The sequence below is a fragment of the Myotis myotis genome, unplaced genomic scaffold (genome assembly GCF_014108235.1).
Source record: "Myotis myotis isolate mMyoMyo1 unplaced genomic scaffold, mMyoMyo1.p scaffold_m19_p_1, whole genome shotgun sequence".
Classification (NCBI taxonomy): Eukaryota; Metazoa; Chordata; class Mammalia; order Chiroptera; family Vespertilionidae; genus Myotis; species Myotis myotis.
The window spans coordinates 146,756,320-146,900,498 of NW_023416313.1; the positions used below are offsets into that span (position 1 = coordinate 146,756,320).

At 45.0% G+C, this 144,179-nt stretch overlaps 4 protein-coding genes and 3 pseudogenes across 6 annotated transcripts; 6 read left to right on the forward strand and 1 right to left on the reverse strand.

Moving 5' to 3' along the window:
* Positions 1-11,025: 11,025 nt before the first annotated feature.
* On the forward strand, positions 11,026-13,065 carry LOC118671882 (annotated as a pseudogene).
* Positions 13,066-22,919: 9,854 nt separating this feature from the next.
* LOC118671921 lies at positions 22,920-26,650 on the reverse strand (annotated as a pseudogene).
* Positions 26,651-33,709: 7,059 nt separating this feature from the next.
* Positions 33,710-105,165, forward strand: LOC118678492 (granzyme B(G,H)-like). Of its 3 annotated transcripts, none has more exons than XM_036354279.1 (5): positions 33,710-33,940; positions 103,053-103,197; positions 103,716-103,851; positions 104,032-104,289; positions 104,926-105,165. In XM_036354279.1, the coding sequence occupies exons 1-5, from the start codon at positions 33,727-33,729 to the stop codon at positions 105,100-105,102; spliced, it is 930 nt and encodes a 309-aa protein (XP_036210172.1). In that variant the 5' UTR covers positions 33,710-33,726; the 3' UTR covers positions 105,103-105,165. The 3 variants fall into 3 exon arrangements, with proteins under 3 accessions (XP_036210172.1, XP_036210179.1, XP_036210164.1); XM_036354286.1 differs by lacking the exons at positions 103,053-103,197; positions 103,716-103,851; positions 104,032-104,289; positions 104,926-105,165 and adding exons at positions 34,983-35,130; positions 35,623-35,758; positions 35,944-36,201; positions 36,838-37,053; XM_036354271.1 differs by lacking the exon at positions 33,710-33,940 and adding an exon at positions 101,804-102,042.
* On the forward strand, positions 59,567-72,754 carry LOC118673728 (annotated as a pseudogene).
* A 4,288-nt stretch (positions 105,166-109,453) lies between the features above and the next one.
* LOC118678504 (granzyme B-like) lies at positions 109,454-113,045 on the forward strand. Its single transcript, XM_036354299.1, has 5 exons — positions 109,454-109,631; positions 110,570-110,714; positions 111,188-111,317; positions 111,483-111,740; positions 112,079-113,045. Exons 1-5 carry the CDS (start codon positions 109,577-109,579, stop codon positions 112,238-112,240), a joined length of 750 nt encoding a protein of 249 aa, XP_036210192.1. The 5' UTR covers positions 109,454-109,576; the 3' UTR covers positions 112,241-113,045.
* A 3,667-nt stretch (positions 113,046-116,712) lies between these two features.
* Positions 116,713-117,939, forward strand: LOC118671969 (granzyme H-like). Its single transcript, XM_036341224.1, has 3 exons — positions 116,713-116,718; positions 116,903-117,052; positions 117,805-117,939. The coding sequence occupies exons 1-3, from the start codon at positions 116,713-116,715 to the stop codon at positions 117,937-117,939; spliced, it is 291 nt and encodes a 96-aa protein (XP_036197117.1).
* A 6,288-nt stretch (positions 117,940-124,227) lies between these two features.
* On the forward strand, positions 124,228-126,760 carry LOC118663919 (cathepsin G-like). Its single transcript, XM_036323879.1, has 5 exons — positions 124,228-124,297; positions 125,053-125,200; positions 125,639-125,774; positions 125,925-126,179; positions 126,581-126,760. The coding sequence occupies exons 1-5, from the start codon at positions 124,243-124,245 to the stop codon at positions 126,758-126,760; spliced, it is 774 nt and encodes a 257-aa protein (XP_036179772.1). The 5' UTR covers positions 124,228-124,242.
* The last annotated feature ends 17,419 nt before the right edge of the window (positions 126,761-144,179 follow it).

Genomic DNA, 144,179 nt, shown 5'->3' on the forward strand with positions numbered 1-144,179 from the left:
CTTAAGAGACCCACACTTTACGGCACCTAGACCACCCACCTCAATCCCCTCCTTCCTAAGCCTGCCCTCCTGACCACAGACACTGCCAGTCACCCACCTTCAAGCCTTAACCTTCAGAGGGGACATGAAGCCAAGCCCCACTCCAGCTCCTACATCAGTGATGGCGAACCTTTTGAGCTCGGCGTGGCAGCATTTTGAAAAACCCTAACTTAACTCTGGTGCCATGTCACATATAGAAATTTTTTGATATTTTCAACCATAGTAAAACAAAGATTTATATTTTTGATATTTATTTTATATATTTAAATGCCATTTAACAAAGAAAAATCAACCAAAAAAATGAGTTCGCGTGTCACCTCTGACACGCATGTCATAGGTTCGCCATCACTGTCCTACATGGCCTACATTCACATTCAAGATGAGGAGACCAGGTGTGGTGTATCCTCGTGAGCGTGAACTTGGTCTGGACAGCTGTTCACCTCAGTGGAAGGTGAGAGGCTATAGCCAGGCTACACCTCCTGAGACCCCTACAGGGACCCTGTCCTTCATCCTGGGAGCTGCAGCCCAGGGCAGCTCTCCAGGCTCCTGGTAACTCAAGCCCATGAGGCTTCATCAGAGGAGCCCTCAGAGATAATGACGGAGCAACAAGAGGCTGAGAAATAGGACAGGTAAGCTTTGGGCTCAGAGGGTCAGAGGTGACAGCAGTGAGGTAGTTGAGAAGACAGGGAGGGACCACACTGGGCAAATAAAGCTGCGGTGGATGATGAACGATGCATTAGAGTCAAAATGTAAGCACAGCGATTTTGTGATATTTCCTGAGTGTAAGAGAGAACTCCCAGCTCCCTAACCTCAGTGTCATTAAGAAGCAGTCACTCGGCCCCCTGGTTCCTGTGGCCTCGGTTTCCCCTACCCTGCCCCAGCTGTCACCTGCCCTTTACCACTCCTAGGCTGTATCTTCTGTGACTCTACCCCCACCCCCATCCCCCAGACCCCACTCTGCTCTCAGTGCACATCAGGCAGTGTCACCTGGGGGCCCACACCATCAAGGAGCAGGGGAAGACCCAGCAGGCCATCCTGGTGAAAGAGCCATCCTGCACCCAAACCATGATGCTAAGAGCTTCTCCAAAGACATCATGTTACTGCAGGTGAGGAAACCTCCTGCTGCCCTTGCAGTTCTGGGTCCTCATTCTTCCTCCTCTCACTGTGATGTGTTTCTTTATTTCTTCCTTTCCCGGCTGTCTGACTTGTCCCAGTGGTTCAGGGGTGAAGGAAGACACTGCAGCTTCATCTCAGTGTCCAGGCCCAGAGGCCATGGACAGACCTGGACTCTCTTGCCTCTTCCCCATCAGCTGGGGAGAAACATCAAGTTGTCTAAAGCTGTGAAGCCCCTACAACTGCCCAAAGGCCAGGATGGGTGAGGCCAGGACAGGAGGGCCCTGTGGCTGGCTGAGGGCCCATGGAGATGATGCTCTACCAACCACTCTGCAGGAGGTGGCCTTTCAGAAAAATTAGGAATGCAAACTCCACTTCCCCAGATACCACCGCAAGGTCACCAGATTGGGGAAGGACAGCCAGAGGAGAGGAAGACTGGCTTTGGAGTCAACTTTCAGCATTTACCTTCACAGGTCCCAGGAGATAGAACTTGGGAAGCTCTGGGGTATGGGAGTGATCATCTCTTCATGCCTCGTCCTGAGAGTTTGGACAGCCTGGTCCACAAACCCAGTCTTTGGTGTTTTCCCATGGGTGGATCAGGGCTGGAGGTGAGGAAGAATTAGTCATATCACAGCAGTGTTATCCCCAGAGTGTCCCTGGGTATTGGAGAGAAAGGCTTAGCATGAATCAAGCTGGAAGGGACAGTCAAAGCCAGGCTGGAGCTGGGGACCAAGGGAGGCAACAAGGCCAGCCCTGACCCTGATCCTCCCACAGCCCCCAACACAGACCACCTGCCCCTGGGCAGCCGGAGGGCAGGACCCCAAGGAGTCCAGCTCAGTCTTTCCTCTCGGCTCACAGGGAGACTCCGGGGCCACCTCACATGTAACAATAGGCCCAGGGAATTTTCTCCTGTGGAGAAAGAAACCTCCAGGAGTCATCATGAATGTCTCATACTTCCTCCCCTGGATACAGAGAACAATGAAGAACCTCTAAAAGCAGGCGTGAGGCTGGCCTTCCTCTTGGCTTGACCATCCGTCTGGGGGCAGAAGCAAGAATCCCATGGGGCAGGCAGTGTGGAGTATAGGGCCTAATAAACACATCTCTAGAGCCAATGCCACAGAAGTCTTATTCAGTGAACCCCTTTCAATAGGTAACAACACTGCTCCATGCGCCCTCTGCTGGCAATTCTGGGCTTGCTTCCTTCTTTCTAACCCCAGCCTCCACCCTCCCTAAACCCCATACAGTATAGTTTCTCATCCATTTTGCAAGCACACCTCTTTGGTGCTTAACCCTCTGGAAGGTCTGATTCTAAGCTCCATTATTTTAAAAAAACAAAACAAAAACCTCTCTCCTCAGAAATGGTCCTCTTTGGGCCTCAGAAACTTCGTATCTAAGCTAAATTCTATCACCAACCCCGCCCCCCCCCCCACTCCCCCAACAATTTTGCTGAAGGATGAGCAGGTCAGTGGAAGGGGAATAACTCTGGGGCCCTAGAGGCCAGAGGGCCATGCCATGGGCACTGTTTCTGTTTCCAGGGCCACTCTCTCCAGTGGGGGCAGGATTCTCCCACAGTGTGGACTGTGCTCAGGAGGCTCACATGCTCCTATGATGACCCTCAGCCTACTCAGGTCCCATTTCCCTGCCCTGCCTTGCCCTGCTCCAGGACAGCACTGAGCTCATCCAGCTTCCTTCCTGCCTGGCTGACCTTCCCACACCAGCCCCTGTTTTCTATCTGAGTGCCTGGACACCAGATTCTCCCCCCACCTTTACCCCCCACCCAGACCACCTTATTTTGAGCCAGTCTCTCTCTCATCTATCTAACCCAGTTCCCAATGTCCAGTGTGAATTCTCCTCTACTGCTTCCTCACCCGACCTGAACTGCCAGCGCACCTGATGCCTATCAGAAGAGCCAGAATCTACTTCCCTCCTGGGCAGGACCAACTCAGTGCCTTCCAGCCCAGCATCCCCCAAGAGCTCAGCCCTTTCAGCCTGGCCTGGACGCAGGTCCTGCCTCCCCCTGCTGACAACCGGGGTTATGGCACCTTTGTGAGCCTCATGGCTATCAAGTACCACTTTGCCATCCAACGATAGATCAAATGTCCTTCTATCTTTGTGGCAGGAACAAACAGGCTCTGTCCCTGCCATTGGGGCGAGTGCCGTGATGAGGAATTTCCTCCAAATTTTCCTGGTTCCTCTCCTCCACCGGGCAGATGGGTTTAGCACAGATAGGTCTGTACTTGAAATCCACAAGAAATTTTGTCTTGAAAATAAATAAACTCTCAGTGTTTTCTCTTTATTGCACATACAATTTCACATGCCTGATCGTGTTTGATACCAGAATGACAGTGTGAAATGGACGCCTACGTGTCCTGAGTGTTCCAATCCACTCAGTGGAGTCCATGTCAGGAGGTGAGGGAGGAGGCAGCCAGGGCAGCCTTATCTTTACTTACAGCACAGGTAGGCGCATTAGCCTCAGCCCGCAAACCCACAAAATGCCACATTTCAAGTGCAAGGCAGCTCATTGTGACCCAGATGACCCTATATCAGAGGCCTGTATCCTCCAAACAGCACCACCCGTGGCTGGAGTGACAGAACACAACAAATTCACAACAGCTGCACAAACAAGGAGTCAAGTGGGACCCACATCGAAAGGAAAAACAGCTTCCTTAAAAAGAATAGCAAATGAACCACAAGGATATGAGGAACAGAACCCAGCACATTTAAGTGTAAGCTGGAAAGCAAATGAAAGCTCATTTTCACACTAGACTGTCCCTACATCCATGTGCCAAGTGTTCCCTGGGGCTCCCAGCCCTGGCAGAAGCACAGGTGAGAGAAGAGCTGAATGCACCTGTGAGATGAGCAGGTGAAGTGTAGAAGGTGCAGGAGTTAAGGCGCAACAGGACCCCATCTTGGCTATTGTTGGTCAGTTGTTTTTCCAATATATTTAGAATAAATTCAGTTCTGTAAAATACCTCTTGGTACACATCACTTTTCATGAAATGACATTTTTAAAAATGTTTTGGTTCCAATCCACAAACATAGAATATCTTTATATTTAGGACTTCTTAAGTGTCTCTGAAAACAATTTTATAATTTTCACCAAAGAGAGCTTACATATCTCCTTTTAGCTTTATGTTTAGTTATTTGATAATTTTTATGCAATTTAAATATTAACTTTTTCAAAAGTTAATTTTTCAAAATTTCATATAGACATATGATTAATTTTAAATTCATTCTATCTCTAGCAAATTTCTTAAACTGTCTTCTTAATTCTAATAATTTATCTGTGGATTCTGTGGCATTCTCTATATACACATTATATATCAATTCCTTTTCTTATTCTTCCACTTCTACTTCCTGCCTAACTCCAATAGTTAAAATATTTAGCACAATGTTGAAGAGAAATTATGACTGTGGCTATCTATCCAGGTGTCCTTGTATTGTTTCACTCTCAAAATAAAAGCCTTCTAAATTTCACCATCCTATATAATAAAAGCCCAGCAACCAAAACCTTGGAACAACCAGAGACCAGAATGACCATGGCCCCTCACCCCAGCTGGCCCTACCCTTCAGGGAGCAGTTAGAGGTGATCAGGCAGTCAGACAAGCAGTTAAGGGAGATCAGGCAGGCAAGTGGTTAGGGGCTATTAGGCAGGCAGGCAGAGTAGTTGGGGCAATCAGGCAGGCGGCAAGCAGTTAGGAGCCAGTGGTCCTAGATTGTGAGAGGGATGATCCTGCTGCAGGATTGGGCCTAAACTGGCAGTCAGACAACCCCCAGAATACTATGCTGCTGTAAAAAAGAAAGAACTCTTACTATCTGCAACAGCATAGATGGATCTGGAGAGCACTATGCTAAGCAAAATAAGCCAGTCAGAGAAAGATAATATCACATGATCTCACTCATATGTGGAATATAATGAACAACATAAACTGATGAACAAAAACATATCCAGAGACAGAGAAGCATGAGAAGACCATCAAACCTCAGAGGGAAAGCAGGGGAGGGTAGAAGATGGGGTGCTAAAAGATCTACCAAAGGACTTTTATGCATGCATACGAGCATAACCAATGGGCACAGACACTAGGGGAGTGAGGGCATGTGTTGGGGGCAGGAGCGAGCAGGGAGAGGTCAATGTGGGGGGGGGGGAGGAGACATATGTAATATTTTCAATAAATAAAGAATTTAAATGTAAAAAAAGAAAGATAAAAGGATAATATTGTTGACAGTAAAAAATTAAAAAGTAAAGAGGATACTGAACAATAGATGGGGCAGAAAAAAAATTCTGAAAGGAAAGAATGGAAAGCAAAAAATAAGAGTAGAGAGTAGGAAAAGGAAGACTTAAAAAAAAAAAACCAAGAAGATAGAAGAAAAAAGTTATGCAAAGGTAACAAGAAGAGAGAGACAGGTAATAAAAAGAAAGACTGGCTAAGAAAAAGGTGTGGGTGTGGGGGGGCAGACAAAGATAGAGTAAGTAAAGGGGACCAGTAAGACATGTGAAAGAATCCTAGCTGGTTTTGCTCAGTGGATAGAGCATCTGCCTGTGGACTGAAGGGTCCCGGGTTCAATTCTGGTCAAGGGCACATGCCTGGGTTGCAGGCTTGATCCCCAGTGAGGGGGGGGGGGGGGGAGCGTGCAGGAGGCAGCGGACCAATGACTCTTTATCATTGATGTTTCTATCTCTCCCACTCCATTCCTCCCCGAAGTCAATAAAAATATGTTTTAAAAAAGAGAGAGAGATGAAAGAAATAAAAAAGAAAAGCAAAAATCTTAACAATTACAATAAAAATGTCAAAGTAATAAAGCAGAAAAAATAAAGAAAACATTGAAGAAAAGAACAACAACAAAAGAAAACAAACAAAACAAAATTTTTTAAGCCAGCCAAGTGAAGATTGTCCGGGCAGCTGATGTTGTCTGTGGCTCACTGTTTTGTATGCTGATTTCAGGCCTTCTGGGAGGTACTCTTGTGTCACCCCATGCCAGGAGCTGTCCAAGTTTGGCTCTCAGTGTCCTATTCTAGCTGGCCAGTCTAAGGCTCTCTGAGGACCCCCTCCTTCTGTCAGCTACTCCTTCTCCGCCCTGCATTGGTCTTTCTCCAGTGTCTTCCAAAAAGAGGTTTTAGGGTTGGGGTAGGCTAGCATAGCTAGGGCTAGAGGACCCCTTACTTAGAGATTTTACCTTTAGGCATTCATTGAGAGGAAATGAATCTCTACTTCAGAGCCATATTCCTCAATCTCTACCATATCCTCCAACCCTAGTTCCCCCTATACTGACCTGATGCAGGTGTAGATTGTACACGGCCTGCTGCCATTTCTGTATGGGCAGTTTCAACTGCTCTGGGCTCAATGGGATTGATAAAAAGTCTCTGATGAACATGTTACCTGCCCAGCCCCAAGGAGGAGGACTAAACATTTCCTCATGGCAAACAATAGCTCCTGGGGGTCATACTCTTGGTACTATATCCTCTTCTGAGCAAGGCTCCCTAGCCCCACCAAACTGTGCCCAGCAGGATAGCTCCCAGCCTGCAAGAGAGGCAGGGGTACTCTACCCCTCCTTTCCCAGCACTGGCTGGCTGAACTGACAGGGTGCAGGGGTCAGCCTCTCCAAAATGCAGATACAAAACCCAGCTCTCACTGGTCTGTCTCCCCAATATGAACCTTCCTGGTGGTGCCATGGGATGCTGTCCAAAAATAAACACATCCAAAGTAAGAAACACCAAAAAGCCTGCTTTGTGAGAACCTGGTGTCCTTGCACCTCAGGTCCAAGCAGCAGGGGTTACAAAGTCAGCACCGCACAGGTCGCCTGTCTCTCCCCACAGCTGATCTCTGTAACACTGATCTCTAGCTCCACTCAGGATCCCAGCTCTCAGTGCAGCACAAAAATTCCTGATCTGCCTGTCTCCAGCTCCAAGCCCTCTCTAATCCGCTTCCCCTCCCCATGCCACACAATTTAGATGCTTTGTGGGGCTCTGTACAATGCCTTTCAGGGAAGCAGAGAGTCTCTCTAGGTCCCTGCTGGATGCAGCACACAGGCCCTTTTCTATTCTGGAGCCACACCCTGCAGCACATCCTTCCCAGCAGGGAATCTCTCCTGCTCAGGCTGCCAACATTGGGTGTGTTCTTTCAGGGGGAAGGTGTGGGCCCAGCCTGTCAGGCAGGTAGTTCCCCCGGATCCTTTTGCCTGATGCTGCAGAGCCTCTGCTTCCCTTTTTGCTGCTATTTGGGGTTTAAGATCCACACTCTGGATGCCAGGCCACACTCCCAAGGGGAGGGAGCTTTGTAGCCACTATAGCTTGGGCCTCCCAGCTGAGCACCAGCTCCAGGGGGGTTCCTCCTTTTATGATTCCCCCTCTCTTACCATTCTCCATGTTTCCTCAGTGCTCCTTAGACAAAATGCATCCAATCAGCTATACTTCTCTTGTGTTTGTGTTTTTGTTTTCAATTTGAGTGCACAATATTTTAGCTGTAAATCCAGTCTCTGGCTGGGAGCAAGGACACTCAGCCTCTTGTTAGACCACCGCCATATTAGGTCCCATGATTTCAACTTTGATTCATGACAGTCTATATCTTTACTTTTAAAAATATAAGAATTTTCTGCTCATATTCATGTTATGAGCTTCTAGCTTAATAACTTTGATGTGTAATTTTAAGGCTTTAAACATTTTTTAAGATCTAACCTATGGCCTAATCTATGGTCAATGTTGTGTAAATATTCTATATGTGTTTTTAAAGTATGTAATCTGCATTTGTTGGTCAGTGTGCCCTATATATGCTCATTCTTTCATCAGCTATTCATAACTTCTATACCATTGCTAATCATTTTATAAGATGTGTCTAAAAATCTTGCCAAAGAATTATGAAGTTACCTTTTCCGGGATGGCCTTCACTCATTGTTGCTGTTGAGACTTCAGCCTTTAATCACCATTCTTTGAAAGTCATCTTTCTTTCTCTACTAATCTCTCTTTCTTAAGATTTCAGCCATTTCTTATGACATTGATTTCTAGTGTGGATTCCTTTTTGTTATTTTACTTTAATTTTAATTACATTTCCTAACCTTTCATTGGATGTTGTTCATCAGTTTGCAAAAAATCTCAGCCACTATCTCATTATCCCTTTTTCTTTTCTTTTTTTTCTTCAAGAAATTCAAATAAACACATGTTCAACCTTCTAATTCTATTATTTTCTATATTTTGTCTTTATGTCTCTCTGTGCTCCATTATTGGCACCTATTTCTAAGCTACTTTAGGTTATAAATTCTCTTTTCAACTTCTTTTAATCTGTAATTACTTTATTCACTGTGACTTTAATTTTGGTTATTATGTTTTTCACTTTAAAAATTGTATTTAGTTCATTTTTCAAATGGTATGTCTCTTTTAAAATGTTTATGTTCCCTGCAACTCTTTTAAAGCTTGTTTTTATTTCAACATACTTGTTTTGTAATCTGTATCAGATTATACAAATAATATTGTCCCCATATTTAAAGTAGTTGTTTTTTATTTTGTTTTGTTTTGTTTTTTGCTGGTCTTATTGTCATTGTTTCTTAGTCAATTCTTTGTTTGCCTGTTGATCTTGGTTACAGTTGACCATATGTTTATAATTATAATAGAGGCCCGGTGCACAAAATGCATGCACAAGTAGGGTCCCTCGACCTGGCTGGTGATCAGGGCCTTTCTTCCCCAGCTGCCAGCTGGGGCCTTCCTTTGTTCCGTGCCACTCCCTCGTGGTCAGGGCACATCATAGTGAGCAATCAAACTCCGGTCTCCCAGTCAAACCCCCGAGGGAACACTTTGCATAATAGCCTTTTATATCTATAGATTTGCAAAATAATTTCAGGTGAGGTTCTAATCTGGAATTAAATGAATTTTCTCTAGATTTGTATTTGATTCAGGGAGCTGCTTTGGTACACATCCATCACAATAATACAAGCTTAAGGCTCTAACTTTATATGGTCTTCAAACTTATATTCAAAGGTTTGGGGTTCAGCAAATGCCCTCAGATTAATAGCTATCTAACTGGACTCCCAGTATTCCTATAGTTTTGGACTGATAATCACTCCTACATTGGCATCTCTTTAATTGTTGTTAGACATTTTGAAAATTCTGTTTTTATTTGTTTTAGTGGAAAGGTTAGCATGAAATCCTAGGTCACTAGGTCACTGGTAGTGAAATCACTTCCTCACATCTCTGTTCAGATCATTGGAGGCATAGGTTTTACTCCCCTTTACCACATGTGCAGAGGTTCTGTTTCCTTTTGCTTTAAAATTAGACTAATATATTTAAAACAAAATTAAGTGTTGGAAAAATATAAGTAACAATAAATTAAAATTACCCCAAATACTAAGGTACTAATAAAATCTTATACTATATTCTCTTTTTTCTGTGGCCACAGTGATTCATTACTTTAGGCCAATACATGTCAGTAGCAGAATTTTGTTTAAAATACGAATAAAATAGATGTGATACCATTATAATTAACTTGATCACTAATTAATTAACAGGAAAAGAGTAAAAAGAAGGCCAGATAATATAGACATGCCATTTGTGTCAGGAAGCTGCAGTTTCACACTCTCCAGGTCTGTTTCCTGCAAATCCTGGGGGAAGGGATTGGACAAAGAAAGCACAGATATGAGCGCAGTAAGGTCTGACTGACACAGGTAATGTGATTACCTGCCAGTCACACCTGAAAACAGGTCATTGGACAGAATAGGCATGGCAGTGGCAAGGGTACAAAATCTAAGCTACATAAGCACCTTAACAAAGGGAGTTCCCTCTTTGGCCCCCTTGCCCTTCTCTCTTGCTGCTTGCACCTGATTCCTGCCTTACAAGGCTCTCATACTTTGAACACACCCATCTGACCAACAGCCATGTAGACACAACACATGATGGACTGAGGGACTGGGAACTAGCCCGATGCAGTGCCAGACCTAGCTCCACATTGGAATGGAAACTTTGGACAATGGCTTTGCTTTGAGCTCTGCTGAACCCCCAGCTGTACCCTTTCAGGACTGATGTAAGGGAAATGGGACTTCAAAACCAAGGGATATAGCTTCATGCAAATAAAGCTTTCTACCACATCTCATCCTCCCATGGGGTTCTCTGAAAATACTTATTCCAGCGGGGTCCCAAGAACCCTACTCCCACTAGCATTGGAGAAATCCACACGTGCAATTCTCCAATAACAGATGGACTTACTGCTCTAACCATTTGAGCATTAAAAGATGTTAAATATGCACTGAGAAGGAAGATGTAATGATCAATGTGTTGCTATGTTGGTGTAGTAGATGGTGGCCATGGTCTGTTACTCCCTCATGCATCACTCTACCATGGCCCTTCCCATATGGTACTCTGTTCCATGATGTTTCAGTCTCCCCCAACAGATGGTCAGCTCTCTAAGGAAGGAGATAGATCTCCAATATATTTGGCCTATAGGATACAGAAGGGCCTAGACACAGATGCGTGAAATAAATTATCCTGAAGGACTTAGTAGCATAGAGATGAGGCACTGGGGGTTCTCTCACTGGGGACTCAGGTTTCTGGGCTCCAGTACCTCCACTGGTCAATACCACATCCTACAGTCCCCACCTGCACCCTTGGGTTCCTGTTTGGGGCTGCAGTCTGCTCTGGTGTCTGCCCTGAGTCATCAGCTGTGGATACTGATGTGGTCACTGCATACTTCTCACACAACCACACAGATACCATCATCAGGCAGGAGGCTTGGGGTTGGGGATGCTTCATAGAAAGCCTTCTGGTATGAAGCTCTACAAAACCAGAGGAGGACTCAGGTAACAAAGCCTACCCCTACCTTGTTCCTTTTCTGAGAGCTAAAAGAGAGCGCAGAGAAACACCAGCAGCTCCAACTGGGCAGCCTTCCTGGGAAGATGCAGCCAACCCTGCTCATGCTCCTGCTGGCCTTTTTCCTACTCCCGTCAGCAGAAGCAGTTGTGACCATACCCACAAGCCCAACCCATCCCACAGTGGGCAAAGACCTCCTGGCCCTTCTGCACATCCCTGATCCAGCTCTCCACCAGGAATCTCTGAAGCCCAGCTCCCATCCCATCTCAGATCCCCACACATGATGCTGGATGAGCAACAGGCAGAAATGTCAGAGCAGAAGCCTATTCTCAAGAAAAGCTGGGGGGTGCAGTGCTCTCGCCAGGCCTTACCTGTGCCATGTGGAGAGTGGAACTGTCCTAGAAGTACACGGCAGAGGCTGGGAAACTGCAGAGAGAAGAGCAGTCCTGGCATCCATGTGTGTGATGAGACAGGTGTTGTCCTCAAGGTCTGCTTAGGAGAAACGTCCAGAGGTCAGCTATGCCACAGTTGGTGGTGTCACTGTCCCCAGAAGACTGCTGCTTCCTCTGCTCCATCTCAAGGCCCCTCTGTCCTTTCTCAAACTCTGTTTTTATTACTCCTCCAGAAGCCCAATGGGGCCATCCCTTCAAGCAGTCAACAAACACGGGCAACTCCCCACATGACAGGCCCTATGACAGCTCTGCAACATCTAGATCCCTAAACTTAAGTCTTGGACACTGAAAAGTGCACTGCCCTGGACATCACAGCACCACAGGGACCTCAGAAGCTCACCCACACCAAGCGAAGTCTGAAGGGAATTTTCAGGAACCTCCAGGCCTTCTCTATCCCTAAGACCAGAATTCTCACCTACAACTATGTGGCAGGCAAAGTCACAGACCAAGCTAATTGCTCTTCCTTTTCCCAGCCCAGGCTCCCAAATGCCCAACCCTCTGAGTCATCAAGCTCATGCCTGCCTGGTAGACTAAGTGGGTGCACACAAGTGCAACACACTTTTCCTTCAAGGGAGATCATTGACGGACATGAAGCCAAGCCCTACTCCCGTTCCCACATGACTTACTAAAGATAAGAAGGAGTCCTGGTGTGCTGGTATCTTTGTGGTAAATAAGTTTGTTCTGACAGCTGCTCACTGCAATGGAAGGTAAGAGGCTGCAGCCAGGCCACACCTCCTGAGACCCCTACAGATAACCTGACCTTTATCCCCGGAGCTGCAGCCCAGGGCAGTTCCCCAGGATTCAGGTATCTTAAGCCCATGAGACCTCATCAGAGGAGCTCTCTGAGATCATGGCAGAGTAATGAGAGGCCGAGAAATAGGACAGGTAAGCTTTGGGTTCAGAGGGTCAGAGGTGACAGCAAGTAACATAGTTGGGAAGAAAAGGATCACACTGAGCAAATAAAGCAGTGGTGGACCATGAACTCATGATTTAGGGTCAAAATGCAAATGCAAGCAATTTCATATTTCCTGAGGCCCAGGGAGAGCTCCAAGCTCCCTAACCTCAATGTCACTGAGAAGCAGAATCACTCAGCCACTGTCCCCTGTGGCCTTGATTTCTCCTGTTTGCAGCCCTGCCCTGCCCCGGCTGTCACCTGCCCTTCACAGCTCCTGGGCTTATCTCTTTTGACCCTACCTGCCTCCCAAACTCACACACTCTGCTGTCTGTGCAGGTCAATCAATGTCACCCTGGGGGCCCACAACATAGAAAAGAAGGAGGAGACCCAGCAGTACTTCCTGGTAAAAAGAGCCATCCACCACCCAGACTATAATCATAAGAACCTCTCCAAGGACATCATCTTACTGCAGGTAAGAAAACCTCCTATTGCTCTTGTTCTTTTGAGTCTACATGGTTTCCCCTCCAACAGAATGAAGCATTTCCCTTCCTTCTTTCCCATTCCAGTCACCTGACCAGTCCCAGTGACACAGGTGTGCCTCGGTGTCAAGGCTCAAAGACCACAGGCTGACCTGGGCTCCCTTGCCTCTTTCTCATCTGCTGAAGAGAAGCATCAAGCAAACTGATGCTGTTAAGCCCCTCTGATGACTGCCCAGGGGCAAGAACACGTTGAGGCCAGGACAGAAGTGCACTGTGGCTGGCAAGTGGAAATCGCCATAAGGGGCACATACTCAGACACTCTGCAGGAGGTACAGCTGACCTTGCAAAAGGAGGGGAGTGAGAAGGCCACTTACACCGTTATTACAACAGGACTATTCAACTGTGCATGAGGAAACCAAGAGGAAGTAAGGCTTCCTTCCAGATGATGCTGAGCATCTGACTATCTAGGCCAGGGGTGGGCAAACTTTTTGACTCGAGGGCCACAATGGGTTCTTAAACTGGACCGGAGGGCCGGAACAAAAGCATGGATGAAGCATTTGTGTGAACTAATATAAATTCAAAGTAAACATCATTACATAAAGGGTACGGTCTTTTTTTTTTTTTAGTTTTATTCATTTCAAGCCGGCCGGATCTGGCACGCGGGCCGTAGTTTGCCCACAGCTAATCTAGGCTCTGGGAGAGGGGTATTTGGGTAGGAAAGGAGTTGGGACCCAGGCATCAGGAGACTTCTTCACCCTCTAGTCTGTGATCTTTCTCCCAAGGAAGAAAACAGGGGAGCTCCCCGAGCTGGGAGAAATGGGGTCTCTGAGAGCCTACACGAGCCTATGGTCACTCTAAACACGGTGCTCCTCCAGGGGGTGAATTTGCAACCCAAGCCCAAGCCGGGGCACAGTGGCTAGATAACTATTCCCTGGGTGTGCAGTAGTTACTCTATACCTGTTGGCTCCTCAGAGCTGGTTAATGGGCTCCTTCTCCATGCTAAGTGTCAGCCCCACCTGCCTGCTTTCGGGTCCTTACACAGTAAACTGCAGCCACAGCTCTGCAGCATCTTCATAGCCAGAGGGAAGGGGAGAAGAGAGAGGGTGGAAAGAGATTAACCAAAGATCTTATATGCATAGTAGAGGCCTGGTGCACAGATATATGGGACCCCACCAGTGCAAGAATCCATGCACCGGGCCGGTTTCAGCCCCATCCCCACAGGCCAGGCCGAAGCACCCCACTGGTGCATCCTGGAGTGCCTGGATGAAACTGGTTCTCCAACATCTCCCAAGGGGTCCCAGATTGAGAGAGGGCACAGGCCAGGCCAAGGGACCCCATCAGTGCACAAAACCATGCACCGGGCCTCTAGTATATAAATGTATATAGTCATGCCATTTTTGCAGCTTTGTGATTTGAAATAAAAGATGTACAGCCCTGGCCAGGTGGCCCAGTCGGTTAGAGCATCATCCCATAAACCAAAAAAGGTTGTGGTTAATCCCTAGTGAGGGCACATACAGGAGGCGATGGATCAATGTTTCTCTCTCACACTGATGTTTCTCTCTCTCTCCCTTTCATTCTCTAAAATCAATAAAAACAAATCCTCAGGTAAAGATTTAAAAAAGTGGATTATCTCTTATAAATACTGTATTTATTTTCTATTACTATGTAAGAAATTACCAAAATTTAGCAGCTTAAAATAACTGTTAATAACTGTTATCTCACAGTTCTATAAGTCAGAAGTCTGTGCAGGCTCAACTGGGTTCTTTGTTCAAGGTCTCTAAAGGCCAAAATCAAGGTCTCAGCCAGTCTGGGCTTTCATCTGGAGGATTTGGAAGAGAATCTGCTGCCAAGCTTATTCAGGATGTTGGTGGGACGCAGTTCTTCGCAGTTGTAGGGCCCCATCTCCTTGCTGCCTACCAGGTGGTGGAAGTGGCAGCTCTCAGCTCCTGAAGGCTGCCCTCATTCCTTACCACACAGCCCCCTCAATCTTTTAGCCAGCAATGGCAGAAACCCTCTTCATGCGTGGGTTTTCTATTATTTGATCTTCTGCAACCAGCTGAAGAAAACTCTCTGCTTTTGAAGGGCTCATGTGGTGAGGTTAGGCCCACCTGGATCATCTCCCTTTTGCCATACACTCTAAAGTAATCATGGAAGAGCTATCTCAATATACTCACAGATTCCAACCACACTCAAAGGGGAGGTGACTATACAAGTGTGAGGCTCACGGGGAGTCATTTTAGGATTCTGCCTACCACAGATACCAGGAACTCCAAAAGTGACCATGACAAAGCTTTTAAGTGGAGCTGGGGAGAAATGTGAGCTAAGAACAGCTCAGAGTCACCTGAAGAGTTAAGTTTGGGATATCTCCTTCCATGGACATCAGTCCTTCTGTGTATTGGGTTCAAAATCACTCAGACTCTCAGGAAACATGAACATCAACCCAATTAGGCCTTGGTAGAAACAAGAGCAAGTTTCTGAGCAGGAAGAACTCTGAGTAGGCCAAGGGTAACCTAAGAACAAGGCTCACCTGTCTCACCTGGGAGGTCAGGATAGCATGGCCCAGGGCCTTAGGGATTGTCAGATATCAGCAGAAGGTTAGGGCATTCAATAGGCATTCAGTGGGTTAAGAAAAAGAGTATTTTGTTCTCTGCCACCTTCTCTGCAAACTTCTAAGAAGTTTGAAGACTGGCTCAGCCTCAAGTGAAAAGGAAAATCCAGGCTAACAGCAGGCAAAGAGGGACTTAATCATGAGAGAAGAGATTGAGCTTGTGATCTGAGACCCTGTCAACTGAGCAATAAAACTTAGTCATTAGCATCTTACTGAAGGGGACCAAGGTGAGGATCAGTTCTCCCTCATCAGAGAGCTGCACTCAGAGTCACCAGGACTTAGAGATCTGAGCGGGTCACGTTGTAGTCATCAGCCACGTTACATATTTATTCTGACAATGTATACAACAGATTTCAGCAAAGTACCTTGATCTAACTTAGCGCACACAGTGTGATAATTTTCTAACAGCGGGAAGGAAACTATTTTGATGAAGGAAGAAGAGCTGACAAGATCAGCCAGAGGCCCTGGGCTTCCCAAGAAGGCTGCCCAGGGCAGGGGCTGCTCTGCACATGCGGATTTATCCCCAGAGGTGGAAGGAGAGTGAGACCTCAGTGCCCACAGCCTCTCCTAGCTGTGTAGGTCCTTACTGCTCCTTGCTATATTATTCTTCCCCTGTTGACTTTATTGTCAAAAGCAAATAATGGAAGAAATGAAAAGCTTTGTTTCCCAGGCAGTGCAGTGGCCAGGCTGAGAAGCCATGGGTGGAGTCTGGACTCTATCTGAGTTAAACTATGAAAGTTTGGTTGTAGTGAGCTGGTTGCTCTTTATTTGGTCTGCATTAAAACTTAAAAAAAAAATCTATACCAGCCCTCTGCAACCTTTTTATTATTCAACAAATTGAAAATTAATTGGATTTTTAAAAAATGTGTTTACTTGATGCAAAATTTAGATTCCAAAAGCATAACAAAATAAAAATACTTCTATCACCTCTGACTCCTAGTTACTCTGTTTCCCTCCCTGGAAGAAACAAAACAATGATATATTTTTGAGTTTTAGCCATGTTGATACATGTAGTTATAATTCATTCATTTTAATGGATGCATAATATTCCAATGTATGCAGACAACATGACATCCATTCTCAGGAAATTTATGTTGTTTCCAATTTTTTATAATAAAGAACAATTGCAGTGAGCATTCTTTATCATCCTTCTATGTGTACATGTACAGAAATGTCAGTTGGGTTTATCCTCAAAGTGGAATGGCCAGGTTATAGATTATGCGTGCCTTCAGTTGTCTTTGGTCTTGTTCAATTGCTTAACAAATTTATTGTTCCAATTAATACTCCCAACAATACTTAGTATTGTAACGCTTAATAATTTTGATCAGTCTACTTGGTGTGAGATGGAAAATCATAGTGGTTTTTATTACCACTTTCCTGACTACTGGTGAGGTTCATTATCTTTTCAGATACTTACAAGATATTTGAAATTGTTCTGAGAATTGTCTGTTACATCCCTTATACATTTACAATTATTTTCCTTAAGGTGTTTAAAGACTTCTTTATATATTTTAGATACCAATTTTTCAACAGGTTATTGTAAATATCATCTACCAATCCAAGTTTTTTGCATTGTTATTATGATGCCTTTGGTTAAGTAGAAGCTTTAAATTTTCAAAGACTCCAAATTACTAATTTCTGCCTATTGTCTTAGCATTACGCATGTTTTCTGGAAATACAAAACTTAATTGTTGCCAAGATTTCTCATTATTTCTCATAATGCTCAGGCACTCCAGACCTCCAAGTGTGTGAATACCTTAAGATAAATACCTGAACATATCAGGGAACATTTCCATCTTCAACTGTATGTTTGCATGACTGGCAAGTGTTGCCTCCTCAGCAAAGTCTTCCCCAACCCCTATAACCAGTCATATTCTCTCATAATTATTTCCCTCCGAAGTATTTGACACCATCCATAATCATATGCACTTGTGTTTATTTGGCTAATGTATGTCTCACTCCTCAAGACTAAAAACTAAATCTGTTACTGTTTACCATCTAATTCCTACTGTGTTGTAGAATGCCACACAGAGAGAAAGTACTTAATATATCCTTTTTGAATGAAACAATTGCTCAGGCATGGACTTTCCATCTCCATCTGTATTATGTAAAAACCCTTCCCTTAGGGACTCTTTCTCTAGTGTTCCTATGATTTGGCTCCCTCATGTCAGTTCAAACCATGAAGAGTGTCAGAATTTGATCTCAGGTGCAGTCATCTCTCAATGAGGTGTTCACCATAGCTACAATGCCAAGGAAACAACAATTCTTAAGAAACAATGAACAATGGAAAGCTGGTTTGTGGTGACAGCAGTTAATTGAAAGTCTATGGTTATTGACTAATCAAACTGAGTTCTCAGTCTTAACTCATCCCCCAAGCATTTCACTTCTTTTTTCGATGTCACAGACCAGTGGTCGGCAAACTGCGGCTCGCGAGCCACATGAGGCTCTTTGGCCCCTTGAGTGTGGCTCTTCCACAAAATACAAATTTCTGCGCGTGGGCCACAAAGTTTCAATCACACTGTATGTGCGCGCCCATACAGAGATTTCTGATTATTTCTCATAATGCTCAGGCACTCCAGACCTCCAAGTGTGTGAATACCTTAAGATAAATACTTGAACATATCAGGGAACATTTCCATCTTCAGCTGCTTTTATATCAATTAATTTTTGTATTTCCAGAAAACAATATATATATTCCCTGATATATATATGCCTTAGCAACTGATCAACGGGTCAACCGGTCGACCAGTCGCTATGATACAGACTGACCACCAAGGGGCAGATGCTCAATGCAGGAGCTGCCCTTGGTGGTCAGAGCACTCCCACAGTGGGAGTGCTGCTCAGATGACTGACCCAGCTCAGCTGATCAACCCATCCTGGTGGCCCACCAGCCCTGCAACAGCCACTCACTCCCTCAGTAGTCCTGCAGGTCCAAACTCCAGAGAACGAGCCAGGCACCCACGGACCCGGTGTTGCAGGCACAATCCCAACAGCACCGCCAGCCTCTTGGAAGTCAGCCTCAGACATCCTGGCCATTTCCCCTCCTTAGATGCTCCATAAGGAAAAAACAATATAAAAGTAGCTGCCAGGTGGCTCCCAACAACCAGCATTAATGTCAGTGGGATATCTGGATACTAGGCCGGCAGGAGCATCCCACCACCTGCCTAGAGGGCTGATTGTGTCCTGGACCCCCACCCCCCTCAGGATGGGTGCCAGATGAAGGGCTCACAGCTGGTGAGCACCACTGCAGTGCGAGCACGCCTCTCACAATCAGGACTGACTGGGTGCAAGCCCATGGCAGGTTCAGCTGAGCCAGATGAGCAGGAGTGGCAGGCAGGAGCACAGGCATCCCAATCCCCACAGGCCATGCCAAGGGACCCCACACGTGCATGATTTCATGCACTGGGCCTCTAGTCTACACTAATAAAAGAGAAACATGGTAATTGGCGTACGACTGCTACCCTTTTCATTGGCTAATCAGCGAGATATGCAAATTAACTGTCAGCCAAGATGGCGGCCGGCAGCCAGGCAGCTTGAAACTAACATGAGGCTTGCTTGCCTCAGTGACGGAGGATCGTTGGAGGAAACCAATGTTCTCCGCCTGCGGCTGCAGGCCTCTGAGCGGGCAGTTTAAGAAACATTGTAACAAATACCTCCGGACTTCAGCCAGCAGATTCACAACATTGTAAGCAAATGCCAGAAACCTACTTTCAGCCGCGGAGGCCTAAGAGCTGGAGCCAAGCCTCAAGGTAAAGCTGGCCCAGAATAAAAAAAAAAAAAAAAGAAAAAAAGGAGTGGTTGGGAACTTCAGTCACTCCCAGCCTGAAAACAGCCCTCAGCCCCTCACCCAGACTGGCCAGGCACCCCAGTGGGGACCCCCACCCTGATCCAGGACACCCTTCAGGGCAAACCAGCCAGCCCCACCCATGCACCAGGCCTCTACCCTATATAGTAAAAGGGTAATATGCCTCCTGGCACCAGGATCAGCATGACAGGGGGCAGCGCCCAAACCCCCTGATCGCCCTGTGGCTCTGTGTGTGACAGGGGGCGGGGCCACAACTCCCTGAGCAGCCCTGCTCTGTGGCTGATAGGGGGGAGCTCCCCAACCACCTCCCCACGGGCCCTGCTCTGTGTGTGATGGGGTAGAGCCATAACCTCCCCATCGGCCCTTCCCTGAGTGTGAGAGTGGCGGCGCCCCAACCCCCTGATGGGCCCTGCTCTGTGTGTGACGGGGGCAGCGCCCAGACCCCCTGATTGGCCCTGCTCTGTGTGTGACAGGGGGTGGCGCCGCAACCTCCCCATCGACCCTGCTTTGAGTGTGACAGGGGACGGGGCCCAACCCCCCAATTGGCCCTACCCTGACCGTGACTGAGGGTGGCATCACAACCTCCCAATCTGCCCTGCTCTGTGCATGATGGGGAGGCGCCCCAACTCCCCAATCGGCCCTGCTCTGAGCCCGACCAGGGGCTGCACCTAGGGATTGGGCCTGCCCTCTGCCACCCGGGAGCAGGCCTAAGCCAGCAGGTCGTTATCTCCCGAGGGGTCCCAGACTGCGAGAGGGTACAGGTTGGGCTGAGGGACCCCCCCTCCCCCCTGAGTGCACAAATTTTTGTGCACCGGGCATCTAGTTTTATATAATGAAGGAAACATTAGAATGCAAATCCTAGAGAGAGAGTCTAGTGAGATTCCTAAGGATGAAATTAATTCTTCACATGAAAGACAACACTGAAAATACTCAGTTTTCCTCCACTTTTAGAGTGTCATGTTCCTAGAAAGGAAACTTAATAAGGGGAAGGTAGTGTTATGCAGGAAGGGGCAAACACCACTTAAAAGTAATTTTTAAATTGGCAAGGCGATGTGATCAAAAGCCAGAAATGAAACACAGAGACAGAAAAAATAAGAAAACTTTCTGTTGGATTGACAAAAATATACTTGGTGACAACTGATCAGTTCTAAAAAATTCCTCCAAACCCCATTCCCTGGGGATCCCAAGAAGCTCCTGAAAAGCCATTCTCTTTTCTATCCTTGATTCTTCAACAGTCTCCTATCTACTAAGGAATTTACAAACTATCAGTTTATGTCTTACTAGGCTTCTCCTTATACCTCCAAGTTCATCCTTGCCTTAAAAGCCACACTTTCTCTATTTTGCACCATGTCTTATCATGCCCATCACTCCCTGACAGCATGAAATGAAGGTATGTGTGCGTATTGTCCCCAAGGCTATCATTGAGCACACAATAGTACACATTCAATTCTTCTGTGGCTGTGTCACTGTCTGGTTAGATAACCTCACAACTGTAAAACAGGAAGGATGACGTATGTGGAAGAGTGAGGCCAGCAGTTTGTCCTGGGGACTGTGTAGGGCTGAGCCCCAGCTCTTCCTTTGTTACTAAAGTATCTGCCATGTGCACATCCCATTTTCCCCAGAGATGCTTTGCCTTTTGAAGCACAGGATAAGCCTCCTACCCTCAGGGGGGCTGAGAATCTCAGATTGCTCCTGATGAGGCTGCCATGCCAGCTTTACCAGCAGAAAGTATTTAGGTGAAATTCCTGGTCACTCCCCCAGAACCTCACTGTAAAAAGCAAAAAGGAAAGGCATCATACACCATGGTTAAGTAACCAGAAGAAATACCCAAACATTGCCAGGAGGGGATACTATGAGAAGAAAATATTTCAATGGACAGATATCCAGGGGGGTGGGGGTATCTTGTTTGTAATTTCTGAGAAGACGCTCTGAGCATGACTTCCAGCCTGAGATACAAGGAGAAAAAATATCCCAAATCCTACTTCCCTGCTCTGACCTGTTCTGACCCCTATAGAAACAGAGCCTGAAGCAAGGATAACAGTGGCAACCATTTATTTAGGAGGTGCAAGCCCAGGCAGTGACAGGGAGGACAGAGAATGGGTCAGGGTCAGATGGAGTGCATAAGATAGTGATATTATCACAGCTGGCCACTACTTCACAGCAAGTTGCTAAGAGACAAGGCAAGTTGCTCAGCAAGCTTGGTCACTCAGCATATGGGACTTCTCCAGAGCCATTGTGAGGAATGTCACAGGGAGGGGAGAGCATTTGGTTGTCTGAGACAAAAATCTGAATGTAGGAAAGAGCTGTACTTGTGAAGAAGAGTGTCTCTGAGCCCAGCAAGGTCTAAATGTATATAGGACTTGGGAAATTGGAAATCCAGAATTTCTTGGAGTTTTAGAAGGGGGAATGTTTGGGGATTGCCTGAATTTTAGCTGTGGGATTATAGAAAATCATAGCTGTTTGGCTGCTGTCATCTTACACTTCAGGAAGCCAGTGGAGGGGCAACTAGAATAGATGGAAGACAGAGAGAAAGAGAGAGAAGTAGCCCAACTTGTTTAATCATAATAAAGGGACTTGGAGCCCTGGAAGGTAGCTCAGTTGGTTGGAGTATCCTCTGGTACAACAAAATGTTTGTGGGCTGGATTCCTGGTCAGGGGATTTATTTAGGTTGCTGGTTCAATCCCCAGTAGGGTCATGTAAGGGAGGCAATCGATCAATGTTTTTCACTAACATCCATTTCTCTCTCTCTCTCTCTCTCTCTCTCTCTCTCTCTCTCTCTCTCATCACTAAAAGTCCTTGGGTGATGACTTTTAAAAGGGACATGTAGCCCTGACCACTGGGCTCAGTGGTCAGTGTGTCCGCACTGCACCAAAGGGTCTTGGGTTCAATTTCCAGTCAAGGGCAGGTAAGGATGATACTTGGGTTACAGTTTCGATCCGTGTCCCTTGTCAGAGTGTGTGCAGGAGGCAACTAATTAATGTGTCTCTCTCACATCAATGAATGTTTCTCTCTCTCTCTCTCTCTCTCTCTCTCTCTCTCTCTCTCTCTCTCTCTCTCCCCCTCTCTCTTTTCTTTCCACTATCTCTGAAAATCAATAGAAAAAATATCCTCGGGTGAGGACTAATACAAAAAGGGGGGTACTTGGAGGGGTGACCCGGAGAACCTGCCTCTGGACAGTAAGGATAAGGCACAAACTTTTCCCAGTGAGAGGACCAAGAAGAAATATCAACAGGTAACATCCCAGAATAGCATCTTCTTTTTCAGTTTTTCTTTTTTTTCTTTTTTTCTTTTTTTACTCCACTCTACAGCGTTTATTGGGTCTATAACTGGCCAAAGTCACACGTGTACAAAATGAAGCTCACACTATCCCAAAGCAGAATAGGGATTGAGGGCTAGGGATCCATTACTAGCTGTTGCGGGAGCTCTGAGGTGAAGGGCAGCCTACCCTCCCACTTGAGAGATGTGGCCACAGGGGAGGGGAGGAGAAGCCCACCTGACTTTGGTCACAGAACTCATTGGGACAAGACAGATGGATGGAGAAGCAGGAGCCCCACAAACCACCTTGCCCAGGGAGCCCAGGGACAGCTCCACCTGTCCTACTTGCGATGTGGTTGGTCCAGACCTAAACTCAGGGGCTGGTGCAAAGGAAAGCCAGCAAAGCAGGAGGGAGGAGACACTGATGTGTGGTGGCCGGGGCACTTGGACTTGTGGAAGAGGGTGGGTGGTTGGGGAGACGGGCTAGCTGCCACTAGGCAGCTAGCAGCGTGTCTCATAGATGCCACTTCGGCCAATTTAGCGCACCCATTTGATGACATCATGGTCGCTGTAGTTCAGCTTCGGTTCAAACACCTTCAAGTAGCGCACCTTGAGGCCAGAGGGCACGAATGGCACCTCAAAGTTCATGGAAATGGGGGGTCGGGCCTACTTCTTCTTGTCATTGGTGGGCAGCAGCTCAATCTCTGCGCTGATCTTCCACACGATGGCGTTCTCACTGGCCTTGTACTTGGCCTTCCCCTTCATGCAGATCACCTGCACCCCACTTGTGTTCAACGGGGTTCGCATCCTCACCTCAATCTTCTGAGCCAGTAGTGAGGGCTTGAAGTTGGACTTGATGACCACCTTGACCTTGAGCTTGGTGCGTCCCACTTCCCGCACCAGTGGGATCACCCGGAAAGAAAGGATGCTGTCCTTGGTGGTGCGATACCTCATGAGCTCAAACTCTCCATCTGGTGGGATGAAGCTGATGCTGCCTTCAGAGTCAAACTTGCTGAGTCACACACACTGGTGGAAGGTGCAGTCATCAATGGCAATTGATTGCTTCCCGCTCTTGCTTGTTTCATCAGCTGTGCCTTTGCCCTGCTTCTCATTCATCCCAAACTTGCACTCAGGCATGCCACTCAGGTAGCTCTTCATCACCACCCGCGCTGACACATGGGCGCTCAGCACCTGCCCCTGCGGGGACATGAGGAGGTTCACACTCTCCAGCACATCCAGGAAGAGCTCGTTCCCGCGATACTTGATGCCCTCCCGCCGCCAACCAATCTGCCCAGTCACCTGGCGGGTGATCTGGGATTGTTCTTCTTTTGTCTGATGCTGGCTCTTGACGCCCTGCTGGGTAATGAAGGTTTTCAGAGCGCCTGTCTCTGAGTTCTGTGGATAGCCAAAGTCCAGGATCTCATCCAGCAGCTCATATATGAACACAAAATTGTTCTCGATGTTCTCCTCGCTGATCTTGCCAAAGTAGGCAGCTATTAGGTCACACATCTTATAGAGGAATTCGAAGACCATGGCAGCGTTGACATTCTGCTTGGTGACAGCTGCCAGCCAGATGTTGGACCGCTTAACATGGAAGAAACTGGTGCGAGCGATGTTGGTGACAGGGCTGCGCACCTGTTGCCGGGCATGGATAACATTGACACGAAAAGCGTCCACTGCATTCCTCCCGATGTCATCTCGGTAGACCCGGAGATGAGCACCTCCCCCTTGTGATTATAGATGAATAAGCCTCCAATCGTGGCGGCAGCTCAGTCTCCACAGCCCATCGCTCTGAGAACAGACCTGGTGTCCGCGGCCCCTGCTCCGCCCGCCTGGCCGCTATCAAGTCCCAAGATGTCCGCCCGCCCCCTGCTCGCCTGCCCGCTGCCTCAGCTTTCACTCTTTTTGAGTTTTTCTTAAAAAATAAATAGATCCTTTGATCCCAAACTGGCCCCATAAAATTCTGATTCCGGTTGTCTAAAACATGGGTAAGAAACCAAAGCTTTTTCACCATCCAGCTCAGTGAGGGGTCATCACAACAACCTCTCTTGCACCGGGACCCACCACGGAACAGTAATTTGCAGGAGTGCCCATCAGGGCAAAACTGCAGCCTGGCCTCTGTGCGTTGATGATCTCCCCTGGACAAGAGAACCCTGGGGCCCCAAAGGCAGACATCAGAGTAAGAGTAATTTTTTCAGGGACCTGGGATTAAAGGTAGAAAAGTGCCCATAGACCTGCAAACCCTTTCCATCACTGCCCAGCCCTGGGTTTCCCCTCAGACCTACTCCTCATCATCTCCCCCTTTCATCGGTGTAGACGTCCCTGAAAGGATCCCATTTTGGATCATTTCCAAACACAAGCCTCCCAATGAAAAGAGAATACCAGTACCACACACTTAGTGTGTAAGGCACCTGGTGAGAAAGGCTTTCTAACATTCTCCTGGGAAACATGGAAACCTTGGTTGTCTTTTTAAAAATATATATATTTTTATTGATTCCAGAGAGGAAGGGAGAGAGAGAGACAGATAGCAACATAAATATGAGAGAGAATCATTGAATCGGCTGCCTCCTACACAGCCCTACTGAGATTTAGCCCACAACCCTGGCCTGTGCCCTTGATTGGAATTGAACCTGGGACCCTTCAGTCCACAGGTTGACACTCTATCAACTGAAGGAAACTAGCTAGGGCTTGGTTTTCTTTCTAGATGAGGGCTTCATTAAATCATTTTCCTAGCTTATAGTCTTTTTTGTTTGTTTGTTTTGTTTTCATCCTCACCTGAGGATATGTTAATGATTTTTAGAAAGAGATGAATGGGGAGTGGTGAGAGAAACACCTATTAGTTGCCTCCATCATGCACCAGGAAAATTGAACACCCAACGTTGGTTTGGGCTCTTACCAGGAATGGAACCCACACCCCTTTGGTGAATGAGATGACGCTCCAACCAACTGAGCAACTCGGCCAGAGTTATACAGATATTGTGTGTTACATTAAGGAAATTTCTTCCCCTTTTGATCTGCCAAAAGGGTATGTTTGTTATCATGTGTGAATGTTGAATTTTATGAAATGTTTATTGAGATATGATTTCTCTGTTATGTTTCTCTTATTAAGATAAGATTCCTCTCCAATTTGTGCAGCAAATTATGTTACTTGACCTATCTAAGCTTAAATGAGATCTACATTTTTAGGGTAAACCTAACTGGCTCATATTATATTAACTTTTTATATATTGATGGGATAATTTTCACAGTTGATACATTGTGTAGGGTGCTTGTGACTGTAAATGTGATAAGGTTGGCCTGTAAATTCTCTTTCTTATTCTATTGTTTGTATCAAGGTTATGCCGGCCTCATAAAATGAGATTCTGTCCTTTATTTTTCACTTTAGTGCAAGTTTTGTATCTGAAAAGTAAAGCCATCTAGATCAGTTCATTATATGGAAAACTATTCATTGCTGATGCCATTTTTTGATAGTTCTAGTGTTACTTAATTAGCAGTGATGTTTCTATTTTGTCTAAATTTTAAATATATTAGTGTAAGTTCTCTTTATAATATTCTTGGCTTATCATTTAATGGTCTGAAGCATTTACAAAAAAATATTTCCTTTTAAGTTCCTCATAATAAATATTTTCACCTTCTCTCTTTTTTCTTGATTATAGTCTCCAGACATTTGTCAATTTTATTAGCCTTTTCAAATAATTTATCTTTGCCTTATTAAACCTCTGTTGTGTGATTTCTTGTTTCATTAACTTCTGCTACCTCTTATTATTTCTTCCTCCTACTTCATTGCTAGCATAGAAAATCCTCCTGGCACAGTTCCACTGGTACATGGCTCTCAGAGGCCCAGCAATACCTGAGTTCTGGGCAGACCCTGAAGGGCTGGCTGGGATGCTCCAGATCTTCTGCTTTGTTCACTTATGGCTCCAGTGTTTTTTCCTGGTATTTGATAAGAAACAGAGGAACTTAACAGCAGGGGAATATCTACAACTAGGAGATGTCATGCCAAGACTGGGTGACAGATGGGGATGTGACACATGCATCCTTAGGTGTGAATAAGATTTTTCCAAACACACTTTGTTACATCTGTCCTGAACTGAGAAATAGGCAGAAAGAAAGATCCACCAGTTTAGCAGTCATATACCAGAGGTTCTGGTAAATGTTTTAGCAGCATTGCTCTTACCTACCACAAACCAAATATTGGCCACATCCGGTACAGACATGGTAAGGCAGTGCACACCCAGAGTGAGATGGGAAGAGAAAGAACCTATTCACACCAGAAGGGTGAGGTGTGACCTTCAGGCCTTGTGGGAACTAAATGCTTTGAGGGGGAAAATGACCTTGGTGGGCAAAGTTCCAGGGGAGATAAAGACCTTTAGGTGGGGAGTGGGGGGATGTTGATTCAAGGTCACCTCAGAGGCAACATCACAACTCAAAACACGACTCCATTTCAACTGTCACCTACCAAGAAGCACAGTCAACACCAATTGATTTGGTGGGTCTCTATTGTTATACTAATACCAGTTTGGTGAGGATGAGCACACTGTCTTCACCCAAGCTCACTTCTCCGACCCCTTTCATTATAGTCCTCTCTCCACTCATCACCCCAGATATGTACCCACTCCAGAGTTTTACTGAAGTATCCCCAACCTTGCCCTTTGTTGCTGGGTGGGCCATAGAAAAACTTAAAGTGTTCTAGTGGATGCCAAAACTCTAAAAATCTCATAGATGTGCATCTGTCCCATAGACCTTTTTCTCTCCTCATCCCTGCCCTCTTTCTCCATCCTTACTACTATAGGGGCCAAATGGAAGCACAATTTTCCCAACACTAACACATAACCCAGGTTCTTCTTCACTGACATGTCTCTCCCTTAAAACTGTTTTTGATGTCATGTAAACACTCCAGAAATTTTGAATGTCACTCCACCCTCCTAATAAGAATGTAGAGCTAACCCTAACTGAGGGAGGAATCTCTTCTCAACAACACAGTGGAGTCTCATGGACAGATCAGATCAGCCAAGTTCTAGCCCATTATACCTGTAGGTTCTAATTGTAGCATAACTTGAGAATGATCAGGCTCAGGGAAATGGGTTTATAGCAGGAGCCTCAAATGCAATGTGTGAGTATGGGAAGGTCCTGTCATTGTGCCATTGTCATTGCCTACAAGGAATGGCCCTACCCACTTGCAATAAGCACTAGATGTGATTTGGTGAGAGGCTAAGGCCCAAGGGGATTGATTGCCCATCATGGGCCAGGCATGGCATTCTGCTGCATATTGGGGAAGAACATCAGGGAAAGGATAAGAGCAAAGGGAATACATGATCCAAATGAACTTTTCCATCACAATATAGTATCCATTGAGATACCTTCCTCTTCTAAGAGAACAAGAGTCCCACATTAGATATAGAGACAGAAACATTTATTTTTTAACATCCCTTTAATTTTCCTGCAGATCCCTGGAACAATATAATAAATGACGATGTTTGTAGAGCTGTGGATAAGATCACAGGCTATGGAACCACATCCCTGCATTCTAACCACTGTTTCCCCTCTACTCTTATGAGCTGATATAGAGCAAGCCCCCTACCTTCGCGGGGTCTTAGATTTCTCGTTTGTGACATGAAAGAAATATTAATAACTAACTCATAGGGTTAAGAGAGAATCTACAGTCAGAGATCAATAAATATTAGCCAGCATTAAGATGTTAGATATTATTTTCTCATTTGTTCATTTGTACTAATCATATCTTATTTTATCTGATTACTCATATCTTATTTTCCAGATATAAGTTTATTATTAATTTATGCTGAGACACAGATTCTTAAAATTACAAGTCCAGACTAATTTTACCATCTCTTAGTTTGATTCAACTTTGATCACATCTAGAAAGAAACTTAGTCTCTGCAGTGAGGCTTTTCCCAGCTGGGGTTCTTTTTTAGAAAGGTACCTGTTTCACACTCTTTTCCACGTGTCTGCCACCTCAGTAAGCTTTCCTCTGTTAGTTACTATTTCTAATTCTGGATTTTGGAGAACTTTCTGACATGGCCTTGGCCATTTGACTAGCCATTGAAGTTAGAAAAAAGGTTTCCCTGAACTCTCCGCCCTTTCAGTTTCAGTCTAATGGGCATAGCATGTCAGAGTGGCTATGTTCAAGATTGAACTCTTCAAAACCCAATGAAAATATTGAGGGACACAGGAATGAGGATGGTGAGAAAGGTCAACATTTCTCCAAAGAAGATACACAAATGCCCAGCAAACACAGGGAATGATGCTAAACCTTATTAGTTATTAATAATATGTAAACCAAAACCAAAATGAGATACTATTCCATACCCACTAAGATGGCTATAATAAATAATAATAATCATAATTATTATATTGGCGAGATATAAAAAAATGGAAGTATTTGTACATTGCTGGTGGGAATGTAATATGGTACAACAAACAGTTTAGTGATTCCTCAAAAACTGAAACTTAGGATTACCATAAGACCCAATAATTCCATTTCTAGGTATATAGCCAAGAGAAATGAAAACATATCCTCAACAATGAAGTTTTTACAGAAATATTTATAACAGCATTAGTCACTATAGCCAAAAGGTGGAAATAACCCAAATGTCTATTTAAGATAAAGAAATAAATTAAGACAGGCACACCACACACACACACACACACACACACACACACACACACACTAGTATTTTGCTGCAAAAAATATTGATATGTGCTACAGTTTGGATGAAGTTCAAAATCATTATGCTGAGCAAAAGAAGTCAAACACAACAGTTCACATATTCCATGATTTCTTTCATATGAAATATACAGCACTAGAGGCTCAGTGCACAAAATTCATGCACAGGGGTGGGGGCCCTCAGTCCAGCCTGCACCCTCTCCAACCTGGGACCACTCGGGGGATGTCCAATTGGGCCTAAACTGGCAGTTGGACATCCCTCTCACAATCCGGGACCACTGGCTCCCAACTGCTCACCTGCCTGCCTGCCTGCCTGATTGCCCCTACTGGCCCCCTGCCAGCCTGATCACCCCTAACCACCTCTGCCTGCCAGTCTGGTTGCCCCCACCTGCCCCCTCTGCTGGCCTGGTCACCCCTAACTGCACCCCCCTGCTGACCTGGTCGCCTCCAACTGCCCCCCCCCAACAGCTTGGTCACCCTTCACTGCCCCCCTCTACTGGTCTGGTCACCCCTCTGGCCCCCTCTGCCAGCCTGGTCATCCCCAACTTCCCCTCCCCCCCCCCACTGCTGGCCTCGTCGCCCCCCACTGCCCCCATTGCAGGCCTGGTAACCCCCAACTGCCCCCCCCCTGCTGGCCTGTTTGCCCCTCACTGCCCCCTCACCCCCCCTGCAGCCTGGTTGCTGCCAACTGCACCCCCTGCCGTCCTGGTTGCCCCACACAGCTTGCTGTTCAGTCATTTAGTTGCTCCTCACTGTCCCCCCGCCAGCCTGGTCGCCCCACGCAGCCTGCTGGTCAGTCGTTTGGTCGCCCCTCACTCCTCCTCCCCTGCCGGCCTGGTCGCCCCACTCAGTCTGCTGTTCAATTGTTTGGTTGACCCTCACTAACCTGCCAGACTGGTTGCCCCACACAGCCTGGTGTTCAGTCGTTTGGTTGACCCTCAATAAACCCCCTGCCAGCCTGGTCGCCCCACGCAGCCTGTTCGGTCATCCATTCGGTTGGCCCCTGGCTCTTTATATATATCGATATGCAAATCCATCAGAGACAGGAATGAGACTAGTAGTTGCCAAAAGCCAGGGTGGGTATTGGTGGGAGAGGGAGAATGGAAAGTGATTAAGTACCAGTTAAGTTGTGGGTACACACAAGTTGATGGGTGTGATGAAATGTTCTTCTGGGGTCATGAGAAAGCTTTGAAATTAGAGAGAGGAGGTGATTGCACAACATTTTGAATACACTAAATGCCACTGAATTGTACATTTTAAATAATTAATGTTATGTGAATTTCACCTCAATATTTAATAAATGTTATAACATAATCTTGTATTTAATATAATCCTTTTTTTAAAAAAATTGCCGATATACATGAGAGCAAAATATGTTAGTTCATACCTCAATACAGTAAAGATGATTATCAGTGAACAATCTGAAATTAGATCATTTTAATCATTTTCTCTATGATTAAATTATTTTTAAAATTTTTCATTAATTTCAAAACTTAACTGCATGTTAAAAGTTGTAATAACTAGGAACAGAGACTACAGTCTCATTGAATAAGGTTTTTAAGAACACAGGAAAATTCTTACATAATAGTGTTAAGTGAAGATAAAAAAAGTAATATTGTATATAAAATATATATAACATTGTATATATAGTATGATCCCAAGTACTTAAAATGCACATCTTATGGTAACAGTAGTGACCCAGCACATGAAATCCAATGGCCCGCACATCTGCATGCCCCACCCAGCCGCCCGCTGCCCCGCCTTGACACCCTAATCTCTCCACCCAGAGCTCGAGTGCACCTGGCCCCATCCCTGACCCTTCCAACCTTCTCTGGCTGCTTCAAGCCCCACCCTTGGTCCCACGAGTCCTCCGGCTGGTCCCACCTCCTCAGGGCACCTCCGCATTTCCACCCCATCTCCAGAGCAATGCGGCGGCTCCAGCCCATCATGGCTCTGAAGGAGAGCGTGGAAGCCTCCCACCTGCTGTGGAGTTTCAAGCGCCACTTCCTGGCAGTGTGCACTGCACTCCTTCCCCTGGCAGGTGGGTGGTGGGCCATTAAGGACTTGTGAGTGGGGCGCTATGGGCTCTCACCCCGCCCTCCCCGCCACAGGTCCTGCATCCTCCAGGAACCTCCCCGCTTCTGCCCCATCCCCGAGGCAACACAGCGGCTCTGCCCCGCAGAGCTGCAGCCCACAGGCACGCAGCATCCTGCTGATCAGTTGTTACAGCATGAGGGTGTCACGACCATTAGCATATTAGCTCTTTATTATATAGGATTGTGTTGGGGGTTTGGGCAAATCAGTGAAATTTTTCTTTTCTACTTTCCAAATTTTCCTTTTTTTTAATTAAAGTGTCACTTTATTAAATGAGTCATTTTATACAATATGAACATAAATATAACCATAATTATAAAAAAATTATAACAAGAATGAACTGATTTTCAGATTTTCAAATTAGAGTCAACTGTACATCTACATAAAACTGTCTTTGCATGAAGACAAAAAAGTCACAGCATCAAAATGAGGGATCCTGTAGCCCTTTTATTTTTGCTGATCAATAGTTTTGTAGAAAGGCAGTTGCAGGTGTATCAACTAAGGTCGGGGACAGTAGAAGCAGAAGATTCAGTCTCAGCAGAAAAATGCCAAAACGGGAGCTGGACAAAAGAAGAAACAAGGACATGACCAGAGGCTGCTGCCTAAGCTGCCTTAACAGACACCTGCGCTCTCTGCAGGACGCAAGGCCAACTTTCCTTAATGAGCATATTTACCACTGTCATCAGGAAGGTTCTTTATTTTGTAAATGTCTACTACGAGGCAGGCTGACTTAAACAAGGAGAGCTTTGGAGTGTAGGGGGTATGACAGGGAAGACGTTTACACTGAAAATATGTATTTTGATACATAATATTCCTCATAGAAAAATTGTAAAAAACAGAAAACGTAAAGGTGGACGTTTAAATTACCAGATTCTAACCTCTCAGAGAAGCTTAGTCAACCTTTGAACAGAATTGGGCCAAGGCTGTTTAGAAGCAATGGTCCTTCACAGTGTAGTGAGCTCATTAGCATAATTTGCTTAGCAAGTGTGAGCCTATTGTGTGCCAAGCCTGCTCTAGCAGAAGTGTGGCTCTGCACAGAGCACAGAGGATACTGAAAGGACAATTATTGGCCTTTGGTTGACAAGCACGCTTTCTTACTTCACTCAATATCGACAATTTAGTAACCTGAGCTTCCTTTGGGGAAACAGCCCTTTCCACGCCTAGTTTATGTGGTTTGGGTGGGACTGAACCCAGCCAACTCAAAGTAGGGTTGACATAGGCTAAGCCAATCAGTGGTTCAACTGCAAGGGCAACAATGATTCCTTACTCTAGGCCACTACATGTCAAGGAGATTACTTTTGTTAAAAATGTTGACAAGACAGATGGTGCATTTGTAAATAAAACCCCTCAGGAGGAAACTGTGATGATGAGTGGGTTGCTATGTCAGTGTAGTAGATGGTGGTGATATTCTATTCCTCCCCTTGCATCACTCTACCATGGCCCTTCCCACTCAGTACTCTGCTCCCTGATGTTTCTGTCTCCCCCATCAGATGCTCAGCTCTTTCTAAAGCAGCGATTTTCAACCAGTGTCCCACAAGAACTTTTAAAACATGCAATACCAGGCTGCTTAGTCAGGGTCACTAACCTATATTCTCTTAAGTCATCAAATAAAAAGATGTCAACAGCCTAGCTGGCATGGCTCAGTGGTTGAGTGTTGATCTATAAACCAGGAGGTCATGGCTCAATTCCTGGTCAGGGCACATGCCCAGGTTGCAAGCTCAATCCCTAGGGTGGGGCCTGCAAGAGGCAGCTGATCAATGATTCTCTCTCATCATTGATGTTTCATTTCTTTCTTCCTTTTCCTTCCTCTCTGAAATCAATAAAAAATATATATTTTAAAAAATGACAACAGTAAACACAATAGTTATCTGGTGTGAATGCCCTGTCTTGCCCTATAAACATATGGGTCATATAATAAAGTTTCATTTTATTGGTCGCATTGCTAATATGGTTGTGTGTGATTAGTTAATTTTTGGTACCAGAAATTCTTATATACAAGGATAAGCACCAGATATTTTTGTTAAAGTCATTTTGGAGCACAAAGGGTATTTAATTACTTCTCTTAAATCAATCAAAAGTATAACTATTTTTTGTGAGCTCTGCAAAAAATATAGCATGCCACAGAATGTTAGTAATTAGTTCATGTGTCATGAGATGAAAAAAGTTGAAAATCACTGCTATAAAGGAAGGAGACACATCTCCACTATGTTTGGCCATTAGACAGAGAAGGGCCTAAACACATGTGCGAAAGAAATTACCCTTATGGACTTAGTAGCATGGAGATGAGGCACTGGGAGTTCTATGAATAGGGACTTAGGTTTCTGGGCTCCAGTACCTCCACTGATCAATACCACATGCCACAGGCCCCACCTTGTACCCTTGGGTTCCTGTTTGGGGCTGGAGTCTGCTTAGGGTCTGCTCTGAGTCATGAGCTGTGAAAACTGATGTGGTTGCTGCATACTTCTCACACAACCACCCAGAGACCATCATCAGGCAGGAGGCTTGGGGGTGCGGATGCTTCATAGAAAGCCTTCTGGGATGAAGCACTACAAAACCAGAGGGGGACTCAGATCTCAGAGCCCACCCACACTTCCTGCCTCTTCTGGGCGTGCGAACAGAGCACAGAGAAACACCAGCAGCTCCGACCTGAGCAGCCTTCCTGGGAAGATGCTGCCACCCCTGCTCGTGCTCCTGCTGGCCTTTTTCCCACTCCCCTCGGCTGAGGCAGGTGAGTGACCTCCCCACCCTCACAGGCCCAACCCATCCCACATTAGCACAGACCTCCTGGCCCTTCTGCACATCCCTGACCCAGCTCTCCACCAGGAATGTTCTGAACCCCAGCTCCCATCCCATCTCAGACCCACACATAATGCTGGATGAGCTACAGGCAGAAATAACAGGACAGAAGCCTATTCTCAAGAAAAGCCGGGGGGCACAATGCCCTTCCCAGGCCCTACCTGTGCCAAGTGGAGAGTGGAACTTCCTAGAAGTGCATGGCAGAGGCTGGGAAACTGCAGAGGGCAGAGCAGTCCTGGCTTCCATGTCTGTGATGAGACAGGTGCTGTCCTCAGGGTCTGCTTAGGAGAGAAGCCCAGAGCTCAGCAGACCCCACAGTTGGTGGAGTCACTGTCCCCAGAAGGCTGCTGTTGCCTCTGCTCCATCTCAAGGCCCCTCAGTCCCTTTCTCCAGCTCTGCTTTTCTTCCCAGGCCTTTAGCAGGTCCTCTCCTTAAAGGATGAGCCAGTGAGGTTGGCAGCCCCAAACTTCTCTGCTTTCCAGAATCCCACAGCACTGGCCTTACCAATCCTCCTCCAGAGGCCCATTGGAAGCCATCCCTCCAAGCAGCCACCAACAATTACCTGGAACTCCTCATGTGTCAGCATCTAGATCCCTTAGCTTAAGTCCTAGACACTGAAAAGTGCACTACGCTGGACGTCACAGCACCACAGGGGCCTCAGAAGCTCACCCAACACCAAGCGAAGTCAGGAGAGGAATTTTCAGGAGCCTCCAGGCCTTCCCTGTTCCTGAGACCTGTATTCTCACCAGCTATGTGGCAGGCAAAGTCACAGACCCAGCCTGTTGCTGTTCCCTTTTCCAGATGAGAAAGTGGAGGCCCCTCACTACCTACTCACTACCTACTCCCGGCTCTATGCCACCCTAGGCTCCCAAGTGGCCAGCCATATAAGTCATCAAGCCAATGCCTGCCTGGTGCACTGGGGGGGAGGCGAGGCGTGGGGGGCACCACAAAAGTACAACAGAATTTTCCTTCAGGGGAGATCATCGGGGGACATGAAGCCAAGCCCCACTCCAGACCCTACATGGCCTTCCTTCACATTCGAGATGAGGAGAAAAAGTCCAGGTGTGGCGGTGTCCTTGTGGGAGACAACTTTGTTCTGACAGCTGCTCACTGCAATGGACGGTAAGGGAACGCAGCCAGGCTACACCTCCTGAGACCCCTAGAGGGACCCTGCCCTTCATCCCAGGAGCTGCAGCCCAGGGCAGCTCCCCAGCCCCCTGGTAACTCAAGCCCATGAGACCTCATCAGAGGAGCCGTCAGAGAACATGACCGGGCAATGAGAGCCTGAGAAATAGGACAGGTAAGCTTTGGGCTCAGAGGGTCAGAGGTGACAGCAAGGAACACAATTGAGAAGAGAACAACCACACTGGCCAAATAAAGCAGCGGTGGACTATGAACACATGCATTAGGGTCAAAATGCAAATGCAAGCAATTTCATGACATTGCCTGAGGGCAACAGAGAGCTCCCATCTCCCTGACTTCAGTGTCATTGAGGAGCAGAACCACCAAGTCCCTGGCCCTATGCCCTGCACCAGCTATCACCTGCCATTCATAATCCCTGGGATATATCTCTCTCCCTCGCCGCCAAACTCACCCACTCTGTTCTCTGTGCAGCTCAATCACAGTCACCCTGGGTGCCCACAACATCGAAAAGCGGGAGAAGACCCAGCAGAAGATCCCAGTGAAAACAGCCTTCCCACACCCAGACTACAATAAGAGTAAACGCTCCAATGACATCATGTTACTGCAGGTGAGGAAACCTCCTGCTGCATTTGCAGTTCTGAGATCTCATTGTTTCTCTTCTGACTGTGACCTGTCCCTTCCTTTCCTCCCACTCCAGTCACCTGACTAGTCCCAGTAACTCAGGGGTCCCATCATGGTTTCCAGGCCCAGAGGCACTGGCTGACCTGGGCTCCCTTGCCTCTTCCCCACCAGCTGGAGAGAAACATCAAGCAAACTGATGCTGTGAAGCCCCTCCCACTGCCCAGGGGCAAGGACCTGCTGAGGCCAGGACAGAAGTGCACTGTGGCTGGCTGGGGGCGGGTCACAAGGGATGGCCCTTCCTCAGACACTCTGCAGGAGGTAGAGCTGACCCTGCAAAAGGACAAGAAGTGTAAAGATGTCTTTAACAATTACAACAAGAACATTCAACTCTGTGTGGGGGACCCAAAAGAAAAGAAGTGTTCCTTTAAGGTGATACTGAACAGCTGCTTAGCTTGGCTATGGGAAGAGGGATGTTTGGATACAGACTGGGACCTGAGGAAGGGGCGGAACCCTTCACCCTCTAGGCTATGATCTTTCTCCCCAAGAGGAAAAGAGGAGAGCCATCAGAGCTGAGAGGAATAGGCCCTATAAGAGGCTACAAGGGCCTATGGTCACTCTAAACATGGTGCTCCCCCAGATGGTGAATCTGTAATACTGGCCCAAGCCGGGACACAGCAGTTAGATAACTATTCCCTGGGTGTGCAGTAGTTATGCCTGGTGGCTTCCAAGGTAAGGGGCTCCTCCTTGGTTAATGGGCTCCTTCTCCATGCTAAGTGTCAGCCCACCTGCCTGCTCTCGGGTCCTTACACAGTAGGCTGCAGCCACATTCCTGCAGCACCTTCATAGCCAGAGGATCAGGGACCTGGGGGAGCAAAGGGAGCCACCACTGGGGGTGAAGTGAAGCAGTGACAATGTCCAGGCTGAGGGGACCACAGGGACCTGCCTGTCTGCTTATCTCCAAGGTGGAAACCATGCAAGGCAGCCTTCTCTGAGAGGGGCTTGGGATGAGGGGTCGAGGGCAGGACCAGGGGAAGTTACTCAATTCTTCCCTCTTTCTGTCCACAGGGGGACTCCGGGGGGCCTCTCCTGTGTGAAAATAAGATCCAAGGAATTGTCTCCTATGGACTCAAAGATGGGACACCCCCTGAGGTCTACACCAAAGTCGCCAGTTTCCTTCCCTGGATAAAGGAAACCATGGAAAGCCTCCAACTGCAGGACCCAGACCATCTTCTCTGGAGCTAATCTAGGATCATACTGCAGGGAGGGAGGTGGTGCCAGCAACCAAATAAATGACTCTCAGATGATTTGTTTATTCAGTGACCCTCATTCACAGGCACTAGCTCTGTGCTCAGAAGGCCAATAGCACAATTCTTCTCTGTTCTACTTCCTCCTCTTCCCCTTCGCACACCACCCCCCAAAACCTCATGCAAAGCTATTCCCAGCTCTTTCTGGGCCACACCTGCACTCACAGGGCCGGCCCTTCTGCCAGGACAGAGAGGAGCACATTAAGAGAAAACATGAATCTCTCAGGTCCTGGGCTCAGTATGAAGGTCTTACTTCTTCCTCTGTGTTATGTGCTGAGAGGAAAGGACTAGCACGTGGGTGCTGGGCACCAACCAGGCACAGCCTGGACTGCAGCTCAGGAGGCCCCACCAGACAGGAGAGAGGAGGGCCTTCCTGAGCAGGTCATTGTTCTCCAGCAACCAGGGAGTGGCAGGGTTGGGGTCTGCGAGTTGGTAAGGAGAGATAGGGGTGGAAGAGGGAAGGAAGTCCTGAGAAGCTCCTCATTCCCTCCTGGGATGAATTTCTCTCCCTGCCCTTTTCTTCCCTCCTCTGAGCTCAGGGCTTAGCTTCGCTTCCGGTATCCTGGCTGCCCCTTCTTCTCATCCCTGCTGACCACTGGACATCCTCAGAGTCCACCAACCCTGCGCCCCACAGACCACACTGGTCTGAGCTCCTACTTCTGCATATCCCTCCCACCTAGGACACCCAGAGTCCCCAGGTTCCAGCAGGGCCTGGTCACTGAGTTGCCACCCAGCTTATGCCCTGGCACAGGGTGACTGGGGGACCAGGACTGTGTTGGCCCCCTGCAGGGCCCTGGAGGACAGGGCGGCAGGGTGTCTGCAGAACACCTGGCTCCATCTCTCACTGGGCAGAGCCAGCTCCACCCTCACATCCAGCCCAGTGTCCCCACCATGTGCTCAGAGTCCACTGACTGCTGGTCACTCAGGAGCCTTAGTCCTCTGCCTGTTCCTCACTGCTGGACTCAAGGCTCAGACTGCATGCTGGCCACCATGGGTTCTACCTGCCTTTTGAGTTAGAAAGGGCTGCTCTCTGCAGTAGGACTAGAAAGCACAGTTTTTCCATCAATCAGTGATCAAATGCTGATTGTGTACCTATTAAGTGCCAGGTATTTATGAATAATACAGGTTCTGACACCTGAACACAAGTGAAACTGACAGTGTTGACTTTTATCTGAATGGAATTTCCTCACCCTCCTTCACATGAACCCACAAAGCCCAGATTTCAGATTTCGCCACAGTATTTGTGTTTTATTTCTACTGCTGGTTACACTCTGTTTGAATTGTATCACTTGGGTCTCCAGAACAGCATTGTGTGGAATTTGGAAATGACTTTAGTTCTTTCGTTTCTAGACGTGCAGCCCCCAAACTGTTCACTGGCTCATCCTCTTCACCTCGGGGAGAGGGCAGCAGGTGGGGAGCAGGCAGGGCAGCAGCCTCATTTCCATGAGCCATAAAAGTAGCAGATATAATTGGTGACAGCATGGATGGACCCACAGGGTATTATGCTCAGGGAAACAAGTCAGACTGAGGAAGACCAATAGCATATCATTTCACCTGTTTGTAGTATCTAAAGAACAAGTTAATGAGCAAACAAAATTGAAACGGACTCAAATAAGAAGACTGATAGTTGCCAAAGGGGAAGGGGTTTGTGGGACTGGGTAAAAAAGGCAAAAATACAAATTGGTAGTTAGAAAATAGTGACTAGGATGCAAAGTACAGCGTAGGGAACTCAGCCAATAATATTGTGCTAGAGGAACCAAGATGGCGGCATAGGTAAACACCGGAGATTGCTGCCTCGCACAACCACTTCAAAAATACAACTAAAAGACGGGACGGACATCACCCAGAACCACAGGAAAGCTGGCTGAGGGGAAATTCTACAACTAGGAGGAAAGAGAAAAGCATACCGAGACTCAGAGGAGGCGCAGTGCGGAAGTCAAATACTAAGATGTGGAGGTGCGCGCGGAGCAGGCTGGCGGCTGCGGGCGCAGTTGTCTGTTTCAAACGGGAGGGAGTCTCAGGCTCTGAGCTCCAGATCCGGGCGAGTCTCTAGGGACCCAGACTCAAATAGGAGAATCGGGACTCTCTGGCATCAGTCAGAACTCAAGGGCAGCTTTCTCTCCGAGGTTTGCAGCAGTTGCTGGGACTCTGAGAGGAAGAGCCCCTGGGGACAGGACTGAGAGCAGCCATAACTGCTTGCTCCGCCCACCCTGTAGATCCCCTGGGACCTGCCCCGCCCAAGCCCTGCACAGAGGCATTTGCTGGATAGCCTCAGGCAAAGGCTAGATTAGCACCTCCCTAGAGGACAGAAGTTCTCCCACTGGAGACACAGCTGATTCTCACAGCCACTTGGCATGGAGGTCAAATCCCCCCCAGTATTACCTACCACAATCAAGGCTTAACTACAACAAGACTGCGCACAAAGACCACTAGGGGGTGCACCAAGAAAGCATAAGAAAATGCGGAGACAAAGAAACAGGACACAAATGTCAGAAATGGAGGATATAGAGCTTAAAACCACACTTTTAAGATCTTACAATAATTTTCTAGAAACTGCCAATAAACTTAATGAGATCTACAAGAAATCTAATGAGACCCTCAATGTTATGATGGGGAACCAACTAGAAATTAAGCATACACCGACTGAAATAAAAAATATTATACGGGCCCCCAACAGCAGACCAGAGGAGCGCAAGAATCAAGTCAAAGATTTGAAATGCGAAGAAGCAAAAAACACCCAACCGGAAATGCAAAATGAAAAAAGAATCTGAAAATACGAAGATAGTGTAAGGAGCCTCTGGGACAGCTTCAAGCGTACCAACATCAGAATTATAGGGGTGCCAAAAGAAGAGAGAGAGAGCAAGATATTGAAAACCTACTTGAAGAAATAATGACAGAAAACTTCCCCTACCTGGTGAAAGAAATAGACTTACAAGTCCAAGAAGTGCATAGAACCCCAAACAAAAGGAATCCAAAGAGGACCACACCAAGACACATCATAATTAAAATGCCAAGAGCAAAAGACAAAGAGAGAATCTTAAAAGCAGCAAGAGAAAGAAACTCAATTACCTACAAGGGAATACCCATACGACTGTCAGCTGATTTCTCAGCAGAAACTTTGCAGGCCAGAAGGGAGTGGCAAGAAATATATTCAAAGTGATGAATACCAAGAACCTACAACCAATATTACTTTATCCAGCAAAGCTATCATTCAGAATTGAAGGTCAGATAAAGAGCTTCACAGATAATGAAAAGCTAAAGGAGTTCATCACCAGCAAACCAGTGTTATATGAAATGCTGAAAGGTATCCTTTAAGAAGAGGAAGAAGAAGAAAAAGGTAAAGATACAAATTATGAACAACAAATATGCATCTATCAACAAGTGAATCTAAGAATCAAGTGAATAAATAATCTGATGAACAGAATGAACTGGTGATTATAATAGAATCAGGGACATAGAAAGGGAATGGACTGACTATTCTTGGGGGGGGGAGGGGGGGGAGATGCAGGAAGAGGCTGGACAAAAATCATGCACCTATGGATTAGGACAGTGGGTGGGGAGTGAGGGTGGAGGCTGGGGTGGGAACTGGGAGAAGGGGAGTTATGGGGGGAAAAGAGGAACAAATGCAATAATCTGAACAATAAATATTTAATTTAAAAAAAAACATTGTGATAACTATGCGTGGTGCCAGGTTGGTACTGGAAATATTGGGGGCAACAATTTGTAAAGTGTATGATTTTCTAATCACTATGCTCTACACCTGACAGTAATACAAAATAAAATTGAAAGTGGACAGTAATTGGAAAATACAATTTAAAATACAGTAAAAGTAACAGGCATGAATGTCATTGTGATACTGTTATAATTATCCCAGTTGTTAATTAATTGACAGGAAGGAAGCAAAGGGAAGGCCTGATAATATAGGCATAACATTTGTGCCAGAATCTACAGGTTCACACTCTTCAGGTCTGTTCCCCACAGATCCTGGGAGAAGGAGTGGACAAAGTAAGAATAGAAGCACGCTCAGTAAGTCTGAATGCCATAGGAAAGATGATTACTTGTCAGTCACACCTGGGAGCAGGTCATTGGCCAGAACAGACGTGGCCCCTGCAATGGCACCAAATCTGAGCTACATAAGCTCCTGGAAAAGCAGAGTTCCCTCTCTCACCCTCTTGCACTCCTGGCTCTCTTGGGCAGAGGGCCTGCTCCCCTGCATTGGCCCACATGGCCCACACTCAGTGAACTAATGGATTACAACCAGTCTGATGCTCTGCAGGACTTACTCCACCATGGAATGCAACCTCTGGACACTGGCTTTGCTTCTAGCTCTGCTGAATCCCCAGCTGCACCTTTTCCAGGTCCAGTTTAAAGGACATGGGACTTTTGCACCTGAGGGACATAACTCCATGCAAATAAAATTCACTCATTCTCCTGTACAAGTCTTAGAAAATTCATTTTCTAAAGCTATCTTAAGAATCCTACCCCCAGAGCCCTGTGGGGAAAGGTATTCCCCACTTCCACTAGTGGACACCCACTTCCACTAATAACAATTGCACAGAATCAAATGGTAGGAAAACCCATAAAATGTATCTCCCAGAGGGTAGTTAGAGCCTGACCTTCAGACAGGCCACAACATGGTCCCTCTCATTATCAAAAGCTCCTGCCTGTGCACAATCAAACTCAAATCAGGGAGGGTCATGTGGTCAGGAAAGTCCAGAAACACCTCTTCTCTTTAGGCCATCATGGCTGCTGCTCCTTCATAGTTTCTAATATGACCTAAAATTTTCAACATTAGGAAATCCTTGTCTAGGAGGCCAAACATAGAGAATGTGATGTTTTTGCTAAGATCTCCCTGTGGTGGGCTCACCTCACCAGACACTCCCAGCAGCCATCCCTCCACATCTTGCTACTAATATGGGCAATGCCTGGGAGCAGAGCATAAGCACCAGGTTTGGCCTAACACCCTCCTGACCCTAATACACACAGCACTCTCTTCTGACATGGGGCAAATGCTCTGGGCTCACGTAACCTTCAATGGCCTGGTCTTTGCCATCTAGTTGCACACGATTCATGCAGCAACACAATGTCTCAATGTCTTGAGCACATTTACCTGGAAAGAGCAGTCTTCTCACACAGCTACTTATTTGCAAGTGAAAAAAAATAAAAAAGAAGACAAAAATCTCAGCATAGGGCAAAGATGGCTACCAACAAGAAGGTAAGGAGGGAGAGAGTGTGAGAGAGTGAGGGAGCAATAAAGGAGTGTGTGGATGTGTGGTGTGTGTGTGTGTGTGTGTGTGTGTGTGTGTGTGTGTGTGAGCTAGGGACAGTTAGATCCTGCAGGGTGTTAACCGGGCAGTCTTAGATGGCGAAACCCAACTGCCACTGCGGACACTCCAGGAGCGGCCGGCGCTGGCACAGAGACCATGCCATCTTGAAAAACAGAACAGATCCTTAAGACTAGGATCTTAGCCTCAACACCACCCAATTTGGTCTCAGATGCAAACCAGAACCCTACAGCCACTAGGGACAAAGACCTGTGATCACAGCTGCAGACCCACCAACACCAAGAATCCTGACATCCAAGCCGCAAATTTCTGTGAGTCACAGAACCCATCCCCCTCCCTGCAGGTTCACTGCAGCACCATAGGAACTGCTAGACCCATCCCATGCAAGCAGGCCTCCTACCCACACAGGGCAGCTCTGCTACCTGAATTTGAGCCTGTGGGCATGGACACTGGGAGACTGTTTCCTGCAGCGCACACTCACGCAGCTAGACCTCATACCCACACAGGACGGCAGTGCCACCTGACTTTAATTCTGGGCAAGTGCACAAGGAAGTCTGTTTTCCGCAGCACAGGAATGGACCTCCTGCCAACACAGGGTGGTTGTGCAACCTGGTCCCCCAAGGAGACTGGAGACCCTGATTCTCCACACGAGAGGCAGCACTGAGAACCAGTGACTTGACTCTGTTTCTTATCACACGTGCCTGGGAGCCCTGATTCCCATTGCATGCACACTAAGAGCCAGTGACTCCAATTCTCGGCGCATGCACATGCAGGGGCCCTAATTCTCATCGTGTGGCCTCACCAAGCAACAGAGACACTGATACTCAATTCTCGGTGTAGGCACAGGGGTCTCTGACTCGTGGCATGCACTGGGGAACTCTAATTTTCAGCACACACCTGCGGGATCTCTTTTTCAGCATGGCGCAGGTGGGGTCCCTGATTCTAGGTGCATGCACGAGGCTGCACTGAGGGCTGGTGACTCTGATCCTGGGTGAGGATCCCACTAACCCACAGCAGCCACATGTCTTGGTGTCAGAGCTCTTCAGTGACACACGGGTGGAGCAAAACTCCCACTGCACATGGCCCAGGCCCCTGCAACTCGGTGTTTGAACTTTCTGGTGATAGTTAGAATGGGGAGACAATGAAACAATCCCCAGAGAAAAGAAAAAGAAGGATTGCCAAGAAAGGAAATAAGTGAAACAGAGGCATGCAGCACGACAGAAAAAGAATTCACATTAATGGTTGTACTGTTCATATACTGGATGGATGAAAAATCAACAACCTATGCAAAAATCAAGAAGAAATCAAAAGTGATATAGCTACAATCAAAAACACCATGGAAGGTTTCAACAGTAGACTAGAATAAGCACAGGACCGAATTAGTGAGTTAGAAGGTAAGGTAGAGAAACAAGCCCAATCTGAACAGCAACTGGAGAAAAAAGTTAAAAAGCAGGAGGAGAGCCTAAGGGAGCTTTGGGACAAAACAACCCATACATATAATAGGGCTACCAGAAGGACAAGAATAACAGCAAGGATAAGAAAGTCTATTTGAAGAAATAATGACAGAAAACTTCCCTGATATGGGAAGAAAAAAGTTACACAAGTACAGAGATTCCCAAGTAAGATGAATCCCAAAAGACCCACACCAAGACATGTCATAATTACAATGGCAAATGTTAACAACAAAGATAGAATCTTAAAGGCTGCAAGAGAGAGAGAGAGTTACCTACAAAAGATCCCCCATCATATTATCAAATGATTTCTCAACAGAAACACATCAAGCTATAAGGTAATGGAAGGAAGTAATGCAAAGTGCTGCAAAGCAAAGGTCTGAATCCAAGAATACTCTATCCAGCAAGACTATCAATCAAAATATTGAAAGGGAAATCAGGAGCTTTGCAGACAAAAAAAAACCAACAAAAAAACAAACAAAAAAAAACTAAGAGAGTTTTTAGTTCTACCAAGCCAGCAATGCAAGAAATGCTAAAGGGAATGCTGTAAAAAGAAGAAATAGAAAGGGAGGAAAGAACACAGGCATAAAGTCCAGAAAGGGCTACAAACAAATATCTATCAATAATAACATTAAATGTAAATGGATTAAGTGCTCCAATCAAAAGAAATCGAGTGACTAAATGCATAAGAAAACATGACCCATATATATGCTGTCTACAGGACACTCACCTCAGAACAAGGGACTCACACAGACTGAAAGTGAAGGGATGGAAAAATATCAATCAGGCAAATGGAAATGGAAAAAAAGCTGGGGTAGCAATACTTATATCTGACAAAATAGACCTCAAAGTGAAGACCTTTACAAGAGACAAGAAAGTCCACTTGAGAAAAATGGCGACCAGCAGGAAGATAGGGAGGGAGAGAGTGTGAGAGCGCAAGGAAGTGATAGAGGAGTGTGTGGACACATGTGGTGTGTGTGTATGAGCTAGGGACAGTTAGATTCTGCAGGTCTTCTAAGGGGCTGCTAAACCGGCAGTCTTATGCGGCGGAGTCCCGCTCCCTGCGCAGACACTCCTGGGCGGCCAGTACAGGCACAGCAACCAAGCCATCTTGGGAAACAGAGCTGCTTGAGACTACGATCCTGGCCTCAACACCACCCAGTCTGATCTCAGACGCATACCAGGACCCTGCAGCCACTGAGGACAGAGGCCTGTGACCACAGCTACAGACCTGCGGACACCAAAAGTTCAGAAATCCCCGCGGCAGATCCGTGAGTAACAGAGCCCATCCCCCCTTCCCGCAGGCTTGCAGGCAGCGCCAGAGTAACTAACTGATAGACCCACCCCTTGCCGGGGCCTCAGCGCTCCAGGAACTTTAGCCTGGAAGTGCGCCAGCACCTTGGAACTGATCCTACGCGCACTGCCAGCTTCTGAGCCCTGGGCTGGAAGCAAATGCGCGAATCCCAGGAACTGAGCCTAGGCTCACTGCCAGCTTCTGAGCCCTGGGCTGGGAGCAAACGCGAGAACCCCAGGAACTGAGCCTAGGCGCACTGCCGGCTTCTGAGCCCTGGGCTGGGAGCAATCGCGCGAACACTGGGAATTTGTCCCACATATCACAGGCCCAGGGACCCCGATTCTCTGGGCAGGTGGGGCAGCACCAAGCACCAGTGACTTGACTGTGTTTCTTTTCTCCTGCGCCTGAGATCCTGATTTCCTGTGCATTCATACTAAGAGCCAGTGACTCCAATTCCTGGTGCAAGGGCACACAGGGACCCTAATTCTCAAGGCAAGGTCGCGCAAAGCAACAGAGACTCTGATACTGGATTCTGGGGAACTCTGACTCCTGGCGTACGCTAGGGGGCTTTGGTTTTCAACACGCTTCAGGGGGGTCTCTGTTTCAGCACGGTGCAGGCAGGGTCCCTGATTCTAAGAGCGCGAACAAGGCCACATTGAGCACTGACAACACTGACTCTGAGCAAGCCTGGTTCCCACCAACCCACAACAACCACACATCTTAGTGTCAGAGCTCTTCAGTGACACTAGGGTGGTGGGAGGCTCCCACTGCACACGGCCCTGGCCCACGCAACTCGACGTTTGAACCATCGGGAGATAATCAGAATGAAGAGACGAAACAACACCCAGAGGAAAGACAATGAGGAGTCACCAAGAAAGGACATTAATGAAGTTGAAGCATGCAACATGACAGAAAAAAAATTCAGAATAATGGTTGTACAATTCATTCAGCGGATGGATGAGAAAATCAACAACCTATGCAAGAATCAGGAAGAAATGAAAAGTGATAGAGCTACAATCAAAAACACCATGGAAAGTTCCAACAGCAGACTAGAAGAAGCAGAGGACCGAATTAGTGAATTAGAAGATAAGGCAGAGAAACAAGCTCAATCTGAACAGCAACTGGAGAAAAAAATTAAAAAGCAGGAGGAGAGCCTAAGGGTGCTTCGGGACAACATGAAACGAAGTAACATACGCATAATAGGGCTGCAAGAAGGACAAGAAGAGCAGCAAGGATTAGAAAATCTATTTGAAGAAATAATGTCAGAAAACTTCCCAGATATGGGGAAGAAAAAAGTTACACAAGTACAGAGAGTCCCAGGCAAGATGAACCCCAAAAGACCCACACCAAGACACTTCATAATAACGATGGCAAATGTACAAGACAAAGACAGAACCTTAAAGGCTGCAAGAGAGAAAGAGAGAGTTACCTACAAAGGATCCCCCATCAGATTATCAAATGATTTCTCAACAGAAACACATCAGGCCAGAAAAGAATGGACAGAAATTTACAAAGTGATGCAAAGCAAAGGACTGAATCCAAGAATACTCTATCCAGCAAGGCTATCATTCAAAATTGAAGGGGAAATAAGAAGCTTCACAGACAAAAAAAGGCTAAGGGAGTTTATCACCACCAAGCCAGCAATGCAAGAAATGCTAAAGGGACTGGTGTAAAAAGAAGAAATAAAAAGCTCAGAAAGAAAACAGTCACACACACACAAAAAAAATAGAAATGGCTACAAACAAGTACCTTTCAATAATAACTTTAAATGTAAATGGACTAAATGGTCCAATCAAAGACATCGAGTGACAGAATGGATAAAAAAACATGACCCATATATTTGCTGTCTACAAGAGACCCACCTCATTAGAAGGGACTCACACTGACTGAAAGTGAAGGGATGGAAAAATATCTTTCAGGCAAATGGAAATGAAAAAAAAGCTGGGGTAGCAATACTTATATCAGACAAAATAGACCTCAAAGTGAAGGCCATAACAAGAGATAAGAAAGGCCACTTCATAATACTAAAGGGATCAATACAACAAGAGGATATAACCCTGATAAACATATATGCACCCAATGCAGGAGCACCCACATACATAAGAAAACTCCTGGAAGATATCAGGGGAGAGATCGACAACAATACAATCATAGTAGGGGACTTTAATACACCACTGACATCACTGGATAAATCCGCTAGACAAAAACTCAGCAAAGAAACAGCAATCCTAAATGACTCACTAGATCAGATGGACTTAATAGACATCTTCAGAACACTTCACCCCAAAGCCACAAAATATACGTTCTTCTCAAGTGCTCATGCGACATCTTCAAAAATAGACCACATATTGGGTCACAAACAAAGTCTCCCCAAATTCAAGAAGATTGAAATCATACCAAGCATCTTCTCAGACCACAAGGCCATAATATTAGAAATAAACTACAACAAAAACAACCCAAAATACTCAAACACTTGGAAGCTGAATAGCACGTTATTAAATATTGATTGGGTTACCAATGAGATCAAAGAAGAAATTCAAAACATCCTGGAAACTAATGACAATGAAAACACAACAATCCAAAAGCTTTGGGACACAATGAAAGCAGTCCTGAGAGGGAAGTTTATAGCTCTACAGGCCTATCTCAACAAACAAGAAAAAATGGCACTAAATCATCTAAATCTACAGCTCAAAGAATTAGAAAGAGAGCAACAAGAAAACCCCAGAGTGAGTAGAAGGAAGGAGATAATAAAGATCAGAGCAGAAATAAATGACATAAGAGACCAAAAAAACAATACAGAAAATCAATGAAACAAAGAGCTGGTTCTTTGAGAGGATAAACAAGATTGACAAACCTCTAGCCAGGCTCACCAAGAAGCAAAGAGAAAGGACCCAAATCAACAAAATCAGAAATGATAGAGGCAAAATAACAACAGATCACACAGAAATACAAATGACTGTTAATAAATACTATGGACAACTCTACTCCAACAAACTAGACAACCTGGAGGAAATGGACATATTCCTAGAAAAAATACAACATTCCAAAACTTAATCAGGAAGAATCTAAAAAGCTCAATAGGCCAATAACTATGGAAGAAATTGAAGCAGTCACCAAAAAGCTTCCAGCAAACAAAAGCCCAGGACCAGATGGCTTCACAGGGGAGTTTTACTAAACATTCAAGGAAGAACTAAAACCTATCCTCCTCAGACTACTACAAAAAATTCAAGAGGAAGGAACACTTCCAAGCTCATTCTATGAAGCCAGAATCACCGTAATACCAAAACCAGATAAAGACAACACAATGAAAGAGAATTACAGGCCAATATCCCTCATGAACATAGATGCCAAAATCCTCAACAAAATCTTAGCAAATCGGATCCAGCAGTACATCAGAAAGATCATACACCATGACCAAGTAGGATTTATCCCAGGGATGCAAGGATGGTACAATATCCGCAAATCAATAAACGTGATACATCACATAAACAAATTGAAAGAAAAAAAACACATAATCATATCAATTGATGCAGAAAAAGCGTTTGACAAAATTCAACACCCATTTTTGATAAAAACTCTCAGCAAGGTGGGAATTGAAGGATCATACCTCAACATAATAAAAGCCATATATGACAAACCCACAACCAACATCATACTCAATGGACAAAAACTAACACCATTTCCCCTAAGAACAGGAACAAGACAGGGATGCCCACTCTCACCACTCCTGTTCGACATAGTACTGGAAGTATTAGCCATTGCAATTAGACAAGAAGAAGAAATAAAAGGCATCCAAATTGGAAAAGAAGAAGTAAAATTGTCCTTATTTGCAGATGACATGATATTATATTTAAAAAACCCTAAAGACTCCACCAATAAACTATTAGACTTAATAAAAGAATTCGGCAATGTAGCAGGATACAAAATTAACGCCAAGAAATCTATGGCATTTCTATACACCAATAGTGAATGTGCAGAAAGAGAGACTAAAAAAGCAATCCCATTTACCATCGCACCAAAAAAATTAAGCTACCTAGAAATAAACTTAACTAAAGAGGTAAAAGACCTCTTCTCAGAAAACTACAGGACGTTGAAAAAAGAGATAGAGGAAGACATAAAGAGATGGAAGAACATACCATGTTCTTGGATTGGTAGAATCAACATCATTAAAATGTCCATACTGCCCAAAGCAATCTATAAATTCAACGCACTTCCCATTAAAATACCAATGGCATACTTCACAGACCTAGAACGTACTCTCCACAAATTCATCTGGAATAAAAAATGACCCCGAATAGCTGCAGCGATCCTGAGAAAGAACAAAGTAGGTGGGATCTCAATACCAGATATCAAGCTGTATTACAAAGCCACTGTTCTCAAAACTGCCTGGTACTGGCACAAGAACAGACATATAGATCAATGGAATAGAATAGAGTGCCCAGAAATCAGCCCCAACCAGTACGCTCAATTAATATTTGACAAAGGAGGCAAGAACATACAATGGAGCCAAGATAGTCTCTTCAATAAATGGTATTGGGAAAATTGGACAGATACATGCAAGAAAATGAAACTAGACCACCAACTTACACCATACACAAAAATAAACTCAAAATGGATAAAGGACTTAAATATACGACGGGAAACCATACAAATACTAGAAGAATCCAAAGGCAACAAAATCTCAGACATATGCCGAAGCAATTTCTTCACCGATACAGCTCCTAGGGCATTGGAAACTAAAGAGAAAATGAACAAATGGGACTACATCAAAATAAAAAGCTTCTGCACAGCAAAAGAAACCATCAACAAAACAACAAGAAAACCCACTGTGTGGGAAAACATATTTGCCAATGTCATATCTGATAAGGGCCTAATCTCCAAAATTTATAGGGAACTCATACAACTTAACAAAAGGAAGATAAACAATCCAATCAAAAAATGGGCAAAGGATCTAAATAGACACCTTTCAAAAGAGGACATTCAGAAAGCCAAGAGACATATGAAAACATGCTCAAAGTTACTAATCATCCGAGAGATGCAAATCAAAACAACAATGAGGTACCATCTCACACCTGTCAGACTGGCTATCATCAACAAATCAACAAACGACAAGTGCTGGAGAGGATGTGGAGAAAAAGGAACACTTGTGCACTGCTGGTGGGAATGCAGACTGGTGCAGCCACTATGGAAGACAGTATGGAGTCTCCTCAAAAAACTACAAATGGAACTCCCATTTGACCCTGTGATCCCACTTCTTGGAATATATCCCAGGAAACCAGAAGCACCAATCAGAAAGGATATATGCACCCCTATGTTCATAGCAGCACAATTCACCATAGCTAAGATCTGGAAACAGCCTAAGTGCCCATCAGTAGATGAATGGATTAGAAAACTGTGGTACATCTACACGATGGAATACTATGCTGCTGTAAAAAAGAAGGAACTCTTACCATTTGCAACGGCATGGATGGAACTGGAGAGCATTATGCTAAGTGAAATAAGCCAGTCAATGAAGGAAAAATACCACATGATGTCACTCATTTCTGGATAATAAAGACCATTATAAACTTATGAACAAAAATAGATACAGAGGCAGAGCTTCCTCGAACAGACTGTCAAACTACAGCAGGAAGGCTGGGGAGGGTGGGAGGGCAGGAGGGGTGTGGGTAAGAGATCAACCAAAGGACTTGTATGCATGCATATAAGCATAACCAATGGACATAAGACACTGTGGGGTAGGGGAGGCCAGGGGATTGTCAAGGGTGGGGTGGGGGGAAAAAAGGAGACATATGTAATACTTTAAGTAATAAAAAAAATAAAAATAAGTAAAATAAAAATAAAATAAAAAATAATAATAAAAAAAGAAAGTCCACTTGATAATTCTAAAGGGATTGATACAACAAGAGGATATAACTCTGGTAAACATTTATGCACCTAATGCAGGAGCACCCAAATACATTTTTAAAAAAAACTTCTGGAAGATACTAGGGGAGAGATTGACAGCAACACAATCATAGTAAGAGACTTTAATACCCTATTAACATCACTGGATAAATCCTCTAGACAAAAAATTAGCAAAGAAACATCAATCCAAAATGACTCACTAGATCAGATGGACTTAATTGACACCTTTAGAACATTCCACTCCAAAACTACAGAATATACATGCTTCTCAAGTGCACATGGGACATTTTCAAAGATAGACCACACACTGGGACACAGGCAAAGTCTCTTCAAATTCAAGAGGATTTAAATCATTTCAAGCATCTTCTCAGATTACAGTGGCATAAAATTAGAAATCAACTACAGTAAAAACAATCGCAAAAATTCAAACACTTGGAGGCTGAATAGCATACTATTAAACAGTGATTGGTTTACCAGAGACATCAAATAAGAAATAAAAAAAACATCCTGGAAACAAATGACAATGAAAACACAACAATCCAAAATCTTTGGGACACACTGAAAGCAATCCTGGGAGCGAAGTTCATAGCATTACAGGCTTAACTAAAAAAAAAAAAAAAAAAAAAAAAAAAAAAAAAAAAAAAAAAAAACACTGGTAATATACCATCTAACTCTGCAACTTGAAGAATTAGAAAGAGAGCAACAAGAAAATCCCAGTGTGAGCAGAAGGAAAGAAATAATAAACATCAGAGCAGAAATAAACAAAATAGAAATAAAACAAAACAAAAAAAACACAATAGAAAAGATGAACAAAACCAAGAGCTGGTTCTTTGATAGGATAAACAAGATTGATGAACCTCTATCCAGGCTCACCAAGAAGCAAAGAGAAAGGACCCAAATAAACAAAATAAAAAATTAAAAAGGTGAAGTAACAACTGATCCCACAGAAATACAAAGAATTATGAAAAAAATACTATGAACAATTCTATTCCAACAAAATGGACAACTTAGACAAAATAGACATATTTTTAGACTAATACAAGCTCCCAAAACTTAATCAGAAAGAATCAAAAAACCTGTATAGGCCTATAACCACTGAAGAAATTGAAGTAATGATCAAAAATCTTCAAACAAAAGCCCTGGTCTGGACAGCTTTACAGAGGAGTTCTACCAAGCAGTCAGAGAAGAACTAAAACCTATCCTCCTCAGACTATTCAAAAAAATTCAAGAGGAAGGCACACTTCCAAACTCTTTCTATGAAGCCAGCAGTACCCTACTCCCAAAACCAGATAAAGACACCACATAAAAGAGAACTACAGGCCAATATCCTTGATGAACATAGATGCTAAAATCCTCAACAAAATTCTAGCAAATTGGATCCAGCATTACATTAGAAAGATCATACACCATGACCAAATGGGATTTATTCCACGGAGGCAAAGATGGTACAATATCTGCAAATCAATAAATGTGATATATCACATAAACAAATTGAGGGACAAAAATCACATATTCATATCAATGGATGCAGAAAAATCATTTGGCAAAATCTAACACCCTTTCTTGATAAAAACTCTCAGCAAAATGGGAATACAGGGAACATACCTCAATATAATAAAAGCCTTATATGACAAACCTACAGCCAACATCATACTCAATGGGCAAAAACTAAACCCATTTCCCCTAAGAATGGAAAAAAAAACAGGGATGCCCACTTTCACCATTCCTGTTCGATATAGTACTGGAAGGGCTAGCCATAGTATCAGACAAGAAGAAGAAATATAAGGCATCCAAATTGGAAAAGAAGAAGTAAAACTGTCCTTATTCGCACAGGACATGATACTGTACATAGAAAACCCCAAAGACTCCATCAAAAAACTACTAGATCTAATAAATGAATTTGGCAATGTAGCAGGATACAAAATTAACACCCATAAATCTATGGCCTTTTTATACACCAATAATGAACTCACAGAAAGAGAATGAAAAAAAACAATCCTATTTACCATTGCACCAAAAAAATTAAGATACCTAGAAATAAACAACTAAGGAGGTAAAAGACCTGTACTCTGAAAAAAGTGATAGAGGAAGCCATAAACAAATGGAAGAACATACCATGTTCATGGATTGGTAGAATCAACATTATTTAAATGTTCATACTACCCAAAGCATAACATAGATTCAATGCAATCCCCATTAAAATACCAACAGCAGACTGACCGGTTTGGCTCAGTGGATGGAGCATCAGCCTGCAGACTCAAGGGTCCTGGGTTTGATTCCAGTCAAGGGCATGTACCTTGGTTGAGGGCACATACCCAGTGGGGAGTGTGCAGGAGGCAGCTGATCAATGTTTCTCATCGATGTTTCTAACTCCCTTCCCCTCTCCCTTCCGCTCTGTAAAAAATCAATAAAATATATTTAAAAAAATAAAAAATAAATACCAACAGCATATTTCAAAAACCTAAAAAAAACTCTCCAAAACTTCATCTGGAATAAAAAAAGATCCCAAATAGCCACAGCAATCCTGAGAAAGAAGAACAAAGTTGGAGGGATCACAATACCAGATATCAAGCTATATTACCAAGCCACTGTTCCCAAAACTGCCTGGTACTGGCACAAGAACAGATATATAGACCAATAGAATACTACAGAGAACCCAGAAATCAACTGAAGCATTATGCTCAATTAATATTTGACAAAGGAGGCAAGAGCGTACAATTAAGTCAAGGCAGTCTCTTTAATAAATGGTATTGCAAAATTTGGTCAGATACATGCAAAAAAATGAAACTGGATCACTGACTTACACCATACACAAAAACAAACTCAAAATGGCTAAAGGACTTAAATGTAGCATGGGAAACCATAAAAATCCTACAAGACTTCATAGGCAGCAAAATATCAGACATATGCCGTAGCAATATCTTTACCAACTCAGCTCTAGGGCAATTGAGACTAAGGAGAAAATAAACAAATGGGAATACATCAAAATAAAAAGCTTCTGCACAGCAAAAGAAACCATCAACAAAACAACAAGAAATCCCACTGCATGGGAGAACATATTTGCCAATGCTATTTCAGATAAGGGTTTAATCTCCAAAATTTACAGAGAACTCATACAACTTAACAAAAGGAAGATAAATGATCCAATTAAAAAAATGGGCAAAGGACCTAAGTAGACACTTTTTGAAAGAGGACATACAGAAAGCTGAGAGACATATGGAAACATCCTCAAAGTCACTAATCATCCAAGAGATGCAAATCAAAACAACAATGAGGTACCATCTAACACCTGTTAGAATGGCTATCATCAACAAATGACAAGTGCTGGAGAGGATGAGGAGAAAAAGGAACCCTCATGCATTGCTGGTGGGAATGCAGACTTGTGCAGCCACTGTGGAAAACAGTATGGAGTTTCCTCAAAAAGTTAAAAATGGAACTTCCGTTTGATGCAGTTATCCCACTTGTAGGACTATATTCCAAGAAACCAGAAACACCAATCAGAAAGGATATATGCACCCCTATGTTCATAGTAGCACAACTTAAATAGCTAAGATTTGGAAACAACCTAAGTGCCCATCAGCACATGAGATGATTAAAGAACTGTGGTACATCTACACAATGGAATACTATGCTGCTATAAAAAAAGAAGGAACTTTTATCTTTTGCAACAGCATGGATGGATCTGGGAGCATTATGCTAAGCAAAATAAGCCAGTAGGAGAAAGATAAATATCACATGATCTCACTCATATGTGGGATATAATGATCAACATAATTTGCTAAACAAAAATAGATCCAGAGACAAATAATGGGGGGGGGGGGGTTAGAGAGCAACCAAAGGATTTGTATGCATGCACATTAGCATAATCATTGGACACAGACACTGGGGCAGTGGGAGCTTTCCCAGAGTGGGAATGGTTGTGGGGGAGGAGGGTCAACTGGGGGAAAGGGTGACATATTTAAAAATTTAGACAATAAAAATAGTATAAGATGTGACTAAATAGAAATGATGGGGAGAGGATACATAGAAATGCACTGTTCCTATATGAAATGGTATAACACGAATTCATAGTAGATGGTGGTATGTGGAGGCATATTGTAAACCTAGAGTAACCACAAAAGTAATACGCAGAGATATAACTAAAAGCCAATAAAAAAGACAAAATGAGATACAATCAAAGAAGTCATGAAGAGAAGGACAAAGAAACAAAGAATAAATCACACTAATAGATATCAAATAGCATGTGATATTCTTCAACCCAATCCTAGCAGTAATTACATTAAGTGTAAACAGATTAAACACTTCAATTAATAGGCAGATATTGTCAGTCTGAATTTAAAACATGTAAGACCCAATTTGGGTAGGATGAAATTAAAACTATTTAAAGAAAAGGATACCCTGAAACACCCATAAATTAAAAAAAAAAAAAAAAAAAAAGCAGCCATGCCCATGGAGTGTGCTGTTTAACTTTTGAATTTTGGGTCACCTATGAGATGAGATAACATGCCTCAGTAAAATTACTATTTTCTTTTTTCTCTTCATTAATGTGAGTGAAGTGGAGACTCTTCATTATTTTTAAAATACATTTTACTGAGATTTGTGCAGGTCTTTTTCCAGTCTTCTATCAGTTTTTGGTCTTTTCCTTCTGCATTTTCAGAGTTCTTTACATAGTAGATAGATTCACGCCTCCACTGAATTTATTTCCAAGTTTGATGTCTGTATTTTGAATTTGCTTGTGTTGCTTTGTGACATAAAGACTTATAAAAATTATTTTTAAATATCAAAATTTATTTATCAATCATTTTTAATGTTTTTTTTTATTTAGAGCCATTGCTAGAAAGGCTTGACCCCTTCTAAATTAATAAAGAAATTCTTCCATGTTTATACCTAGTGCATGTATGGTTTTATTTTATATATTTAAAATTTTAAATATACTTTATATATTTAATTGCTATTCATTCTGGTGGTTTATATGAAATATTACTCCAACTTAATATCTTTTAAAAATGACTTTGTCTACCCTAGTAAACCGAAGAAAAATTATTCTTTAATTGTCCCCATATTATTTATTAGAAAGTCTATCTTTTTTCCAATAATTTGAAATGCTACCTTATTATAAATTACACATCCTTATGTACTTGGGAATGTTTCTGGATTTTCTATTCTGATTTCATGTGTTTCTCTATCTATTAATGAATCAGCATCACACTATTCTCAGGAAAGATGTTTTCTAAGATGTTTTCAACATCTGATAAAGCTTATTCTCTCCCTTCCTGTTCTTTTGTCAAAATTCTCAGAGCTATTCTTGCATGTTTACTTTCCACATATATTTTCAAAATTGTCTAGAAATTGTGTAACACTGGGAGAAAAATGCTATTTTTATTGCAATAAAATTAAATGCATATATTGGCTTGGTACAAAATATCCAAAATATAGTTCTCTGGACAGTGCTGTAAAAATATATTTGGTTTCCTGGCACTCATTACCACTTCATAAGAGAGTAACTGTCCAAAGGCAGTGACCGTGGCTTGCAGGGATCCGTGGTTTCAACTCCTCTGACCAACTCTACATGCACCTAAGTTAGGGCGGCAGATTGTGCGCTGCTTTGACTGCCACCATGTATCACCCATCCCACACCACAGTCTCCATTACATGATTGCAATGTGCTTTCCTTTTTAAATCTGGGTGAGGGCTTTTGATTGCCTAGGAAGTGGAATAAGGTGGAATGGGTATCATATGACTTAGAAGCTGAAGGGAAAAAAAGAATACGTCTGCCAGGGTCAATTTGGAAGAGAGGCTCACTCTGTGGAAGCCACCATCATACTGCAAAGAAGACTGAACAATCCTATGCAGAGACTACATGACAGACCCTCACAGAGGGGAACGGACATGCCCACAGACATCGGGCACCAGCCACTGGCCAGGTGGGAGTCAGCCATAAGCTGATCCCAGACTCCAGGCTTCAAGCTTCCTCTGCCATCAAGGGGAGCTGAGAGGAGATATCCACACTAAACCCAGTTCAAATGCAGATTCCTGAGCAAAATAAATGTTTTTGTTAGTTTTTTTTAAACCACTCAGCTCTTTAGTCACTAGAACAAGCCTTCAGCATCACTGCCACACCATTCTGTCCATCCCTCCAACTACACCCCTCATATTTAAAAAAAAAAAAAATTCTTTATATTTGTAAGTATTACAGATGCCCTCTAATTTTGCTCCCTTGACTCCCTCCACCCTGCTCTGGCCTCCACCCCAGGCCTTCACCTACCATTGTATGTGTCCATGGGTTATGCATATATGTATATATAGTCTTGGTTAATCTCTTTCTGCCCCTTCCCCACTTCTCTAAGAAATATGTTATTCTGTTGCATACTTCAATGTCTCTGGGCCTATTTGCCAGCTTATTTTGTTCATTAGATTCCACATATAAGTGAGATCATAAGGAAGAAATAAACAAATAAGACTTCATGAAAATAAAAAGCTTCTGTACAGCAAAAGAAACCATCACCAAAGTAACAAGAGAGTCCACTGCATCGGAGAACATATTTGCCAATGATACATCTGATAAAGAGTTAACCTCCAAAATATATAGGGAACTCATACAACTTAACAAAAGGAAGACAATCCAATTTAAAAATGGGCAAAGAACCTAAATAGACACTTTTCCAAAGTGGACATGCAGAAGGCCAAGAGATATATGAAAAAATTATCAGTCACTAATCATCTGAGAGATGCAAATCAAAACCACAGTGAGATATCACCTCATACCTGTCAGAATGACTATCATTAACAAATCAATCAATGACAAGTGTTGGTGAGGTTCTGGAGAAAAGGGAACCCTAGCACACTGCTGGTAGTGATGCAGACTGGTGCAGCCACTATGGAAAACAGTATGGAGTTTCCTCAAAAATTTTAAAATGGAACTCCCATTTGACCCAGTGACCCCACTTCTAGGAATATATTCTGAGAAACCTGAAACACTCATCAGAAAGAATATATGCACCCCTATGTTCAGAGCAGCACAATTTACAATAGCTAAGACTTGGAAACAGCCTAAGTGCTCATCAGCAGTTGAGTGGATAAAATAGCTATGGTACATTTACACAATGGAATACTATGTGGCAATAAAAAAGACAGAACTCTTAACATTTTTCAACAGCATGGGTGGAACTGGAGAGTATTATGCTGAGCAAAATAAGCCAGTCAGAGAAAGACAAGTATCACATGATCTCACTCAAATGTGGAATCTATGAACCAAATAAACTGAAGATAAAAAATAGCCCCAGAGTCATAGAAGCATGAACAGACTTTTGAAACTCAGAGGGCCGGCAGGGGAAGGTGGGTGGGAAGAGAGCAACCAATGAACTTGTATGCATATATGCATAACCCATGGACACAGATAACGGGGTGGTGAGGACCTAGATGGGGGAGAGGACGGGAGCGGGCTGGAAGAGGTTAATGGGGAGAAAGGAGAACCTATGTAATACTTTCAACAATAAAGATTTTTTAAATTGCAAAAATAATGCCATCAATTTCTGGGTGTTAATTTTGTATACTGCTACAATGCCAAACTTATTTATTAAATCAAAGTTTTTTTTGGTGAGTTATTAAGGTTTTCTATGTGCAAAATCATGACATCTGCAAATAATGAGAATTTTACTTCCTCCTTTCCAATTTGGATGCCTTTATTTTTTTCCTCTTGTCTAATCACTGTTGCTAAGACTTCCAGAACTATTTGAATAAGAGTGGTGAAAGCAGACATCCCTATCTTGTTCCCATTCTTAGGGGGAAAGATTTTAGGTTTTGTCCATTGGGTATGATATTGACTGTAGATTTGTCATATATGGCCTTTTTATGTTGAGTTATGATCCCTCTATTCCCACTTTTCTAAGAGTTCTTATGAAAAATGGATGTTGGATTTTGTCTAATGCTTTTTCTGCATCATATTAATATGATCATGTGATTTTTGTCATTCAGTTTGCTTCTGTGATGTATCATATTTATTGATTTGCAAGTATTGGAACAGACTTGCATCCATGAAATAAATCCTACTTGGTCATGGTGTATGATCTTTTTAATATATTGCTGGATGCATTTATGAATATTTTGTTGAGGATTTTAGCATCTATGTCCATCAAGTGTATTGACCTATAATTCTCTTTCTTTGTAATGTCTTTATCTGGTTTTGGGTTTAGGATAATAGAGTCCTCACAATTTTTATCTGATCACTGATTGTTTTGTCAAGAGAGTTCCAAGAACATGAGGGGTCCTTGCATGTGTTAAGACACTCAAGTTTCTGGGACTCAGCACCTCCTACTGGCTGATGCACCATCATGAACCACCATATCAATAACCTGTGGTTCCTGTTTTCAGTTGGCATAATCACCACTGAGTCAAGAGCTGCCTGTGCTTACATGATTAAGCCCTTAGTGCACTGAGGCCTAAGAACTTGATCACACAACTGTGTGACACACTCAGAGAGAGCCCTATATGATAAAGGCCACATCATCAGAGAACCCTGGGCTCAGAAGACCAGGAGGAAGCACCAACAGCTCTGAGATGCAGCTACTTCTGCTCCCGATGGCCTTTCTTCTGGTTCCCAAGGCACAGGCAGGTGTGTGATTGGCCCCCACCAGAAGCCCAATGCCATGCAACATTGGCAGAGCCCTGCTCACATGCTACATGTACTCAGACACATTCTGGCTCTGGTCGATCCCCAGGTGCTTTCTCAACTCTACATCCCACCTCCCTCAAAGACCAGCAAGTCTGAAACTGAGTGAAAGCAGCAGGATAGCAGGGCAGAGGGCTGCTCCTGAGGAGGGCCCGTGGGTGCTCTCCCCATCCCTTGCCATCTGGAAAGTGGGCTCTTTTGCAAAAGCACTCGGAAGAAGGTTGAACACTGGAAATGAGAAATAATTCCACAGGAAATCGTAGCTTGGCAAAGGGGACAGGCTTCCAAAATCAAAGCAAGGCCCACTAATGTTCTAACTCAATGTCTTAAAATCTATCCTCAATCTCCACCCCCTTCTCCAAGCTTTGTAAAGAAGCTGAGGATCCAGTTGATCTCAGAGTTGGTGGCATCCTTGTCCCCTCAGGCTGGTTTGATCTCAAGTTCTCTCTGGTAATTTTTCAGTCCCAATGTTCTGAATAGTACAAACCAGCAATCGCTCTGAGTGTGGTCAAAAGAAGGGAGAGGACCAAGGAGCATGGGGGAGGAAGGATTTTCCATGCTCTACAGGCACTAAACTTCTTGTTCCAGACACAAATCCCATTGCCCACATGCATGGCTGCAACAGGAATGGAGGGATTAGGACTGCTCTTCTCTTTGTCAGACTATCTCAGTCTCAAGGGTCAGGAATGTTGGGTAGTAAGCCAGGAATGTTGCACCAGGAACCTGCAGGACATCTTCTTGGTTATGGCTGATGACTGCAGACATCACTATCTGCCACCCAGGTCCTTCCCGCCTGCCCCTGTCCTTCCCAGTCTTCCCCTCTCTAGCCTCTGGCTCCATGGGCACAGCAGGCACAGTAGAATTTTTCTTGCAGGGAAAATCATTGGGGGTCATGAGGTCAAGCCTCACTCTCGTCCCTACATGGCATTTCTTCGGATCAGGATTTCAGACAGAAAAAGATGTGGGGGTTTCCTTGTGCGTGAGGACTTTGTGCTGACAGCAGCTCACTGCTGGGGAAGGTGAGGAGCGCAGCCTCGGCCCCACCCTTCTGCAGGCACCGCACAGGGAACCCTCTTCTCAGGGGCTGCAGACCTAGGGGCACAGAGGAGCACTTCAGAGGACAGGTCAGCTTTGGAAAGACAGGGACAGGTCGATGCAAGTGGCCTGTTGAAGACTGGAGAGACTGATTAAAGAGGCTTAGAAAGGAGGTCAAGGTTGTGCCCTGGAGACCAGGGTACAAATGTGAGATATTTATGGTTTTGCTTAGACACAGGCAAGCTCAGGGTATGATTGAGTACCCAAGATCTGCTCCAGGAAATGACACCTAGCCTGAGCTGCCAACAGCACAGGGCAAAGGCATGCTCCATTACCAGCCCCATCCCCTACAATTCTTCTCCACTCCAATCCTGCACTACCCCCAGTTGTCCTCTTTCCTTTCAAGCCCCCGGGCTGTATCTGCTGAGCCTCCACGTCCCTGGCTGTCTCTATGCAGGTCCATCACAGTCCTCCTGGGCGCCCTCAACATCAGGAAGCGTGAACGGAGGTCATCACGGTGAAAACAGCCATCCGCCACTCAAACTATCATCCCAAAATCAATGACATCATGTTGCTGCAGGTAGGGCTCATCACTCCCCTGGCTCTTGCACACCTTAAGCCTGGGGTTTCTCATCTCCTGAGTTCTTCCTTCCCAGTGTGACCCCTTTCCTGGAGTCCCTGGGCCCTTGCTCAAGGAGAACTCCTGTCCTCTGCCTTCAGCTGCAGAGGAAGGCCACCCTGACTGCCGCCATGAGTCGCCTCAGGCTGCCCAGGAGGGGAGAGCAGGTGAAGCCAGGGATGGTGGCCGGCTGGGGGCGACTCGACCTGAACAACACCACATCCACACTGCATGAGGTAGAGCTGGAAATCCAACGGGACAAGTAGTGCATCTCTTGCTACAGACGCTGTTACAACAGAGACACAGAGATCTGTGTGGGGGACCCAGAAAAGTATCAATCTGCTTTTAAATTGAGATCAACAACATTGTCCATGCCCAGCCCTGGGCACAACCAAGCTTGCAGGTGACCTGAAGTAGTGGGAACTAGCCATATCCTGTGTCCTCAGCTTTTCCACTGCCCAGTCTCTGGAGAGGAGAGGCTGTCCCACAGCTGTTGGTGGGTAAAGGCTTCCTGAAGGAGGAAAAAAAAGACCATCAGATTCAAGTTGAAAACCCCAGCCCTAGGAAGGTGATAAGGCCTGCCCTGTCCCTGATTTCCCACGCTGCTCCTAACAGAGACCACTCACCCTTAGGGCTTTGAGGAGGACCGGGCCAGGAGACGGCTCAGCTCAGTCTTTTCTCTCTCTGCCTACAGTGCTAGTTACCCACTGTGTGTCCGGCAACCATCCGTTCACATTTCTCATGTTTGAGCTTCCCCCTTCAGTGAACCTCACTTTCCACATCAAGAATGAAATTCATGCTGCCTTGCTACCCAGCTCTTTCCCAATACTCCTCCCATTGCCAGCTCCCCTGCCAGGCAGAATGCAAGCTCCATCAGGAAAAGGGAGACACATGTCCTCCCAAAAGTGACCCTCTTCTAGAGGACCCTCTTATCTCATCCACATTATCCTCCTACGTCAAGCCACACTTACACCCTCCCCCACGCAGCCCCAATGCCAATATGCAACAGCAACAAAAAAAATCCAGAAATTGGATGTAGGATCCAAAAACAAGCTCTAGGGCAGTGTTTCTCAACCTCCTAGCCCTTTAAATACATTTCCTCATGTTGTGACCCAACCATAAAATTATTTTCGTTGCTACTTCATAACTGTAATGTTGCTACTGTTATGAATCATAATGTAAATATCTGATATGCAAGATGGTCTTAGGCGACCCCTGTGAAAGGATAGTTCGACTGCCAAAGGGGTCGCGACCCACAGGTTGAGAACCGCTGCTCTAGGGTAAGGGGCCACTTCTCCAGAAATCAGTGGAAAGATTATGGAAAGGTGTAGCTCACCCCATGCAGCACTGCCCCCTACAAATCAAATAGAATAAAAGCCTGGGAAGGTCAGGAGACCTTTCATTACTCCCAGGCCTAGTTCAACTGCCTGTCAGCCCTGTTTTGAGTGCAGAGCCCAGTGCAGTCCTTGGTGTCCTGGCAGCCCTTCCACCTGCAGCCAACACTGACCTTGAGGGTGCCCTTTCATCTCCGTCTCAGCCAGCCTCTCCCCAGCTCTCATTGTTCATCTGTCTGTCTGTCTTTTTGTCTCCCCACCCCAAAAACAAAAACAAAACAAAAAAATCTTTTTTATATGACTAGATTGAGAAAAGGAGTCACATTTTAAAATATACAACTTCTAGAAGGGCAGAGTACAAATAAGTAGTGCCTTGTTAATATCTGCCATAGATGAGCGTGCTTTGACTATGGGAAAGTGTATTTGGGTAATAAACATAAACATATTCATCTTAGAAAAATAGTTAACTGTGGAACATGTAACTAAGAAAATGAAAAATACTGTGATGTCCACCCCACAGAAATCATCATTGATCCTTCAGCATGTTTCTCTATGTATTAATAAGGTGCTGCTCCTTGCACAGAACTGGGGTTGGGCTGTTGAGAACTCCTAGTGCCTCCCTTTCCATTGCTCTTCCTTCTGCTGTAACACTGGTGAGTGTTGGGATAATGTGTTTGCAAATGGATGTAACTGCTAGGCCAGGGGCATCAGAGACAGGGTTCTCTGGACACTAGAGCCAATGAACAAAAGTCCAGGACTTCTGTTCAAAATTGTGTGGTAATAAAAGCCCCCTGTGTCATACAATATTTACATTTTAAAAGGGGATTCCAAATATTCCAAAAATAAGAGTTTGGAATGGTGGTAAAAGAGGAAAGGGAGCTACCATTTGGGGTATTTGGGTGTGTGCAGGCCACCTGGTCCTCAGGCGAGTCCACCCTCTACCTCACACCACCGAGCACACCCCTCCCCATAGCCCTTCCCTTCTCATACCCCAGCCACAGATTCTCACTGCAGCCGATGTCAGCTTCTCAAGGGCAGGAGCCATGTCTCTCACATACCTGGACCTGGCGTGATAAATGATTATTCATAATTTCATCAGAATGGAAAAGAGCCAGGAGCCCAGACATGGAAACAGGCTTGGTTTAGTCACTGAGGGACTTCTGAAGTTCCAGCCCCTGCTGGCTGCAGCCAAGGTCCTCATGTTCTTATTCCTTCTTCTTGCACCTTGTGGCTTAGCAAACCAAGCTTGAGAACTTTCACAAACACCTGGTGTGATGACACCCAGCAAAACTAGAGGGGCACAGTCAAGGAGGTGTGGGAAGTCACTGAGCCACACTCACTGCTCCCCTCAGGGGTTTGTGTCTAGACACAAGAAACACCAGCAGCTCTGACATGGGCTGGCCTTTGGGGAAAATGTAGCCACTCCTTGTTTGTCTTTCTTCTGTCTCCCTTCCTCCTCCTAGGCTAGGAGAGATAAGTGACCATCCACATTCCAGAGGCCTTAGCCCCCCACCCTCCCCATCAAACCCCTTTACTTCTGCCCCTTCTGCCCACCACAGGCAGGGACTTTTCCTTCTTTTGAGCCCAGGAACTCTCTGAAAGCCTGGTCCCACCCCACCCCAGACTAACAAGTCAGATGCTGAATAAACACTCAACAAGGATCCCCATAAAGAAGATGTGCACTAAAAGGTTTAACAGCTGTTAGCCTCTCTCTTATCTCCTAGAAAATGAGTTTTTCAGAGAAAGGTATTTGGCAAAATATGTGAAAGTACAAAAGAAAAGTAATTACATTCCCTCACTCCAAACCAGGAAAGGGCACCTCAGACACACCAGCTATAGTCGTGGAAGTTTTCTCTGGTCCCAGCTTAAGAACCAGTTAAATTTCTCAGGAGGTTTTGGCCTCTCACCTTCCATTGCAGTGAACAGGTATCACAACAAAGTTCTCTCACACAAGAATAAAAGCACCTGGTCTCCCCGTCATGTTGAAAGTGAATGCAGGCCATGCCCAGGAGAGGAGCCAGGTGTGACTCATCTGAGATGTGGCTGGATGACTTCACAGAAGCTCCCTGGCTGCCTTGGCTCCACCACAGCCTGAGCCACCCATGCCCAACCTCACCTCCCCTGCTTCCCAGGCCCTCAACTGCTCTACTCTCTCTGGCTGTGCCCTCTCCCCATTCCTGTGGCCTTGAATCCTATCAGACATCAGGCAAAAGCTAATTGAAGTCCATCATTCATGCAGCCAACAAATGTTTACTAAGAACTTAGAATGTATTAGGCCCTAGGACAAGAGGACTTTAGAAAATCTGACTCCATGAGCTCATGGGTAGGTTATTAGAAACAGTACCAACGGGTGTCACCAAAGGCTCAGAGCATCAGGGAGACTTGCTGAGTTTGTTCCATCCCTTGGGGCTCCACATCTGCAAGGTAAGTTATGTGTCTGAGGAGGACTTGTTGAATAAGCATTGTACCCCTGTTTTTAGAGTGGGATTCTGAGGTTTGAGATTCAGAGAGTTTTCTGGGCTAGAGGAGGACCTAAGAGTCCCCCCATTGTCTTTAGAGCACCTAATCATCACCTTCCTAAGCCTTCCCTCCTGAGCACAGACACTGGCAGTCACCCACCTTCAAGCTTTTCCTTCAGAGGAGATCATCAGGGGATATGAAGCCAAGCCCCACTCCCATTCCCACTCCTACCTGGCCTACATTCACAGTCAAAATGCAGAGGAGACTAGAGTGGCAGTTTTCTAGTGAGTGAACTTTGTCCTGACAGCTGGTCACTCCTGACACCACTGCAAGGACCCTTCTTTCCCACATGCTATAGGCTAGGTCAGCTCCCCAGGCTCCTGGTAACTCAAGCCAATAAGAGCTCATCAGAGGAGCCACCTGAAATCATGACTGGGGCAATGAGAGGATTAAAAGTAGTACAAGTAATATTTGGGCTCAGAGGGTCAGAGGTAACAGCAAGTGACACAGTTGAGAAGAGAGGGGGGAGGTTCCACGATGGCAACAGATTAAGTAGAAGCTACAATGAAACTCTCCCAGAACCAAACTGGAATTACCACTGAAACACTGAAGAACCATCCTGAATAATCAACTGAAGACTAGCTGGAGAAAACCCTGATAGCCAAGGATGAAAAGTGGAGACTGCATAGAGACTGGTAGGAAGTGCAGCGGCACAAAAGGGTTGGCTGAACTACCACAGACAGGAGCTGAAGTTCTGGACAGATATCTCAGCTGTGGTGGGTGGGGGGTTCCCACTGAGAACTCTGTGGTCTAAACCCCAAGATGGGCCCCCAGTCCAGAACATCAGAACTGAGAAAGGTTCCCACATAACATCTGGCTGTGAAAAGCGGCAGAGTTGCTGTCTGCTAGCAAGAGAAAGCTGAAAATGCAGGCCAATGCTCAAAGTTTTGTATGGAACCACTCACCTTGGGCTCTGCCAGAAGGAGGACACAGTGGACTAGGGCTGTGTGAGCAGAATTCACATTTGGGGCCACTGGAATTGGAGCTCAGAAGGCAGCAACCCCAGATTCCTGTGCTGAGACATTTCCTCATACTGACATCTTTCTTGGGCAGGCATTTACCATACAGACAACTTTTGTCCGGGGTGGGGGGAGCCATTGTTACACCCTGTTGGACAACATATTGCCCTATCCTGTGGTCAATAGCCTGAATCTAATCAAGACTTAAAAACAATCAGACTGCAGGCAGAGGTGGAACTCTGGAGGCTTTGAGTGTTGGCCTGGTCTCCTTCTTGGCCCAAGGCTAAAAAACATAGACTTTGCCCTAAACGGTTCAGCTCAGTGGATAGAGCGTCAGCCTGTGGACTGAAGAGTCCCAGGTTCGATTCCGGTCAAGGGCATGTACCTGGGTTGCGGGCACATCCCCAGTAGGAGATGTGCAGGAAGCAGCTGATCAATGTTTCTCTCTCATCAATGTTTCTAACTCTCTATCCCTCTCCCTTCCTCTCTGTAAAAAATCAATAAAGATATATATATATATATATATATATATATATATATATATATATACATATATATGAAACATAGACCTTGATGCACATGTTGGTCCTTTCCAAAAACACCCAGCCCCCTCCCCCCAGCAGAGGGAGCCACAAGCTATGGATTGCTGATAGCTCCAATCAGAGTACTCAGGGCCAGTCACAAACAGCATCTGACATTGTATTGCACTAGAGATTGAAAGTCATAGCAGATCTACCTAATACATTGACACAAGCCCAAACAGGCAGCCAAAAATGGGAATCCAAAAAATTAAAAAAGCCCCAGTTGAAGGAACAAGAGAATTTTCCAGAAGAAGAGCTAAATGAAATGGAGATAATAAATTTATCAGATAGAGTTCAAAATAATGATGGCAATGATACTAAACAGCAAAGAAAAAGATAGTAACTATGAAAAAAGACCAGTCAAAAAAGAAGAATGACATACCAAAAATAAAGAACACATTAGGAAGATTACACAGCATATTAGGGGAAGCCAGTGAATTAGAAGACAGGGTAGAAAAATCCACTCCCTCAGAGAATCAAAAAGGAAAAAAAACAATTATAAAACAAGAGGAAAATTTAAGGGAGCTGTGGGACAACATGAAATGTAATAATATTTGCATGATAGGAGTACCAGCAGGTGAAAAAAGTGAGCAAAGGATATAGAACCTTTTTGAAGAAATAAGGGCAGAAAACTTCCCTAATTTGGTGAAGGAAAAGGTCACACAAGTTCAGGAAGTTCTGACAGTCCCAAAAAGAAGAACCCAAACAGGCCTATGACCAGACACATCATACTTAAAATGCCAAAAATTACAGACAAAGCGAGAATCTTAAAAACAGCAAGAGAAAAAAAACAGTTAGTTACCTACAAGGGAGTACCCATATGACTGTCAGCTGATTTTTCACCAGAAACTATGCAGGCCAGAAGGGAGTGGCAAGAAATATTCAAAGTGATGAATAGCAAGAACCTACAATCAAGATTACTCTACCCACCAAAGCTATCATTCAGAATTGAAGGTCAAATAAAGAGCTTCACAGACAAGAGAAAGCTAAAGGAGTTCATCACCACCAAACCAGTATTATATGAAATGCTAAAGGGTATTCTTTAAGAAGAGGAAGAAGAAGAAAAAGGTAAAGATAAAAAATTATGAACAACAAAGTGATAATAAATACATATCTATCAAGTGAATCTAAAAATCTAATGAGTAAAAAATCTGATGAACAGAATAAATAGGTGAATGGAATAGAATAAGAGGCAAGGAAATGGAACAGACTGACAATTCTCAGAGGGGAGTGTGTGTGGGAAGAGATTAGACAAAGATCTTATATGCATGTATGCAGTACCTGTGGACACAGACAATAAGGTGGCAAGGGCCTGGGGTTGGGTAGGAACTGGGTGGAGGGGAGCTATGGCAGAGAAAAAGAGGGACATCTGTAATAATCTCAACAATAACGATTTTTTTTAAAGAAATGCTACCGGGATTGCTGTATTGAGAAGAAAAATTGAAAGAGTAACATAGGCATAAAGAATTAAAATGGCAATAAATAACTACTTATCAATAATAACCTTTAATATAAATGAATTAAGTTCTCCAATAAAAAGACATAGGGTAGCTGAATGAATGTGAAAACATGACCCAATTATATGCTGTCTGCAAGAGAACAATCTAAGGACAAAAGATTCTCACAGCTGAAACCTGTTTGGCTCAGTGGATAGAGCATCGGCCTGTGGACTGAAAGGTCCCAGGTTCGATTCCGGTCAAGGGGATGTACCTGGGTTGCGGGCACATCCCCAGTAGGAGAGGTACAGGAGGCAGCTGATCGATGTTTCTCTCTCATCGATGTTTCTAACTCTCTATCTCTCTCCCTTCCTCTCTGTAAAAAATCAATAAGATATATTTTTTTTTAAAAAAAGACTCTCACAGAATGAAAGTGAAGAAATTTTTTTAAAAATGTTTCCATGCAAATGTAAATTTAAAAAAAAGCTGGGGTAGAAAAACTCATATCTGACTAAATAGACTTCAAAATGAAGGCCATCACGAGAAACAGTAAAGGTCACTACATAATACTATAGAGATTGATCTCAAAAGATGATATAACCCTGGTAAATATATGTGAACCCAATATAGACCACCTCAATACATAATTTTAAAAAAACACACACACACAAAAATTTCTAGAGGACTTTAAGGGAGAGATCTACAATAGTGTTCTTTAAACACCTGGTTGACTTCACTGAATAGATATTGCAGACAAAAAATTAACAAGGCCCTGGCCTGTTTGGCTCAGTGGATAGAGCGTCGGCCTGTGAACTCAAGGATCCCAGGTTCGATTCCGGTCAAGGGCATGTACCTTGGTTGCGGGCACATCCCCAGTGGGGAATGTGCAGGAGGCAGCTGATCGATGTTTCTCTCTCATCGATGTTTCTGACTCTCTGTCCCTCTCCCTTCCTCTCTGTGAAAAGTCAATAAAATATATTTTTTAAAAAATTAACAAGGAAACAGTGACTCTAAGTGACACACTAGATCAGATGGATTTGACTGACATTTATAGAACATTTCACCTCCAAACTGCAGAATATACATTCTTTTCAAGTGCACATAGGTCATTTTCAAAGATAGACCCTATGTTAGAGCACAAAACAAGTCTCTACAAGTTCAAGAAGACTGAAATCATATCAAGCATCTTCTCAGATCACAATGACATGAAATTAGAAATCAACTACAGTAAAACACTCAAAAACATTCAAACACATGGAGGATAAATAACATGTTATTAAACAGTGAAGGAATTACCAATGAGATCAAGAAAGAAATCAAAAACTTCCTGGAAACAAATGAAAATGAACACACAAAACCCAAAATCTCTGGGACACAGCAAAAGCAATCCTGAGAGGGAAGTTCTTAATAATAAAGGAAATATTTATCCGTACAACTTAAAGAATTAGAAAGAGAACAACAATGAAAGCCCAGAGTAACTAAAAAGAAAGAAATAATAAAGTTTACAACAGAAATAAATGGCAGAGAGACTAAAAAGACAATGCAAGAGATCAATGAAACTAAGAGCTAGTTCTTTGAAAAAATAAACAAACAAGATTGATGAACCTTTAACGAGATTCATCAAGAAACAAAGAGAGAGGACCAAAATAAATAAAATCAGAAACAAAAGAGGCGAAATAAAACTGACACCACAGAAATAGAAAGGATTGTAAGCAAATGCTATGAACAACTATATGCCATCAAGCTGGACAATGTGGGTGAAATGGAAAAATTCCTAGAAAAATACAATCTTTCCAAACTGAATCAGGAAGAATCAGAAAATCAAAATAGGCTAATAACAACTGAAAAGTTGAAGTAGTAATAACAAATACTTCCAGCAAACAAAAGCCCTATCTGGACAGCTTTACCAGGGAGTGTGACCGAACATTACAAAAAGAAATAACACCTATACTCCTCAAACTATTCCAAAAAAATACAATAGAAGGAACACTTCCAAGCTTTTTTTTACAAAGCCAGCTTTGTCCTAATTCCAAAACCAAATAAAGATACTACAAAAAAGAGAATTACAGCCTAATAACCCTGATAAACATAAATGCTAAAATCCTGGAAGGTCTCTCAGTCTAATTAGGATATTACCCTTTTATTAGTATACATAGAGGCCTGGTGCATGGGTGGGGGCTGGCTGGTTTGCCCTGAAGGGTGTCTCAGATCAGGGTGGGGGTTCCATTGGGGCATGGGGAGTCCTTGGTGAGGAGCCTGTGATGGTTTGCAGGCCAGCCATGCCCCCATGGGGTGAGGGTCCCTGCTGGGGGTGTGTGGTCAGCCTGGGTAAGGGGCTAAGGGCTGTTTTCAAGCTGGCCACACCCCCTTCAGGGTGGGAGTCCCTGCTAGGGCACCTGGCCAGCCTGGGTGAGGGGTTGATGGCTGTTTTCAGGCTGGCCATGGCCCCCAGAGACCCAAGCTCCCAGCCCCTCCTTTTTTTCTTTTTTTTTTTCAACACCTCCTTGAGTGGAGGGAGGCATTTATTTATCTTCTATAATTGAAACTTTGTAGCCTTGAGCAGAGGCCAACCCCTCCCCATGCACAAATTTTGTGCACTGGGCCACTAGTGAAACCATAAAAAACCTGAAAGAAACCATAGGTGGCAAAATCTCAGACATCTCCTGTAGCAATATCTTTATGGATACATCTCCTAGGGCAAAGGTAACTAAGAAGAAAATAAACAAATGGGACTACCAAAATAAAAAGCTTCTGTGTAGCAAAAGAAACCATTAACCAAATGAAAAATGAGCCCATTGTAGGGGATAACATATGTGCTAATGATACATCTGATAAAGGGTTAATATCCAAAATAAATAAGGAACTCATACAACTTAACAAAATGAAGACAAAGAATCCAATTAAAAAAATGGGTAAAGGGCCTAAATAGACACTTCTCCAAAGTGTACATATAGATGGCCAAGAGGAATATGAAAAATGCTCAAAGTCACTAATCATCTGACAGATGCAAATCAAAACAACAATGAGGTATCACCACACACTTGTCAGAATGGCTACTATCAATAAATCAACAAATGACAAGTGCTGGCAAGGATGTGGAGAAAAGAGAACCCTAGTACACTGCTGGTAAAAATGTAGACTGGCACAGCATTATGGAAAACAATACGGAGTTTTCTCAGAAAAATTAAATATGGAACTGCCATTTGACTCAGTGATCCCCTTCTAGGAATATATCTTAAGAAACCCAAAACAGCAATCAGAAAGAATATATGCACCCTTATTTTCATAGCAGCACAATCTATAATAGCTAAGATCTGGAAACAGCCCAAGAGCCCGTCAGTAAATGAGTGAATAAAAACAAAAAACAACAACAACAAAAAACAACTGTGGTACATTTACACCATGGAATACTACATGGCAATAAAAAGGAAAGACCTCTTACCAGTTTCAATAGCATGGATGGAACTGGAGAGTATTATGCTGAGCGAAATAAGCCAGTCAGAGAAAGACAAGTATCACATGATCTCACTCATATGTGGAATCTAATGAACAAAATAAACTGATGAACAAAATAGATCCTGAGACAGAAAAGCGTGGAACAGATTGTCGAATCTCACAGGGAATGCAGGGGTGGGTCAGTGGATGGCTGGGAAGAGATCAACCAAAGAACTTGTATGCATGTACAACTAACACATGGACACAGAAAACAGGGTGGTGACAGCCTGGAATGGGGTGTGGGGGCAGGCTAGAAGTGGTCAATGGGGGGAAAAGGAAGGCATATATAAAACTCTCAACAATAAGGATTTCTTAAGTAAAATTTCAAGCTGAGAGAAAAAGAGAAGAGGTAGGGACCACCGTGGGCAAATAAAGGAGAGGAGACCATGAATACATGCATTAGGTCAAAATGCAAACACAGTATTCCCTGTGATATTTCAGACACATGCTGAATACAAAGGGCTGAAATAAATGAGGGTAAAGGAGAACTCTCGGTTACCTAACCTTAGTGTCTCTGAAAAGCAGCTTCACTCAGCCCCTGTCTTCCTGTGGCCTCCATTTTCCCTAGCTGCATCCCTGCCCTGCCCTGGAATCACCTGTCTTCATGACTCCTGTGCTGTATCACCTGTGACTCTACCTCCTCCTCCCCATCACTCACACACTCAGCTCTCTGTTCAGGTCAATCATTGTCACCCTGGGGGCCCACACCATTGAGGAGCAGGGGAACACCCAACAGGTCATCCTGGTGAAAAGCGCCATCCCCCATCCAGACAATAATCCTAAGAACTTCTCTTATGACGTCATGTTACTACAGGTAAGGAAACCTCCTGCTGCTCTTGCTCTCATGAGTCCACATTAACCGAATGAAGCACTTCCCTTCCTACCTTCCCATCCCAGCCACCTGACCAGTCTCTGTGACTCAGGTGTCCAGACCCAGGGGCTACAGGCTGACCTGGGCTCCCTTGCCCCTTTCCCATCAGGTGGAGAGAAAGAATAAGCAAACTGGTGCTGTGAAGACCCTCGACCTGCCCGGCGACAAGGACATGCTGAGGCCAGGACAGAAGTGCACTGTGGCCGGCTGGGGAAGGTCACCCTGAAGGGCACATGCTCAGACACTCTGTAGGAAGTAGAGCTGGCCTTGCAGAAGGATGGGGAGAGTGAATGCCACTTGTGCCATTATTACTACTGGGTCATTCAACTGTGTGGGGGAAACCCAGAAGAAAATAAATTTCCTTGCAGGTGATACTGAGCTTTTTCCAGCTTGGCTGTGAGGACATGGGTGTTTGGGTAAGAATTGGGACTTAGAGCTCTAGGTGGTTTGGATCAGTGGATAGAGTGTCAGCCTTTGGACTGAAGGATCCCAGGTTCAATTCCAGTCAAGGGCACATGCCCAGATTGCCGGCTCAATCCCTAGTAGGGAGTGTGCAGGAGGCAGCTGATCAATGATTCTCATCATTGATGTTTCTGTCTCTCTCTTTCTCTCCCTTCCTCTCTGAAATCAATAAAAATGTATTTTAGAAAAAACTAAGATGGCGGCATAGGTAAACACCGGGAAATTGTCGCCTCACACAACAATTGAAAATTACCGCAAAGGACTGAGCAAACATCATCCAGAACAACAGGAAGGCTGGCTGAGTGTAAATTCTACAACTAGAAGGAAAGAAAAGCACGCTGAGAGCCAGAGGCGCTGCGGAGGTGAAGTGCAGAGGTACGGCGGCTCGCGCGCGCGAGGAAAGGGGGTGGCGCCTGAGGACGCGGCTGTCTTTTTGAATCACAAGCTCCTGACGGCTCTGAACTCCGGTTCCGGGAAGTCTCTGGGGACCCAGGACTCATACGGGGAGAGGCTGGTCTGTCCAGCAGCAGGGGAACTTGAGGGCGGCTTTCCCTCAGAGGTGCTTGCAGCCATTACCGGGACACTGAGACGCGCGACTCCAGGCGGAGAATCGGCCATAGCTGCTTTCTCCGCCCTTTGACTCCTTGAGACCCCGCCCCACCCAGGCTGCGGCAGAGGCTTTTGCATGTGAATGTACCTAACTGCAGCCTAGCCAGGCAGACCCGGAACTTCCAAGAGAAGGCCCAAGGCCCCGCAGCGGCTTGCATTGCTTCACAGCTGAGCCTTTTCGTGGCTCCTGCTGTGTGGTCTCAGGCAGAGGCTGAATTAGCACCTCCTTAGATCCAGGAGCCACTGTACCCAGTGGTCAGAGGGGGACCATCCAGACTGCAACTCCTCAGATCCATAAGGGACACACTCAGGGAGCAGACTCAGTGAGCACCAAAGCCCCACTGAAGCAAGTCTTGCCCCAGAAGGGTGTCTTCAGCACAGAAGTTCTCCCACTTTAGACACAGCTGATTCTCACAGCCAATTGGCCTGGAGGTCAATTCCTCCCAGTGATTCTACAACAACCAAGGCACCAAGAGTGCACCAAGAGTGTCCACCCCAGGTAACTGGGGAGGCTGAGCTACTGGGCCCTACAGGACACCTGGCACACAGGGCCACTCTATCAACACAGGGAAGCTGCCAAAATGCGGAGACAAAGAAACAGGTCACAAATGGCAGAAATGGAGGAAAGCAAACGATTGGATATAGAGTTCAAGGCCACGTTTATAAGGTTTTTCAAGAATTTTATGGAAACCGCCGATAAATTTAATGAATCCCTCAATAAGTATAGTGAGACCATGGAGGACATGAAAAAGGACCAACTAGAAATTAAGCATACACGGACTGAAATAATGAATATTATACAGAGATCCAGCAGTAGACAAGAGGATCCCAAGAATCAAGTCAAAGATTTGAAATACAAAGAAACAAAAAATACCCAACCGAAAAAGAAAAAAGAAAAGAGATTCCAAAAATATGAAGATAGTGTAAGGAACCTCTGGGACAACTTCAAGCGTACCAACATCAGAATTATAGGGGTACCAGAAGGAGAGAGAGGGCAAGATATTGAAAACCTTTTTGAAGAAATAATGACAGAAAACTTCCCCTACCTGGTGAAAGAAATGGACTTACAAGTCCAGGAAGCGCAGAGAACCCCAAACAAAAGGAATCCAAGGAGGACCACACCAAGACACATCATAATTAAAATGCCAAGAGCAAAAGATAAAGAGAGAATCTTAAAAGCAGCAAGAGAAAGATAGTCAGTTACCTACAAGGGAGTACCCATACGACTGTCAGCTGATTTCTCAACAGAAACCATGCAGGCCAGAAGAGACTGGCAAGAAATATTCAAAGTGATGAATAGCAAGAACCTGCAACCAAGATTACTTTATCCAGCAAAGCTATCATTCAGAATAGAAGGTCAGATAAAGAGCTTCACGGATAAGAAAAAGCTAAAGGAGTTCATCACCACCAAACCAGCATTATCTGAAATGCTGAAAGATATTCTTTAAGAAGAGGAAGAAGAAAAAGGAACTCTTACCATTTGCCACAGCATGGATGGAACTGGAGAGCGGATAAATACCACAGGATCTCACTCATTTGTGGAATATAATGAACAACATAAGCTGATGAACAAGGACTGATCCAGAGACGGAGAGGCATTGATTGGACTGTCGGGACTTGGAGGGAAGGTAGGGGAGGGTGGGGGTAAGGGGGAAAGATCAACCAAAGGACTTATATGCAAGCATATAGGCCTAATCAATGGACATGGACAACGGGGGGGTGAGGGCATGAGCGGGGGGGTGGGGGGGTAGAGGGTAAAGTGGGGACAAGGACACATATGTAATATCTTAATCAATAAAAAATATATTTAAAAAATGTATTTTAAAAAATAAAATAAAATAAAAAGAATTGGAACTTGGAGGCCCAGGCAGGAGGGGGCTCCTTCACTCTCTAGGCCAAGCATGTTAAAGTCAATGGCTAACACGGGCCAAATAAAGTTTACGTTTATGTGGGCCACAAAAAAACAAAAGCTTCAGTTTTCATAGAAATGTAGGTTTATTTCAACAGACACATGCTGAATACAAAGGGCTGAAATAAATGAGTCATTGTTAACATAAAATAATAGAACATTTTATTAAAAATTAATATTTTTTCTTGAACATTAACTTACCAGACACTGAATAACTGCACAAATAAATAAGCACAACGCAAATAAACCTATTTATCTTGTTCTCTGAAAGCGAAATATTTCCTGTTGCTCACACCAAACAAGTCAGTCCAAGACTACTGACGTGGCTATCAGCTGCTAAAATATTCACTGCTAATATTAGTGGAGAGAAATGGTGTGCCTGCACATAAGACGCATCAGGGAAATGAATGCAACATGATTATAGTAATCAGTCATTAGTGAATGTTGTAGTTCATTATTAATAATCTATACTAATAAAAGGGTAATATGCAAATTAGATGGGGAGACCTTCCAGGAGATCTTCCGGACAAAGCCATGGTGGCAGGGACGAGGCAGAGGCAGTTAGGGGTGATCAGGCCAGCAGGGGTGGGGGGCAGTTGGGGGCTAGCAGGCCAGAAAGGGGGCTTCTGGGGGCGAGCAGGTCAGCGGTGGGGGCAGTTGGGGGTGATGAGGTCCGCAGCTGGGGCAGTTGGAGGTGAGCAGGCCGGCAGGGAAGGGCAGTTGGGGGCAAGCAGGCCAGCAGGGAAGGGCAGCTGGGGTTGAGCAGGTTGGCAGAGGGGGCAATTGGGGGCAAGTAGACCGGCAGAGTGGGGTAGTTGCGGGCAATCAAGCTGGCAGGGAGGGGCAGTTGGAGGAAAGCAGGCCAGCAGAGGGGGAAGTTGGGGATAGGCAGGCCAGAGCGGGGGGGGGGGGGGGGGGGGGGAGGGCAGTTGGGGTCGAGCAGGCTGGAAGGGGGGCAGTTGGGGGTGAGCAGATCAGCAGGCAGAGTGGTTAGGGGCAATCAGGCAGTCAGGCAGGTGAGCAGTTAAGAGCCAGTGGTCCCGGATTGCAAGAGGGTTGTCCCAATACCGGTTTAGGCCTGATCCCACAGGATCAGGCCACTAGTCTATAGATAAAAGCCTAAGCAACCAATACGACTAAATGACCAAAAAGACCAGAATGATCAGAACGACCAGTCGCTATGATGTGCACTAACCACCAGGGAGCAGACGCTCAACACAGGAGCTGCCCCCTGGTGGTCAGTGCACTCCCACAGCCAACCTCCCATGGCCAGCCAGCAGCATCCAGTGCCATTCCTTCTACACCCCAGCCGGCAACTGTTGCCTCCTCTCCTAACCCCATGGGGGCCTTCGGGCCCTAGGCTGGGACAGGGAAAAAGGGATGGGTGGTGATAGATGAGGCCCCTTTCCCAGGGGCCAGCGGCCAACCTCCCACGCCCCCACCCACCCCCTGAAGCAGGCAGGCCCCAATTGGCCCAGTGCTGATTGGCCCTGATCGCTGGCCAGGTCGATGAACCCCACCTGTGTACGAATTTGTGCACTGGGCCTCTAGTTATGTATAACAGGATATTGAAAAAATTAAGTTATGAAATTTTTATTAAAACATTTCTTACATACCGTTATATTGGCTGGGCTGCAAAAATATTCTTTGTGGGCCTCAAGTTTGACATGCTTGCTCTAGGCCAGGGGTGGGCAAACTTTTTGACTCGAGGGCCACAATGAGTTCTTAAACTGGACCGGAGGGCCGGAACAAAAGCATGGATGGAGTGTTTGTGTGAACTAATATAAATTCAAAGTAAACATCATTACATAAAAGGGTACGGTCTTTTTTTGCAATAGTTTTATTCATTTCAAACGGGCCGGATCTGGCCCGCAGGCCGTAGTTTGCCCACGGCTGCTCTAGGCTGTGATATTTCTTCCCAGGAAGAAAAGAGGGGAGCTGCCAGAGCTGGGAGAAATAGCATTTCTGAGATCCTACAAGGGCCTATAGTCACTCTAAACACAGTGCTCCTCCGGAGGGTGAATTTGCAACCCTCCAGCCCATGCTGGGGTCCAGTGGTTAGAAAATTGTTGCTTGCTCGTGCAGTAGTTATACCTGGTGGCTCCTCAGAGCTGGCACCCACTTCGGTTAATGGGCTCCTTCTCCATGCTAAGTGTCAGCCCCACCTGCATTCTTTCAGATCCATCTGTTATTAGAGAAATGCATGGATGGCCTTTCTCCATGTTAGTGTGACTGGAGTTCTTGTGGTGCTGGTGGAATAAGCATTTCTGGAGGCCCCATGGGAGAATGAGATGTGGTAGAAAGTTTATTTTCATGGAATTACATCCCTTGGTGTTTAAGTCCCTCCCCCTTACTACAGTCCAAGAAGATCTACCGCTGAGGATTCGACAGAGCGAAAACAGAGCCATAGTTCAGAGTTTCCATTCTATGATGCAGCTGGGTCTGATACAGCAGCAGGCTAGTTGCAGTCCATTAGTTTACTATAGTTGTTCTCAACCTTCCTAATGCCACAACCCTTTAATATAGTTTCTCATGTTGTGGTGACCCCCAATTTCATTGTTACAAATTGAACATAATTAAAGCATAGTGATTAATTACAAAACCAATATGTGATTACATATGTGTGTTTTCCGATGGTCTTAGGCTACCCTTGAGAAAGGGTCATTCGACCCCAAAAGGGGTCTGGACGCACAGGTTGAGAACCGCTGGTCTATTGTGTGTGGGGTCCACATGATCGTGGGCCGTGTGGGCAAATGAAGCAGCCAGAGTGTGCACCCCCTGCAACAAGAATCCCAAGAGAGGAAGAGCCAAGAGGAGGAACTCCTTTGTTTAGGACCTTATGTGTCAGAAATCTTCCCAAACTTGCAGTGGTCATGCCTACTCTGGCCAATGACCTGTTCCCAGGTGTCACTGACAGACATGTCCTCATTTCACCAGACTTTACAGGGCATTCATCTAAATTTCAGCTTCCTGGGAATTTTTTCTCAGTGGTGGCGGAGCATTATACCCTTGTAATGAAGCCAGTTATGAATAACTGGAAAGGAGCAAAGGGAAGGCCAAATATATAGTCATGCCATTTGTGCAGCTTTGCCATTTGAAATTAAAAACTTACAGCCCTGGCAGGTGGTTCAGTTGGTTGAAGCTGCAGTTACATCCCCAGTCAGAGCACATATGGGAGGCAACTGTTTGATGTTTCCCTCTCACATTGATGTCTCTCTCTCTCTCTCTCTCTCTCTCTCTCTCTCTCTCTCTCTCTCCCTCTCTTCCTCTCCCTCTCTCTCTCAAATCAATAAAAACATATCCCCAGGTGAGCAGTAAAAAAAGATGAAGAGATGTCAAGTGGATTATCTCTGATAAATGCTCTATTTATTTTCTATTACTGGGTAACAAATTACCACCATTTAGCAGCTTAAAATAACTGTTATCTCATAGTTCTATAAGAAGTCTGTGCAGGCTCAACTGGGTTCTTTGTTCCTGGTGTCTGAAGGCAAAAATCAAGGTTTCACCCAGCCTAGGCTTTCATCTGGAGGACTTGGAAGAGAATTGGCTGCCAACCTTATTCAAGATGTTGGCCTGACTTAGTTCTCGGCAGTTGTAGGGCCCCATCTCCTTGCTGTCTGTCATGTGGTGGAGGTGGCAGCTCTCAGCTCCTGAAGGCTGCCCTCATTCCTTGCCACACAGCCCCCTCAATCGTTCAGCCAGCAATGGTGCATTTCCTCTTCATGCTTCGGTTTCCTATGACTTCATCTTCTGCAACCAGAAGGAGAAAACTCTCTGCTTTTGAAGGGTTCATGTGGTAAGGTTGGGCCCACCTGGATCATCTCCCTTTTGCCATACACTCTAAAGTAATCACAGAAGTGCTATCTCATTATATTCACAGATTCCAACTGTCAGGGTCGACAAGGACAGTACCCTGTTGCACAGTTCTTGTCTTGTTGTAGGAATGAATTCAAACAAGAGACTACATACGCAGCAAAAGCAGGTGGATTTATTTGTAGGAGAGAGATACACTCAGATAAGACCTGAGTGGGCAACTCAGCTGGCCAAAACCAAACTGAGCACCCTGAGCAGGCAGCTCAGATGGCTGAGACCAACCGAGTGCACTAATATTTGGGAATTTAGAGGATTTATACCTGTGGGCTGGAGTGCCCCATAGGCAAGGAGCAAGTCATCCCCTCCCTCATGTCTCAAAAAAAATATTTCTTTAAGCTACAAGGCTCCTGCATCTAGGTGCTATGCCACCTGTTAAGCCACAACCTGGGGGACTCAGAATCTTTCCTGCTCACATAGGGGACCCTGAATCTTTCCTGCTCACCTACTTTGTCCATTTTCAGTTTGTCACATTTTTTCATTTATGTCCTCCAAGCCCCAGCTGCTTCTCCCAGGCTTTTCCCCCTCAAGAGACATAGGCCAAATTCATTTGGGAGGCTGAAGGGCATAGTTCTGACTTCTGGAGCTACTCTCTGCTGAATCTGGACGTAGAGGTGAGTTGGCCAGATATCCCTTACTCTCTGTCTGAGAGTGGTTGGTTAGGGTGGAGTAGAAGCATTATGCAGCCTGATCTAGTGGGTTTAGTGGCATGGGCTAATCAAAAGAGGATAGGGGTATTTCTGGGCCTGGGTGAAATTGTTGTGCCAATATAATTTGAGTCATTCTGAAACAAAGGAGACAAGGGTGTTTAGAATTCAGGATCTAAAATTAGGGTTACTAAGAGTCCCAATAGTATTAGGATAAAAGGAGTTGTCCATTGGAGGATGGTGGAAGTGAGGGGATTCCACCAACAGGGGTTTTATATCTGTTTTTGAAGTCCTTGTTTTGTGTGATGGGGCTTCTGATGTTATCTTGTAACTGGAGGGATTGATTAACATAGAGTATAGAAAGGGTTAAAGCAAGCCTCAAATGGGGTGTCTGGTGGTGTGTAGATGAACAAGCAAATGAAGGGAATGATTATATAGACATTTAAGAGAATTCTAGTTCTAGCCTGAAGGAAAAGTACAAAGCCACATGCATGGGTCAAACACTATAAAACAAACTTATAAAAGGAACAAGCTAGAATAGAGGCTGCTTTAAAATCTCGTTATTAATCCGTATCTTTTGTGAAATTTTCTTGAAAGGTAACTCCTTTTTTTAAGGGTAGTTTTAAATCTTCTAATGGCTCTATTGTCCAGGTTTTGGAGGACGATTCTATGGTTTGTTCTTTATCTGGATTGGAATACATCTTTACTGGAGTGTGGGGTATCCAGCTATCAGTGCCCAGAACCTTAATGGCTGTTGAAGCAGAAAGCACAACAGTACCAGTATACAGCCCTTTCCTGTTTTTTTCCCAAAATTATATTGCCTATAGAGTATTATGCAAGGGTTTGACCTTTTCTTCATTCTCCAACATCCAAAGCCTATAATGTCCTATTAGTCTCCCAAAGGCCCTTAGTTGTCTAGCTGTGATGGGTCCAGGTATATTTGTATTGTTTGTACTCTTGAGATAAAATTCTTTCTCCAGGTATGAGAATTAAGCCTAAGTAATTTACCTTTTGTTTTAAGAGCTGTGCCTTTTCCTTAAAGATTTTACATCCCCTTTCTGCCCAAAATTTTAAAGTCTGGATTAAATGTTCCTGCTTAATTCTTCAGTGTGGAACAGATAAGTTCATCAACATATTGCAAGATCTGTCCACCCCCCCCCCCAAGAGATAGGTTCTTTAAATCCTCTGCTAAAGCTTGCCCAAAGACAAGGGGGCTATCTCTTAAGCCTTGAGGAAGGACGGTCCAAGTAAGTTGTTGTTGAAACCCTTGTGTGTCTGTCAATTCAAAGACAAATAAAAATTGGCAGGCGGGGTCTAATGGCATACAGAAAAAGGCATCTTTTAAATCTAGCACTGAAAACCATTATGTTCCTCATGGTATTCTGCTGAGAATAGAATAGGGATTTAGAACAAGAGAGTGGATAGGAACTACTGCCTCATTAATTACTCTTAAGTCCCAAACAAATCAACAGTTCCCATCTTTTCTCTTTATCGGTAGAATAAGAGTGTTATGGAGAGAATTGCAGGAGATTAAAAGGCCATGTTCAAGGAATCTGGATATAATTTCTCGTAGGCCTGCTTTTGCCTTAGAATTAATAGGACATTGCTTCTTGAGGAAATTTTGTAGGACATTTTATTCTAATCATGACCAATTGTAATATGTAACCTGACTCAGTGTGCCTGCTGCCCAAACCTGTGGATCTATGTCTAAGTCTAGGTTTTCCTCATAGCTTATCTTAATTATTGATTCTAACATTAAAAGGCTGTTTCTTCAGGGCCAGAAAAGATTATACTAGTTCTCATTTTGGTTTCTCCCCAACAAAGGGGTGAGGCATTCAGGTATTGTTAGAAATGAATGTATGAAGATGGTTTTTTCTCCATTCCCATTACCTGTCTGGTTTGTGAGAAAAGTTTCCCAGAGTAGGAAGTTAGCACAGAGTAAGCGGTTCCATATGAAGAAGGAAATTAACAGGCCTACCCGTCACATCAAAGGTGACCCTTAGCTCCATCCAGGTAATGTCCATGGTTTCAGCAGCAGCTGACAGAGAATGAGGGCCCCATGAATTCAAGGTCATTAAGGAGTGGGAATCTGACCCTCAGGCCTTTCAGCCCTCAGGGCAGTCCCATTTCCAATGACCTATCATGTTATAATAGAGAGCAAGGTCCACAGGAGCCCTTCCGTGGGCATTCTCATTTCCAGTGCCCAGGTTTCCCACATCGGGTGACAAACACCAGGAGGGCCAGGAGGGCCTTTTTGTCTCTGGCCTAAGCATTGGCGGGGCTTTCCCTGCTGTGGCCGGTATCCTTATAATACAGCTAATACTTGTGCCTGCTTTTCCCTCCTCACTTTCCTCCTTTGTCTGGGCCCTCTCCTCCTCCTTTTGGTCTCCACTGTAAAAGACTGCGCTGGCTGTTAAAATATCAGCAATGGGAGTGGATGAGCCCATGCCCAATTTCTGTAATTTCCTCCTTGTGTCTGAGGTGGATTGGGTTATAAATCTGTCCTTTAGCACTATAGACCCTGCCATAGGGTCATTGGGATCCAGGTCAGTGAATTTAACAATTGCCTCTCTCTCTTTCTAAAAATGGCTGTAGGATTTTCCTGATGCTCCTGATCAATCATAGCCAATGTATTATAATTGACTGGTTTTTCCTTTGCTCCCTTCAGTCCCTGAAGTAAACAATATAACATATGGTCCTGAGACTGTATGTCTTTTTCAGAATCATAGCCCCAGTTTGGGTCATCCCAAGAGATAGCCTCGTTTCCCAAGGGGTAGTTCGGATTTTCGGCATTTAATCCAGTAGCATATTCCCTTCCAATTCTGCAAACCATATCTTTCTCAGAGCCAGTTAATGCCTCATGTGGAAATAGATTAATGTCTCTCCAATTAGATTGAAAGACGGGGTGATTTTTCTCTATTCATTTATAAACTTGTCAGGGTCATCTGTGAAGCTTTCTACTTTTTCCTTGATTGTCATTAAATCTTGCATAGTATGGGGAACTTGTACTCTAATTACATCCCGAGGTCCCATGGCCTCTAGTAATGGGAAGTGATCCTTGGGTGAGATTCCTGGGTATGGAGGGGCTGGGCTCCCTGAAGAGTAGGTGGGGTTTAGGACCATTACAGCAAGCATGGCAGCGTCTAGTTTGAGACCCTTACATATGCTAGGGTCGTTTTGTAGAGCCATGAACGCTTGGACATAAGGCACCACTGTCCACTTGCTCTGTCAGCAGCAAAATAAATCAAGTTGTAAAATTGTACTATAATTTAGACTGCCTTTTTCAGACCATGTTTCCTGATCCTCTAAATTATAATGAGCCAGGATGTGTTCCAGAAAAAGATGAATCTATTTCTTTTTAGAGTTTGGGGGTCAAATTTATCCCATTTCTTCAAAATACATTGCAAAGGAAGGTCTTAGAGAATAGAGGTGGTATTTTCTATCTGTATGAGATTAAAGAATAAAAATACTAGTTAACTCCAGACCTCGGACTAGCTAGCCTTACCCTGTGTCTCTGTACCCTGTCTGTATTATGAGGGCAGGCTTACCAACGATCTCCATTATGACTAGTTATGGAGAGTATGGATTACTCTGTCAGGCAGGGGACTTTTTCTTCTCTGCTGAGGAGTAGGCATTCCTACCTCCTAGCCACCATAGACCTCAGACTAGTATGCCTTACTTCATGGTCCATGCGCTGACCTACAAGGAGGCCTTCTCTATTTTTCCTATGATGTCATCTCCATAATTTCTGTACCTCTCTAAAGTGGACTCCTGTGGGATATACCCCTATTCTTGCCATCCTGGTACTGTTCCCTAAAATATGCTTTCTGGGCTTGCTAGAGCCCATGATCTTGTAAAAATGGAAGGATGACTATTCCAGCTAATTGGCTTAAAGATGGGTTTGATCACGCTCCCCGTATGTTTTATTATGAGAATAAAATAATGTAACCCATTCTTTGTGGGCACTGGATGAAAGAGAAAGTTGCCACTTAGTCTGAATTATTTCCCCTGTACTTTTATTTCTGGGCCTCCCTGGTCTCATGCATGTTAAATGCCTAAAGAAATGAAGGAGGCCATGTTTACTCAAAAGAAAGGTGGGGAGCCTAGACTCAGGAGTAACTCCAAGGATTTCCCTACAGTTGCAAATTAAGGATCTCTTACAGCCCCCATCCGCCTTTTCTAGATATCAGGAAAAGCTCTTAAGAGTGTGAAAGTCAGGGATCAGTAACATATAGGGTGGAGTAAAAGAGACCTGAGTCTCATGCAGTCCAGAGATAGTGTGAACAAAGGGGCTCCATTGGCAGGCTCAAAGAAGTTGGACAAAGAGACAGAGCATAAGGCCCTCAACATGCTCGTAAGTTATGGGGCTTATACCATGTCCAGGTACAAATAAGGACATGCTTATTAAGCATGTTAGGCCAATGTCTCTCACAATGGTGTTGAAAAGTGCAAGTGAGAAGGGTAGTATCTGTCTCCTTCTCAGGGAATTGGAGCTCATATTTCTCTAACATGTGGTGTCTGCTCCTATTTCTGCAGCATATGCAACAATCTCCCACAAAGTACTATTTATACCAAGAGGATGGTGACAATATAGATCCAGAAGACCAGGTGGGCAGGCAAGGCACATTAAATCATAACAAGGCATGTGTGAAAAAATAATGCTCCGAAGTGAGGGTGTGAGGAAGTCATGACTGTGAGCAGAATCCTTAAGGGGTCACTGTAATTGGTCAAATTGTGCTGGCTATGGAAGGGTGTCCCAAAGGCTGGTCATCCCCACTCCTCTTACGTGTCTCGGTTTCTCTCACTGGCAGTGAGGACCCAGAGTGCCAGGTGGTCAACCTTCAGATGCACCCCCCCAGCTGGATCAAAGTTTAAGTACAAGTGTATTCTGGAGTCCTTGTATGGCCCTTACAAATCCTGAGGAGGACCTGAGGGTGTCCGCTGCACAGGTCAGAAAGAAGCTGTGCCTCTTGTCTTCAGCACTAGTTCATCATCAGACACTCAGTGTTGCTTTTGTTTTTCACTCACAGTCCTTTCTCCCCAGTTAACTACAATTACTGCCTTGCCCTAACAATCTTGGACATAAAGCAGAGCAAATCGCCTCTTCTCTGACCTTGTGATCACAGGACTTACAGTTTTGAAATCTGAAAGCTGAGCCACAGCACCAAAAGAGAACAGTATGCAATGGGGGTCTCTGGCCAGGAATAATCTCTGGCCAGAGACAGTACTCTAGGCCCATAGTGCTAGTCTTGCTTGTAGAAATGAATTTAAACAAGAGATTACAAATGGCAGCAAAAGCAGGTGAGGATTTATTTGTAGGAAAGAGATAGGACCTGCGCAGGCAACTCAGCCAGCCAAAACCGAACAGAGCACCCTGAGCAGGCAGTTCGTCTGGCTGAGACGGAACCAAGTGCGCTGATATTTGGGAGTTTAGAGGATTTCTACCCATGGGCTGGAACACCCCTAGGCAAGGAGCAAGTCACCCCCTTCTTCTTGTCTCAAAAAATACATCTTTATCCCAGCTGGTGTGGCTCAGAGGTTGAGCATCAACCCAGGAACCAGGAGGTCCCTGGATCAATTCCTGATCAGGATGTGTGTCTGGGTTGTGGGCTCAATCCCCAGTAGGAGACATTCAGGATATAGCCTATTGATGATGTTCCTCTCTCATCGATGCTTCTATCTCTCTATCCCTCTTACTTCCCCTCTCTCTAAAAAAAAGTATTAATAAGCTAAAAGGCTCCTTCATCTATGTGTTATGACACTAGTTAGACCACATTCTGGAGGGCTCTGAAGCTTTCCTGCTCCGTCGGGGCCTACACGTCCATTGACTATTTTCAGGTTGTCACATCTCGCACTTATTTCCTACAAGCCCCAGCTGCCTCCCCCCGGCTCTCCCTGCCCATATCTTTCTATCTGCCTACTCTAACACAGCTACAATCAAAGAGGAGGAGACTATACAATGGTGAGGCTCACTGGGATGCCTTTTAGGATTCTGCCTACCACAAATATCATGAACTCCAGAAGTGGTCATAACAAAGTTTTTAAATGGAGCTGGGGAGAAATGTGAGGTAGCGACAGCTCAAAGTCACCTGAAGAGTTGAGTTTGGGATATCTCCCTCCACGGACATTAGTCCTTCTCTGTATTGGGTTCAAAATCACTCAGACTCTCAAAATCACTCAAACATAAACATCAGCCCAATTAGAAGGCACATAAGCCTTGATAGAAGCAAGAACAAGTTCCTGAGCAGGAAGAACTATGAGCAGACCAAGGGGAACCTAAGAACAAGGCTCACCTGTCTGACCTGGGAGGTCAGGATAGAGTGGCCAAGGGCCTTTGGGATCACCAGATATCAGCAGAAGGTCTAGACATCCAACAGGCTTTCAGTGAATTAAGAAAAGGACAATTTTCTTCCCCATCAGCTTTTCTAAGAAGTTTGAAGATTGGGTCAGTCTCCAAAGATTGGGAAAATCTAGGCTAGTAGGAGGCAAAGTAGAGGAACTTAATAAAGAGAGAAGAGATTGAACTAGTGATCTGACACACTGTCAACTGAGTATTAAAGCTTAGTCCTTAGCATCCAGCTAAAGGGGAACAAGGTGAGGATCAGCTCTCCCTCATCAGAGAGCTGCACTCAGAGTCACCAGGACTTACAAATCTGAGCGGGTCACGTTGTAGTCATCAGCCACGTTACATCTGACAATGTATACACAACAGATTTCAGCAAAGTACCTTGATCTAACTTAACGCACACAGTGTGATAATTTTCTGACAGAAGGAAGAAAACTATTTTGATGAAGGAAGAAGAGCTGACAAGATCAGCCAGAGGAGCTGGGCTTCCCAAGAAGGCTGCCCAGGGCAGGGGCTGCTCTGCACATGCAGGTTTATCCCCAGAGGTGGAAGAAGAGTGAGAGCTTGGTGCCCACAGCCTCTCCCAGCTGTATAGGTTCTGATACCTCACTGCTCCTTACTGTATTGTTCTTACCCTATTGTCTCTATTGTCAGAAGCAAATAATGGAAGAAACCAAGAGCTTTGTTTCCCAGGCAGTGCAGTGGCCAGGCTGAGAAGCCAAGGGAGGAGTCTGGACTCTATCTAGATAAAGTTAAACTAGGAGAGTTTGGTGGTAGAAACGATGAGGGGAGCAGTAGTGATGTGGTAGCTTTTTATCTGGTCTGCATTAAAACTTATAAAAAATTCTATACCAGCCCTCTGCAACATTTTTATTATTCACCATTTATTATTCAGCATTTTAAAAATTGTGTTTTAATAGGTTTACTTGATGCAAAATTTAGGTTCCAAAAGCATAAAAAAACCCAAATACACTCCTCTCAATTCTGACTCCTAATCATCCTGTTTCCCTCCCTGGAAGAAACAAATCAATGATATGTTTTTGAAATTTATCTATGTTAACACATGTATGTATAGTTCATTCATTTTAATGGGTGCACAACATCCTAATGTATGCAAATAACACAATTTATCCATTCTCAGGAAATTTAGGTAATTCCCAATTTTTTATAATAAAAAACAATTCTAGTGAGCATTCTTTATCATGCTTCTATGTTTACTTGTACAGAAATGTTGGTTGGGTATATCCTTAAAGTGTTATGGCCACGTTATAGAATATACCTGCCTTCAGTTGTCTTTGGTATTGTTCAATTGCTTGACAAAGTTTTTGTTCCAATTAATACTCCCAACAATGCTTAGTATTGTAAAACTTAATAATTTTTGTCAGTCTACTTGGTGTGAAGTGGTAAATCATAGAGCTTTTTATTACCATTTCCCTAACTACTGGTGAGGTCCTTTATACTTTCAGATACTTATTAGTCATTTGAGATTGCTCTTCTGAGAATGTCTGCCACATTCCTTGTACATTTACATTTGATTTATTTTCCTTAAGGTTTTCAAAGACTTCTTTATATATTTTAGATACCAATTTTTCAGCAGGTTATTGTAAATATCATCTACCAATCCAAGTTTTTTGCATCACTGTTATGAGGCCTTTGGTTAAATAGACGCTTTAAATTTTCAAAGACTCCAAACTACTAATTTCGGCCTATTGTCTTGGAATTCTACATATTTTCTGAAAAGTAGAAAAAAACTAATTGTTGGCAAAATTTCTCATTATTTCTCATAATGCTCAGGAACTCCAGAACCTCCAGGTGTGTAATTACCGTGAGGTAAATTCCTGAACATATCAGGAAACATTTCCATCTTCAACTGTATGTTTGCATGATGTGTTGGAAGTGTTGCCTCCTCATAAAAGTCTTCCCCAACCCTATAGAAGGTCAGGCTAACCGGTCACATTCTCTCATAATTTTTTCCTACAGTATACATGATACCATTCATAATCACGCCTGTGTGTTTATTTGGCTAATGTATGTCTCACTCCTCAAGATTAGAAACTAAATCTGTTATTGCTCACCATTTATTTAGTAGAATGCCACACACAGAGAAAGTGCTTAACACATCCTTTCTGAATGAAACTATTGCCCAGGCATGGACTTTCCATCTCCATCTGTGTTATGTAAAAATACTTCCCTGGCAGACTCTCTAGTGTTCCTATGATTTGGCTCCCTCATGTCAGTTCAAACAATGAAGAGTCTCAGAATTTGCAGAAAATAACATTTCTGACTTTGATCTCAGGGGCACCGTCATCTCTCAGTGAGGTTCTCACGTGGCTAAATGACTAAGGAGTCAACTGCTCTTGAGAAACAGTGAACCACAGAAAGTTGGTTTGTGGTGACAGCAGTTAATTGCAAGGCTGCGGTTATTGACTAATCAAAATGAGTTCTCAGGTTTTTTTTTTTAATATATTTTATTGATTTTTTACAGAGAGGAAGGGAGAGAGATAGAGAGTTAGAAACATCGGAAGAAAACAACATGTCGGAGAACCAAGATGGCGGCATAGATTAACGCTGGAGTTTGCTGCCTTGAACAACTACTTCAGAAGTGAAACTAAAAAACGGAACGGACATCACCCAGAACCACAGGAACGCTGGCTGAGTGGAAGTCCTACAACTAGGAGGAAAGAGAAACGCATACGGACACTCAGAGGAGGCACAGTGCTCAAGTCAAATTCTGAGGTGCGGAGTGCGCAGAGCGGGCTGGCGGCGGAGGGCGCAGTTGGCGTTTTCAATCGGGAGGGAGTCGCAGACTCTGAGCTCCAGATACAGGCCAGTCTTTAGGGACCCAGACTCAAACGGGAGAAGCGGGACTGTCTGGCTTCGGTCAGAGCGAGTGCAGCTTTCTCTCCGAGGTTTGCAGCGGGTGCTGGGACTCAGAGAGGCAGAGCCCCTGGGGACAGGACTGAGAGCCGCCATAACTGCTCTCTCCGACCCACCCTGTTGATCCTGTGCGACCCGCCCCGCCCAAGCCCTGCACACAGGCATTTGCCGGATAGCCTCAGGCAAAGGCTAGATTAGCACCTCCCTAGAGGACAGAAGTTCTCTCACTGCTGACACAGCTGATTCTCATAGCCACTTGGCCTGGAGGTCAAACCCTCCCTGGAATTAGCTACAACAATCAAGATTTAACTATAAGACTGCGAACAAAGACCACTAGGGGGTGCACCAAGGAAGCATAACAAACTGTGGAGACAAAGAAACAGGACAAAATTGTCAATGGAAGATATAGAGTTCAGAACCACACTTTTAAGGTCTCTCAAGAACTGTTTAGAAGCCGCCGATAAACTTAATGAGATCTACAAGAAAACTAATGAGATCCTCGATCTTATATTGGGGAACCAACTAGAAATTAAGCATACATGGACTGAAATAACGAATATTATACAGACTCCCGACAGCAGACCAGAGGAGCGCAAGAATCAAGTCAATGATTTGAAATGCGAGGAAGCAAAAAACACCCAACCGGAGGGGCGGAATGAAAAAAGAATCCAAAAATGCGAGGATAGTGTAAGGAGCCTCTGGGACAGCTTCAAGCGTACCAACATCAGAATTATAGGGGTGCCAGAAGATGAGAGAGAGCAAGATATTGAAAACCTATTTGAAGAAATAATGACAGAAAACTTCCCCCACCTGGTGAGAGTTAGAAACATCGATGAGAGAGAAACATCGATCAGCTGCCTCCTGCACATCTCCTACTGGGGATATGCCCGCAACCCAGGTACATGCCCTTGACCGGAATCGAACCAGGGACCCTTCAGTCCCCAGGCCGACGCTCTATCCACTGAGCCAAACCGGTTTCAGCATGAGTTCTCAGCTTTAACTCATTCCCCTAAGCATTTCCCTTCCTTTTTCTATGACAGATTATTTTATTTTTATTCAATTTAAGGCAATGAAAGGACTGTCAAGGTTATACTATGACTAAGTCAAGTTGGAATGTCTACTTCCCATCAGGAAGCCATGGCCCAGGGTTATCACATTGGACCCACCCCTAGTGCTCCCATTGTTCACCTATCCCAGGTTCCCTAGGTACATCATGTGTACCCTTCTCCTCTCAGTCTGGCTGCAGTTTGGGTTCAAGGTGAGATGTCAGATGATAATATCGGTGTGCAGCATCAGGTATGTAGTTCACTATAATTTTCTTTAATGACTGAAAACTAAATGCAAATCCTAGTGCAGTGATGGCGAACCTATGATACGCAAACTCATTTTTTTTTATTTTTCTTTGTTAAATGGCATTTAAATATATAAAATAAATATCAAAATTATAAGTCTTTGTTTTACTATGGTTGCAAATATCAAAAAATTTCTATATGTGACACGGCACCAGAGTTAACTTAGGGTTTTTCAAAATGCTGACACGCCGAGCTCAAAAGGTTCGCCATCACTGGCTCTAGTGAGATTCCTAAAGATGAAATTCATTCTTCATATGAAAAGGCAACACTGGAAATCCTAATTTGTTGTCCACTTTTAGAATGTCATGTTCCTAGAAAGGTTACTTAATGGGGGGAAGGTAGTGATATGCAGGAAGGGGGCTACATATAACAGCACTTAAAAGTAATTTTTAAATGGCAAAGAGGTTGAGATCAAAGGCCAGAAATGAAATACAGAGACAGAAAAAGGAAGAGATAAAGCTTTTTGTTGGATTGACAAAAATGTACTTGGTGACAATGATCAGTTCTAAAAAATTCCTCCAAACCCCATTCCCTGGGGAATCCCAAGAAGCTCTTGAAAAGCCATTTCTTTTCTATGTTTGATTCTTCAACAGTCTCCTATCTACTAAGGAATTTATGAGCTATTACATCTCACTATGCCTCTCCTTATACCTCCACGTTCATCCTTGCCCTAAAGGCCACACTTTCTCTATTTTGCACTATGTCTTATCATCCCCATCACTCCCTGACAGCATTAAATGAAGCTCTGTGTGTGCATTGTCCCCAAGGCTGCCACTGAGCACAGGATAGTGCACATTCAATTCTTCTTTGGCTGTGTCACTATCTGGTTCTATCACCACACAACTGTAAAACAGGAAGAATGACAAATGACGTATGTGGAAGAGTGAGGGGAAAATACCACCTCTTCTGAGGCCAGCAGTTTTTCCTGGGGACTGTGTAGAACTGAGCCCCAGCTCTTCCTTTGTTACTAAAGTATCTGCCATGTGCACATCCCATTTTCCCCAGAGATGCTTTGCCTTTTGAAGCACAGGATAAGCCTCCTACCCTCAGGGGGGCTGAGAATTTCAGATTGCTCCTGATAAGGCTGCCATGCCAGCTTTACCAACAGAAAGTATTTAGGTGAAATTCCTGGTCAGTCCTCCAGAAACTCATTGTAAAAAGCAAGAAGAAAGGGCATCATAATCCTTGGTTAAACCGAGGGGAGAAATATCCAAACATTGCCAGGAGGGGATACTATGAGAAGAAAATATTTCAATGAAACAATATCCAGGGGGGCGGGGGTATCTTGTAATTTCTGAGAAGACTCTCTGAGCATGACTTCCAGCCTGAGATACAAGGAGAACATATCCCAAATCCTACTTCCCTGCTCTGACCTGTTCTGACCCCTATAGAAACAGAGCCTGAAGCAAGGATAACAGTGGCAACCATTTATTTAGGAGGTGCAAGCCCAGGCAGTGACAGGGAGGACAGAGAATGGGTCAGGGTCAGATGCAGTGCACAAGATAGTGATATTACCACAGCTGGCCACTACTTCACAGCAAGTTGCTAAGAGACAAGGCAAGTTGCTCAGCAAGCTTGGTCACTCAGCATATGGGACTTCTCCAGAGGGATTGTGAGGAATGTCACAGGGAGGGGAGGAGTGTCACAGGAAAGGGAGAGCATTCTGTGCCTGAGACTAAAATCTGAATGTATTGCTTGCTAAGTAGGGGAGAGTTGTACTTGTGAAGGAGAGTGTCTCTGAACCCAGCAAAAGCTAGTCTTAAATAGGATCTGGGAAATGGGAAGTCCAGAATTTCATGGATGTTCAGATATAGGAATGTTTGGGGACTGGCTGAATTTTAGTTGTGGGATTGTGGGAAATCATAGCTATTTGGCTGCTGTCATCTTACCCCCAGAAAGCCAATGAAAGGGCAACTAGAATAGGAGAGAGAGAGAGAGAGAGAGAGAGAGAGAGAGAGAGAGAGAGAGAGAGAGAGAAGCAGCCCAACTTGTTTAGTCATAAAAAGGGACGTGGAGCCCCGGCAGGTGGCTCAGTTGATTGGAGTGTCGCTTGGTACACCAAAATGTTTGTGGGTTGGATTTCTGGTCAGGGGGCATAAGTAAGTTGCTGGTTCAATCCCCAGTAGGGGCATGTATGGGAGGCAGTCGATCGATGTTTTTCTTTCACATTCTTCTCTCTCTCTCTCTCTCTCTCTCTCTCTCTCTCTCTCTCTCTCTCCCTCCCTCCCCATCAGTTTTTCTCTCCCTCCTTCCCTCCTCATTCCTCTTTCTCCCTCAAATCACTGACTATATCCTTGGGTGAGGACTTTAAAAAAGGGACACGTAGCCCTGACCTGTGTGCTAAGTGGTTAGTGTGTCTGCACTGCACCAAAGGGTCATGGGTTCAATTCCCAGTCAAGAGCAGGTAAGGACAGTATTTGAGTTGCTGGTTCAATCCCCATTTCTTGTCAGCATGGGTGCAGGAGGCATCCAATCAATGTGTCTCTCTCACATCAATATTTCTCTTCTCTCTCTCTCTCTCTCTCTCTCTCTCTCTCTCTTTCTCTCTCTCTCTCTCATGCACACACTTCCACCCTCCTTCCCTTCCACTCTCTCTGAAAATCAATGAAAACATATCCTCGGGTGAAGATTAACAAAACAAAAAAAGTTGTGGGGGAGAGCTTGGAGGGGTGACCTGGAGGAAAGAGATAGGGTGAAAGTCAGTCCCTCAGAAACTCATTGTAAAAAGCAAGAAGAAAGGGCACCATAAACTTGGTTAAACCTGGGGTAGAAATATCCAGAGGTGGCCAGGAGGGAATACTCTGCACAGTAAGGATAATGGAACAAGCTTTACCTAGTGAGAGGACCAAGAAGAAATTATCAGCAGGCACATCCTAGAATAGCATCTTCTTTTTCAGTTTTTCTTAAAAAATAAATAGACCCTTTGAGCCCAAACTGCTACCTCCATACTGGCCCCATAAAATTCTGATTCTGGTTGCCCAAAACATGGGGAAGAAAACTAATATTTTTCACCGTCCAGCTCAGTGAGGGGTCATCACAACAACCTCTCTCGCACCGGGACCCACCATGAACAGTAATTTGCAGGAGTGCCTATCAGGGCAAAACTGCAGCCTGGCCTCTGTGCGCTGATGATCTCCCCTGGACAAGAGAACCCTGGGGCCCCAAACACAGAGGCAGACAGCAGAGTTAGAGTACCTTGTCCAGGGACCTGGGATTAAAGGTAGAAAAGTGCCCATAGACCTGCAAACCCTCTCTATCTCTGCCCAGCCCGGGGTTCCTCCTCCAATCTACTCATCATCTCCCCCTTTCATTGGTGTAGACATCCCTGAAAGGATCCCATTTCAGATCATTTCCAAACACAAGCCTCCCAAGGAGGAGAACTGGGAGGAGACTCTGTATCACACACTTAGTGTGTAAGGCACCTGGAGAGAAGGGCTTTCTAACTTTCTCCTGGAAAACATGGAAACCTTGGTTTTCTTTCTAGATGAGGGCTTCATTAAATCATTTTTGTAGCTTATGCAGTCTTTTATTAAAAAAAAATCCTCACCTGAGAATATGTTAATGGTTTTAGAGAGATGAAGGGTGGGGGGTGGAAGGGTAGAGAGAGAAACATCTATCAGTTGCTTTTGTGATTTTTTGGGAAGATGGAACCGCCAACCTACGTTTGGGTTCTGACCAGGAATGAAACACACTCTGATGTATATGAGTCAACACTCTAACCAACTGAACAACCCTGCCAGGGTTATATAGATAATGTGTATTATATTAAGGAAATTTCTTGCCCTTTTGATCTGCCAAAAGGTTATGTTTGTTATGTGTGAATGTTGAATTTTTTTTCTTTATTGTTTAAGGTATTACATATGTGCCCTTATCCCCCCCAGTAAATGTGAATTTTATCAAATGTTTATTAAGTTTTCTCTCTTATATTTTTCTTATTGAGATAACAATATTTTCCTCCAATTTGTGTAGCAAATTATGTTACTTGGCCTTTCTAAGGTCAAATGATATCTACATCCTTAGTTGCTCATATTGTATTAACTTTTTATATATTGACAAGCTAATTTTGACAGTTGATACTTTGTGTAGGCGGTTTGTGATTATAAATTGTGATGAGATTGGGCTATAAATCTCCTTTCTTATTCTGTTGTTTGTATCAAGGTTACACCAGCCTTATAAGATGATATAGTATTCCTTCTTTTTCTCTTTTCTGCAAGATGTTGTAGCTGAAAAGTTTTCCTTCCTTGAATTTCAGTAGAAATTAACAAGAAAGCCATCAAGGTCGGTTCTCTATGTAGAAAATGATTGATTGCTGATGCAATTTCATTGATGGTTCAAGTGTTATCTAAGTTTGCAATTTTTTCCTGTGTAGGTGTTAGCGATGTTCTGTTCTGACTAAATTTTAAATGTATTAGTGTAAGTTTTTTATAAAATTCTTGACTTAGCTTTTAATAGCCTACAGTAGTTATAAAAAAAAATCCCCTTATTAGTTCCTCATAATAAATATTTGCACCTTCTCTCTTTTTTCCTTGATTATATTCTCCAGACGTTTGTCAATTTTATTAGCCTTTTCAAATAATCTTTCCTTTATTAAAACTCTCTGTTGTATGTTTACATTCTTCATTACCTTCTGCTGCCTCTTATTATTTCTTCCTCCTACTTTATTTCTAAGCATAGAAAATCCTCCTGCCACAGTTACACTGGTTCATGGCTCTCAGAGGCCCAGCAATACCTGAGTTCTGGGCAGACTCTGAAGGGCTGGCTGGGATGCTCCAGATCTTCTGCTTTGTTCATTTAAGGCTCCAGTATTGCTTCCTGGTATTTGGTCAGAAACAGAGGAACTTAACAGCAGGGAAATATCTACAACTAGGAGATGTCATACCAAGATTTGGGGACAGATGAGGATGTGACACAAGCATCCTATGTGTGAATTAGATTTTCCAAACATGACACTTCGTTACATCTGCCCTGAACTGAGAAATAGAGAGAAAGACCCACCAGTTTTTCAGTCATATATTACAGGTTCTGGTAAATGACTCAGTAGCATCCCTCTTACCTATCACAAACCAAACATATAGAAATGGTAAGAAACTGCACACCCTGAGTGAGATGGGAAGGCAAAGAATCCATTCACTCCAGAAGGGTGAGGTATGACCTTCAGGCCTTGAGAGAACTAAATGCTTTGGGGAAAGGAAATGGCCTTGGTGGGCAAAGTTCCTGGGGAGATAAAGGTCCTCAGGTGGGGCATGGGGTTGGAGGGGGTAGGTGTTGCAATCCAAGGTCACATAAAAGGCAACATCACAACTCAGAACAGGGCTCCATTCCAACTCTCTCCCACCCAGGAAAACAGTCAACAACAATTGATTGGGGGGGGGGCGCTCTCTATTGTTATACTTACTCCAGTTTGGTGAGGATGAGCACACTGTCTTCAACCAAGCTCACTTCTCCTCCTCTTTTCTCTGTAGTCCTCTCTACTCATGATCCCAGACATTTACCCACTCCAGAGTTTTACTGAACCCAACATTCCAACCTTGCTCTTTGTTGCTGGGTGGGCCATAGGTAAAATTAGAGTGTTCTAGTGGATGCCAAAAGTCTAGAAATCTCATAGATGTCCGTCTGTCCTGTAGACGTCTTTCTCTCCCCATCCTTACTACTGCAGAGTCCAGATGGAAGCACAATATTCCCCACTCCAACACATAACTCAGGTTCTCTTTCACTGACTGGTCTCTCCCTCAAAACTGTTTTTTATGTCATGTAAACACTCCAGAAACACTGACTGCCATCCCACCCTCCTAATAGGAATGTAGAGCTAACCCTAACTGAGGAAGGAATCTCTTCTCAACAACACAGTGGAGTCTCATGGACAGATCAGATCAGTCAAGTTCTGGCCCATTATACCTGTAGGTTCTAATTGTAGCATAACTTGAGAATGATCAGGCTCAGGGAAATGGGTTTATAGCAGGAGCCTCAAATGCCATGTGTGAGTGTGGGAATGTCATTTCATTGTGCCATTGTCGTTGCCTACAAGGAATGGCCCCGCCCACTTGCAATAAGCACTAGATGTGATCTGGTGGGAGGCTAAGGCCCAAGGGGATTGATTGCCCATCATGGGCCAGGCATGACATTCTGCTGCATGTTGGGGAAGAACATCAGGGAAAGGATAAGAGCAAAGGGAATACATGATCCAAATGAACTTTTCCATCACGATATGGTTGCCACTGAGATACCTTCCTCTTCTAAGAGAACAAGAGTCCCAGATTAGACATACAGACAAAACTTTTATTCTTCAACACCTCTTTAATTTTCCCCCAGAATCCTGGTACAATATAATAAATGATGATGTTTGTAGAGCTGTGGATAAGATCACAGAATATGAAACTACATCCCTGCACTGTTCCGCCCCCCTCTTATGAGCTGAGTGATATAGAGCAAGCCCCCTACCTTCTCAGGGCCTTAGATTTCTCATTTGTAAAATGTAAGAAATATCAATAGCTAACTCAAAGGTTGCAGTTAGGATCTATGGTCAGAGTTCAATAAATATTATCTAGCATGAAGATGTTAGCTATTATTTTCTAATTTATAGTAATAATATCATATTTATCTGACTAATTATATCTTATTTTCCAGGTACGTTTATTATTAATTTATACTTAGACACAGATTCTTAAAATTACAAGTCACAGATGAAATTCACTATCTCTTAGTTTGATTCAACTTTGGTCACATTTAGAAAGAAATTTAATCTCTCCAGTGGGGCTTTCCCCAGATGGGGTTCTTTCTTAGGAAAGTTCCTGTTTCACACTCTTTCCACATATCTGCTACCTCAGTAAGATTTCCCCTCACTTATTTCATATTTCTACTTCTGGACTTGAGAGAACTTTCCTGCATGGCCTTGGTCATTTGCTAGCCATTGAAGTTAAAAGAGAAGGCTGCCCTTTCATTTTCAGCCTAATCAGCATAGCATGTCAAGGCGGCTATGTTCAAGATCCCAGACCAATTCTTGAAAAACCAACCCAAATAGTTAGGGAGACAGGAATGAGGATAGTGAGAAAGGTCCAAAGGAGACACACAGATGCCCAGCAAACACATGGAAGATGCTAAACCTCATTAGTTATTAAAAACATGTAAACCCAAACTATAATGAGATACCACTCCATTCCCACTAAGATGGCTATAATAAATAATAATAAATAATAACCAGTGTTGGCAGGAAGTGAAGAAATGAAAGTATTTATATGTTGTTGGTGGGAATGTAAAATGGTGTAACCATTGCAATAAACAGTTTAGTGATTCCTCAAATACTTAAACCTAGGATTACCATATCACCCAGCAATTCCACTCCTAGGTATATAGCTAAGAGAAATGAAAACATATCCTCAACACTGAAGTTTTTACACAAGTATTTTTAAAATATATTTTATTGATCCTTTACAGAGAGGAAGGGAGAGGATAGAGAGTTAGAAACATCGATGAGAGAGAAACATTGATCAGCTGCCTCCTGCACACCCCCCACAGGGGATGTGCCCACAACCAAGGTACATGCCCTGGACTGGAATCAAACCTGGGACCTTTCAATCCGCAGGCCAACACTCTACCCGCTGAGCCAAACCGGTTACGGCTTACACAAATATTTTTAGCAGCATTAATCACTACAGCCAAAAGGTGGTAACAATCCAAATATCTATTGAAGATAAAGGGATAAATTGAGATACACACACACACACACACACACACACACGGAATATTATTTAGCCATAAAATAATACTGATATATGCTACAACTTGGATGAACCTCAAAGTCATCATGCTAAGTGAAAGAAGCCAAACACAACAGCTCACATATTACATGATTCCTTTCATATGAAATATCCAGAATATGCAAATCCATCAGAGACAGGAATAAGACCAGTCATTGCCAGAGGTCAGGGTGGGGTGTTGCTGGTAGAGGGAGGATGGAAAGTAATTAAGTACCAATTAATTTGTGGGTACACACAACTTAATGGGTATAAATAAAATGTTCTGCTGGGGTCATGAGAAAGCTTTGAAACTAGAGAGAGGTAGGTTGCACATTTAAATTGGTTCCACTGAATTGTACACTTTCAAATAGTTAATTTTATGTTATACAAAGTTCACCTCAATATCTAATAAACATAATATTATATTTAACATAATCCTCTTTTAGTTTTATAAAATGCAGATATACATGAGAGTAAAATGTGTTAGTTCATACATCAATACAGCAAAGATGATTATCAATGAACAATCTGAAATCAGGTCATTTTAATTATTTTCTCTATGATTAAATTGTTTTTAAAATTTTCCAATAACTTCAAAAATTAACGGCATGTTAAAATTTTTAACAATAGGAAGCAGAAGCTACAGTGGAATTGAATAATACATTTTTAAGAACATGGGGCAAATTCTTACATCATAGGGTTAAGTTAAGATAAAAGAAAGTGGTATTGTATATACAACATAAATATAGCAATTTATATATAGCATGATCCCAAGTACTTAAAATGCACGTCTTATGGTAACACTGTATGGGGGAGATGGGGTTGGGCAAATGAGTGACATTTTTCTTTTTTACTTTCCAAATCTTTCTTGTTTTTTATTTCAAAGTACTGTTTTATATAATTAGTCATTTTATATTATATGAACATCAATCTATAATAACAAAAGCATAATATGCTAATTAGACCAGACAGCCCAACGACCTTCCGGACGAAACCAGGGCTATGAGGGCCATGCCCCTTGCACAAATTTTGTGCATCGAGCCTCTAGTATAATTATAATTGTAAAATAAATTTTATGACAAGAATGGACTGATTTTCATATTTCCAAATTAGAGTCAACTGCCCATTTACACAGAACAGTCTTTGCATGAAGCCCAAAAGGCCACAGCATAAAAATGAGTGATCCTGTAGCCCCTTTGTTTTTGCTGATCAACAGTTTTGTAAAAAGCAGTTGCAGGTGTGTCAACTAAGGTCTGAAAGAGTAGAAGCAGAAGATTTAGTCTCAGCAGAAAAATGCCAAAACAGGAGCTGGACAAAAGAAGAAACAAGGACATGACCAGAGGCTGCTGCCTTAATAGACACCTGCATTCTCTGCAGGACGCAAGGCCAACTTTTCTTAATGAGCATATTTACCACTGTCATCAGAAAGGTTCTTTATTTTGTAAAGTCTATATGAGGCAGACTGAATTCAAAAAACTTAGAGGTTTGGAGTGTATGTGCTATGACAAGGAAGACGTTTACACTGAAGTTATGTATTTTGATACATAATGTTCCTCATAGAAAAATTGTAAAATATAAAAAACATAAAGGTGGACATTTTAATTACCAAACTCTAACCACTCAGAGATACTTAGTCAATCTTTGAATAGAATTGGGCCAAGGCTGTTTAGAAGCAATGGTCCTTCACTGTGTAGTGAGCTCATCAGCATAATTTGCTTAGCAAGTGTGAGCCTATTGTGTGCCAAGCCTGCTCTAGCAGAAGTGTGGCTCTGCACAGAGCACAGAGGACACTGAAAGGACAATTATTGCTCTTTGGTTGACAAGCACGTTTTCTCACTTCATTCGATATCGACAATTTAGTAACTTGAACTTCCTTTGGGGAAACAGCCCTTTTCACTCCTAGTTCCTGTGGTTTGGGCGGGACTGACCACTGCCAACCCAAAGTAAGGATGACCTACACTTTGGTCAGTCAGTGGGTTCAACTGCAAGGGCAATAATGATTCCTTACACTAGGCCAGCGGTTCCCAACCTGTGGGTCGCGACCCCTTTGGCGGTCGAACGACCCTTTCACAGGGGTTGCCTAAGACCATCCTGCATATCAGATGTTTACATTATGATTCATAACAGTAGCAACATTACAGTTATGAAGTAGCAACGAAAATAATTTTATGGTTGGGTCACAACGTGAGGAACTGTATTTAAAGGGCCAGAAGGTTAAGAACCACTGCTCTAGGCCTCTAGGCCACTACCATATCAAGGACAGTACTTTTGTTTAAAATGTTGACAAGGCAGATGGAGCATTTGTAAATGAAACCCCTCGACAGGAAACTGTGATGATGAATGGGTTGCTATGTGTGTTTAGTAGATGGTGGTGATGCTCTGTTCCTCCCCTTGCATCACTCTACCATGGCCCTCCCCACTCAGTACTCTGCTCCCTGATGTTTCTGTCTCCCCCACCAGATGGCCACCTCTCTCTAAAGCAGCAATTTTCAACTAATGTCCCACAAGAACTTTTAAAACATGCAATACCAGACTATTTGGTCAGGAGCACTAACATGTTTTCCCTTAGATCATCAAATTTAAAAATTACAACAGCCTGGCTGTTGTAGCTCAGTGACTGAGCGTAGACCTATGAACCCAGAGGTCACTGTTCAATTCCCGGTCTGGGCACATACATAGGTATTGGGCTTGATCCCCAGTGTGGAGCATGCAGGAGGCAGCCAATCAAGGATTCTCTCATCATTAATGTTTCATTTCTCTCTCTGTCTTCTTTCCTTTTTGAAATCAATAAAAATTATATTTAAAAAAATGACAACAGCCAACACAACAATAGTCATCTGGTGTGAATGCCCTTTGTGGGACCATAAATAAATAGGTCATATAATAGAATTGCATTTTATTGGTCATGGTGCATAATATAGTTGTGTCTGATTGTTTAATTCTTGGTACCAGAAGTTCTTATATAGAAGTATAGGCACCTGATTTTTTTTTAAGTCACTTTGGAGCAAAAAGGGTAGTTAATTACTTTTCTTCTTTTTGCAAAACAATCAAAAGTATACCTATTTTTTGTGAGATATACAAAAATATATTTTTTAGTGTGTCACAGAATATTAGTACTTTATGTGCCATGAAGAAGTAAAAGGTTGAAAATCACTGCTCTAAAAACAGGAGACACATCTCCACTACGTTTGTCCATAAGACAGAAAAGGACCTAAACGGACACATGCAAAAGAAATTACCCTGATGGACTCAGTAGCATGGAGATGAGGCACTGGGGGTTCTCTCACTGGGGACTCAGGTTTCTGGGCTCCAGTACCTCCACTGGTCCATACCACATTCCATAGGCCCCACCTTGTAACCTTGGGTTCCTGCTCAGGGCTGGAGTCTGCTTAAGGTCTGCTCTGAGTCATCAGCTGTGGGTACTGATGTGGTCGCTGCATACTTCTCACACAACCACACAGAGACCATCATCAGGCAGGAGGTGTGAGGGCGGAGATGCTTCATAGAAAGCCTTCTGGGATGAAGCACTACAAAACCAGAGGGGGACTCAGGTCTCAGAGCCCACCCACACTTCCTGCCTCTTCTGGGCGTGCGAACAGAGCACAGAGAAACACCAGTAGCTCCGACCTGAGCAGCCTTCCTGGGAAGATGCAGCCACCCCTGCTCGTGCTCCTGCTGGCCTTTTTCCCACTCCCCTTGGGTGAGGCAGGTGAGTGACCATCCCCACCCTCACAGGCCCAACCTATCCCACATTAGCACAGACCTCCTGGCCCTTCTGCACATCCCTGACCCAGCTCTCCACCAGGAATGCTCTGAACCCCAGCTCCCATCCCATCTCAGACCCACACATGATGCTGGATGAGCTACAAGCAGAAATGACAGGCAGAAGCCTATTCTCAAGAAAAGCCGGGGGCCACAATGCCCTCCCCAGGCCCTACCTGTGCCAAGTGGAGAGTGGAACTTCCTAGAAGTGCATGGCAGAGGCTGGGAAACTGCAGAGGGCAGAGCAGTCCTGGCTTCCATGTCTGTGATGAGACAGGTGCTGTCCTCAGGGTCTGCTTAGGAGAGAAGCCAGAGCTCAGCAGACCCCACAGTTGGTGGGGTCACTGTCCCCAGAAGACTGCTGTTTCCTCTGCTCCAGCTCAAGGCCCCTCAGTCCCTTTCTCCAGCTCTGCTTTTCTTCCCAGGCCTTTAGCAGGTCCTCTCCTTACAGGATGAGCCAGTGAGGTTGGCAGCCCCAAACTTCTCTGCTTTCCAGAATCCCACAGCACTGGCATTACCGACCCAATTCCAGAGGCCCATGGGGGGCCAACCCTTCAAGGCAGTTAATAAACACTTACCGGGAACTCCTCATGTGTCAGCATGTAGATCCCTTAAGTCCTAGACACTGCAAAGTGCACTACCCTGGATGTCACAGCGCCACAGGGGCCTCAGAAGCTCACCCAACACCAAGCGAAGTCAGGAGAGGAACTTTCAGGAGCTTCCAGGCCTTCTCTGTCCCTAAGACCTATATTCTCACCTGCAACTATGTGTCAGGCAAAGTCACAAACCCACCCCTTTGCTATTCCCTTTCCAGGTGAGAAAGTTGAGGGCCCTCCCCACCCCTTACAACTCCAGGCCAGTCCAGCCTCCCAAGTGCCCATGTGCCTGAGTCATCAAGCCAGTGCCTGCCTGGTGGACTCAGTGGGAACACACAAGTGCAACACATTTTTCCTTCAGGGGAGATCATCGGGGGACATGAAGCCAGGCCCCACTCCCGCCCCTACATGGCCTATCTTCGCATTAAAAATAAGAAGAAGTACATGTGTGGTGGTGTCCTTGTGCAAAAGAACTATGTTCTGACAGCTGCTCACTGCAAAGGAAGGTAAGGGGCCGCAGCCAGGCTACACTTCCTGAGACCCCTACAGGGACCCTGTCCTCCATCCCGGGAGCTGCAGCCCAGGGCAGCTCCCCAGGCTCCCGATAACTCAAGCCCATGAGACCTCATCAGAGGAGCCATCAGGGATCATGACGGAGCAATGAGAGGCTGGGAAATAGGACAAGTAATCTCTGGGCTCAGAGGGTCAGAGGTGACAACAAGTAACACAGGAAGAGGAGGACCACACTCGGCAAATAAAGCAGCGGTGGACCATGAACACATGCATTAGGGTCAAAATGAAAATGAAAGCAATTCATGGCATTTCCTGAGGGCCAGAAAGCTCCCAGCTCCCTAACCTCAGTGTCATTGAGAAGTAGAGTCACTCAGCCCCTTTCCCCTGTTGCTCGATTTCCCCAGTCTGCAGCCCTGCCCTGCCCCAGCTATGACCTGCCCTTCACAGCTCCTGAGCTAAATCTCCTGTGACTCTATGTCCCCACCATTCACCCAATCTGCTCTCTGTGCAGGTCAATCAGTGTCATCCTCGGGGCCCATAACATCAAAGAGAAGGAGAAGACCCAACAGGATATCCTGGTGAAAAGAGCCATCCCGCACCCAAAATTTAATAAGAGGAAAGGCACCTATGACATCATGTTACTGCAGGTGAGGAAACCTGCTGCTCTTGCAGTTTTGGGATCTCATTGTATCTCCTCTCACTGTGAACCGTCCCATCCTTTCCTCCCATTCTGGCCACCTGACCAGTCCTAGTGACTCAGATGTCCCTCAGGGTCCAGGCTCAGAGACCACTCGCTGACCTGGGCTCCCTTGCCTCTTCCCCACCAGCTGGAGAGAAACATCGAGCAAACTGATGCTGTGAAGCCCCTCCCACCGCCCAGGGGCAAGGACCTGCCGAGGCCAGGAGATAACTGCACTGTGGCGGGCTGGGGAGAGGTCACACGGAGGGGCCCTGGCTCAGACACTCTGCAGGAGGTAGAGCTGACCCTGCAGGCGGATTTGAAGTGTAAAAGGCGCTTTAACCGTTACAATGAGAACATTCAACTGTGTGTGGGGAACCCAAGAGAAAATAAGACTTCCTTTCAGGTGATACTGAACATCTGCCTGGCTTGGTTCTGGGGGGAAGGGTGTTTGGGTAGAAAGTAGGACCTGGGACCCAGGCAGGGAGGTGGACTCCTTCACCCTCTAGGTTGTAATCTTTCTCCCCAGAAAGAAAAAAGGGGAGCCGCCAGAGCAGGGAGGAATAGGGTCTCCAAGGGCCTACAAGGCCCCTGGTCACTCCAAACACGGTGTGGATATCCCTAGTCTGTAGCCCTGCCCTGGGGAGGGGGATGTGTAACACTGTGGCCCAAGCTGGGGCAATGCAGTGAGATCACTATTCCCTGGGTGTGCAGAAGTTATACCGGGTGGCTCCTCAGAGCTGGTTAGTGGTGTCAGCCCCACCTGCCTGCTCTTGGGTCCTTACACAGTAGGCTGCAGCCACATTCCTGCAGCACCTTCATAGCCAGAGGATCAGGGACCTGGGGGAGCAGAGGGAGCCACCACCGGGGATGAAGTGAAGCAGTGACAACGTCTAGGCTGAGGGGACCACTGGGGACCTGCCTGCCTGCTTATCTCCCAAGTGAACACCATGCAAGGCAGCCTTCTCCGAGAGGGGCTTGGGATGGCAAGGAGGGCAGGGCCAGGAGAACTGGCTCAGTCCTTCCCTCTCTCTGTCCACAGGGGGATTCCGGGGGGCCTCTCCTGTGTAGAAATGGGATCCAGGGCATTGTCTCCTATGGAAGCGATGATGGGACACCGCCACAAGTCTTCACCAAAGTCGCCAGTTTCCTTCCCTGGATAAAGAAAACCATGGAAAGCCTTCAACTGCAGGAACCAGATCATCTTCTCTGGAGCTAATCCAGGACCGCACTGCAGGGAGGGAGGTGGAGCCAGAAACCAAATAAATGTCTCTTAGCTGATGGGAAGAGCTGGGTATTTTGTTTATTCTTTGACCCTCATTCACAGGCACCAGCTCTGCTCAGAAGGCCAATTGCAGTAGTTTTTCTCTGTTCTACTTCCTCCTCTTTCCCTCCCCCTCCCCCGCTCCCGAACCCCACGCAAAGCTGTTACCAGGTCCTTCTTGGCCACACCTGCACCTGCAGGGCCAGCACCATTAGGAGAAAACATGAATATCTCAGGTCCTGGGCTCAGTGTGAAGGTCTTACTTCTTCCTCTGTGTTATGTGCTGAGAGGAAAGGACTAGCACCCTGGGTGCTGGGCACCGAGCAGGCACAGCCTGGGCTGCAGCTCAGGAGGCCCCACCACACAGGGGAGAGGAGGGCCCTCCTGAGCAGGACATTGTTCTCCAGCAACCAGGGAGTGGCAGGGTTGGGGTCTGGGGGCTGGTGAGGAGAGACAGGGGTGGAGGAGGGAAGGAAGTCCTGAGAAGCTCCTCATTCCCTCATGGGCTGAATTTCTCTCCCTGCCCTTTTCTGCCCTCCTCTGAGCTCAGGGCCTAGCTTGGCCTCCAGTCTCCTGGATGCCCCTATTTCTCATCCCTGCTGACCACTGAGCATCCTCAGAGTCCACCAACCCTGCGCCCCACAGACCACACTGGTCTGAGCTCCCACTTCTGCATATCCCTCCCACCTAGGACACCCAGAGTGCCCAGGTTCCAGCAGGGCCTGGTCACTGAGTTGCCACCCAGCTTATGTCTGGCACAGGGTGACTGGGGGACGAGGACTGTGTTGGCCCCATGCAGGGCCCTGGAGGACAGGGCGGCAGGGTGTCTGCAGAACACCTGGCCCCATCTCTCACTGGGCAGAGCCAGCTCCACCCTCACATCCAGCCCAGTGTCCTGTATTTGTGTTTTATTTTTATTGCTCATTACGCTCTGTTTGAATTATATCATTTGGGTCTCTAGAACAGCATCGTGTGGGCTTTGGAAATGACTTTATTTCTTTCATTTCTAGACGTGCAGCCCCCAAACTCTTCACTGGCTCATCCTCTTCTCCTCGGGGAGAGGGCAGCAGGTGGGGAGCAGGCAGGGCAGCAGCCTCATTTCCATGAGCCATAAAAGTAGCAGATATAATTGGTGACAGCATGGATGGACCTAGAGGGTATTATACTCAGGGAAACAAGTCAGACTGAGAAAGACCAATACCATATGATTTCACTTATATGTAGAATCTAAAGAACAAGTTAATGAGCAAACAAAATTGAAACAGACTCATAAATAAAAAGAACAGACTGATGGTTGCCAGAGGGGAAGGGGATAGGGGGACCAGGCAGATAAAAGTGAAAAGATTAATAAGTACAAACTGGTAGTCAGAAAAGAGTGACTGGGATGCAAAGTACAGCACAGGGAACACAGTCAATAACATTGTCATAACTCTGCGTGGTGCCAGGTGGGTACTGGAAATACTGGGGGCAACAATTTGTAAAGTGTATGATTTTCTAATCACTATGCTCTACACCTGACAGTAATACAAAATAATATTGAAAGTGGACAGTAATAGGAAAATACAATTTAAAATACACTAAACGTAGCAGGCATGAATGTCATTGTGATACTGTTATAATTATCCCAGTTGTTAATTAATTGACAGGAAAGAAGCAAAGGGAAGGCCTGATAATATAGGCATGACATTTGTGCCAGAATCTGCAGGTTCACACTCTTCAGGTCTGTTCCCCACAGATCCTGGGAGAAGGGAGTGGACAAAGTAAGAATAGAAGCATGCTCAGTAAGTCTGAAAGCCATAGGAAAGATGATTACTTGTCAGTCACACCTGGGAGCAGGTCATTGGCCAGAACAGACGTGGTCCCTGCAATGGCACCAAATCTGAGCTACATAAGCTCCTGGAAAAGCAGAGTTCCCTCTCTCACCCTCTTGCGCTCCTGGCTCTCTTGTGGCAGAGGGCCTGCTCCCCTGCATTGGCCCACATGGCCCACACTCAGTGAACTAATGGATGACAACCAGCCTGATGCTCTGCAGGACTTACTCCACCATGGAATGCAACCTCTGGGCACTGGCTTTGCTGCTAGCTCTGCTGAATCCCCAGCTGCACCTTTTCCAGGTCCAATTTAAAGGAAATGAGAATTTTGCAACTGAGGGATATAACTCCATGCAAATAAAATTCACTCATTCTCCTGTAGAAGTCTTAGAAAATTCCTTTTCTAAAGCTATCATAAGAACCCTACCCCCAGCTCCCAGTTGGGAAAGGCATCCCCCACTTCCACCATTGAGCACCCCATTTTCACCCATTAACAATTGTACAGAATCAAATGGCAGGACAATCCTACAATGTATTTGCTAATGGCAGTTAGAATCTGCCTCTGAACACCGTTCAATTGGACATGGTCCTTCTCATTAGCAAAAGCTCCTGCCTGTGCACAATCCAATTCAAATTAGGGAGGCTCCCGTGGTCAGGAAAGTGGAGACTTGTAAAACTTATTTTTTACATATCAAAATGTATTTATCAATCACTTCTTTTAAAGTTTTTGTATTTAGAGTCATTGCTAGAAAGGCTTTACCCCCTTCTGAGTTTATAGAGAAATTCATCCATGTTTATCCGCAGTGCATGTATGGTTTTATTTTGTACTAGAGGCCGAAGCGTGAAATCCATGCGCGGGGCTTGGCCCATGCCGCCCCAGCTTCATCCAGGATGTCCTCCGGATGGCTGTTCTGCTGTTCGGTCTAACTAGCACATTAGCTCTTTATTATATAGGATATGTAAGTGTCTTACCTATTTGCATTTCATTCTGGTGGTTTATATGAAATATGACTCCAACTTAATATCTTTTAAAAGTGACTTTGTCAACTCTGATTGGAAAATAAAACAAAGAAAAAATATTTTCTAGTTGTTCCAATGTCATTTATTAGAAAGTCTATCTTTTTCCCAATGATTTGAAATGCTACCTTATCATAAATTACATATCTTTATGTACTTGGGAAAGTTTCTAGGTTTTCTATTCTGTTTAAAGGGCTTCTGTCTACTCATGAACCAGGAAAGAAGTTTTATATAATGTTTTTAATATCTGATAAGGCTTACCCTCTCCCTTACTGTCTTTTTTTCTTTTGTCAAAATTTTCAGAGCTATTCTAACATGTTTATTTTCCACATATATTTTAGAAATTGTCTAGAACTTGTGAAACACTGGAAGAAAAAAATGATATTTTTATTGGAATCAAATTAAATGCATCTATTAGCTTGGTATAAAGATATCCAAAATGAAAGAGTGATCTGGACAGTGCTGGGAGAATACTATTTGGCTTCCTTGTATTCATTCCCACTTCACAAAAGAGTAACTGTTGGGACAGTCAACCCTCTTCCATTCTCATACACGTGGTTTGGACAGAGCAGACCCCAACCTCTCCAAAGGCTGTGGCCGAGGCTTATAGGGGTCCGTGGTTTCAGCTCCTCTCACTGACTCTACATGTACCTCAGCAGGGGGGCCGATTGTGCACTGCTTTGACTCCCACCATGTATCTCCCATCCACAGGCTCTATTACATGACTGCAATGCTCTTTCCTTTTTAAATCTGGGTGAGGGCTTTTGATTGCCCCACGGGATAGACTAAGGTAGAAAGGATACCATATGGCTACAAAGCCTAGGGGGGGAAAGAAAGAATACGTCTGCCAGGGTTGATTTGGAAGAGAGGCTCACTCTGCGGAAGCCACCATCATGCTGCAAAGAAGACTGAACAATCCTATGCAGGGACTACATGAGAGACCCTCACAGAGGGGAACGGACATGTCCACAGACATCTGGCACCAACCACTGGGCAGGCTCCAGGCTTCAAGCCTCCTCTGCCATCAAGGGGAGCTGAGAGGAGATATCCACACTAAACCCAGTCCAAATGCAGATTCCTGAGCAAAATAAATGTTAGTTTGTTAGTTTTGTTAAGCCATCAGCTCTTTTGTCACTAGAACAAGCCCTCTTTGGCATCACTGCCACACCATTTGTCCATCCCTCCACCCACAATCCTCACTATCATTACCTGATCACTGATGGCTTTGTATCCTCCAGCAGAAGCAAGAAATCTCATCTCCAATACTGCTGACTCTCACAAAAAGGGGACCTCAATAAACAATCACCCAAACTTTCAAGAGAGAGCCAAGGAAAGGAGAGGTCCTTGTGTGTGTTATGAGATTTGGGTTCCTGGGGCTCAGGCACCTGCTACTGGTTGAATGCAGCATCACGAACCGCCCTATCTATAGCCTGTGGTTCCTGTTTTCAGCTGGAATAGTCACCACTGAGTCAATGGCTGCCAGTGCTTATGTGGTTACTGAGAGGGCCGTGGGTGATAAAGGCCACAACACTAAAGAACCCTGGGCTCAGAAGACCAGGAGGAAGCACCGGCAGCTCTGACCTGGGTAGCTTCCCGAGGAGATGCAGCCACTTCTGCTCCTGCTGGCCTTTCTTCTGGCTCCCAAGGCGCAGGCAGGTGAGTGACTGACCCCCACCAGAAGCCCAATGCCCTGCGGCACTCACACAGCCCTGATCACATGCTACACTCAGACACATCCTGGCCCTGGTCCATCCCCAGGCACTTTCTCAACTCTAGATCCCACCTCCCTCAAAGACCAGCAAGACTAATGCTGAATTAAAACTCAACAGGAATAGGAGGGCAGAGGGCTGCTCCTGAGGAGGGCCCATGGATGCTCTCCCCTTCCCTTGCCATCTGGAAAGTGGGCTCTTTTTCAAAGACATTTAAAAGAAGGTTGGACACTTGAAATGAGAAATAATTCCACAGAAAATCACAACTTGGTGAAGGGACAGGCTTCCGTAATCGAAGCAAGGCCCACTAATGTTCTAATGCAATGTCTTAAAATCTATCCTCAATCTCCACCCCCTTCTCCAAGCTTTGTAAAGGAGCTGGGGATCCAGTTGATCCCAGAGTTGGTAGCATCCTGGTCCCCTGAGGCTGCTTTGATCTCAAATTCTCTCTGGTAATTTTTCAGTCCCAATGTTCTGAATAGTACAAACCAGCAATGGCTCTGAGTTTGGGAAAAAGAAGGGAGAGAGGACCAAGGAACATGGGAGGAAGGATTTTCCAGGCTCTACAGGTACTAAATTGCTTGTTCCAGATACAAATCCCCTTGCCCACACGCATAGTTGCAACAGGAATGAAGGGATTAGGACTGCTCTTCTCTTTGTCAGAGGGAGTATCTCAGTCTTGTGGGTCAGGTCAGGAATGTTGGGTAGCAAGCCAGGAATGTTGCCCCAGGAACCTGCAGGACATCTTCTTGATTATGGCTGATGACTACAGATATCACTATCTACCATCCAAGTCCTCCCCGCCTGCCCCTGTCTATCCCAGTCTTCCCCTCTCTAGCCTCTGGCTCCATGGGCACAGCAGGCACAGTAGAATTTTTCTTGCAGTGAAAATCATCGGGGGACATGAGGTCAAGCCTCACTCTCGTCCCTACATGGCATTTCTTCGGATCAGGATTTCAGACAGAAAAAGATGTGGAGGTTTCCTTGTGCGTGAGGACTTTGTGCTGACAGCAGCTCACTGCTGGGGAAGGTGAGGAGCACAGCCTGGGCCCCACCCTTCTGCAGGCACCTCACAGGGGACCCTCTTCTCAGGGGCTGCAGACCTAGAGGCACAGAGGAGCACTTCAGAGGACAGGTCAGCTTTGGGGAGAGAAGGACAGGTCAATGCAAGAGGCCTGTTGAAGACTGGAGGGACTGACCAAAGGGGCTTAGGAAGGAGGCCAAGGTTGTGCCCTGAAGACCAGGGTACAAATGTGAGAAATTCACAGTTTTGCTTAGAGAAAGGCAAGCTCAGGGTGTGACTGAGCACCCAAGATCTGCTCCAGGAAATGACACCTAGCCTGAGCTGCCACCAGCACAGGGCACAGGCATGCTCAGTGCCCAGCTCCTGCCCCTAGAATTCCTCCCCACTCCAATCCTGCACTGCCCCCAGTTGTCCTCTTTCCTTCCTGGCCCCTGGGCTGTATCTGCTGAGCCTCCACGTCCCTGGCTGTCTTTGTGCAGATCCATCACAGTCATCCTGGGCGCCCACAACATCAGGAAGCATGAAAGGACCCAGCAGGTCATCCCGGTGAAAACAGCCATCCGCCACCCAAATTATCATCCCAAAGTCAATGACATCATGTTGCTGCAGGTAGGGCTCATTGCTCCACTGGCTCTTGCACACCTTAAGCCTGGGGTTTCTCATCTCCTGTGACCTCCTTCCTCCCAGTGTGACCCCTTTCCTTGTCCCAGGGCTATGACTGTCCTGGAGTCCCTGGGCCCTTGCTCAATGAGAACTCCTGTCCTCTGCCTTCAGCTGCAGAGGAAGGCCACCCTGACTGCCGCCGTGAGCCTCCTCAGGCTGCCCAGGAGGGGAGAGCAGGTGACACCAGGGATGGTGTGCAGAGTGGCCGGCTGGGGGCGACTCGACCTGAACACCAGCACAGCCACACTGCATGAGGTAGAGCTGGAAATCCAACAGGATGAGCAGTGCATCTCTTGCTACAGACACCGTTACAACAGAACCACAGAGATCTGTGTGGGGGACCCAGAAAGGAATCAGTCTACTTTTAAGGTGAGATCTCCAGCATCATCCATGCCCAGCCCTGGGCACAACCAAGCTTGTAGGCAACCTGGCGCAGTGGAAACTAGCCATATCCCTGTGTCCAATCTCCTGTCCTGTCTCTCCGGGGAGCGGAGAGGCTGTCCCACAGCCACTGGTGGGCAAAGGCTTCCTAAAGGGGGAGAAAGACCATCAGAGTCAAACAGAAAACCCCAGGCCTAGGGAGGAGATAAGGCCTGCCCTGACCCTGATCTCCCATGCAGCTCCTAACAGGGACCACACACCCCAGAGCAGCAAGGAGGGCAGGGCAGGGCAAGGCCCAGCTCAGTGTTTCCTCTCTCTGCCCACAGGGTGACTCTGGGGGCCCCCTCGTGTGTGACAACATGGCCCAGGGCATTGTCGCCTTTGGGAAAAAAAATGGGAAACCACCTCGTGTTGAAACTAAGATCTCCAGCTTTCTGCCCTGGATAAAAAGAACAATGAGACGTTTCCAACTGCAGAGACCAGACTGAGGCACCCCGGAACTGATCTATTCATCTCCTCTGGGGAGCAGCCCAGAACTGCCCTGTGCAGAGGGGTTGACGGGAGGCTGCCAGTCACCTAATAAACTTGCATCTCTAGAGTGGAAGTCACTGATTCCTCCTGTGTTCACCAAAACATGTGTTAGTTACCTGCTGTGTGTGCGGCAACCATCTGTTCACATTTCCCATCTGTTAGCGCTTCCCCTTCATGGACCGCACCTTTCACCTCTAGAATAAAATTCATGCTGCCTTGATACCCAGCTCCTTCCCAATACTCCTCCCAGTGCCAGCTCCCTTGCCGGGCCTAATGTAAGCTCCATCAAGAAAAGGAAGACATCTGTTCCCAAAAAGTGACCCTCTTCTAGGGGACCCTCTTATCTCATCCATATTGCCCTCCTACGTCAAGCCACACTTACACCCTACCCCACGCAGCCCCAATGCCAATATGCAGCATAAAAGAAAGTACATCTAATACGTGGGTAAAAACTCAAAGAGACAACTAAAGTGGGGAGACAAAGAAACACTCCCCAAAATAAAGAAATGGACCTAGAAAAGGACCTAGATGAGATGAAGGCAAGCAAGTTATCAGCACAGTTGTGTTATAAATATGCACAAGGAACTTGGTGAGAACTCTAAGAAACTTAATTGGAACTTCCAGGAATTTATTTCAAACTACAAGAAACTTAATGAAGCCTAACATCAGCAGGAAAAATGATATAGATATTATGAATAAGAACCAGGCAGAAATGAAGAATACTATATCTGACATCAAGAATATGCTGCCCTAACTGGTTTGGCTCAGTGGATAGAGCGTCGGCCTGCGACATGAAAGGTCCCAGGTTCGATTCTGGTCAAGGGCATGTACCGTGGTTGCAGGCACATCCCCAGTCGGGGGTGTGCAGGAGGCAGCTGATCGATGTTTCTCTCTCATCGATGTTTCTGACTCTCTGTCCCACTCCCTTCCTCTCTGTAAAAAATCAATAAAATATATTTAAAAAAAAAAAAAAAAGAATATGCTGAAAGGGCCCAGCCGGTGTGGGTCAGTAGTTAAGTGTCAACCTCTGAACCAGGAGGTCTCTCACACAAGAATACAAAACACCTGGTCTCCTCCTCATTTTGAAAGTGAATGCAGGCCATGCCCAGGAGAAGAGCCAGGTGTGACTGATCTGAGCTGTGGCTGGATGACTGCACAGAAGCTCCTGGCAGCCTTGGCTCCACTGCAGCCTGAGCTGCCCATGTCCAGCCCCACCTCCCCTGCTTCCCAGGCCCTCAGCTAATTAATTAGCTGAGGTAATTAATGTCCCTATGTCCAATGAGGGATGAGTCAAATGGGAAACCCCAAACCTAGGGAGAAGACAAGGCCTACCTTCAAGCCTTAATCTTCAGGGGAGATCATCGGGGGACCTGAAGTCAAGCCCCACTCCCATTCCTACATGGCCTTCATTCACATTCAAGATGAGAAGTAGACCACATGTGGTGTGTCCTTGTGTGAGTGAACTTGGTCCTGACAGCTGGTCACTGTCAGGGATTATGTGAATTAATCACAGGGATATTAGCTGAGATAATGAATTAACCAATGTTTTGGCTCCACGCTCCCTGGCTGTGCCCTCTCCCCATCCCTGTGGCCTTGAATCCCATCAGACATCAGGCAAAAGCTAATTGGAGTCCATCATTCATGCAGCCAACTAATCTTTACTAAGAACTTAGGATCTATTAGGCACTAGGACAAGAGGACTTCAGAAAATCTTGGAGAACCAAGATGGCGGCATAGGTTAACGCCGGAGTTTGCTGCCTTGAACAACTACTTCAAAAGTGAAACTAAAAGATGGAACGGACATCACCCAGAACCACAGGAACGCTGGCTGAGTGGAAGTCCTACAACTAGGAGGAAAGAGAAACGCATACGGACACTCAGAGGAGGCACAGTGCTCAAGTCAAATTCTGAGGTGCGGAGTGCGCGGAGCGGGCTGGCTGCGGAGGGCGCGGTTGGCGTTTTCAATCGGGAGGGAGTCGCAGACTCTGAGCTCCAGATACGGGCGAGTCTTTAGGGACCCAGACTCAAACGGGAGCAGCGGGACTGTCTGGCTTCGGTCAGAGCGAGTGCAGCTTTCTCTCCAAAGTTTGCAGCGGTTGCTGGGACTCAGAGAGGCAGAGCTCCTGGGGACAGGACTGAGAGCCGCCATAACTGCTCTCTCTGGCCCACCCTGTTGATCCTGTGCGACCCGCCCCGCCCAAGCCTTGCACAGAGGCGTTTGCCAGATAGCCTCAGGCAAAGGCTAGATTAGCACCTCCCTAGAGGACAGAAGTTCTCTCACTGCAGACACAGCTGATTCTCACAGCCACTTGGCCTGGAGGTCAAACCCTCCCTGGTATTAGCTACAACAATCAAGGCTTAACTACAAGACTGCGCACAAAGACCACTAGGGGGTGCACCAAGAAAGCATAACAAAATGCGGAGACAAAGAAACAGGACAAAATTGTCAATGGAAGATATAGAGTTCAGAACCACACTTTTAAAGTCTCTCAAGAACTGTTTAGAAGTCGCCGATAAATTTAATGAGATCTACAAGAAAACTAATGAGACCCTCAATGTTATGATGGGGAACCAACTAGAAATTAAGCATACACGGACTGAAATAATGAATATTATACAGACTCCCGACAGCAGACCAGAGGAGCGCAAGAATCAAGTCAATGATTTGAAATGCGAGGAAGCAAAAAACACCCAACCGGAGGGGCGGAATGAAAAAAGAATCCAAAAATGCGAGGATAGTGTAAGGAGCCTCTGGGACAGCTTCAAGCGTACCAACATCAGAATTATAGGGGTGCCAGAAGATGAGAGAGGGCAAGATATTGAAAACCTACTTGAAGAAATAATGACAGAAAACTTCCCCCACCTGGTGAAAGAAATGGACTTACAGGTCCAAGAAGCCCGGAGAACCCCAAACAAAAGGAATCCAAAGAGGACCACACCAAGACACATCATAATTAAAATGCCAAGAGAAAAAGACAAAGAGAGAATCTTAAGAGCAGCAAGAGAAAGAAACTCAGTTACCTACAAGGGAATACCCATACGACTGTCAGCTGATTTCTCAACAGAAACTTTGCAGGCCAGAAGGGAGTGGCAAGAAATATTCAAAGTGATGAATACCAAGAACCTACAACCAAGATTACTTTATCCAGCAAAGCTATCATTCAGAACTGAAGGTCAGATAAAGAGCTTCACAGATAAGGAAAAGCTAAAGGAGTTCATCACCACCAAACAGGATTATATGAAATGCTGAAAGGTATCCTTTAAGAAGAGGAAGAGGAAGAAAAAGGTAAAGATACAAATTATGAACAACAAATATGCATCTATCAACAAGTGAATCTAAGAATCAAGTGAATAAATAATCTGATGAACAGAATGAACTGGTGATTATAATAGAATCAGGGACATAGAAAGGGAATGGACTGACTTGGGGGGGAAAGGGGTGTGGGAGATGAGGGAAGAGACTGGACAAAAATCGTGCACCTATGGATGAGGACAGTGGGTGGGGAGTGAGGGTGGAGGGTGGGGCGGGAACTGGGAGGAGGGGAGTTATGGGGGGAAAAAAGAGGAACAAATGTAATAATCAGAACATTAAAGATTTAATTAAAAAAAAAAAAAAGAAAATCTGACTCCATGAGCTCATGGGTAGATTATTAGAAACAGCACCAATCAGGTGTCAACACAGGCTCAGAGCATCAGGGAGACTCACTGAGTCCTGTTCCACCCCTTGGGGCTCCACCATCTGCAAGATAGGCCTTGTCTCCTCCATTCATGTGTCTGAGGAGGACTTGGAGAGCAAGCACTATACCCTGTTCTTAGAGGAGGGTTCTGAGGCCTGAGGTTCAGAGAAGGTTCCTGGGCTAAAGGAGGATCTAAGAGACCCTCCCTGCAATGTCTTTTGAGCACCTAGACCACCCACCTCAATTATCTCTTTCCTAAGCCTTCCCTCCTGAGCACAGACACTGCCAGTCACCTACCTTCAAGCCTTAACCTTCAGGGGAGATCATCGGCAGACATGAAGTCAAGCCCCACTCCCATTCCTACATGGCCTTCATTCACATTCAAAATGAGAAGGAGACCACATGTGGTGTGTCCTTGTGGGAGTAAACTTGGTCCTGACAGTTGGTCACTCCTGAGACCACTACAGGGACCCTATCTTTTCCTCACAGGCTGCAGCCCAGGGCAGCTCCCTAGTCTCCTGGTAACTCAAGCCAATGAGAGCTCATCAGAGAATCCCTCTGAGATCATGACTGGGGCAATGAGAGGCTGGGAAATAGACAGGTAAGATTTGGGCTCAGAGGTGACAGCAAAGTGACATAGTTAAGAAGAGAGGGAGGGACCACACTGGGCAAGTAAAGCAACAGTGAACCAGGGATGCATGCATTCGGATCAAAATGTAAACTCAAGCAATTTTGTGATATTTCCTAAGTGCATGAGCGTGAGCTCCCAGCTCCCTAACCTCAGTGTCGTTGAGAGGCTGAGACACTCAGCCGCTGTCTTCCTGTGGCTTCCATTTCCCTGAGCCACAGCCCTCCCTCGGCTGTCACCTGCCTTCATGATTCCGGGACTAATCTCCTATGACACTCCCTCCCGCCCCACTCACCGTTCTGCTCTCTGTGCAGGTCAATCAGTGTCTCCCTAGGGCCCACACCATCAAGGAGCAGGGGACAACCCAGCAGGTCATCCTGGAGAAAATAGCCATCCTCCACCCTCACTATAATCCTAAGAACTTCTCCAATGACATCATGTTACCACAGGGGACAAAAACTCCTGCTGCTCTTACTCTTATGAGTCCATATTGTTTCCCTTCCAACTGAATGAAGCACTTCCCTTCCTTACTTTCCATCCTGGCCACCAAACCAGTCCCAGTGACTCAGGTGTCCCTCAGTGTCCCAGCCCAGAGGCCACTGTCTGTGAATCCTTTCAGCCTTCCCAGAGGCGAGGATGAGTGAGGCCAGGACAGAAGGGCACTGTGGCCAGCTGAAGGCCCATGGAGATGGCACTCTACCAACCACTCTGCAGGAGGTAGAAGTGACCATATACACTGATGGGCAATGAATGTCATGCTTCCCCAGATACTACAGCAGGGTCACCAGATTTGGGAAGAGCATCCAGAGAAGAGAAAGACTGGCCTAGGATCAGGTTTCCAGCATTTACCTTGACAGGTCCCAGAAGATGGAACTTGGGGAGGAGCCATCTCTTCACGCCTCATCCTGAGAGATTGGACAGCCCGGTCTTTGGTGTTTTCCCCTGGGTGGATCAGGGGTGGAGGTGAGAATGGATCAGTCACCCCACAGAAGTGTTATCCCCAGAGTGTCCCTGGGTATTGGAGAGAAAATCTTGGCGTGGGTTAAGCTGGAAAGAACAGTTGAAGTCAGGCTGGAGCTGGGGACCAAAGGAGGCAACAAGGCCGGCCCTGGCCCAGATCCCCCCACAGCCCCAAACACAGACCACCTGCCCCTGGGTGGCCAGGAGGGCAGGACCCCAAGGAGTCCAGCTCAGTCTTTCCTCTTTTGGCTCACAGGGAGACTCCGGGGCCCCCTCACGTGTAACAACAGGCCCAGGGAATTTTCTCCTGTGGAGAAAAAAACCTCCAGGAGTCTTCATGAACGTCTCATACTTCCTCCCCTGGATACAGAGAACAATGAAGACCCTTTAACAGCAGGCGTGAGGCTGGCCTTCCTCTTGGCTTGACCATCCGTCTGGGGGCAGAGGCAAGAATCCCATGGGGGGGGGGGGGGCAGTGTGGAGTACAGGGTCATAATAAACTCATCTCTAGAGCCAATGCCACAGAAGTCTTATTCAGTGAACCCCTTTCAATAGGTAACAACACTGCTCCATGCGCCCTCTGCTGGCAATTCTAGGCTTGCTTCCTCCTTTCTCACCTCAGCCTCCATCCTCCCTAAACCCCACACAGTATAGTTTCTCATCCATTTTGCAAGCACACCTCTTTGGTGTTTAACCCTCTGGAAGGTCTGATTCTAAGCTCCATTATTTAAAAAAAATTCTCTCCCAAGAAATGGCCCTCTTTGGGCCTCAGAAATTTCTTACCTTCTCTAAGCCAAATACTATCACCAATCCCCTCTCCCCCAACAATTTGGCTGAAGAAGAATAACTCCAGGACCTAGAGACCAGAAGGCCATGCCATGGACACTGTTTTCTGCTTCCAGGTCCTCTCTCTCCAGTGGGAGCAGGATTCTCAGGAGGCTCAGATGCTCCTATGATGGCCCTCAGCCTACTCAGGTCCCATTTCCCTGCCCGGCCCTGGGACAGCACTGAGCTCAGTCAGCCTCCTTTCTCCCTGGCTGACCTTCCCAGCCCCTATTTTCCATCATAGTGCCCGGACACCAGCTTCTTCCCCCACCACCACCCCCCACCCAGACCACTTATTTTGAGCCAGCCTCTCTCACACCTACCTAACACAGTTCTGAATATCCAGCGTGAATTCTCCTCTATTGCTTCCTCACCAGACCTGAACTGCCAGCCCACCTGATGCCTATCAGAAGAGCCAGAATGTACTTCCCACCTGGGCAGGACCAGCTCAATGCCTTCCAGCCCAGCATCCCCCCAAGAGCTCAGCCACTCAGCTACCTCAGCCCCTTTCAGCCTGGCCTGGCCGCAGGTCCTGCCTCCCCCTGCTGGCTACCTGGGTTATGGCACCTTTGTGAGCCAGAGGGCTTCAAGCTGCATGGCTGCAAAGTGTCACTTTGCCATCCAACGATAGATCAAATGTCCTCCTATCTTTGTGGGAGGAACAAACAGGCTCTGTCCCTGCCATTGGGACACTTGCCATGATGAGGAGTTTCCTCGAAATTTTCCTGGTTCCTCTCCTCCACCAGGCAGATGGGTTTAGCACAGATAGGTCTGTACTTGGAGTCCACAAGAAATTTTGTCTTGAAAATAATTAAACTCTCAGTGTTTTCTCTTTTTTAATTTATTTATTGATTAAGGTATTACATATGTGTCCTTATCCACCTCCATTACCCCACACACACACACACACGCACACTCATGCCCTCACCCCCCTGGTGTCTGTGTCCATTGGTTAGGCTTATATTATGCATACAAGTCCTTTGGTTGATCTCTCCCCCTTAACCCCCACTCTCCCCTTCCTTCCCTCTGAGGTTTGATGGTCTGGTCGATGATTCTCTGTCTCTGGATCTGTTTTTGTTCATCAGTTTATGTTGTTCATTATATTTCATAAATGAGTGAGATCATGCAATATTTCTTTTCTCTTTATTGCACATAACAGTTTCACATGCTTGATCGTGTTTGATACCAGAATGACAGTGTGAAATGGACGCCTACATGTCCTGAGTTTTCCAATCCACTCAGTGGAGTCCATGTCAGGAGGTGAGGGAGGAGGCAGCCAGGGCAGCCTTATCTTTACTTACAGCACAGGTAGGGGCATTAGCCTCAGCCCGCAAACCCACAAAATGCCACATTTCAAGTGCAAGGCAGCTCATTGTGACCCAGATGACCCTATTTCAGAGTCCTGTATCCTCCAAACAGCACCACCCGTGGCTGGTGTGACAGAACACAACAAATTCACAACAGCTGCACAAACAAGGAGTCAAGTGGGACCCACATCGAAAGGAAAAACAGCTTCCTTAAAAAGAATAGCCAATGAACCACAAGGATATGAGAAGTTAAACCCAGCACATTTAAGTGTAAGCTGGAAAGCAAATAAAAGCTCATTTTACACACTAGACTGTCCCTACATCCATGTGCCAAGTGTTCCCTGGGGCTCCCAGCCCTGGCAGAAGCACAGGTGAGAGAAGAGCTGAATGCATGTGTGAGATGAGCAGGTGAAGGGTAGATGGCGCAGGAGGTAAGGGGCCACTTCATTCAAACACGACCCCCAGGAGGGTCCGTCACACAAAAGAAATGGAGCCCCGGACAGTCAGCCATGAGGAGCTCGTCGGGACCCCAGATGTAAGGCAGAGCCGGCAGCAGAGAGTCCACATGTATCCAACCCCAAGGGCAAGGTGTGTGCCTTGAAGGACAGCGCCTGGTGGGCCTGCCTTCCCCTGACACCTGATAGGAGTACTTGACACAGGATGATGTACATTAGGAAGAAAAACTATTAAAATGACTGAGCATCACGAGGACAGTGCTGCTCTTTTTTTTAATTTTGTTTTATTGCTTAAAGTATTACAAAGAGTATTACATATGTCTCCTTTTTTTTTCTCCCCTTGACCTTCTGCTGGCCTCCCCTCCCCACCTCCCCCCCCCCAGTGTCTTGTGTCCATTGGTTATGCTTATATGCATGCATACAAGTCCTTTGGTTGATCTCTTACCCCTCCCCCCTCCCCCCCCCAACCCACACCGCCAACCCTCCCCGGCATTCCTGCTGTAGTTTGTTGCAACATCGAACAGACTGTCAGACAGGGCTGCTCTTGACAATACATGTTTCCTTAAAATGATTTCTAAGTATGTTTATATTTATTTCTCCCTGTTTGATGTAATGATTTTTATTTTTAGAACCCTTATTCTGTGGAAGGTCTAAATTGGTGTGTGTGTGTGTGTGTGTGTGTGTGTGTGCATGCACACACACGTGCACATTCGGAGGGAGTTATCCTTAAAGGTACTTACCACATCATCTATATATATAAAAGCCTAAGCAACCAACTGACCTGAACAACTGGAACGACCAGTCACTATGACATGCACTGACCCCCAGGGGGCAGACGCTCAATACAGGAGCTGCCCCCTGGTGGTCATTGTGCTCCCACAGTGGGAGCGCAGCTCAGCTGACAGACCCATCCCGGCAGCCCACAGGCCTGGCGGCAGTCACTCCCTCAGTAAACCTGCAGGTCCAATCTCCAGAGAACAGGTCAGGCACCTACGGAACAGCACCACCAGCAGGATCCTGCCAGCCTCCTGGAAGTTGGCCTCAGGCACCAAAGCCACTTCCCCTCCCTAGACACTCTGCAAGGAAGAAAGGATATAAAAGTTGCTGCCAGGTGGCTCCCAACAACTGGTGCAAATGTCAGCAGGACGGATCCGGATGCCAGGCCTGCAAGGGTGTCCCACCACCTGCCTGGAGGGCCGATCATGTCCTGGCCTCCCCGACCTCGCTCGGGACCCCACCCATGCACAAATTTTGTGCACTGGGCCTCTAGTTATTTAATAGGGAAATGGTAGAATATGGCACATCATATTATGTATGTGTTATGCAAGCCATTCACAGCTGTATTATCCACTGCTCTACAGAACTAGGCTAAGGAAATTTTAAAAAGAAATAAAACTAGGCTAAGAACATTAACTAAAGAAAACTAAATAAACATTGGAAAGTCAAAGCTCACTAACTAATAAAAGCAAATTAAAATAGTAATAATTTTTTACTTTTCTGATTAGGAAGAATTTACAAAAATAATTATACTCAAATTCAATTGGACATTGAGAAAATGGCATTTTCATACATTGTGCATAAATCTCCTTTTTAAAAAAGTATAAAAGGAGTCTTTTACCTAACAATCAACCACACCAAGAAATTTGGACAAATTATTTATTATAGATTTGTTTAAAAATCAAATCTTAGAAATGATGCCAATGTCTAGCACAGTGGTTCTCAACCTTCCTAATGCCATGACCCTTTAATACAGTTCCTCATGTTGTGGTGACCCCCAATTTTATTGTTACAAATTGAACATAATTAAAGCATAGTGATTAATCACAAAAACAATATGTAATTATATATGTGTTTTATGATGGTCTTAGGCGACCCCTGTGAAAGGGTCGTTCGACCCCCAAAGGGGTCACGACCCACAGGTTGAGAACCGCTGGTCTAGCACTAATTTGGGGATTCGCTTAAAAAGTTACATATGAACCCAGCCAGTCTTGCTCAGTGGTTGAGCATCAACCCACGAACCAAGAGGTCACAATTTGATTCCCAGTCAGGGCACATGCCCAGGTTGCTGGCTCAATCCCCAGTAGGGGGTGAGCAGGAGGCAGCCTATGGATGATTCTCTCTCATCATTGATGTTTCTACCTCTCTATCCCTTTCCCTTCCTCTCTCTGAAAAATCGATAAAAACTTTTTTTAAAATTACATACGATTGAACACTATGGAACCTATAAAGTTATGACATGAATTATATTTTGTCATAGGGAAGAATGTTCACCAGGTATATTTAAGTCAAAAGCAGGTTAGACATCAGTATACAGTCATATGCCACTCAGCAACAGAGATACGTTCTGAGATTTTGTGAACATCATAGGTGCACTTACACAACCTTGCCCACTACACACCTCACAAAACACAAGACTGACTAAAGCGCCGGAAAAAAGGATGCAGTCAAGAGACGTGGTACATGTGAGATGTATAAGGCTGCAGGCCTAACATGCACACTCTTTTATAGCGAACTTTTTTTAAAGGTAGAAAGAGCACACTCAAAAATAATGACTATCCAGGAGCTTCCAAAATGTCCTTCAGAGAATATTAAGGCAGCTCTGAGGATGTCCAGGATCCCTCAGGAGTACCGGCCTCCCACTGAGCCAACGGCAGCTACATGGTGACTGACTAGAGCAGCATCAAAGGGGAAGTGACCCAGCATCAGCTGGCAACTGCTTTCCCAGAAGGGCTGCATTGTTGGTGGCATGTGGGCCCCGGGGAGGAGGTGGGAAACGGCCTATGTTAGTGTCCCAACATCCCAGAGGAGAAAAAAATTGTAACTGACGGAAATGTAATGAATTAGTCCAAAGTAGCTGTAACCAGCTCTGGGTATTGTGAAGCATATCAAGGTCTTATTAGTACAAATATTACAATTTATTAAAATAAAAATAGAAACATAAAAAAACTTGCTTGCCCCGTCTACTCTCACACTGCTCCTCCCATCCAAATATTTTCTCTATCTCCATTCTTATTAAAAAAAAATGTATTGCAAAATATACGGATGTGAAAGTGCACAAAACATAAAGGTACAGTTTAAGGAATAATTATAAGGCAAGAACTATGATTAATGTCAAATAGACCATGATCAACATTCTAGAAATTGCCCATATGTCTCCCGCTGGTCAAATGCCCTCTCTGCTCTCCAACCCGACTTAACCCACTGTCTTATTCTGCAGTTCTCTACCAGGTCTTACTCTCAGTGTTGAATGAGTGGCTTCAGTCCTTTGGATTTATGCATTATAGGGAGCACAGCAAGGATGTTCCTTCTAAATCATTCCCATCCCTGGATAGAGGATGGGGATTTGGATGGTGGGTCTCATATCCTGGATGAAATAGGATCTTATAAGTTTCAAGCCAGGTTCTGACAACTCTCAACAAAATCAACCCACCAGGCCTTTGCTGCATACAGAGAACCCTCTGAGACACAAAGGTTTTCACCTTGAGTGGGAAGCAGAAAACAGAAGACCTCAACTGTCCTAGCTTTTACTGAGAGTTCCTTCAGGCTCAAGTGACCTATGAAAGTTGCCATCAGCGGCACAGCCTTGTTCTTCCATTTTCCTTCTCTGCCAGCACCCTCCACCCACCCAGCAGAGAGAGCTACTCAATCTGCCATGACAGCTTCTAGAAAGAGGTGGGAGCAGCCAGGGTTTCAGCAGGTGGCCAGGGCACAAAGGGTGAGTTCAGGAAGGCTTCAATCCCAGAGGTATAGGAAATGAGTTAGCAGGCAGATTGCAGCTTCTGTACTTTCTTGGGATATTACTGAATTAGATGGGTTTAGGGTCCTGGGACGCCATGCCCAAAGCTTCCCTCCTTATGCCCTGGTCCCATTTCTGCTGACAACATGACTCAGTAGCTGTGGGAGATCCAGTGTTGCCTTCCCCCAGGTCACTGGCAGTTTGTAGACAAACCTCCTGGCCAGCCAGGGTGATGAAACCTATTACACCAACAGAGGAATGGGAATGGGAGCCCTCGCATCCCCACCCTACTCTTCCTTCCTCTCTTGGGGATTAAAAGTGTGGCAGGAGGAGGCGCCAGCAGCAACTGACTGGTCAGCCTTCCTGGGAAGATGCAGCAACTCCTGCTCCTGGTGGCCTTTCTCCTACCCGCAGGGGCTGGGGCAGGTGAGTGACGGTCCAAACCTGTAGAGGCCCAATCCCATCCCATAGACTCTGGGCCCAGGCAGCCTAGGCACTTCCTCACTGTGTGTCATTGGGCACAGAATTTGAATTCACAGTTCCCAGGTCCCTCATCTATAAATAGAAATAGTAGCAATGCCACCTCATGGAGTTGCTAAGACAGTTACATTAGTTAGTGTACATGAAACTCTTGGAATTGCCCCTGGCATGTAGAATGTGCTCTGTAACTCTGCTCTATGAATTTTTCTGCAGCCCATATGCCAAAGCCAAAGAGACAAGGATAGGCAATAACAGTCCCCTCAGCTCATATCTAGATTCTTAGAAAGCAGTCCGTGCTGCTCATGAGCTGGACTCAGGAGGATCAGGAAGGTCCTTGAAAAAGAAAGTCCCAGGTAATTGCAGGGAGAAGCCACTCCAGAGGGTTCTGATTGCGGACAGCAAGCTCTCCCCCACCTGAGAGGCTGAACTGGCCTTGCCTGGAGCAAGGGTTGTTCTTATTTTGGAAAGGAGAGGAGCTAAGTTCTGTGTGGGGACCCAGCAATGTTTCCTATAAAACCCTGAAGCCCTCTCCCGTAATGTGGTACCCTGCGAACCCCAATTCTCAATACCTAATCCTAATCCTCCTGTCCCTGCATCATCTCTGTAGCCTCCTCAAATCTAGCCTTTCTGAAGTCACCACACTAGTGCCCTCACCCCTGGTTTAGCGAGCACAGAGATAAGTGCTGAATACTTCCTTCCAGGGAAGATCATTGGAGGCCAAGAGGCCCGGCCCCATTCCCACCCCTACATGGCATACCTCCTGATACAATCTCCAGGGAGACGGAGCACCTGTGGGGGGTTCCTGGTGCGAGAAGACTTTGTGATGACAGCAGCTCACTGCTGGGGAAGGTGAGCCACTAAGGAGCTCTCAGCGGCCATTAGGCAGGCCCAGGAATTAGTGTTCATGAGAACAAATGGCTGAAAGCAAGGTTCTAGCAACGAGGGGGTGAGAAGAGGTTGGGTAAGTCCTGGGGACGGGTAGCAGGCTAGTGTAAATTCTGCAGGAGAAAATAACACAAAAAGCATGCATTAAAGCTCAAAATATGACTTTGAATTATTTATTAATTTATCCTATTTATCAATTTATCCTTAAGGTCACTGTGTTCCCTACCACCCCCAGTTTAAGGCTTTGGAGAAGCAGAGGACACAGAGATCTCAACCCGAGACTTCTTGTCCTCTCACTTCCCTCAGCTGCAGTTTTTCTGCCCTGGGCTCTCACCTGCCCTGCACAGCTGGTGGACTTTAGCACATGCAGCTCATACCTACCCCTAAGCCATTTCTTTGCAGCACTATAAATGTCATCCTGGGGGCCCACAACATCAGGCAGCAGGAAAGGACCCAACAGCGCCTGTCTGTGCTCAGAGCCATCCGCCACCCTGGATACAGTCAGCAGAGACTCCTGAATGACATCATGTTACTGCAGGTACCACCTGCCTGACCCTCTGGTCCTCCACCTGAGCTGGCTCCATCCCAGCATGGGGGCTTCATGGAGGAGGAAGCAGGGGCAAGTCCCAGGGGTGGTGGGGTGAGGGCTGCATAGACATTCCCTAAGTGCCTGCCCTCTTCCCGCCAGCTGGAAAATAGAGCCAGACGGAACCGATTTGTGAGGCCAGTGGCTCTGCCTCAGTCCCAGGTCAGACTGAGTCCTGGGTCCTTGTGCACCGTGGCTGGCTGGGGCCTGGTCAGCCAGCAGAGGGGAACAGACACACTTCAGGATGTGCAGCTGAGAGTGCAGAGGGACCAGGAGTGCAGCCGTCGCTTTAATACCTTCAATGGCCAAACACAAATTTGTGTAGGCAACCAGAGGGAGAGGAAGTCTGCCTTCCTGGTAAGGCCACTGGCATCTACAACACTACCTGAGATGGGAGCCTGGCAGAGCAGGGCAGTGGGAACAGACTACATCCCCACAGCCTGTCTGGGGGCCAGACCAGAGTAAACTGGGGGGTTTTCCCATCAACCCAGTCTCTGAGGGAAGGGGAGGAGCACGGGTCACACAATGGATACACATGCAGTGTTTTCATGGGAAAGGATTAAGGTACCTTGACTTGGGTTGAGCTATAGACAGTCACCACAGCCAGGGTTGAAGCCTAACCAATGAAAGACCCAGGAGCTTGACTTCTGCACCTGCACCAGCCTCCCTCCTCTGAGGGCCAGACCTTAGGGCCCCAAGCTTGGGAGGTATGGAGTTCAGGGGCCTGACTTGGTGTCCCTTCCTCTCATCACCCACAGGGGGACTCAGGAGGCCCAATGGTGTGTAACAATGTGGCCCAGGGCATTGTCTCCTATGGAAGTAGGAGCGGGACTCCTCCAGGAGTCTTCACCAGGGTTTCCAGCTTCCTGTCCTGGATAAATAGAACAATGAGACGCTTCACACAGCAGGGGAATCAAACTGAGACCACCTGTGACTGACTCTCTTCTCTGGACAGCCGGGGTTGGCATAACTTAATAAATGACCATGTCTAGAGTCAAAATAACTGATTTTGCCTCATTCTGTACAAAACAAATGTATCCGGGACAGAGTCTGAGCTCCTTCAGGAAAATGGGGTCTTTTCCTCAGAGCAAATGAACCTCCCACAATCCATCCTGGGGGACAGGATGAGCTACTTCCCAGCCACCCATTCCCCATCTCCCCTCCCCACACAGCTTTGGGGAATGTGTTCAGATGGGACACAGACGCCTGGACATTTCCTCCTCTGCCTCTTCTATAAAACTCACCGTCCTGAGAAGAATGGTGGGTGCAGTGGAAATATAAGGGGCATCGGTGATGGTTGCAAAACAATGGGAATATATTTAATTCCACTGAACTGTACACCTAAAAAATGGTTAGTAGATCAATTTTTATGTTATATATACTTTACCACAATTTAAAAAGTAAATTGTGATACAAAAGGGACAAATCTCTAATGATGGTAGACTTGTTTGGAAAAAGTGGGCAGCAACCTCCTCTGCCATGACCAGCAATGTTGGAGCTGCTTTTCCCTTCTGAGTTCTCGGGTTTCTGAGTCAAGAAGAAGAGGCACCACATCTAGCTAACATCACAGACCCCAGAAGAAGCTCCAACCCAGCATTTCCCTCCTGTGAGCATGACACGAAAAGCAATAACAAATTACAAACGCCTTAATAGCAACCTCACAAGAGCAGCCAAGCTTCTGTCCCAACACATGGCTAAGCTGAGGCACAGATGCCTTCTGCCCTTGGTCAGAGAAACAGGATTGTGATCAGCAGGTGTGAGGTCAGGTGAGATAGGGGTAAAGTGGGGAGGAAGGAGACCAGAGAGAGGCAACTGTCTGCCACTATTAACTGGATCCGTGGGGAAACCTGGGAGAATGGGGGCCTGAGCCATGTGTGGGGTGGAAGTGTAGCCCAAAGAAGCATCCCAATAGCTCAGAGGAAATAATCTATCAGAAAAATGTGATATCATAGGCAAATGTACAAGAAATTAGCTACAGAAATTGCTAGAACTCGTGGTTCTATGTGACAAGATTCACTCAAATCAGCATTTTCTTTGGGCCAAAGGTACATTCTCTCATCTTTGGTATTCTATGCTTCTAAAACTTCATAAATGTTATTTAATAGGTACTTGATATCCCACATTTATTTAATCACTACAACATTGCAGAACATACTTGGGGTTTCCAAACTGAAGGTGGGGAGGGGCATAAATCATCAAAGGTGAGAGAGCAATGACAGACCCTCAAAGGAACTGTCATGTGTGGGATAAAGAATGAAAATGAGAAGACACTTCACATGTTCCACCTCTGGGGAAGACTGTCCAACAATGCAGAAACAGCAGCGTTTGGTCCAGTTGGAGATAAGATTTCAGAAGTCTTCTTCTATCCATTTTCAATTATAAAAGAACAAAGAGAAGTCGTCCAAACTCTCAGGCTGATTACTTGTATTATAAGTAGAATCAGTCCTTGAAACTTTGCCCTCCAAAAGCCCTCAAGTACCTCTGAGAGGAAAACTGTGTGAGCAACTAGGCCCAGTTCTTCACCAGGGACAGGGAGCCTTGGGGAACAGAATCTCTGCGTACATGACAGTCTTCACTGAGGCACCAGATTACTTGGGATGGAGGACAGGAGTGACCTGAGAAACTCAAAGTGAGTGGAAACACCTTTTTTTTCCTCTTTCAGTCTCTACCTGCATGACCCCCAACTACTTTAATATTGGGGTCTTTTAAATCTTTGAAATATCAACAATTCAAGAATAACATTAGCTTTAGTAGGAAGACCAGAAACCACAAAGTGAACTCAAGTGCATTTATCTGTCAAACCCCTTCTCTCAAAATCTCATTCTGTCATTTCTTTATCTTTCCGGTACTCTCATCAACATCCCACCTCCACTTCATCCCCAATATCTGATCCTCACCCCCAACTCCAACAGTTTGCAGTTGCCTGAAATAACCAAGGACTTGATGGATGACTGGACTCTTGGCTAGTGTATTTTAGGAGAAATCAGTGTTTGGCACTTTTGCATTTATACCCCCCCAAAATGGTTGCTATCAAAAAAATGAAGTTCTACAAAGAGTAGGATTGGATAGCTGCAGGCTCCTCCCCAGGAGCAACCAATCATGCAGGAGGCAACCAATCAATGTGTTTCTCTCACATTGATGTTTCTCTCTGTCTTTTCCTCTCTCTTCCATTCTCTAAAAAGCAATGAAAAAAAAGAAAAAGAAAAATGAAAATGAGAGCTATAACTCCTCATTCTCCAAACTGAGTGGTTATCTGTCCCAGATGCTATTGTCTGAGCCAAGAATGAAAGAGCTCATTTCCTAGACGTCACCTTCTCCCTGTTCCCACTCTCATGAGCCTCTCATCTCTACCAGGGCAGATACCCTGAACCTAACCAAGCCATTAAAGTGATGCCTCAGAACTGCACCCACGGCCCTATTGGAGACTGGCTCCCATCCAGTCTCCTTCAGTTCATTGCCCCTTCTCACTCTGATTTCTAGTCCTTTGTACTCTTCTCTTTATCCTGAGGGCAAATGCCCTGGAATGGTAAATCTGTGTTGGGGTTCAGATTGCATTAGGCCGGCTCCTCTCCAGCTACTTGGCAAAGCACATTTGAGGACGTTTATTCACATATTCATTTGTGGGTGGTTTGCTACCTGCCTGATCAAGATGAGGGGGAAGAAGCCAGAGTGCTCTGCTTGATAAACTCAAATCGTTCAGGTCTTAGATCAGACCCTTCCTGGAAGTAAACAGAACACAGGGGGTCTGAGAAGCTTGAGAACAAAGAAGCAACCTAGGTAGGTCAGAGAGAGTAATTTCCAGGTCTTCTAGGACAGTCTATCCTAAAGGTAGAGCCTTTTCCCTTAACATGGATTTGAAGTGTGTTTGATTCAGGACAAGGGCTGAGCTCTTCCTCTTTACGGGGGAAAAAAAAACTGAGAACTAAGCAAGGCAACAAGTCATGCTGCCGCCTGCCTTGCTGCCTACAGAAGCCTGCAGCCCCGCCTCATTGTGTTGGGTCCCTGAAGACCACTACAGACTACTCCAGCCTCTGGTCATGCCACTGTCTCAGGCCACCACCCAGAGAAGAAATCCAGGGCCATTTTCTCTTTCAGGGGAGATTAAATGAGGCAGAGAGGCCAGCCTGCACTCCAACCATACGTGGCATCTGTATGTTTCTATCATAACAAACAAGGTTGGAGCAGATGTGGGCGTTTCCTGATAGGAAATGACTTCATGCTGGCAACGGCTCACTGCAGTGGAAGGTGAGGAGAACCAATGAGTCTTTGTCTTCCCTCGGACCCCTGGTACCATTCTAGGGCCTGTAAATCAGGCGGGTCTTTGAATACACAGAGCCAATGTCTAGTCAGAGGAGCCATTTGATCTGCCAGGGGGCCAGGGCAAAGTGAGTGTGGATACAGGGGTGGAGCATGTGGAGAGAGGCCTGGGTGGCAAGACAGGCTGCTGAAGAACTAGGCCTGGGGGCACCACTACAAATCAAAGAAAGGCCACACTGTCCACTTTTCCCTGCTCCTAATCTGGCTCACTGTCAGTCTGCCTTAGGCTAGAACTTCAACCTGCCTTTCAGGGATTGAGTTATAGCTCCCGTGACTTGTCCTATCCACCTTTCCTTTACAGCAAAAATGGGAAACCTCCCTGGTTCTGCACTAAGATCTCGAGCTTTCCACACTGAATAAAAAGAAAAAATACTTCAACTGCAGAGACCAGACTGAGGCACCCCAGCAATGACTCACCCATCATCACTCTGGGGCAAGGCCAGAACTACACTGGGAGTGGGAGGGGTTCTGCCAGAGATTTAATAAGCTTCCATTTCTAGAGTAGAAATCACTGGTTCCTTCTTTATTCACTAAAATAGCCTATAGCTAACTGAGTAGATTTTTCTACAATCTCTAAATCTTTTTTAAAAGATTGGATTCAGGAAGGTAGCCTCCTATTTAAAACATCTGCCTTGGAAAAGTCTAGGCTGAAAAGAAGTGGCTTGCTGAATGTCTGTCATTGATGAGTGTGTTTAGACTATGGGAAAGTGTATGTTGGATATAAAAGTAATTTATAGTCATCATAGAAATGTAGTTAATCCAGAACACGCAAATAAGAAAATGAAAATTACTGAGATTTCCACCGCCCAGAGATGATCATCACTGGTGCATCTAAGCATGTTTTTCCCACTCTTTCTCTGTGTTCATAAGGTGCTGCTTCTTGCACAGAGTTGGGATTGGGCTGTTTAGAACTCATAGTGCCTTCCTTTCCATTACTCTGTCCTCTGCCATCACACTGATGAGTGCTGGGATATTCTGTTTGCAAATGATGTAACTTCTAGGCCCAGGGACATCAGAGACAAGATTCTCTAGACACTGGACCAGCAAAATGTCACCCACAATATAAAAGGGGGGACATCCAGCAGGTCACCTGTGCTCAAAGCCTTCCCTCACAAGGATTATAATTCAAAAGACAACAACATCCTACTACTGAAGGTACCACCTTCCTGAGCTTCAGGTGCACATGTACAAGAATGAAGGACTTCTCCAAGGACATCACGTTACTGCAGGTAAGGAAACCTCCTGCTGCTCTTGTTCCCCTGGGTCCTCATTATTTCTCCTCCCACTGAGACCTGTCCCTTCCCTCCTCCATATCCTGGCCACATGACCACTGCCAGTGGCTCAGGGGGAAGAAAGACAGTGCAGCCCCATTTCAGTATCTAGGCCCAGAGGCCACTGGCAGACCTGGGCTCTTTCCCCATTAGCAGTTGACCAAAACCATGATGCCCCCCTGCCTGTCTAGAGGGAGACCCTGGTAAGGCCAGGACAGAAGTATGGGCAGCTAGTGGTGGGTCACAATAGGCACTTCAGACACTCTGCAGGAGGTGGAGCTGACTAAATAGGAGGACCCTGAGTGTGAATCCCACTTCCCCGGATGCTAAAGATTTGTGTAGGGGACACAAGGATGATCAAGGTCAGGTCAGGTTTCCAGCGTTTACCTAGACAGGTCCCAAGAGAGAGGAACTTGGGGTGCTCTAGGATATGGGAGTGACCATACCTTTATGCCTCAGTCTAAGAACTAGCACAGCATGGGTCCAAGAATCTAGTCTTTTTCTTAATATATTTTTTTTATTGATTTCAGAGAGGGAGAGATAGAAACATCAATGATGAGAGAGAATCATTGATCAGTTGCCTCCTGCACACCCCCCACAGGGGATCGAATCCGAAACCCGGGCATCGGCCCTAATGGGAAATCAAACGTGACCTCCTGGTTCATAGGTCGGTGCTTAACCACTGAGCCACGCTGGCCAGGCAAGAATCTAGTCTTTCCTGGAGGGTTAGAAAGGATCAGCATCCCCACAGCACAGTTAAATTAAAGAGACTTGGAGATCTGCAGGTCCTGCAGTTTCCAATCCACTCAGTGGAGTCCATGTCGGGAGGTGAGGGAGGAGGCAGCCAGGGCAGCCTTATCTTTACTTACAGCACAGGTAGGGGCATTAGCCTCAGCCCGCAAACCCACAAAATGCCACATTTCAAGTGCAAGGCAGCTCATTGTGACCCAGATGACCCTATTTCAGAGTCCTGTATCCTCCAAACAGCACCACCCGTGGCTGGAGTGACAGAACACAACAAATTCACAACAGCTGCACAAACAAGGAGTCAAGTGGGACCCACATCGAAAGGAAAAACAGCTTCCTTAAAAAGAATAGCCAATGAACCACAAGGATATGAGGAACAAAACCCAGCACATTTAAGTGTAAGCTGGAAAGCAAATAAAAGCTCATTTTACACACTAGACTGTCCCTACATCCATGTGCCAAGTGTTCCCTGGGGCTCCCAGCCCTGGCAGAAGCACAGGTGAGAGAAGAGCTGAATGCATGTGTGAGATGAGCAGGTGAAGGGTAGATGGCGCAGGAGGTAAGGGGCCACTTCATTCAAACATGACCCCCAGAAGGGGCCGTCACACAAAAGAAATGGAGCCCCCGGACAGTCAGCCATGAGGAGCTCGTCGGGACCCCAGGTGTAAGGCAGAGCCGGCAGCAGAGAGTCCACGGGTATCCAGCCTCAAGGGCAAGGTGTGTGGCCTTAAAAGACAGCACCTGGTAGGTGTCTTCCTCTGACACCTGATAGGAGTACTTGACACAGGATGATGTACATTAGGAAGAAAAACTATTATCATGACTGAGCATCATGAGGACAGGGCTGCTCTTGGCAGTACATGTTTCCTTAAAATGATTTCTAAGTATGTTTGCATTTATTCCTCCCTGTTTGATGTAATGATTTTTATTTCTAGAACCCTTATTCTATGGAAGGTCTAAAGTGTGTGGTGGGGTGAGGGGGTTACTCACAAAAATGTTTTATCCCACCTTTATTTAATAATAGACTACAAATTGGAATCATATTAATGTCCAAAACAGGAAAATGTAAAATATGGTACATCACATTATGAATGTACTAGAGGTCCGGTGCACGACATTCATGCACTGAGCCAGGCCTGTGCCTTCTTGCAGTCCAGGACCCCTCAGGGGATGTCCGATGGCAGGGAGCAGGTCTAAGCCAGCTGTTGGACATCCCCCGAGGGGTCCTTAATGCTGCCACAGAGGTGGGAGAGGCTCCCACTACCACCACTGCACTTGCCAGCCATCAGCCCAGCTTCTGGCTAAGTGGTGTTCCCCCTCTGGGAGCGCACTGACCACCAAGGGGCAGCTCCTGCATTGAATGTCTGCCCCCTTGTGGCCAGTGCTCATCATAGCAACTAGTCATTCCACCGTTTGGTTGATTTGCACATTAGGGTTTTATTATATAGGATTATGCAAGCCATTCATGCCTGTATTATCCACTGCTCTAGAAAACTAGGCTATGGAAATGAAAGAAAGAAAGGAAACGAGGCTTAGAACATTAATAGACAAGTTATAAGAAAAACTAAACATTTGGGAAAAAGTCAAAGCTTACTATTAATGTGATTTCAAATAGCAATAATTATTTGCTTATCTGGTTAAGAAGAATTTACAAAAATAATAATACTTAGATTCAGTATGGTAGTTGAGAAAATGACACTTTCACACCTTGTACACAAAGGTCCCAAAAATAAAAAAATAAAAAGGCAGTCTTTTACCTAGCCATTAACCACACCAAGAAATTTGGACAAGATTATTTTTTACACATCTGTTACATAAGTCAAATCATAGAAACAATACCTATGTCTAGCACAAATTTGGAGATTAGCTTTTAAAATGTTACATATGATTGAACACTATGGAACCTTTAAAGTTAAGACATAGAAGTACAATTTGCCACATAGAAGAATGTTCACCAGGCATGATTAAGTCAAAAGCATGTTAGAGAGTGTATACAGTCATGCACAGCTTAATGACAGGGATACATTCTGAGAAATGTGTCATTAGGAGATTAGTATTCGTATTGGTTGTGTGAACATCAGAGAATGCACTTACACACACCTAGATGGTGTAGCCTACTACACACCGAGGCCATATGTCATAGTCGATTGCTCCTAGGCCACAAACCTGTATAGCATGTTACTGTACAAAACAACACAAGTTAAACTAAGCACAAGAGAAAATGTTGCAATCAAGAGACTTGGAAAACAGAAGATCTATGAGGTTGCTGCCTGCATAATACGCATACTGTTTTGCAGTATAAATAGTAGACACTAAAATAAAAATAGAAAGTACAGAAGAGTAAATATATAAACCAGTAATACTGTTGTTTACTATCATTATCAAGTATTATGTGCTGGGAATTGTATGTGTTATACTTTTATACGACTGGCAGCCAGTAGGTTTGTTTACACCAGCATCACTACAAACATGTGAGTAATGCCTTGAGCAATGCTGGCTATGACATCACTAGGCAGCAGGAATTTTTCAGCTCCATTATAGTCTGACGGGACCACCATTGTATATGTAGCCTGTTGTTGACCAAAACATTATGGGTCTCATGATTGTAAAGAGCAATCAAATTTTTATTGCACACGTATTTTCCTTTTAGGCTTTTTTCTTTTTCCTGCATATTCATTTTCCTAATTTTTCTACAGCGTTTATGTATTATTTAGGTAAATTAAATGCCTGTGTTTTTAATATGAATGAGATTCTAAAATGATATTCACAAGTAGATTTTAATAAAACTAGGCAAAGGTTTGTGATGAATGGTTTAAAGTGTAGGATTCAAAACTAAATGTATTGTAAACACATGTATATAAAAACTATACATGGAAAAAAACCTAGCATGGAAATACAACTGTTAACAGTGGCCAGTGGGTAGTGGGATTAAAGCTGACATTTTCTTCTACATTTTAATTTATTAAATACTCTAAATTTTATCATTATTAAAATAATTTTATTTGTAAAAATGTTCTATGTCCAAAAAGGCAGACTTAAATAAGTTGGATAGATAATAGTTAAGGTAACCCTAATGATTCTAACACATAAACTTTAGCATTTCCTTGACTCACACAATAAAAATCTATTTCTTATTCGCACGCAGTCCAAAATGAGCAGTGCCCCCATTTACTTCAAGCGTCCCAGTTTGGACAATAAATTACTAGTACATGGTCAGCCCATGCGAAGAAACCCTAAAATAGTTTCCAAATTCCCAGGTTCACCTGCATCAAAAAACTGGAAGGGGTTAGTGAGGCACGAGAGCATGTTTGGGGCCAGGACTAGAAGGTGTCCACATCCTATCCACTCACATCCCATTTGCTAGTGACGCTGGGTAATGTAGTTCACCTATGTCCCCTAGAAGGAAAGGAAATTGTTTTTGCCAAACTATTACCTCTTCTCCACTACAATGTTTAACAATGTTTGCTGTCTACAAAGATTAAGAGCCCTAAATATGATTCTGCTCATAAAACTAACATTTCCATTATAGAAGAAAATTAGTAATATAAAGGTGAAAAAGAGCCCCATAAAATAGTTGTTCTGGTTGTTGCCCTTTTTTAACAGAATTTGTATCAACTTATACACATCATTTTCCATTCTACTTTTTCCTCTTAATATTAGATGAAGCAAACTGCTCCATGCCATGAAGCATTCTTCTAAAGCTGGAAGTTTTTAATAGCTGGATAGCATTTCATCCCATTAATATGTCATCTTACCATCTCCTATTGTTGAACACTTGGATAGTCTGAGCAGTTTTGGAAGAGGGTCTCAGGGAATATGTCCACCTCCAGCTCTTTCTCGCATTTACCCAGGGCCCCAGGGTCAGCTGCTCAAGCTCAGAAGTAAACTTTTCTGCCAGGAACACTGAGAGCCTTGAACCTTTTGTCAAATCTTTCTCTGCCACATCCAGGCTTTGCAGTCCCCTCTTTCCCGCTAACTACACTGATGGGAAGATTTTATGCAGATCCCATTAGATTTCCTTTGTCACCTGCTCTTCCCTATAAGAAAGTGCCTCAGTAATGCTGGCACAGTCTTCTCCCAGTACCGACACTCCATGAAATAATCACAAGCTTGTCAGTAGAGACTTCCCAAAGACTTTCCAAAATACCCTTCAAAGGGTGATATTAAGGCACCTCTGAGGATGTCCAGGATCCCTCAGAAGTACACGGCCTCCCACAGAGCCAAGAACAGCTACATGGTGACTGACTAGAGCAGCATCAAAGGGGAAGTGACCCAGCATCAGCTGGCAACTGCTTTCCCAGAAGAGCTGGGCATGGGGGGCCCCAGGGGGAGCTGGGAAATGGCCTACGTTAATGTCCCAACATCCCAGAGGAGAAAAACATTGTAACTGACGGAAATGTAATAAAGCAGTCCAAAATAGATGTAACCAGCTATGGATATTGTGAAACAAAGTGCTGTATTATTAGTACAAATATTACAATTTTTATTAAGATATAAAATAAAAACTTGCTTGCCCCATCTACTCTCATATAGTCCCCTCTTTCTCCAAATGCTCTCTCTAATCCCCACCCTCTGGCAAATAGGCTTTTACATTGTTTTATTGTAAAATATACAGACATGAAGAGTGCACAAAACATAAAGGTACAGTTTATAGGATAATTATAAGGCGAGCAACTACAATTTATGTCAAATAGACCAGGAAACATTCCAGAAATCGCCCATATATATCTCCTCCTGATCAAAAAGCCCTCTCTGCTCTCCAACACAAGACTTAACTACTATTGTGACTTTTGTGATAACTACTTCCTTGCTTTTCATCATAATTTTCCACCTATGTATACATTTCTATTCAATGATGTTTCATTATTGCTAGCATTCAACTTTATATAAAGAGAATCATACTGAATGCAGTCTTCTTGGGTTCTTTTGCTCAACATCATGTTTGTGAGTTTCACTTGTGAGCTGCCTGTGCAATAGTCATTCCTTTTCATTGCTATACAATATCCCATTATATAAGTATGCCACAATTTGATTATCTGTGCTGCTGGTGATGGACCTTCCAAGTGCTTCCAGTTTGAAGCTATCGTGAATAATGCTGCTATGACCTTTTTGGACAAGTATCTGGTGGAAATTTGCACGCGTTTCTCTAGGGTATACACCCAGGAGAGGGAACATACCAACCTGGTGATTGTACCTGGGATCTCACTGTGATTTAAGGGGGAGGTTCTAACTACTGAGAGTAATACCTTATCACATGTTTATTGGCCACTTGGATTTCCTCTTTGGAGATGCAGCTGTTCCAGTCTTTGTCCATTATTCTACTGACTTAAATATCTTTTTCATATGTGTTATAAGCATCTTTGCCCACTCTACAAAGTATCTTTTATTGCTCTTGATTTTAGTAGATCAAATTAACAGTCCTTTTTATGATTAGTGCTTTTATGTACAGGGGTAGACAAAAGTAGGTTTACAGTTGTGAGTATGCAAAACACATTGTTTATCCTTGTATTATTATTTCTTAATTATTGTATTATTTATTTGTATTACAACTGTAACCCTACTTTTGCCCACCCTTATATATAGCATTTAACATTTTTACCTATCATAAAGACATTATTACATTACTAGAGGCCTGGTGCATGACATTCATGCACTGGACGAGGGGAGTCCTCAGCCCAGCCTGCACACTCTCCCAGTCCGGGACCCCTTGGGGGATGTCTGCCTGCCAGCCCAGGCCAATCCCCTCAGGGATAGGGCCTAAGCTGGCAGTCAGACACCCCTCTTGCAGTCTGGGACCCTTTGCTCTTTACCGCCCACCTGCAATGGAGGCAGGAGAGGCTCCCACCACTGCTGCTGCACCCGCCAGCCATGAGCCTGGCTTCTGGCTGAGTGGCGCTCCCCCATGGGAGTGCATTCACCACCGGAGGCATATGCCCCCGGTGGTCAGTGCACATCATAGCGACCAGTCATTCCGCTATTCAGTCGATTTGCATATTAGGTTTTTATTACATAGCATATTTCCAAATCTTTATTCACACCTAAAATGGATTCTTGGATATGGTGTGAGTAAAGGACAAGTTTTTCTTTTCCACATAGAAAATGTGTCCCTACAGGACACCATGAAGATACCTGTTGTACTAACATCATTAATTCCGGAGGAAAAAAAGTCCTTTCCCCTCTATCTGTCATGAAACCTCCATCATAATTCAAGTGTCTATATCTGTCTGTATCTGTCCCAATGGGTGTGGGACCTCTATTTCTGGCCCAGAAGTCTATGTCTCTATGCTCCCACCAATACCACTCTAGCTTCATCACTGTGGCTCTATTTGCTAAAGCAAGTCCTCCCATCTTATTCTCATTCCTCAAGAGTATCTTGGCTATTACTGGCCATTTGTTTTTGCTCATATATCAGGAATCATTTAAGTTCTATAAAATCTCTCTTTAGTGCAATGAACCTATAGATCACTTTTTGGAGAACTGACATTTTAAAAATATTTTGTCTTGCAATCCACAAACATGGAATACCTTTATATTTAGGTCATTTTAAGTGTCTCTTAATAAAGTCTATGAGTTTCTTCAAAGAAGTCCTGCACACACTAGGCAGTTTTGCTCAGTGGTTAAGAGCATTGGCCCACAACGGAAGGGTCTAGGGTTCGATTCCAGTCCAAGGCACATACCTCAGTTGCAGGCTCCTTCAGGAGGCAACCAATCAATGTATCTCTCTCACATTGATATTTCTCTCTCTCTTTCTGTCTCTCTCCTCCCTTCCGCTCTGTTTAAAAATCAATAAAGTGAGGATTTAAAAAAAAAAGTCCTGCACATCTCCTTAAATTTATTTTTTATTATTTGATTACTTTCATGCCATTTATATTATTTTTTTCAAAATTTAAGTTTCTAGCAGTACTCATGTATATATAGAAATATGGTTAATCTATATATACATAAATTTCTCTAGCAATTTTGTTAAACTATATTTTTAATTATAATAATTTATCTGTAGATTCTTTGGCATTCTCTATGTACATATTATGTATCAATTCCTGTCCTTATACCTTTCACTTCTATTTCCTGCCTAAATGCAGTCACTAAATTCTATAGCATAATATTGAAGAGAAATGATGATTATGGCTACCCAGGTGTCATTGAATTGTTTCACTCTCAAACATTAAACATTTCACCATTAGGTATAATCATTATTGTGGCACTTTTGTGGATAATTTTTACCATATTAAAAACATTTTTCTATATTATTTTTAAATGAATGAGGATAAATTTTGGCAAATGCTTTTTTGCTTTGCTTCAATTAAATAACCACATGGTGTTTCTTCTTTCATCAATCAATGTGATGTGTTAGAGCAATTGAGTGTAGAATGAAAGGTCACGCATACCTAGTGTGAACCCACACTAGTCATGATATAATATCTTCTTGCTAATTAATTGACTTGGTTTACATCAATATTCAAGTGGCCTATGATGTTTCTTTCCCATGTTGTCTTCATTGGCTTTGGCATTCAGGTTTTGCTAGTCTCATAAAGGAAATAGGTAGCATCTACTCTTCAGAAGAAATTCTATAGCATTCTTTGCATATTCTGTATAGATTTTCAGTGCAGCCATATGAGCTTCTGGATGTCCTTGATAAAATGTTTTTGATAACTGAATTAACTGACTTCATCTTTATGAAAAAAATTCAAACTTCTTGAGTATGTTTTCTAGGAATTTGTCAATTTTCAAAATTATTGGCTTTCTAATACTTATAAGACAGCATAGATAAGATTTATATATAAAGTATATATACATACTAGAGACCCAGTGCACAAAATTCATGCATTCAGGGGTGGGGGGGTCCCTCATCCCAGCCTGTGCCCTCTCGCAGTCCGGGAATTCTCGGGGGATGTCTGGCTGATGGCTTAGCAGTCAATCGGACATCCTTAGCTCTCCTGCCACCACCGCGGTACTCTCCAGCTGTGAGAGCTTCTGGCTGCATGGAGCTCCCCCTCTGGGAGCACACTGACCACCAGGGGGCAGCTCCTGCATTGAGTGTCTGCCCCTGGTGGTCAGTGCACATCATAGCAACAAGTCATTTCACCATTCAGTTGATTTGCATATTAGCCTATTATTATATAGGACTAGTAGCCGGGTGCACAAAAATTTGTGCACTTGGGGGTGAGGGTGAGGGGTGGGGCCAGACCCCTCAGCCCGACCTGCACCCTCTCATGTTCCGGGACCCCGGCCACTCCTGGCCTAGGCACAGGCCTACAGGCTTGGGGCGGCCTGGCTCCTGAGGCCCCATTTTATCAAGAGAGCAAAGTCGGCGTTAGTTACAGCCCTCACAGAACCCAGTACACTGCATCTGTGCATACAACTGCCTCGTTCATGTGCCTGCTTCGCCTACTGAATTACTAACATCTTGAGGACATAGCTCTGTCTTATCCTGCTTCAGCTTCAGTGCCTGGCCTGGTGCCAGGGACCTGAGAGGGTTTGCTGAGTGGTGAATAATGAGTGAGTGAATGAGTGAATGAATGAGCGAGTAAGTGAATGAGCAAGCAGCTAAGGGGCAGGAACTTCTGCCGTGTTGCTATGGCAACAGGGCAGAAGTTCCGGCCCCACTCCTGGCTGCCTGAAGCCCACGCAGGGAAGTTCCTGCCCTGCTCCCAGAGGCCTGGCGCCCCTCTCCTGGCTGCATACTGAATTACTAACATCTTGAGGTCATAGCTCTGTCTTATCCTGCTTCACCTTTAGTACCTGACCTGGTGCCAGGGACCTGAGAGGGTTTGCTGAGTGAGTGAATGAGTGAATGATTGAGCAAGTAAGTGAATGAGAAAGCAGCTTCCAGTCGGGATAGTTCACACTCCGCTCTGGGCTGCCTGACACAAACCCCGGGCAGTTCCCGCCCTGCTCCCAGGGGCCCTGCTCCCAGGGGCCCCACTCCCCTCTCCCAGCTGCATAGTTTGCACAGGGCAAAGGCGGCCCAGGCCTGCGTGTTGGCAGATCCGTGCATTAGCACCCGCCAACCCAGGATCCCCCGGGGGAAGGCCGTTTGTGGGTGCAGCTGGTGGCTGATCGGTGCGTTAGCACCCGCCAAACCGGGATCCCCGCGGGAGGGCAGTTCGTGGGCGTGGCCAGTGGCGGATCAGTGCATTAGCACCTGCCAGCCACGGATCCCTGCGGGAGGGCCGTTTGTGGGTGTGGTCATTGGCAGATCGGTGCATTAGCACCTGCCAACCCATGGGTGGGCGGGGATGCATGCATGGCAAGGCGCGTGTGGGTGGGCAGGGACTTGACGCCACGTGCATGGCGCAGAGACCAGCCAGCGGCGAGGCCTGGGGGTCCTGCAGCTCTGCACACTGTAGAAGTGGGACCCCCAGCTCCAGCCTACTTCTTTGGGGCAATTCCTCAAGGAGCCCCGATGGATGGGAAGGGCCTACCTCTTTGGAGCAATTGATTGTGGGGCTCCTGCACTGTGAGAGGGCACAGGCCAGGCTGGGTGACCCCCTCCCCAAGTGCACGAATTTCATGCACTGGTCCTCTAGTATAATTATAAATGGTTAGTGTTTTGTATGTCTTGTTTAAAAATAATTTCCTACCTTATGTTTATAAAGAAATTCCCCTATCTTATATTTTAACATTTTTACCTTTAAATTAATTAATTTGAGTATAATCTCTCTCTCTCTCTCTCTCTCTCTCTCTCTCTCTCTCTATATATATATATATATATATATATATGCAACCTTTACAACCCAACAACCTGGGACAACCGGTTGGCCAGTCACTATGACACACACTGACCACAAGGGGGAAGACACTCAATGCAGGAGCTGCCCCCTAGTGGTCAATGCACTCCCACAGTCAACCTTCTCCAGCCCCTCCCCCTGGCCAGCTAACCTCCTGCAGCCCCACCCCCCAGCCAGCTAGCCAACCTCCTGTGGCCCCCTCCCCCTGGCCGGTTGGCCAACTTCCCACGACCCCTTCCCCTGCCAGCAAACCTCCTGCCACTACTCCCCGCCTGGCCAGCCAGCCTACCCCCCACAGCCCCTCCCCCTGGCCGGCCAGTCAACCTCCCACTGTCCCTCCCCCTGGCGGTCAACTTCCCAGGGTCCCTCCCCCCAGCCAGCTGGCCCTCTGATAGGCCTTGATCACCAGCCAGGTGGAGAGACCCCACCCATGCATGAATTCATGCACTGAGCCTCTAGTGTTTAATAGAGTCTTTATCTTTATACATAACTGACACATTTTGCTATAAATTATTTTCATCATTATTAATCACTTTGAACTCACTTTTGATTTCCATTATGATTTAGACTTTGACTCATGATTTATTTAACATTCTATTTCTTTAGTTTTAAAAATAGAGGGGAGCAGACTGGGTCTTGCCCTCTGGTGTGACCTCAGCCAGGACAGTGTTTTGTAAGAAAATCAAACAGCATGATCCAGAGCTCATGTGGCACTGCAGTGGGGTGGACCCAGAGTTCAAACAAAGATGAAGATCAGATACTAATCTCACATTTCTGTTAGTGATAATTATTGCAGAAAAAAAATGAAGAATTCAGAAACCAACCATAGGGTCAGATCAACTGCAAAAGCAGGAATGAATATTCAAAAACCTTGGAACAGAATTCCAGCAACATCAAACCAACAAGCATGGCCTTGCTTGTTGCTCATAAATCCAGGACATCCTCCACCACATCCACAGGCAAGCGGAGGGCCCTCCCCACCACCAGCAGCTCTGCCAGCACCACCCCACCACCTCTACCCGCAGGAATTGCTCCTCTTCTCATATATATGTGGATTTTCTAACCATATTTTCTGCATTTCTAGCTTAAAGTAATTGTGGCCTACAATAAATGATCTGTAATTTTAATCATTTAAACACTTGTTAAGACCTAACCTATGGCCTAATCTATGGTTAATATTTTGTAAATATTGTACATGTGCTTGTAAAGTATATGATCTTCATTTGTTGGCAAGGTGTCATATCACTTCATCAGCTATCCATAACTTCTATATCATTACTAATCAATTTATAAAATGTGTCTGAAAAAGCCTAAAGGATATGAAGTTGTTTCTTCCTGGCCTTTCCTCATTATTGCTATTGAGAATTCAGCCTTTAATCACCATTCAGTTGAAAGTCCTCTTTCTTTTTCATTATCTCTCTTTCTTAAGACTTCTGCCAGGTGGCCCTAACCAGTTTGGCTCAATGGATAGAGCACTGGCCTGGGGTGTGAAGGGGCCCAGGTTCAGTTCCAGTCAAGTGCATGTACTTTGGTTGAGGGCACATCCCCATTAGGGAGTGTGCAGGAGGCAGCTGATCAATGTTTCTCTCGCATAGATGTTTCTAACTCTCTATCCCTCTCCCTTCTTCTCTGTAAAAAATCGATAAAATATTTTTTTTAAAAAAAAGATTTCCACCATGTGCCTATGGCATTGATTTCTAGGTATGCATTTTTTGTTACTATTGTACTTAAATTTTATTTATCCTCTTAAACCTGTAATTGGACGTTTTTCATCACTTTTGGAGAGAAAAAAATCTCAGCCACTATTTCATTATCCCTTTTCCGATTCTTTTGTTTTTATTCTAGAACTCCAATTATACTTATATTCAACCTTCTAATTGGGCTATTTAATATATTTTTGTCTTTGTGACTCTCTGTTCTTTATTCTTGACAACTTTTTCTGAGCTACTACACATTACAAATTTTCTTTTAATCTTTGTCTAATCTGTTAATTTTATCCACTATGACTTTAACTTTGCTTATAACATTTTTCAATTTTAGAAGTCATATTTAGTTCTTTTTCAAATGGCGTGTCTCTTTTTAAATTTTCATATTCCCTGCAACTCCATTTAAAGCTTGTTTTTATATCAACCCACTTGTTTTGTAATCTGTTTCAGGTTATTCCTATAATATTAACCCATGGTTTCTTAGTCATGGTGTCATATTTCTTTGTTTGCTTGTTGATCTTGTTTACATTTGAAAATATGTTTGTCATTATCATCGAAATTACCACACCACATCTCTATTCAAAT

What these genes read in the sequence shown, in the direction of transcription:
- LOC118663919 (XM_036323879.1), top strand. Translation starts at nt 124,243, where the DNA reads ATGCAGCAACTCCTGCTCCTGGTGGCCTTTCTCCTACCCGCAGGGGCT. An exon ending in ACCCGCAGGGGCTGGGGCAG is followed by an intron (nt 124,298 to 125,052) that starts GTGAGTGACGGT and finishes ACTTCCTTCCAG; the next exon opens with GGAAGATCATTGGAGGCCAA. An exon ending in GCAGCTCACTGCTGGGGAAG is followed by an intron (nt 125,201 to 125,638) that starts GTGAGCCACTAA and finishes ATTTCTTTGCAG; the next exon opens with CACTATAAATGTCATCCTGG.
- LOC118678504 (XM_036354299.1), top strand. Translation starts at nt 109,577, where the DNA reads ATGCAGCCACTTCTGCTCCTGCTGGCCTTTCTTCTGGCTCCCAAGGCG. An exon ending in GGCTCCCAAGGCGCAGGCAG is followed by an intron (nt 109,632 to 110,569) that starts GTGAGTGACTGA and finishes TTTTTCTTGCAG; the next exon opens with TGAAAATCATCGGGGGACAT. An exon ending in GGAATCAGTCTACTTTTAAG is followed by an intron (nt 111,741 to 112,078) that starts GTGAGATCTCCA and finishes CTCTGCCCACAG; the next exon opens with GGTGACTCTGGGGGCCCCCT.
- LOC118671969 (XM_036341224.1), top strand. An exon ending in CACAGGGGACAAAAACTCCT is followed by an intron (nt 117,053 to 117,804) that starts GCTGCTCTTACT and finishes TTTGGCTCACAG; the next exon opens with GGAGACTCCGGGGCCCCCTC.
- LOC118678492 (XM_036354286.1), top strand. Translation starts at nt 33,727, where the DNA reads ATGCTTCATAGAAAGCCTTCTGGGATGAAGCACTACAAAACCAGAGGG. An exon ending in ATGACATCATGTTACTGCAG is followed by an intron (nt 35,759 to 35,943) that starts GTGAGGAAACCT and finishes CTTCCCCACCAG; the next exon opens with CTGGAGAGAAACATCAAGCA. An exon ending in AAAAGAAGTGTTCCTTTAAG is followed by an intron (nt 36,202 to 36,837) that starts GTGATACTGAAC and finishes TTCTGTCCACAG; the next exon opens with GGGGACTCCGGGGGGCCTCT.